This window comes from Wyeomyia smithii, chromosome 2 (assembly GCF_029784165.1).
Source record: "Wyeomyia smithii strain HCP4-BCI-WySm-NY-G18 chromosome 2, ASM2978416v1, whole genome shotgun sequence".
Lineage (NCBI taxonomy): Eukaryota > Metazoa > Arthropoda > Insecta > Diptera > Culicidae > Wyeomyia > Wyeomyia smithii.
In genome coordinates this window covers 92,498,234-92,624,780 of record NC_073695.1, presented here as the reverse complement: position 1 = coordinate 92,624,780, position 126,547 = coordinate 92,498,234, and the positions used below count along the sequence as shown (strand labels likewise).

The 126,547-nt window shown below is 38.1% G+C and overlaps 16 protein-coding genes and 2 long non-coding RNA genes across 26 annotated transcripts; 8 read left to right on the top strand and 10 right to left on the bottom strand.

Moving 5' to 3' along the window:
• Window positions 1–7,675: 7,675 nt before the first annotated feature.
• On the top strand, window positions 7,676–9,875 carry LOC129724268 (glutamate-rich WD repeat-containing protein 1). 2 transcript variants are annotated; one of them, XM_055678998.1, is made up of 3 exons: window positions 7,676–7,740; window positions 8,236–9,270; window positions 9,323–9,875. In XM_055678998.1, exons 2-3 carry the CDS (start codon window positions 8,268–8,270, stop codon window positions 9,679–9,681), a joined length of 1,362 nt encoding a protein of 453 aa, XP_055534973.1. In that variant the 5' UTR covers window positions 7,676–7,740; window positions 8,236–8,267; the 3' UTR covers window positions 9,682–9,875. The 2 variants fall into 2 exon arrangements, with proteins under 2 accessions (XP_055534973.1, XP_055534972.1); XM_055678997.1 differs by lacking the exon at window positions 7,676–7,740 and having other exon boundaries at window positions 8,042–9,270.
• On the bottom strand, window positions 9,817–12,840 carry LOC129724267 (mismatch repair endonuclease PMS2). The gene is made up of 3 exons (XM_055678996.1): window positions 11,059–12,840; window positions 10,028–10,971; window positions 9,817–9,970 (listed from the first exon to the last, which is right to left on the bottom strand). The coding sequence occupies exons 1-3, from the start codon at window positions 12,665–12,667 to the stop codon at window positions 9,881–9,883; spliced, it is 2,643 nt and encodes an 880-aa protein (XP_055534971.1). The 5' UTR covers window positions 12,668–12,840; the 3' UTR covers window positions 9,817–9,880.
• Window positions 12,841–19,305: 6,465 nt separating this feature from the next.
• On the bottom strand, window positions 19,306–22,232 carry LOC129722314 (uncharacterized). 2 transcript variants are annotated; one of them, XM_055675664.1, is made up of 4 exons: window positions 21,762–22,232; window positions 21,346–21,700; window positions 20,832–21,286; window positions 19,306–20,771 (listed from the first exon to the last, which is right to left on the bottom strand). In XM_055675664.1, exons 1-4 carry the CDS (start codon window positions 22,002–22,004, stop codon window positions 19,332–19,334), a joined length of 2,493 nt encoding a protein of 830 aa, XP_055531639.1. In that variant the 5' UTR covers window positions 22,005–22,232; the 3' UTR covers window positions 19,306–19,331. The 2 variants fall into 2 exon arrangements, with proteins under 2 accessions (XP_055531639.1, XP_055531640.1); XM_055675665.1 differs by lacking the exon at window positions 19,306–20,771 and having other exon boundaries at window positions 21,144–21,700.
• A 345-nt stretch (window positions 22,233–22,577) lies between these two features.
• Window positions 22,578–32,211, top strand: LOC129722315 (WD repeat-containing protein 89). The gene is made up of 4 exons (XM_055675666.1): window positions 22,578–23,077; window positions 30,331–31,255; window positions 31,692–31,794; window positions 31,937–32,211. The coding sequence occupies exons 1-4, from the start codon at window positions 23,068–23,070 to the stop codon at window positions 32,069–32,071; spliced, it is 1,173 nt and encodes a 390-aa protein (XP_055531641.1). The 5' UTR covers window positions 22,578–23,067; the 3' UTR covers window positions 32,072–32,211.
• On the bottom strand, window positions 30,743–32,110 carry LOC129722318 (uncharacterized). Its single transcript, XR_008727590.1, has 3 exons — window positions 31,849–32,110; window positions 31,151–31,781; window positions 30,743–31,044 (listed from the first exon to the last, which is right to left on the bottom strand). It is a non-coding gene; the product is annotated as an uncharacterized LOC129722318 (long non-coding RNA).
• On the top strand, window positions 32,030–35,055 carry LOC129722317 (calcium and integrin-binding protein 1-like). 5 transcript variants are annotated; one of them, XR_008727588.1, is made up of 8 exons: window positions 32,030–32,153; window positions 32,419–32,646; window positions 32,998–33,255; window positions 33,324–33,465; window positions 33,555–33,616; window positions 34,187–34,326; window positions 34,603–34,764; window positions 34,816–35,055. XR_008727588.1 is itself a non-coding variant. In XM_055675668.1 (5 exons), exons 1-4 carry the CDS (start codon window positions 32,320–32,322, stop codon window positions 33,432–33,434), a joined length of 603 nt encoding a protein of 200 aa, XP_055531643.1. In that variant the 5' UTR covers window positions 32,186–32,319; the 3' UTR covers window positions 33,435–33,465; window positions 33,555–33,749. The 5 variants fall into 5 exon arrangements, 1 of the variants encoding a protein (XP_055531643.1); XR_008727589.1 differs by lacking the exon at window positions 32,030–32,153 and adding an exon at window positions 32,163–32,278; XR_008727586.1 differs by lacking the exon at window positions 32,030–32,153 and adding an exon at window positions 32,186–32,325.
• LOC129722316 (mitochondrial thiamine pyrophosphate carrier-like) lies at window positions 34,180–37,148 on the bottom strand. The gene is made up of 3 exons (XM_055675667.1): window positions 36,989–37,148; window positions 35,456–36,787; window positions 34,180–34,319 (listed from the first exon to the last, which is right to left on the bottom strand). Exon 2 carries the CDS (start codon window positions 36,384–36,386, stop codon window positions 35,463–35,465), a length of 924 nt encoding a protein of 307 aa, XP_055531642.1. The 5' UTR covers window positions 36,387–36,787; window positions 36,989–37,148; the 3' UTR covers window positions 34,180–34,319; window positions 35,456–35,462.
• A 1,316-nt stretch (window positions 37,149–38,464) lies between these two features.
• LOC129725057 (uncharacterized) lies at window positions 38,465–39,502 on the top strand. Its single transcript, XR_008728008.1, has 3 exons — window positions 38,465–38,837; window positions 38,900–39,293; window positions 39,363–39,502. It is a non-coding gene; the product is annotated as an uncharacterized LOC129725057 (long non-coding RNA).
• A 5,288-nt stretch (window positions 39,503–44,790) lies between these two features.
• On the bottom strand, window positions 44,791–48,569 carry LOC129725028 (uncharacterized). Its single transcript, XM_055680407.1, has 5 exons — window positions 47,170–48,569; window positions 46,954–47,115; window positions 45,922–46,669; window positions 45,706–45,866; window positions 44,791–45,644 (listed from the first exon to the last, which is right to left on the bottom strand). Exons 1-5 carry the CDS (start codon window positions 48,252–48,254, stop codon window positions 45,101–45,103), a joined length of 2,700 nt encoding a protein of 899 aa, XP_055536382.1. The 5' UTR covers window positions 48,255–48,569; the 3' UTR covers window positions 44,791–45,100.
• Window positions 48,570–55,230: 6,661 nt separating this feature from the next.
• On the top strand, window positions 55,231–57,098 carry LOC129725050 (SAGA-associated factor 29). Its single transcript, XM_055680447.1, has 2 exons — window positions 55,231–55,450; window positions 55,536–57,098. The coding sequence occupies exons 1-2, from the start codon at window positions 55,412–55,414 to the stop codon at window positions 56,367–56,369; spliced, it is 873 nt and encodes a 290-aa protein (XP_055536422.1). The 5' UTR covers window positions 55,231–55,411; the 3' UTR covers window positions 56,370–57,098.
• A 149-nt stretch (window positions 57,099–57,247) lies between these two features.
• LOC129725053 (polyadenylate-binding protein 2) lies at window positions 57,248–72,527 on the bottom strand. 2 transcript variants are annotated; one of them, XR_008728007.1, is made up of 5 exons: window positions 72,351–72,526; window positions 72,105–72,195; window positions 71,504–72,045; window positions 71,234–71,365; window positions 57,248–57,830 (listed from the first exon to the last, which is right to left on the bottom strand). XR_008728007.1 is itself a non-coding variant. In XM_055680451.1 (4 exons), exons 2-4 carry the CDS (start codon window positions 72,183–72,185, stop codon window positions 71,326–71,328), a joined length of 663 nt encoding a protein of 220 aa, XP_055536426.1. In that variant the 5' UTR covers window positions 72,186–72,195; window positions 72,351–72,527; the 3' UTR covers window positions 71,228–71,325. The 2 variants fall into 2 exon arrangements, 1 of the variants encoding a protein (XP_055536426.1); XM_055680451.1 differs by lacking the exon at window positions 57,248–57,830 and having other exon boundaries at window positions 71,228–71,365; window positions 72,351–72,527.
• A 4,417-nt stretch (window positions 72,528–76,944) lies between these two features.
• On the top strand, window positions 76,945–81,319 carry LOC129725031 (RNA polymerase II subunit A C-terminal domain phosphatase). Its single transcript, XM_055680409.1, has 7 exons — window positions 76,945–77,255; window positions 77,376–77,661; window positions 77,726–77,970; window positions 78,049–78,230; window positions 78,332–78,702; window positions 78,769–79,135; window positions 80,577–81,319. Exons 1-7 carry the CDS (start codon window positions 77,035–77,037, stop codon window positions 81,113–81,115), a joined length of 2,211 nt encoding a protein of 736 aa, XP_055536384.1. The 5' UTR covers window positions 76,945–77,034; the 3' UTR covers window positions 81,116–81,319.
• On the bottom strand, window positions 81,171–81,996 carry LOC129725055 (28S ribosomal protein S17, mitochondrial). Of its 2 annotated transcripts, none has more exons than XM_055680454.1 (3): window positions 81,930–81,996; window positions 81,753–81,866; window positions 81,171–81,692 (listed from the first exon to the last, which is right to left on the bottom strand). In XM_055680454.1, the coding sequence occupies exons 1-3, from the start codon at window positions 81,933–81,935 to the stop codon at window positions 81,333–81,335; spliced, it is 480 nt and encodes a 159-aa protein (XP_055536429.1). In that variant the 5' UTR covers window positions 81,936–81,996; the 3' UTR covers window positions 81,171–81,332. The 2 variants fall into 2 exon arrangements, with proteins under 2 accessions (XP_055536429.1, XP_055536430.1); XM_055680455.1 differs by having other exon boundaries at window positions 81,753–81,863; window positions 81,930–81,976.
• Window positions 81,997–84,072: 2,076 nt separating this feature from the next.
• On the top strand, window positions 84,073–85,941 carry LOC129725040 (E3 ubiquitin-protein ligase TRAIP). Its single transcript, XM_055680422.1, has 3 exons — window positions 84,073–84,472; window positions 84,528–85,284; window positions 85,401–85,941. The coding sequence occupies exons 1-3, from the start codon at window positions 84,360–84,362 to the stop codon at window positions 85,878–85,880; spliced, it is 1,350 nt and encodes a 449-aa protein (XP_055536397.1). The 5' UTR covers window positions 84,073–84,359; the 3' UTR covers window positions 85,881–85,941.
• Window positions 85,942–85,985: 44 nt separating this feature from the next.
• On the bottom strand, window positions 85,986–87,094 carry LOC129725056 (60S ribosomal protein L29). The gene is made up of 4 exons (XM_055680456.1): window positions 86,988–87,094; window positions 86,785–86,836; window positions 86,241–86,305; window positions 85,986–86,184 (listed from the first exon to the last, which is right to left on the bottom strand). The coding sequence occupies exons 2-4, from the start codon at window positions 86,819–86,821 to the stop codon at window positions 86,056–86,058; spliced, it is 231 nt and encodes a 76-aa protein (XP_055536431.1). The 5' UTR covers window positions 86,822–86,836; window positions 86,988–87,094; the 3' UTR covers window positions 85,986–86,055.
• A 7,883-nt stretch (window positions 87,095–94,977) lies between these two features.
• LOC129725034 (selenocysteine-specific elongation factor) lies at window positions 94,978–97,140 on the top strand. Its single transcript, XM_055680417.1, has one exon. It carries the CDS (start codon window positions 95,122–95,124, stop codon window positions 96,694–96,696), a length of 1,575 nt encoding a protein of 524 aa, XP_055536392.1. The 5' UTR covers window positions 94,978–95,121; the 3' UTR covers window positions 96,697–97,140.
• Window positions 96,752–101,260, bottom strand: LOC129725047 (syntaxin-10). The gene is made up of 5 exons (XM_055680445.1): window positions 100,839–101,260; window positions 98,816–98,985; window positions 97,977–98,577; window positions 97,819–97,913; window positions 96,752–97,720 (listed from the first exon to the last, which is right to left on the bottom strand). The coding sequence occupies exons 1-5, from the start codon at window positions 100,868–100,870 to the stop codon at window positions 97,644–97,646; spliced, it is 975 nt and encodes a 324-aa protein (XP_055536420.1). The 5' UTR covers window positions 100,871–101,260; the 3' UTR covers window positions 96,752–97,643.
• A 7,084-nt stretch (window positions 101,261–108,344) lies between these two features.
• Window positions 108,345–110,093, bottom strand: LOC129719756 (uncharacterized). The gene has a single exon (XM_055671156.1). It carries the CDS (start codon window positions 110,091–110,093, stop codon window positions 108,345–108,347), a length of 1,749 nt encoding a protein of 582 aa, XP_055527131.1.
• Window positions 110,094–126,547: the final 16,454 nt, after the last annotated feature.

The following is a 126,547-nucleotide window of genomic DNA, read 5'->3' as shown; positions in this document are numbered from 1 at the left end:
TTACATAGTATCGCTGCACCAGAGAGATTGCATATGCTATTTGCTAAATCCTTTGTACTACCATTGAAAAGAAGATATTGGTTACATCCACATAATGTGAAAGATCATACTAAGACTTATTTCAATTTAATATGAAAGTGTTCTAAATTAGTTCCGCCTCGACGCATATTGATTTTGTGGAATAGAACTCTGTGTGAAGAATACCTGCTTTTTCGTGTGCATTTTTCGAAATAAGACCAGTAAATCAGGAGGTGTGAAACGACCCGGGGACAAGCTATTTCATTCGCACTCCTGCTCAACATGTCGACTGGCTTTGGCAAAATGTATAACTGTGTTATTTAGGCCGAAGAGCAAGACTTCACATAGGGGTGTGCGGAACGGCTCTTTTGCAAAAGCGGCTCTGAACCGCTCACTCACCGTTCCGAACAGACTTATATGAACCGCTCATGGTTCACAATGATTCACGAGCGTTGACAGTTCGTATTTTCTCGGTAAACTTCGGGTTCGCGCGAATCCATCAGTTCTGGTGCGCTCAAAAAACCGTGGCTCATTTTCGTGAGCCGTTCATTCTTTCGCTCTTTTCTAAGAAACGGTTCATTCACACATTCAAATAAAATCATGATTTTCAAAAATATTCTATCACATAAAATCATGATTTTTATTAATTTTCTATCGTTATCCTTCGGTTTTAAAATTCCGATTTAAAACAGTTCGAAATCTGCTCGAAATCGCTACAATAACAGTTCGCCCATGTACCAACTGTCATTTATGCGATTTTTATTCTTCATTAAAAAATTGAAGGACAATGATATAAAATCACGTTTGTCCAGAAAATTACACTCTTTAAGCTGATATATATATATATATATATATATATATATATATATATATATATATATATATATATATATATATATATATATATATATATATATATATATATATATATATATATATATATATATATATATATATATATATATATATATATATATATATATATATATATATATATATATATATATATATATATATATATATATATATATATATATATATATATATATATATATATATATATATATAAACACCAGAAATCCGTGAATAGTTAATATCGAAATATCGTTCGTAAAATTAATATGCTACAACCACTTTATCCGTTCGTACAACCACATTATCCGTTGCTCCAGAAGCTTATCCAAGTTTATCTAATCTCATCCTTCTTATTTTTATTCCATCGGATTCATCTAGCATCAATGAGTCCAAAACCGATATACCTTCAGAGTTTGGATCTCAGGTGATCGATAAAACATGAAATAAGCATGGATATAATGAAATAACAGGATGAAACCTGTTTAGAAACTTCATGGTCGACTAAGGTATTGATTTAATATTATAAAATTTCAGCTCGTAGCGAGCATAAAAAAATTGCCTTTAGCTTATAAGATATTTTAGACCATAAGGCATTAGACTTAATTGTCTCCGTAAAACATTAATTTGTATTTTGCCGTGTCAAATAAATGTTGTGTGAACAAAAAAGAAATTATAAAATATCTAGATATTCGCCAAACAAAATTTATCTGTACAACATCTTCTTACAACACGAAGTAGCACTTCCTTTAAACAAAAACAAAAAAAAAACACTTCATATTTGATTTATGACAACGATAAAGTTTCAAACTAATTTTTATAAATAACTGTCGCTAACACATGATACAACCGTGAGAGGAAGACCTTCGCAATATGTAATTGCATCATTACCAGTTTCGAACACCCGGTTTTAAATAGCATTGATTGTGGTTCGTGTTCCAAACCAACATGTATGGGACATCAGATAGCTTGTGTTGATACTTTTACTTACTTCCACTATGCCACATTTTAGATTTTCTAATATAAAAAATTGCACAAATGTGAAACTTTGCTGTTTTCGCACAACGTTTTTGCATTGCACGTAAAAGTTCGAATTAAACAGGTTAAACTGTTGAAATAACCGTCAATTCAGAACAACGAATATATTATGCCACTTTATACCACTGTCACAGTGGCATAAACGTACACGACAAATATAAATTGCTGAGGGCAAAGAAAATTCATTCGTGATTTTTCAGTCCTCTTTGTGTGCACATTCTGTTTGATCATATACCTGAAGTTGACCTTCCGTTCTGTGCCACTAGTCAAGCCATGGCCAGGAGGAGTGAGGATGATCCGGTGACGCACCAGGAAGCATTGTCGCGAGACGACTCCTAACGCTGGAAGAAGGCTATGCAAGAGGAATACGACGCGCTGATCAGCAACAAAACCTGGACGTTGACGGAACTACCGAAGGGCAGGGCGGCCATCAAATGCAAGTGGGTTTTCAAGACAAAGCATGATGCAAGTGGATCCGTGGATCGATATAAGGCCCGCTTAGTAATCAAGGGCTACTCACAGCGAAAGGGGGTGGACTACGACGAAACCTACTCGCCTGTGGTTCGTCACAGTTCACTGCGGTACCTGTTTGCGTTGACGGCCAAATACAATTTGCTAGTGGATCAGATGGATGCGATAACTGCGTTTCTCCAGGGAGATCTGGACGAGGAAATTTTCATGGAGCAACCACCATGCTTGTGAAACTCGAAGGATGCCCGCTTGTGTGTCGCTTGAACAAGGCACTCTATGGACTCAAACAATCCAGCAGAGTTTGGAACGCCAAACTGGACGCCGCGCTGAAGAAGATGGGACTAATCCAATCCGATTACGACCCGTGCTTATATTACTGGATCCAAGATGGAAAGATTGTGATTGTTGCGGTGTACGTTGACGACGTGCTGATATTCGCTAACAATGAAGCAGTTAAGAACGATATCAAGGCAAAGCTCAGCAGTACATTCCGAATGAAGGACTTGGGACCTGTGGTGAGCTGCTTAAGTATTCGTGTTACCCGTGCGGAAGGTTCAGTGTCGCTGGACCAGGAGGCTTATATTGATTCCATCTTGCATCGATTCAATATGTCAAGTGCGAAGGCTGTCACTACTCCAATGAATGCTGCAGAAAAGACACCGGAAGAGATTGAACGAATGAAAGTGATTCCATATCAGGAGGCTGTTGGGTGTTTGATGTATTTGGCACAGTGCACCAGACCAGACATCCTTTTCGCCGTGAACCTAATGAGTCGATTTAACACGAATCCTGGACTGAAACACTGGGAAGCCGTTAAGCATATTTTCCGGTACCTTAAAGGTACATCGAAGATGATGTTGCAGTATTCTGCAACCGGCGATTCAAAGCTGGTAGGTTATACCGATGCGGATTGGGCATCTGATCTCGACGACAGACGATCTACGAGTGGATACGTGTTTGTCATGCAAGGCGGAGCAGTATCTTGGAGCTGTAGGCGTCAAACCACCGTATCACTATCAACCTGCGAGGCAGAGTACATGGCCCTATCTGCTGCGGTACAAGAGGCGTCATGGTGGCGAGGACTGGTGTCACAGTTCGGTCAAGATGACCCAATCGAATTACGGTGTGACAACCAGAGCACGATTTGCATTGCAAGAAACGGCGGATAGACACCACGAACGAACCACATCGATATCCGGCACCATTTTATACGTGATGCACTGGATCGGAATATTGTTTCGCTGAACTACGTCAAGACTGATGAGCAAGTAGCAGATGGTTTAACAAAAGCATTACAACGTGTCAAACTCGAACGCAATCGAGCAACAATGGGTTTACTCAACTGAAGTCAGCAGCTTAAGAAGGAGTATTGGAAACTAATAAGCTGCGACCCAGCTGTGTTCAACATAGCAATCTATTAATAAGAGAGCAATCAATAAATTTTATTATACTTCCAACTGTCATCCGAACTAGACGTTCTCATTCCACACTCTCAATAGGAAATATATATATCAGCTCTTATTGGTGGTATTATTCGTGAAGAATTCGCCGCAATTCCCAAAGAGGTAAGTGACCTTTCACCTACGCACACTAGTGAACGTGTAAACCCGTGTAGAGTTGCTTTTATTTCCCTTCAAACTGTAAATCATCGGATCTCGTTGCTTCGACTTTTTATCACTTTTTACCATTTTTGGTCGGTTATGTTTAGCAACTTCTTCCGATTCAGTTTTTGACGTATGAAAGCTTTACTCAAAAGTGAGTAATCGCAAAAAACTCAGATTAGGGTACCTCCATTTTCAACAAAAATGAGTGATATCTTACTCAGTTTAGATTAATAAAAAATAAGCGTGTATATCTTCTACAGTAACACTCAAAATATTTTTCACGTTATGATTACCGGAAAAGTTATGTGAATATTTTCCACTGTCATTTTCACGTAGATTTTACGTGATTGTCATTTGAGTTCATCATGATCTGGTGAGATGATTTATCCTGTGAATATTATTCAGTAGACATATGCGTTTCATGTGATTTTAACGTAGAATTTGACTACCGGTTTTATAAAACGTATTAATTTCGATTGTGGTTTCCCAAATTCTTAAGAGAGAAATTAGATTTCAGAACTTTTTGAAATATGTTGCTAGATAAATCGCACGGGCATGCAAAATTTCCAATTCGAAGATGGATTGAACGACATAAAAACTGACAAATATTAAGACATTCACCGTCGATAATTACTGTTAGCTGCTACTGTTTATGTTCAGGTAACTCCTGGATCTTTGAACTGAATTTGTACAGAATCTGTAAGCTAAAGATTCCATGTCGAATTATGGTTTTTCTAAATCTCACTCATTGGCAAGCCATCGATGAAATCAATTTTATGTTCAGAGACCGAATTACACAACAGCTTCGCCATTTTGATTCTTGTATATTTTCGCACGGAGAGTTCATTCTGTTTGACGTTGCCAAGTTCACGTAGATACTACGTGATAAAACATAGTATGCATGTGAATTTCACGTAGATGTTATGTTTGTCACATAAATAAGGAAAACTGACAGAAAATGAATAAGTACAGGAAATTTCACGTAACAATAACGTGAAAAATATTTTGAGTGAATGATTCGCTCGTTGGATGTTCGTTAGTTGGAGGTTCGTTAGTTGGGTGTTCGCTAGTTGGGCTGTCACCCAACTAAAAAGCCCTCTAATGTCAGAACTCAACGACATTCAAATGCATTTCAGGGGTCCGAAAAGTGTAAAAAAAATATTACTTAAATAAAATTATATTATTTATTGTTGTAAAAAAATTGTAAACATGTTTAGTTATAACGCTTAATCCACATACATAAGACATACGTAAGACTCAGGAAGAAATCTTCCAAAAAATTTGGTACAGAATGAACTACTCGAATGGTACCACACCCTGAATAAAATCACTGTTCGAGTTGTTTTTGAAGGCAGTGTACCTGCGCAGCCCTGCATTTGTCTCGTTCCTACTCGAAAAATGCTGCATTGATTTTGTAAATAACTTTTTGACAGTTCCTTATGGGATTTTCTTTGGGGCTCGATAAAACCGAGAAAAAGAAAATTCATTTTGTCCATTATTTGTCGAGCAGTTGGACAGGACTTGGTACGGAGTACTATGGGGCAACGTGTACCAGAAAAAAACGCCAGTGTCACGTATGTCTTATGTATGTGGGTTTACTATTCGGCTGTTTGTTCTTTTATTTCTTCAACGCCTTCACCGAAAATATCCAGCGTAGCGATCCTCCATTTTTTTGGGCAAGAAGCAGAGTGATGTGCTAGCGCTTTATCATTTTGCTTGTCGTTGGAATTTTTGTATGTAAAAAGTATTGACCAAATACATAAAATATTTACTACACACTTAACTGCATAATGTTTTCTCGGTAAAGTAAAATACTGAACTGCTTGAAAACATTTTCGTTTACCGTCGTTTCGTAACAAAATTACTGAGAAATCGGAAAGCGAATGTGTTTACCGGAATACTGTAAATTTTTTGCTGAAAAGATCCGCAAAACAGCAAATTTCCGAGTTCAGTAAACTAAAACACCGAATCTCGGAAGCTTGACATCATTTAACCGAGATTTCGTTGAACCAAAGGAGCTCTTCCCGAAATTCCGAAAAATAGAACTGTCGAAACAACGAAAGCTTCACTATCAGTTTTATTCGTATTTCGGTTTAGATGTAACAGGAAGAGGTTTCGCGGTTAATCATCATTCCGGAGAAATCTGTTATATTCAAATTAACCTAAAATGTTGAGTAAGTATATAATTCTATTTCTCGGATCTTGTTTGTGTTTATTGTGCATTTAAATAAAAATTATCAAAATGTCGCTGATAAACTGGCAGTCAGGCTCACTTCCGATATTTGTTTTTGGTGTTCTCGCAACACTGCAAGAATCTCAGCCGCCACTGCGCTGTCAGTCCGGTTTATAAAAACAAATACATTGCAATCATTCCGCAGTTCATGTTGTGTGAACACGCAGCTGTTCTATGTGTTTGTAAAGTCGAAAGAAAGTTCGGAAGTCGGAAGTCTGACTTCCGAACTTTAATTTAGTGCTGGCGCCACAATATTGCAAATATAATACTAAAAGAAAACAATTAATTCTTTCCTTACTCAATTTTGTAGGTTCACGACTTGCTCCGCAGGATGGAAGTTGCAGTGATGGATGTAGTTTTATTTTCAGGAAGCAACACAACTCTGCTGTTTCTACCAATGCTGTACCTAATAAGTTGTATCATTTGACAAAATAATTAATAAAGTTATACGGATAATTAATCGTTTTCATCATTTCCTGGATTTATCTGAGAAATCGCAAAATGCGTACTTCAGTAAATTTTACCGAAATTTTCGTAACAATTCGACAGTTGAAATTTCCGAGTCCCGGTAAAATATCACCGAGAATTTCGTTAAAGTTTGACAAGTTGTCAATTATTTATTTTACAGAATCTCGGTATTTTGATGTATTACCGAGATTTTTACCGAAATCTCAGCCGTTGAAATCTCGGTAATTCATTTTACCGTACTCGGTGATATTATCTAAGTGTGTACAGCAGCAAGACAGATGAGCAAAGTTCATTTTCTTTGACATAGTTTTACCACATACATAAGACATACGTAACACTCAGGAGGATATCTTCCAAAAAAGTTGGTACAAAATGAACTACTCGAATGGTACCACACTCTGAATAAAATCACTGTTTGAGTTGTTTTATAAGGCAGTGTACCTGCGCAGCCCTGCATTTGTCTCGTTCCTACTCGAAAAGTGCTGTATTAGTTTTGTAAATAACTTTTTGACAGTTCCTTATGGGATTTTCTCTGGGGCTGGATAAAGCCGAGAAAAAGAAAATTCATTTTGTTCATTATTTGTCGAGCAATTGGACAGGACTTGGTACGGAGTACTATGGGGCAACGTGCACCAGAAAAAAAATGCCAGTATTACGTATGTCTTATTTATGTGGTTTTACCGCAATGAAACTAGGAACTTTTCCGAAGCAGGAAGAAAACAAACAATCGGCGCTCTCCTTTGAAAAATTTGCCCAGTTGTCAGTTCATCCAACGAACACGATTCGCTAGTTGGGTGGCAGTTGTGTTCCAACCAACGAATTTCGGTTGTATTGAATTAATCTACAACTACTCAAAGTTGGCTTCCTGCACGGAACGACGCCGTTGAGTGAAATCGACATGAAAATGGGTACTTTTCGTTTTCCGTGTTCCAAAATTTCTTTTCCCTTGAAAAACTGCCATTTATAAATACTACAGACGGTGTTATGAACAGATACGCGAAGAGTGAGGTCGAAAACTCCAAGTGAACCGTCAAATCGAGGCTCCAAGTGTGCAAAGTAAACAATCTCATGCGTGTTACTTTTCGTACAGAATGTGTGTTGCTATCAGTTTAATTTCTGTGAATCTCGTGCAATTATGGTATCAACGGAAAATGTGTTCGTCATGCTCATATTATGAGTGATGCATTGGAAATTATTATAATTGTGTGAACAAGCACTGAAACTCAGTAATATATCCTTACAAAGTTTCGAAATTTTCATTACACTTTCTAGTGCGTATGAAAAGTCATGCGAAAATAAATGTGGTTGCCAGAATTGTTTAAAATAAAATATTAGCAAAGGGTTGCCATATTCACTGCTTTTCTCTTTGCGTATCTCTTTTTACACAGTCTCTAATAAATAGAATAAATACCTATGAAAACCATAGAAAAGTTTAAAGTTTGAATTTGGCAACACTTTTCCCGTACTTTAAAACTACGTCAAGTTTGTCTACACGTGCGGTTGTTTAAATTTAGTAGAAAAAAAAAATTTATTTCGTTGCGCGATTTGTAGTGTTTCGCAAACATCATTGTTGAATATTAGACATGTCCAAAGAAGAACAGATGGAGTTCGCCGAGGATCAAAGCTTAGAGAATGCGATTCTCGCAGGAGAAAGCGATGATGAGGATGAAGACATGGGGACTAATGCTGGCGCTAACAGCCAGGTTTATTTGCCGGGTCGAAAACTGAACAACGACGAGGAACTCGTTTGTGACGAATCGGCGTATGTTATGTTGCACCAGGCTCATACTGGAGCCCCTTGTCTTAGTTTTGATATCATACCGGATCCGTTAGGCGAAGATAGAGAGAAATTTCCATTGACGGCATTTTTAGTGGCTGGAACGCAAGCTGCCAGAACTCATGTAAACAACGTAATTATCATGAAAATGTCCAACCTGCATCGCACTTCAAAAAAGCAGGACACTGATGACGAATCAGATTCAGATGAATACAGTGACGAGGAGGATGTAGATGATAAACGACCTCAAATGAGTTGCGCTCTGATAAAGCACGCTGGATGCGTGAATCGGATTAGGTCAACAACATTTAACAATAATCGTTATGTAGCAACGTGGAGTGAAATGGGACGGGTTAGCATTTATAATATCAATGATCAGCTGGAAGCGGTTGATAACGAGCATTCGTGCAAAACCTATGAAAATAATCAGGTCGGAGATGGCGTTAAGGCGGACTTTACATTTTCTGGACATCAAAAAGAAGGATTTGCCATTGATTGGTGTACCACTATTCGGGGTATGCTTGCAACTGGAGATTGCCGAAGAGATATTCACATTTGGAGACCAAATGACAAGGGCTCATGGACGGTTGATCAACGACCGCTTGTAGGTCACACGGATTCAGTTGAAGATATTCAGTGGAGTCCAAACGAACCAAATGTGCTTGCTACCTGTTCAGTCGATAAATCTATTCGTATTTGGGATTGTAGAGCAGCCCCCACAAAGGCTTGCATGCTTACAGCGGCAAATGCTCACGAAAGCGACGTGAATGTTATCAGTTGGAACAAAAATGAACCATTGCTTGCTAGTGGTATGAACATTCGTGAACGGCAATATGATAACTATTCAAGTTTTTTTTTCAGGTGGAGATGACGGTTATTTACACATTTGGGATCTACGGCAATTTCAATCAAAATCAATCGTAGCAACATTTAAGCACCATACTAATCATGTTACAACCGTTGAGTGGCATCCGAAGGAATCTACAATCCTAGCTTCTGGCGGTGACGACGACCAAATTGCCTTATGGGATCTATCGGTTGAACGAGATGATGAACAGGAGCGCAATGATCCAACTCTGAAAGATCTTCCCCCTCAACTACTATTCATACATCAAGGGCAAACGGAGATCAAGGAACTACATTGGCACCCGCAACTTAAAGGTGTTTTACTATCCACTGCTCACAGTGGGTTTAATATTTTCCGAACAATCAGCATATAGAATAATTTACGTTGTATGTAAACATACGTAGATGCCAACGGAAAACTGAAAATGAATTTTCACGAATAAATATTGATCCATTTAAGCTGGACTGAATTGGGTTTTTTTGAGTTCTTTCTAATAAAAATACGTAGCAACGATGATCCAGTAAACCTGTAGAAATTATTCAAAAATAAAATATTGCGCTTATTGTACACGTTCATTCGTTTTCCTTAGCTAAACTCGCAGTTTGGGCTATCATTGACAGGTTGATTAAATGTCGCATCGTAGGTCGCCCATGGGGACAATTCTGGAAAGAAATCATAAATACACCAATGCAAATTACATGAAAATAGAAAAACCATACCCATGGTTGTTCAATTTCTCCCATGTGATTGATTAGCCGTCGCATTTCTGCCATTGATAGAGCATTCCCGATCATAACAGATTTTCGGCACGCACGTGATGCAAACATGGCTTTAACACGTGAAGGACGACAGATAGAATTAGGAGCATCTTGCAGCATAAATACCAGTTCATCGATATCCTCCTTACCGAATTCCCAATTCTTACTGTACGGTTTCGCCAATAGTTTTACTTTTTTTGTCGGTTCTGCTGCGCCATCTATTTCAAACTTGAACCCATTCATTTCAAATATTTCTAAATTATCCATGAGAATCATCTCGTTTACAGCGGTTAATTCTAACTGTTGGGGGACGACTAACTTCTGGTTTTGCAGTACCGTGTTTTTTTGAAGATCTTCAAAATTGAATTTCTCATCTGAGGCATGTTGATCAATGATGAACATATCCTGATCTAAACGAACAACAATGAATCCCAGATTGAATTGACCAATAATATCCATTCGTGGAAACTCTGTTCTTGAGATTTCCGTTTGCAATTCATCTTCAGCGGCGCGGTTATTTGAAGGGTTGATTTTGCTCTTGAACTTCAAGCGTGTCAAAGACGGTTGCTCTTTATTGTCAGCCTGTCGTAATTTCTGCTCCAGACTGAGAATTTTTGTCAACGCATTCATATCAACATCAATAGTTCTACCGTCGTTAATTTGTGGTGAGGTTTCTATATCCGTTGTTTCGACTTCAATCGTTTCGATTTTTACATTTGGTGTGGAACTCAGTCGAAAATTTGGCTCGCGTGGAAAGGTAATAGAAGGAAAATCGTGTTCCTTTTTCTCCATGCATATAAGGCCTTCTGGTTTTATTTCTAACTTCAGCGTATTGCCTTCATTTGGACTTATATTTTTACATTTGATTAGTTCCACAACTTCCTCGGCTTTCGACGAACCGAAATCTGAAACATTTGTTTAAGACTCATTACTTTTAATTTGAACTTCATAACAAACCAACCTATTAAATTAGAAATGTATGCAAAGCTTACCCATCGATTCGACATTATCTGCTAACAATGGTAATGTATCAAATGATGCTGTTTGCATCTGGTCGATCTCGCTTCCAGTTTCGAGAATTTCCTCACCAACCATAGTTGAGTTTCTCGCCATTTTTGCCATGTTTTCGAAATCAGACTTATGTTCAAAACTTAAATCATTCTCAGCTGCTGTCTGCAGAGTCTTTACCAGAAAAGGTTGGATTTTCTCCATTTTTCCAATTATTTCTCTTTTTCGTTTTCCAGTTACTTTTATGGGAGAAGGAATGTCTTTGGGTGTCACTGTTGCTTTCCACTGACTAAACGTTTCCGACAGTTTCTGTGAGGTATAATCTATCACAAGACTATCATTTTCTTCCTCTGTATGATCCTCTTTGTCCGACTTGATAGAAATATTCAAAAGTCGACTGGTCGCACTGACATCTACATTTTGCACTTTATAAGTCGACGGAATACAACCATAGGTTTTAATGAGAGACTTTTTCAACGCTAGCAAAAGTATTTTTTCATTATTAACCAAAATTTGGCGTTTGTCCGGAGTTAAATTTACATCAACGTCAGATCGATCCATTTTCAAATTTAAATAAACGAAGGGATTTTGATTAGTATTATATTTATGGTATGTTTCATTTATAAGTTTAATTATTTGTACTGGCTCGCATGGTCTTGAGTTGATGTAGAAAAATTGACGATCTTTAGAAGAACGACCAGAACCGTGAGCACAGCTAGAGACATATCCTTCAATATTGTATCTGGAAAGATTCAGACTATCGACTTCTTCTTGTGTGAGTGATAAACTATCATCAAAGTCACTGGCATTTAAATCCATGATTTTACCGCTACTGTTGATGGCTGGTTTCAACTGAACCAACTCGGCTGTTTGTTTTGCTCCGAAAACTGTTGTTATATTATCCAAAACTGTTTGACCAGTACCTTGGGTGCTCATAACAACTGATTTAACGCCCTTCTTGTTTTGATTTGTGCAGATTATTCTAACTCCAACCGATACCAGACAATACGCCTGTAGAATATGGCACATTTTGATGAACTCTTTTTTGATGTTTTTTTGAAATTCTTTTCTTCGAACTGGTAATGTTGCAAACAAATTCGATAGTGAAACCGTTGTTCCTACGGATCTGGCGCAAGGGTTTTCTCGAATTATGACTCCATGGTTGTCCAGATGTAGCTTGGTCCCGTGCGCAGCAAGCTCGTGCCGTGTTATGATTACCATATCTGCTAAAGCACATAGTGAGCTTAGCGCTTCCCCGCGAAAACCAAATGTTTCTATGCATGCAAGATCGGAAAATTCTTTTAGCTTTGAAGTGTGATACTTAGCCGTCATTGCCACAAAGTTTCGCTCCTCCACCCCACTGCCATTATCACAAACTTCCACTAACTCAGACCCATGTTCCTTCAGTTTAATTTCTACAATAGTTGCTCCGGCATCTAAAGAGTTCTCAACAAGCTCCTTAACTGCGATAGCAAGATTCAACACCACTTGACCGGAGCAGATTTTATGTACGGTTTCCTTGTCGATGGCATTAATTTTCTTGGATTCCTCGCAAGTTGGCGTTGGTTCGATTACGTCCTCTATTTCTATCATGTTTAACTGTTTACTTACTTCTTTTATTTTTAATAATAATGTAAGGCAAACGAAACCGTTTACATCTTTCTTTTTTTCTTCAGTTTTCGAGCCTAAGTCGTCGACGGTTTACATCGTGCGAAAAATAAACATTTTTTTTTGCGTTTAAAACGCTTATAAACCCTTAAATCACGAAGGCTCGTGGACAGAGCTGCCAGATTTTATTTTGAAAAATCTGTATGCACCCGTGAAAAAATCTGTATTTTGTTCGTGTGCCTACAAATGCTCTGGTTTGGGGTAACTGGGCTCGGCATCCAATTTTAAACTTCGCCTGAAACCGTAAAAAGGTTGGGTAAAATTCTTGAAAGAAAACTCAGGTTTATAACCGTGTTTTTTTGCTAGAAAGGCTATAGAATCCGGTATTTTGTTCCAAAGCTTTCCCGCTTAGCCAAATGTCGAATGTCCAGAAGAAATCAAACAAAAGAAATTTCCCGCTTAGTAAATGCCAGACGCCCAGCAGAACTCGAACAACCACGCTCGACGCCTGGGTTAGAATCCCAACGCCGACATAGGTGTCGATGGCTGTGGGGTGGCGTGATCCACCCACAACCAATCCAATTGGTCTAGGTTTAGTCCTAGCCGACACCGGGAGATTTTCTGAGGTGAAAAATCTCTGGGACCACGCATTCCATCGCATGAGGAAGTAAAGCCGTTGGCGCCGGTCCGTTGAACAACGGGTCGTAAGTTAGGGTCCTGGGTGGAGTTGCCTCCACTAGTGGTGGAACCAGATCGACGGAAAATAAGCAAGAATAAAAAAATCGATTGCTAAAATTCTGAACAAATCTGTATTAAAAATCAAAATTCTGTATCAATTCTGTATTCTGTATCATTTCTGTATCGTGGTCAAAAAATTTGTATAATACAGAAAAATCTGTATACTTGGCAGCCTTGCTCGTGGACAAACTGAACCAACTATTTACACCTTTACACTTTTTGCACAGACTGGCAAATCTTTATCCACTTTACATGCTCATAAAAAATAAAACAAAATAAGTAGAATTTGACTGATTGGGAAATTGGGTTGTTTAGCTAGTCACGGATTTCTCGCCAAACATGTGCAAAGGGCCCATGTGCCATATGCAAACAAGCCAAATTTTCTCGTTTTTTGATTAATACAAGCGAAATCTGCCCTTACCAATAAGCTTTATTGATAAAAGAATTTACTCTTAATCAAACAATCTTATTTGAACGGGTAGATTAAGCTTGTATTTATTGAAAAACGTGAAATTGTGGCTTGTTTACATATGGCACATGGGCCCTTTTCACATGTTTGGCGAGATTTTTGATTTTTATATACATCTGAAAGACTGTAATTTTCTGAGCACAACGTAATTTTTTAAAACTTTATATCATCATTCTTCGATTTTTAAATGAAGAATAAAAAAAGCTCTAAATCGCTACAATGACAGTTGGTATATGGGCGAACTGTCATTGTAGCGATTTCGAGCAGTTTTTAATCGTGATTTAAAAAGCGAATGACAACGATAGAAAATTTTTGAAAACCACGTTTTGCTTAGAAAATGCAGTTCTTCCAGATGACATAAAAAACTGATATCCATCTTTTCACGAGCGGTAATGGCGGACAGTTCACGCTGCCCTTTTGACATTTTATGTAGGTCAGGGAATTTTCAATCGCAGTAACGGAGTAGAAAATATCACAAGATCGTAACGTAGCGTAGCAACTTCAACAAACAATGGGCGTTTTGTTATTTTAATTTCGTCGTGCGCATGCGTGGATCATAATAAACAAAACTATTTATTAAAGTTGCTATGCTACGTTGCAAAAAATTTATGTTTTTCACTCCGTTACTGCGATTGAAAATTACCCGACCTACAGAAAACGTCAAAATGGGCTGCGTGCACTGTTCGCCATTACCGCTTGTGGAAAGCTGGATAGCTAAACAACCTAATTGGGTTCTAAAGCTATATCGATTTTTATATATCATTTGAAAAAGCCGCGTTTTCTGAGCAAAACGTGATTTTTAAAAAACGTTTATCGTTTTCCTTCGATTTTTAAATGAAAAATAAAAAAACTGTTATCGGTTTCCGTTATACTCTACTAAATTTTTTGGAAATAAATATTGAAATTCAGTCCGCACTGCGCGACTGAATTTCAATATTTATTTCCAAAAAATTTAGTAGAGTATAACGGAAACCGATAACTATTTCTTTGATTGAAATTCATTCCGTTCATTTTCGTCGAGCAGTTCATACTGGTGTTGGTACCGGGTGATGTGGGGCAAAGAGTACCAAAAAAAATCGCCAGTGTTACGTATGTCTAAGTATGTGGTTACACGCTATCAAAAAACGACGCATGTGCGTATTCTCTGTTTTGAGTGTAGTATTCGTTTCTCCCTCCCAGCAGAAAACACAAAGAGCAGTGCGCTTAACCATGAGCCCCTAGCTAGGCCCTTATAGCGAATTTCTTTATTCCACTGTGTGCGGGCAAAACTGCCGAGAAATAATGAAACGTCATCGCCATTTAAACGCGAGTAAGAAAGAGATGCCAGATAACTGTTTACGAACTTAGCACGTGTGGTGGTGGGTTGAAGCTGACAAATTTTACAGTGCACTTCGGGCAGCACGGCAGGTCAAAACTGGGTCAAAATCGAGCGAACAAACAAGGGTTTTGACAGCAGTTAGTGCGCTTCACGGTCAAAACGAGGTGAGCTAGTGGAACGAAGAAATTCGCTATTAATAATAGACCATCGCATGGAATCTTTTTAACCTCACTTTTTGACACATAGTGGTAACTTTGTTTATATTTTGGACTATGTGCTTTTTATTGATGGAGCGATCGTGTGCATAGTGGAAATGCTGCTCAATTTGAAATTGTTTTCAGTGTACTTGTACGTCACCGTACGATTCGCTCTGACGGAGTTACGGTGCTGCCACCTTCAATTTGTTTACTCTATGAGTGTAGAAGATAGGAATTTCTTCAAGAGTGAATGTAATAGCAACTATTTTGGTATTTTTCCCTAAAAATTCGCATACGGGCAGTTCAATGTGTGTTAAGGAGATGATTTAATTTGGTTGTTTAGCTATTCACGGATTTCTTATTTTTATATATCAGCTAAAAGAGTGTATTTTCCTAAGCAAAACGTGATTTAAAAAAAATATCATTGTCCTTCGATGTTTAAATGAAGATTAGAAAATCACTCTAAATCGCTACAATGACAGTTCGCCCATATACCAACCACATACTTAGACATACGTAACACTCAGGAAGAAATCTTCCAAAAAAGTTGGTACAAAATGAACTACTCGAAGGTACCAACCGCTGTAAAAAAACCTCTGTTTGAGTAGTTTATGGAGGTTGTGTACCTGTGCAGCCCTGCATTTGTTTCGTTTCCACTAGAAAAATGCAACATTAATTTTGTAAACAACTTTTTGACAGTTTCTTAAGGGATTTTGTTGAGTGCTCGAGTAGAGCCGCGATGAAGAAAATTCATTCCGTTCATTTTCTTCGAGCAGTTCAAACTGGTGTTGGTACCGGGTGATGTGGGGCAAAGAGTACCAAAAAAAATCGCCAGTGTTACGTATGTCTAAGTATGTGTACCCAACTGTCATTGTAGCAATTTCGAGCAGATGTCGAGCAGTTTCAACTCGTGATTTATGACATTCGTAACACTGGCGTTTTTTCTGGTACACGTTGCCCAGAGATGCCAGATGTTTTTGAAAAATGTCGGCAACTGCTCGAAAAACCGGAAAAATGTGCTCGAAATTTGAAAAAAATCTATCCGTGATCCGAAAAAATTCGCTCGCGCAGGCAAAAGTCTGTAAAAATCTGCACACATTTTAAGAAAATCTGCACAAATATAAGGAGACTCTTACAAAAATCTGCAGAAACCGTGGAAAAATTGCAAATATCAGCAAATCGATAAATATCTGCACACGGACTCCAAAAATCTGCGTTTTGCAGACAAATCTGCACATTTGGTATCACTGACGTTGCCCCATAGCACTCCGTACCTCGTCCTGTCCAACTGCTCGAAAAATAATGAACATTGGGGTCCGAAAGTTTTAAACGGTTTTCTGATTTTTATATATCAACTGGAAGGGTGCAATTTTCTGAGCAAAACGTGATTTTTTAAAAATGTTTATTATTTTCCTTTGATTTTTAAATGAAGGATAAAAATCTGCTCGAAATGCTTTAAATGACAGTTATCTCATATACCGTACATGGGCGAAACATCATCTAAGCCCTTTCGAGCAGTTTTTTTATTTTTCATTTAAAAATCGAAGGAAAACGATAAACGTTTTTTGAAAATCACGTTTTGCTCAGAAAACGCGGCTTTTTCAAATGATATATAAAAATCGATATAGCTTTAGAACCCAATTAGGTTGTTTAGCTATCCAGCTTTCCACAAGCGGTAATGGCGGACAGTGCACGCAGCCCATTTGGACGTTTTCTGTAGGTCGGGTAATTTTCAATCGCAGTAACGGAGTGAAAAACATAATTTTTTTGCAACGTAGCATAGCACCTTTAATTAATAGTTTTGTTTATTATGATCCACGCATGCGCACGACGAAATTAAAATAACAAAACGCCCATTGTTTGTTGAAGTTGCTACGCTACGTTACGATGTTGTGATATTTTCTACTCCGTTACTGCGATTGAAAATTCCCTGTCCTACATAAAACGTCAAAAAGGGCAGCGTGCACTGTCCACCAATACCGCTCGTGGAAAGATGGGTATCAGTTTTTTATGTCATCTGAAAGAACTGCATTTTCTAAGCAAAACGTGGTTTTCAAAAATTTTCTATCGTTGTCATTCGCTTTTTAAATCACGATTAAAAACTGCTCGAAATCGCTACAATGACAGGCGAATATATATGGGCGAACCATATACCAACTGTCATTGTAGCGATTTAGAGCTTTTTTTATTCTTCATTTAAAAATCGAAGAATGATGATATAAAGTTTTAAAAAATTACGTTTTGCTCAGAAAATTACACTCTTTCAGATGTATATAAAAATCAGAAATCCGTGACTAGCTAAACAACCCAATTTCCCAATCAGTCAAATTCTACTTATTTTGTTTTATTTTTTATGAGCATGTAAAGTGGATAAAGTGTTAAGGTGTAAATAGTTGGTTCAGTTTGTCCACGAGCAAGGCTGCCAAGTATACAGATTTTTCTGTATTATACAGATTTTTTAACCACGATACAGAAATGATACAGAATTTTGATTTTTAATACAGATTTGTACAGAAGAGTCAGAGCGAATCGTACGGTGACGTACAAGTACACTAAAAACAATTTCAAATTGAGCAGCATTTCCACTATGCACACGATCGATCCATCAATAAAAAGCACATAGTCCAAAATATAAACAAGTGTAAACAATGTGTCAAAAAGTGAGGTTAAAAAGATTCCGTGCGATGGTCTATTATTAATAGCGAATTTCTTCGTTCCACTAGCTCACCTCGTTTTGACCTTGAAGCGCACTAACTGCTGTCAAAACCCTTGTTTGTTCGCTCGATTTTGACCCAGTTTTGACCTGCCGTGCTGCCCGAAGTGCACTGTAAAATTTGTCAGCTTCAACCCACCACCGCACGTGCTAAGTTCGTAAACAATTATCTGACTGACGTTTCATTATTTCTCGGCAGTTTTGCCCGCACACAGTGGAATAAAGAAATTCACTATAAGGGCCTAGCTAGGGGCTCATGGTTTAGCGCACTGCTCTTTGTGTTTTCTGCTGGGAGCGAGAAACGAATACTACACTCAAAACAGAGAATACGCACATGATTTGAAAACAGATTTGGAATGAATTTTCTTCATAGCGGCTCAATGAGTATAAAAGAGAGGTGAGGAGGAAACTTACTAACACTTGCACGCGTCCCTCTGCTCGCCCCCCTCTGCCCATAATTGATGCCAAATAGTGACGTAGCTATTTGGGTTTCCCATTGTTTACATTTGAAGCATTTACTAATACTAGAAAAATTCACTCTCCTCCTCACCTCTCTTTTGTGCTCATTGATAGCGGCTCTACTCGAGCACTCAACAAAATCCCTCACGAAACTGTCAAAAAGTTGTTTACAAAATCAATGCTGCGTTTTTCGAGTGGGAACGAGACAAATGCAGGGCTGCGCAGGTACACAACCTCCATAAACTACTCAAACAGAGGTTATTTTTACAGAGGTTGGTACCACATACATAAGACATTCGTAACACTAGCGTTTTTTTCTGGTACACGTTGCCCCATAGTACTCCGTACCTCGCCCTGTCAAACTGCTCGATAAATAATGAACAAAATGAATTTTCTTTTTCTCGGCCTTATCGAGCCCCAAAGAAAATCCCATAAGGAACTGCCAAAAAGTTATTTACAAAATCAATGCAGCATTTTTCGAGTAGGAACGAGACAAATGCAAAGCTGCGCGTGTACACTGCCTTCAAAAACAACTCAAACAGAGGTTTTTTTTTACAGAGGTTGGTACTTTCGAGTAGTTAATTTTGTACTAACTTTTTTGGAAGATTTCTTCCTGAGTGTTAAGTATGTCTAAACCAAAGCTGAGGTCTTACCACCTTGTACAACGAAGTTGAACACAATTTATAATAAAAACCCATTTCTTTTTATGCGTAGGCATTTTATTGCTACATATCTATTTTGAGCTGATATTTTCTTCAATTGAAATGCTCATCAGTAAATCTACTTAAAATATTAACTATCCTATATATCTCAGTTAACTGATCTTTGCTTAGATTTTTTTCTTCTTTTAATCTTTGAAGAGTTTCAACATTTCGCTTCAGTTCACTGATTGTTTTTGAAACCGTTAACGTATTTGTTTTGTTGATTGGACTCAAAACTTCATAGTCACCAACGAGTTTCCGTCTTTTTGATACACGATCATCCATTGGTGTGGAACTCCAAATCAAGTTTTTATCTGAAACATCATTCCTTGAAACACTTGATTCCGTTTTTACTTCTAGATTACAAGAATGTTTTATAGCGTTACGCTTAGCTTGATGGATTACACGTAGTTCATGCCAACTTGTACTGCGAACAAGTTCTGGACCAGTCGGTACCGTCCGAACAGGCAGCTGTCTTTTTGTTGCTAAGTGTAATGACATTGCAGTAATTACAACGTTTTTGTTCTCTGCCAATTGTTTCAATAGATTTTCAGAAACCAAATCTTTAAGCTGCAGTATATTAAGCTGTGCAGACAAGCTTAATAATTCAACATTTAATGATTCAAACTTGGCAATGTTTTCCCTGCAAGTTGGTATGTTGCTAACAGCTATAAGTTCGGGAATGATAGAATTGTTCGTTACTATTTTTATCGCGCTATAAGTTATTTTTTTCCATAGTTCTTTTATTACAGACCCAATTTTTTCTGACACAGTTTTGTTAAACGTACCATAAAATAACCGGGCTGTATACAAGATATCATACATTTTGTCTAATGTCATTTGAGAATTTAAATTTTCAATGTTTTTCAGTACCAACTGATCAGTATCAAATATCTGTTTACTATCTACGTTGTCTAGTCCAATCGCGATCCATAATTTATGGTTATCCTTTTTTGCAAGCGGAAGCGTCATCCATATTTGCTGCTGTAAATTGGCAGGTAGAAATATGTACAAATTTCGTAGTAATCTGTTAACAAATACTGCTTGGGGATGGGAAATAAATAGCGAAAATTCATTTCTGATGGCCTTCCAAAATAAAAAATACTGCAAAAGTGAATCCACAGGACGATAACGAAGGTAAATACTCCAAATATCCAGTCCCATCACGCCTACCCAGTAAGAATCCTGGAGAATCATTCTCGCTAAAGTTTCTTCAATTACAGATTGCGCTTGTCTTGATTGCAGCTTAGAGCACACAATAATGAATCCCGAAAGATGTACTAAAATTCGATGATATAACTTACTTTGTTGGTTAAACAAAATGTGGCAATTAGATAATGTATGAACACAGGACAATAATAGGTTCGTTTTAACAACATACAATTCAGTCGTCATACTCTGACTTTCGACAATAACTCGAGAAATTACATGAACGACTATATCTAGATATGCTTTAACCTCATCAGACAATTGATACTGAACAGATGTTAGTGCCTGCAATGAAGAAAAATACGATCAAAACTGAATTTCAATTAAAAAAAATGTTCAAAATACCTTTGCAAAACTTAAACATCTAAATGATATTTCAACCAGATTCATGTATCCTACCATAACATGCTGTCGAATTGCTGTCGCTAGACTCTCATTCATTTTTTTTGCTATCAAATTGCTTTCTATTGAAACCATTGTATGTAACAGACAATTGTATGAGGAAAAATTGTTTTTAATAATAGGTACTAATTTCAGCAAAACTTTTAAAAGGAATCCGCTGAATTTTATTTGAACCAGACCGCTTTTGGTGATCTCGCGACTCGCCATCGATGATTGTATCAGATTTTGTATTTCGTTATTCACTTCAATAATACGCTCATGCAACCACCCGGAGTCTTCTGACGCAATTTCTTTTTCATGTATGGAAATTAGTTTTACTAAAGCTTTCCAAACTCCCGTAGATAACCGGGTGTCAATGTTGATTGTCAATGAACCAATTTTACAGAACATTACAATGACTGTAACTCATATCAGGTAATTCAATGTAGCCAATCAGAAATCCACAAAGCATAAATACCTTCTTTGAAGCAATTGTACTTTTCAATTTCATCGAGATTCGGGAAATAAAATCCAGGTTCATTGCTAGGCGCTAGTACTGCAATAATTAAGTGTTGAATCTTCTGGCACAATGTGAACAGTTGTTTTATTATGGTATCTTCCTCAGCCTTGCCGTGTACGATGGTTCCGATGACGTCATAGTTGTGCGTAAGAAATTCTAAGAAAATAGTTACCGTCTGGTAAAGCTGATATGTTTTTGATATTTCAGTTACATATTCAGCGAATTTCAACAAAACATTGGCGGACAGCAATAATAATTTCAGATTGTCGACCAGAGAAGGCAGCAAAGCGCTATCCTTGATCTCATTAACGACCTGTCAACATAATCAGGAAAAAATCAAATATGATGGTTGTTTTTTTTAATAAACATAATACCTTTTCCAAATGTTTCACTAGCTCAGGAAGTACCAATCGAGAGACTTCCACTTCAAATTCATCGGGCTTGAAAAAAACAGGCACTTTGGTAAATAAAAATTCGTAAATTTCAAAATCGCTCTCCTGGCGACGCAAACTGTTGAGTGAAATGCGCGCAATTTTTTTCAGTGGAATATATTTAATTCGCTCTTCGGAATATAGCAAGTCGTAGAAAGTTTGCACCTTGATTTCACTTTCGCTCATTTTACTCGCAAAACTTAGCACCTATCACCAAGTCAACAGCGCAGCATAACAGTAATTTCCTCAGTTTCGACAGAATGTCACAAAAATCCTATTAGAATGGCGCGCGAATGAGTTCTGTTTTCATCCGTTTCATCTTTATTCGTTTCATTTTTCTTTAAATCCTTCAAATACAGACTGCGTGGCTAATTGGCTGCGTGCCAATGTTCAAGGCCGGGCTCCCAAGACGGTAGACCTTTAGTTTGAAAGTTTAGGTTGAAACGGTTGAAACTCAATGGTCATCCAGAAATCAATATTGGCTAATTCGCAACTTCTGAATTTCCGTTTTACATTCCAATTCTTCTGCCTTCAAGCACTTTTTGTATTTCTGAGAGGTTATTTTTGTCAAATCCACAATCTGCCTATAACAGGATTCTCACTTATATAATAGACTTCCACACAGAGATACAGTTGAGAGTGTCTCAAAAAACAACCGGCAGCTCTGCTCGAAGGTTGTATTTTCCAGAGTCTATGGTATATAGAGTCGCGCGAAGAGAAAATCTATCGTTTCGGCAACACAGTTTTTGTGCCGTTTGTTGCCAAGAACTATACAGTTCTGTTTTTCACCATGCATAAGCGAATATCATTTTTTGAAATTCTTCACAAGGTACACAGTTTTGAAAGATTACACCGGTGATGTTTTGTTAAATTTAGGTGAACCAGTGTACAGGTTTAATGTTGGATTAAAATGTGTAAGTAAAACTTCGGAAAAACACATATTCTTTATTACGCTCAATTACAACACTTTTCATCCACTCCTAACATTATCACCTTGTTTATTTACATTGCTCGATTGGTACCCTCGTTTGACACTGATTTGGTTCCTTTGGTTTCATCTTTGCGGGACTCTTAAACATAGACTCTGGTATTTTCGTTACTCGTTGGACAATGGACATTTGCATAAGTGTTGGTGTTTGCATATCGCACGTGCATTTTGTTTTGGTTATTAGGAAACTGTCGAAACGATAACGAAAGGATGCCATAACCATAAGATCGAGCGTTGTAAAGTTGCTGTTATTCTGTTAAAATGTTTGACGGTAAGTTAAAATATATACCGGAAATGATATAAAGTTTATATTGGCATTGGAGGCTTTAGCTGGAGATAGCTATCGCTGACGAATCTTTTTAAAACTATTTTTGTCCGGCAAAAATGTGATTTCATCGATATCGAAATTGTTTTTGCGGCGGTGTTACGCCGTTTCTGCAGGTGGAAAACAAAACGAATATGTACATTGAGTGGGGTGATGTCATTTTCAATGGGTCTACTACGAAAGGCTGAAAGCTACATAAGGCTGAATCACGAAAAGCTGAAAAAGCATAAGGCTGAAATTCACAAAGTTCATTTCTAAAAAAACACTCGCGGCCTACGGCCGACTCGATTGTCCGAGATGTATGTTGTCCTTACCCGCTATCGCTCGTTCGGACTAAACTAGGGGATCACCCCTACGAATCAGTAGACCTAGGAAAACGAACGAACCTATACAGAGGTGATTTCTGCGGGGGGGGGCTGCCCCCCCGCAGTGGCCGGTGCTTCCGACGGCGGGTCGCCGGCGCACACTCGCGGCCTTTGGCCGTCTCGCCCTGAATCATCTAGGAAACGTGTACAAGAGTCAAGTGTGTATAGATTCAAATGTTAAATCTAGAAAATCTATAACGAGCGTCTTAGCAGAGTGATTGAGATCAATCAAAGAAATAGTTATCGGTTTCCGTTATACTCTACTAAATTTTTTGGAAATAAATATTGAAATTCAGTCCGCAAATATATATTTCGACTGTGACGTACAGTCTTCCTCAGTGCTTATGTGGACTGGTAAAGAGCAAAGCGTAAATCCTGTTTTTTATTTGTAGTAGGTAAAAATGAAAATTTAGCACCCTTAATTGGAGTTAGGTAAGGAATTATGCGGTCGATTGTTTACCGTACCATGTCTGGGGTTTTTGGGAAGCAGATTGAATAGCCATGAGGGGTGATTACCTGCGTCTTTATTGAGAAGCGTGCAAGGGTGTTGTTTATAAATTTCTAAACTTTCAGCTACGTCTAATTTCCATAAATTATTAACGGGGCGGAGGAGGTGAATGTTATCCGAAGTTAGTGGATGCTCCTCGTTAAAAATATGTTCAGCCACTTTTGATTTGAAATGGTGTGGTGGGGCATTTGTTGAAACTTTACTTGCTTTGGTCACTTCTGCGAAATGTTCTTTGAAACGTATCCCTAGGTTACGTTTAGTTTGTCCAATGTAAACCATGTCACAGTGACTGCATGCAATTTTATAAATTCCAGCTTTGTTCAGGGTATCAATAGGGTCTTTGGTAGACCCCAATTTTGTTTTGAGTTGGGTATTTCTACTAGTGTAGACAATATCCATCCCAAATTTTCTAAATTTTGAACGAAGTGGGCGTGTCAAGTTAACGTCATATTCAACGGCTACCCTTTTCAGATCTTCTGTTATTGGGGTGAGTGTTGTAAAAGATTTCCGAATTTGAGCACGCTTCTGTTTATCAACAATGGCTTGAATGATACTTTCATTGTAGCCATTAAGTTTAGCAATTTCACCCCGTTTTGTATTCGTGGGTTTCCGATAAATTTCAAATTCCAAGTCCGTAGACTTTCTGACTACAACGACGTCCAAGAAAGGGAGTCTGTTGTTAAGTTCTTTTTCAATTGTGAAGTTTATATTTTTATGGGTATTATTAAGGGATATGAAAAAAGTTTCAAGATCCGCCCTTTTCAAAATACAAAAAATATCATCCACATACCTCCACCATCGAATCGGTAAGATGTTCCTCTTCTCTAATGTACTTTCTATATTTGCCATGAAGAGCTCACATAGAAAGGGAGAAAGAGGATTCCCCATTGGTGCCCCTTTAGTCTGTTTGTAAAATTTACCACGAAATGTGAAGTAGTTTTCTTTCATGCAAAGGCGTGAAAGTTTCAACAAACTGTCAACTTTCTTTTTCCAAGTATTATCAAAATATTGGGAAAGAAGCCAGTCCTCTAAAAGGTTTAAGGTTTCATTCACTGGAACGCTAGGAAATAAGGCCGTAACGTCAAATGAAACCATTATCTCATCAGATTGGATGTTACCCGAGGATCTTAAATTTTCAACGAAATCTCCGGTGCTCTTTACTGATCGACTTGGAAATTTATGGGGCATTGCTTGAAATTCTTTTACCAGCCATTTGGCCAATTTTTCTGTGGGAGCCCCTACCGCTGAGATAATTTCTCTCATTTCATTTCCAGGTTTGTGAATTTTGGGGAGACCCTTTATTCTTGGAAGAACTGGATTTGAAACACGAAGATTTTGTAACGCATTACCCAAAACGGGTTTGCATTCTTTTATTGTATTTTCTACACGTTTTACCATATCAGCAAGAGGATTGAGTCGCAGTTGCCAATATGGACCTTTATCAATTTTTTGGGTTATTTGTTCATCATAGTCAGACTTGTCCATGATGACGGTTTTGTTCCCCTTATCTGCTTTTAAATAGAAAACAGGATTTTTACGTAATTCCTCAACTGTCTTTAAATCAGACGAATTTTCATGACGTGGCAGTGTCTTAGTAATTTTTGAAAAAATTTGGCGTACTTCACCAGTTTGTTCTGTGGAAAGTTTACAACTGTCCATCCCAGCTTCTATATCGATGATCGATTGTTCAATATTGGGTCGTGAAGGAATTGCGAAATTTAGGCCCATATTCAGAAGATTTTGCTGGGGTTGTGAAAACTCGTACGAAGACCTATTGACCACAAAGTCGTCAATGAGGTGTACTTTGGCTGTCTTTCTACTACTGTTATTTCGTAGAAGCAGTTGATTTAACTTTTTCAATCCCAATTTTCGTTTTCTTTCCCCTTCACACTTTTCGGCTACTTTAACTTTAGTTAGAAAATTTTGAAATTCAAAAGGAAATTCTTTGGCAAGTTTTAAATGAAGTGAATAACATTCCAGAGTTGTGGAGCTAAGTTTACTATAAAGAAACTTGATGCTACTTTTCAAACACTCCCGTTCCATATGTTTCATAATGGAGGGGGCTATAGGACTTTTAACTTTTACTCTATGACTCGTGGGAGTGACATGATATTTCAAACAATTTTTAAGAAAGGAAATAGATTTGTGGATACCCGCAATGCTCTTTTTTAACTTTAAAAACCTATTTGGCTCATTTGGCTTGGATGCCATTGTCAAATCTAGAAAATCTATAACGAGCGTCTTAGCAGAGTGATTGTGATCAATCAAAGAAATAGTTATCGGTTTCCGTTATACTCTACTAAATTTTTTGGAAATAAATATTGAAATTCAGTCCGCAAATATATATTTCGACTGTGACGTACAGTCTTCCTCAGTGCTTATGTGGACTTTTGGACAAACTAAACGTAACCTAGGGATACGTTTCAAAGAACATTTCGCAGAAGTGACCAAAGCAAGTAAAGTTTCAACAAATGCCCCACCACACCATTTCAAATCAAAAGTGGCTGAACATATTTTTAACGAGGAACATCCACTAACTTCGGATAACATTCACCTCCTCCGCCCCGTAAATAATTTATGGAAATTAGACGTAGCTGAAAGTTTAGAAATTTATAAACAACACTCATGCACGCTTCTCAATAAAGACGCAGGTAATCACCCCTCATGGCTATTCAATCTGCTTCCCAAAAACCCCAGACATGGTACGGTAAACAATCGACCGCATAATTCCCTACCTAACTCCAATTAAGGGTGCTAAATTTTCATTTTTACCTACTACAAATAAAAAACAGGATTTACGCTTTGCTCTTTACCAGTCCACATAAGCACTGAGGAAGACTGTACGTCACAGTCGAAATATATATTTGCGGACTGAATTTCAATATTTATTTCCAAAAAATTTAGTAGAGTATAACGGAAACCGATAACTATTTCTTTGATTGATCTCAATCACTCTGCTAAGACGCTCGTTATAGATTTTCTAGATTTGACAATGGCATCCAAGCCAAATGAGCCAAATAGGTTTTTAAAGTTAAAAAAGAGCATTGCGGGTATCCACAAATCTATTTCCTTTCTTAAAAATTGTTTGAAATATCATGTCACTCCCACGAGTCATAGAGTAAAAGTTAAAAGTCCTATAGCCCCCTCCATTATGAAACATATGGAACGGGAGTGTTTGAAAAGTAGCATCAAGTTTCTTTATAGTAAACTTAGCTCCACAACTCTGGAATGTTATTCACTTCATTTAAAACTTGCCAAAGAATTTCCTTTTGAATTTCAAAATTTTCTAACTAAAGTTAAAGTAGCCGAAAAGTGTGAAGGGGAAAGAAAACGAAAATTGGGATTGAAAAAGTTAAATCAACTGCTTCTACGAAATAACAGTAGTAGAAAGACAGCCAAAGTACACCTCATTGACGACTTTGTGGTCAACAGGTCTTCGTACGAGTTTTCACAACCCCAGCAAACTCTTCTGAATATGGGCCTGAATTTCGCAATTCCTTAACGACCCAATATTGAACAATCGATCATCGATATAGAAGCTGGGATGGACAGTTGTAAACTTTCCACAGAACAAACTGGTGAAGTACGCCAAATTTTTTCAAAAATTACTAAGACACTGCCACGTCATGAAAATTCGTCTGATTTAAAGACAGTTGAGGAATTACGTAAAAATCCTGTTTTCTATTTAAAAGCAGATAAGGGGAACAAAACCGTCATCATGGACAAGTCTGACTATGATGAACAAATAATCCAAAAAATTGATAAAGGTCCATATTGGCAACTGCGACTCAATCCTCTTGCTGATATGGTAAAACGTGTAGAAAATACAATAAAAGAATGCAAACCCGTTTTGGGTAATGCGTTACAAAATCTTCGTGTTTCAAATCCAGTTCTTCCAAGAATAAAGGGTCTCCCCAAAATTCACAAACCTGGAAATGAAATGAGAGAAATTATCTCAGCGGTAGGGGCTCCCACAGAAAAATTGGCCAAATGGCTGGTAAAAGAATTTCAAGCCATGCCCCATAAATTTCCAAGTCGATCAGTAAAGAGCACCGGAGATTTCGTTGAAAATTTAAGATCCTCGGGTAACATCCAATCTGATGAGATAATGGTTTCATTTGACGTTACGGCCTTATTTCCTAGCGTTCCAGTGAATGAAACCTTAAACCTTTTAGAGGACTGGCTTCTTTCCCAATATTTTGATAATACTTGGAAAAAGAAAGTTGACAGTTTGTTGAAACTTTCACGCCTTTGCCTTAAAGAAAACTACTTCACATTTCGTGGTAAATTTTACAAACAGACTAAAGGGGCACCAATGGGGAATCCTCTTTCTCCCTTTCTATGTGAGCTCTTCATGGCAAATATAGAAAGTACATTAGAGAAGAGGAACATCTTACCGATTCGATGGTGGAGGTATGTGGATGATATTTTTTGTATTTTGAAAAGGGCGGATCTTGAAACTTTTTTCATATCCCTTAATAATACCCATAAAAATATAAACTTCACAATTGAAAAAGAACTTAACAACAGACTCCCTTTCTTGGACGTCGTTGTAGTCAGAAAGTCTACGGACTTGGAATTTGAAATTTATCGGAAACCCACGAATACAAAACGGGTAATACCTAACACTTCAAACCATCCCTTCCAGCATAAATTGGCATCCTTCCATCATATGATCCACCGCATGGAATTTTTACCTCTAAGTGAAGTAGCCAAGCAAAAGGAACTGGAATATATTTTCGAAATTGCTAAACTTAATGGCTACAATGAAAGTATCATGCAAGCCATTGTTGATAAACAGAAGCGTGCTCAAATTCGGAAATCTTTTACAACACTCACCCCAATAACAGAAGATCTGAAAAGGGTAGCCGTTGAATATGACGTTAACTTGACACGCCCACTTCGTTCAAAATTTAGAAAATTTGGGATGGATATTGTCTACACTAGTAGAAATACCCAACTCAAAACAAAATTAGGGTCTACCAAAGACCCTATTGATACCCTGAACAAAGCTGGAATTTATAAAATTGCATGCAGTCACTGTGACATGGTTTACATTGGACAAACTAAACGTAACCTAGGGATACGTTTCAAAGAACATTTCGCAGAAGTGACCAAAGCAAGTAAAGTTTCAACAAATGCCCCACCACACCATTTCAAATCAAAAGTGGCTGAACATATTTTTAACGAGGAACATCCACTAACTTCGGATAACATTCACCTCCTCCGCCCCGTTAATAATTTATGGAAATTAGACGTAGCTGAAAGTTTAGAAATTTATAAACAACACTCATGCACGCTTCTCAATAAAGACGCAGGTAATCACCCCTCATGGCTATTCAATCTGCTTCCCAAAAACCCCAGACATAGTACGGTAAACAATCGACCGCATAATTCCCTACCTAACTCCAATTAAGGGTGCTAAATTTTCATTTTTACCTACTACAAATAAAAAACAGGATTTACGCTTTGCTCTTTACCAGTCCACATAAGCACTGAGGAAGACTGTACGTCACAGTCGAAATATATATTTGCGGACTGAATTTCAATATTTATTTCCAAAAAATTTAGTAGAGTATAACGGAAACCGATAACTATTTCTTTGATTGATTCAAATGTTGCCGAAAATTGATTTTCCATTGCACAAACCAATTAATACTCAAACATTGAACTCTGTCACCTTATAAAGGTTTGTTATTCATGTGTCCGAATTTTTCAATGATTATGATTCAAGTTACAAAAGTTTCAGCCTTTCATGTTTCAGCCTTTTGTGCATTCAGCCTTTCGTTATGAAACATACTTTTCAGCCTTTCGAGTTTCAGCCTTTCGGGTTTCAGCCTTTTGAGTTTCAGCCTTTCGTTACTTACTAATTACTAATTCACGTGCTACACTCCATCAAACCGTGGAGTTCCACTGCTGCTCGAATGCTAACAACGAACAACTTTAGTGGAAAATGTGACTCGCAAAAACGAACTCAACAGGAAAGCACAAACAAACAGACATCGATGATGATTTCTTCGTTCAGAAAAATAAAGATTAGATATATTGAAATTTCGTTTAGTAGGTAGTAATGCTGCTATGAGAAAACTTGCACACTCATTAGCGTAGACAAAAATCGTTTTTACAAAAATTAGTAGGCAATAAGCTCACATGGTAACGCATAAGCGTAACTTTTCAAACAAAAAAGAAGAATTTTTTTTGAAGAGGCACGCCTGTTTGTCTGTTATGAAAGCGTGTATCAAAAACAACTCTTATAGAAAACTGTATATAAGAGAAATGACAAGGCACTCACCGAGACACCTAAAAACGATTATCTAATGTTACAGATCCTGATAGCTCGGAGGAGGAATCCCCGTTTCCTGATAACGATTCCTGTGAAATCAACGTACTAAAGCAACTTTTTAAAACCAACAATCACAAGAGTTACGAAATTTCATCATCGTCAAGCCGCGCATGCGGGCTCCATTTGTCCCTATCCAACGACAGTAGCTCTTTGGCAGTTGGTTTATCTAAAAAACAAGTCCAAATTTATCATATGTCAACTAACGGCGAATTAACTTTGAACAATACACACTGCAGTAATAGTGCAGTTCGAGGCGTCCGATTTTTCAATGAAAACTCCAATTTATTCATGACCTGTTGGATAGATGGAACTGTAACGTTGTTTGATTCACGGGTAAATAAACCGGTTACCACGTTTGAAGATTGTTCGGAAGGTGCGAAAAAAACTACAACATCTTTCGATATAAATCAAAACGATCGTGTAATTTGCGCCTCTACGGATATTCAAGAATCTGGCGATAGTTTCCTACTATTCTATGACGTGCGAGAACGTGCTTTTCTTGGCAGTTACTGGGAATGCCATAGCGAAGATATAACTAACGTCCGTTTCCATCCAACTAATCCGGATTTACTAGCTAGTAGTAGTGTCGATGGACTTGTAAATGTATTTGATATTTCACAATCCTGTGAAGATGATGCATTACAGTATTGTTTTAACGTAGAAAATTCCGTCGAAACATTTAGTTGGCATTCTAGTCCTACAAAAAAAGATTGGATATCATGCATAACGACCACAAATGATTTCCACTTATTTGATGTTGAAAACCAAGATCATGAAGTTATGTTCAGTAGAGAACAAATTACCTCGCTAATTCAAAGAACCTCGCCGATTGACTGCAATGTAGTTGCTGCGCATAACGATGAACCTTCAGGTTTTTTTCTACTTGCTGGTTCCAACTATAACAAAGGGTGAGTGTTCATTTATTTCGTTTATCATTTAGCAAACAAGGAATTATCCCTGCAGTCTTCCGTTAGTTATTAAAATTAAAAGATTAACATTTTTCAATTTGTGAGTTGAACAAACGCGAATTTTCGTTGCTTTCATATATTGATGCGTAAAAAATCAGGTTGATTAGGTTCGATGTAGCTTGAAAGCGTTCTGTGGATTAGAGCTTTCTCTATAAGACTGCACGATCTAGTGTGAGGTGAACATTAGGATCGTACTAGATAATAGAAGTCAAAAATTAACCTCGTCTATGGAACGCGTGAAAATTCAACCAGAGTAAAACTGCAATCAATCGAGGCCTATCAAGTGTTTTTTGGGCTTACAGCAATTTAAAAATAGCTACATTATTTGTGCTCCGTTTTGTTGGCTAACGGCATATAAACGTTTTTACATTTCCAGGGAGTGTCTTCGAACACTCAAATACGATAATGAATGCTTTTCGCCGCATTTGAACTTACAACACAATAACCAAATCGTGAGAGCCAGTATCTACAATGAAAAGGTAAGAAACTGGAATTCTTATCAGTAGTAAAAGTACGTGCTGTTATCGACAGACCCTCATTTAATAATAAAGACTCGTATTCTGTTTATTGCTTCTCACCCACTTAAATTTTGATGCTTATCAATATGTGTCTGTTTTGCAGGAAAAATATCTGATAACTACTGGCGAGGGTGGACTAATTACAGTGTGGCGTTGTGAAATACACGAGGAAACAGAATCAAGTAAAGCTACTAAGCGAAAATCGCACATTACTGGTTATCGAAAGAAGCCGTATTAAGACGACATTGTACTCGAGCTAAAGAAAGGCTGACTTTGTTGCTTTCGACATGTTGAATCTTTATTAGTGTGAAATCATTGCGGTATGAGTCATTGTAGATATTATGCGGAACGTGAGAAACATAAAGTTCATAACGTGTACAGGAACACACAATCATTGAAATAAAAGAAATTTCCTTGTTTAACGCGAAGAATTTGCATTGGCAATGTAGAGACCGTTTGTCTTCTATTAGTGATAATTGATTTTTCATGGCAGTTAATAAATTTTGTTTATTATTTTTTGACTAGAACTTTTGCTTTGCACAGTTCATTTCTTTCGCGTATCTTGATTCAGTCGTTGATTTCCAGGCGATACGATACTTACTCACTCAGTTGTCGTTTGACATCATGGGTGCAAAGGAGAGCATTTTGAGCGCGGAACAACTAGAAGAGTACGTTGAATTAACTTTCCTGACAAAATGGGAAGTACAATTAATCTTGGAAAAAATCTCGAGTCTTGCAACGGATGAAATAAGTGCAAATCTGCATCAACGCTTTTCTACTCGACAAATTATGGATGCTTTTCCTCAACTTAAGGTAGGGAAATCAAATGCCAATGTTATTGAGATCTAGTTGAATTTATTGGCATCGCTGAACCAAACAGATTTTTCAAGGTTCATTAACAAAATCGCTATAACGTCCAACATATACCTGGTTTTACTCTGCTATGTGGTGAAGGTTTATACGATCACATCGCTGGCCATTTTCAGGCGGGTGCGTGATTTTCGTATGATCAAATCATGTTCCAAATAAATATTTCAATGTAATGTATTTCAATTCAAACGAAACGCAAATGCAAGGATCACTCAATTAATTTCTATTTGCACAATTATCAGGAGTATAGGAGAACACACCGGGTAAAATCAAATATTTTTTTCAATTTCACAGTATAATCCTTTTCGCGATCGTTTGTTCGAGTTATTTTCCTCTGCATGCGACACTCGATGTTCATTCGAGGATATTCTGGACATGTTCAGTGTCATGTCCGAAAACTGTCCACAAAGTGTAAAGGCAGCGTGGGCTTTTCGGGTTTTCGATGTAGACAACGATAACATGATTACTAAAGAGGATATCTACCTGATATGTGATCGTTTAACGAAGTATGATCAACTGGAAGATGCCGAAAAAGAAACCATTGCCGAAGTGGTATGAATAAGCAGCGATTGCTACTCAAATTACTCTCACATAACAAATCACATTTCTGTTCCTTTTAGATTCTCAAAGAAATAGATCTTCAAAATAACGGCAGCCTGGGCGAATTTGAGTTTGTACATGTGATATCTAAAGTTCCCGAGTTCCATAATACATTCTCGTTCAAACCCTGATAACTACTTGGGGATTTAGGAAATTTAATTTGTGAGTATTATTCAATTTTGCAGTTTTTATTCTCAATACAATAAATTTCAAATATACATTCATGTTTAAACTTCATTTCTTATATCTAGAAGCATGGTTCAGCTCGTGCTTTCGTCTACTCTTTTTTGTCCAACTTTATTTTAAATCTATGGTAAGTTTGGTATTATACCACGTTGAGCGTAACGACTACATTAGTCTTCTTATCGTATTAATGGAAGTCTAGTGGATCAATACGTACTTTGTTAGCTCTCATTTTTAGTTGTTACAAACCTATTATTAAACTATAACGTTAAGCCGTCTCGTGAACAGTTTGTGGCGAGTATCTTAAGATCTTTTGATGGTGTATAAAATGTACAAATAAATAAAACCATAATCTTTGAGAGCTGCTGAATTATTAAATATGATCTATCTACATCTTTTTGAACTTTATATAACGCTAAGTAACTTTCTTTGTTTATTATATTGTACAGTAACAATACTGCGACTCGTTTGCAGTAGATTAGAGCGTCGACCTCTGTTTTTCAATTCTTTCAGTTCACTTGCAATCATACTCGAAGCTCAATATCATTAGCAATAATAAATTAGAACTCTTAACTCAACCATGCTTGTCAGCGTGGGTATAAGGTAACCACGCAACATACACGAATGCTCAAAGACTTATTGACTACAGCTAGCAGTTTCGCTTAATAGTTTACTTGAAGCACATTTTTACCTGTTTTAGTATATAAGGACTGTCGCAACTTAACTGAGCAGCCCATTATTTACAATATTATCCATCAACATGATCGACAGAATACCATTACAAGGGAGCGACGTCGCCAAGCGTTTACGGTTCAGTGTTATCGCCGTGGGAGCTGAAAGGTAAGAAAATTGTTCCAACTTGTAACGTTATATATCATGTTTTTGTTATAATAAAATAATTGGGAAAGTGACTTTTATTGATGTTTTGAACATGATTCATAATTTAAGTAATCGTTCTTTTGGGTAATTATTTTGATTACTCGAATTAACGATTAAATTAAAACGATAAATACCTGTACTATTGTATGTCGGCATTATTGTTTAAAAAACTATGACTGAAGACTGTGACTAATAATATGTCCACGCTTCACCGATATTTTTTCTAATATTTTGCAGAAATATTCAACGATATGAGAAAAATGTAACGAAGCTTCAATTTTAGTTAAAATTACACTTGCGTTCTTCATTTGGGTTCGCAACAGCACCGGCAAAGGTTTTCAATTGTGAGTTCGCTAAAAATTTATTAGTAATGACAGACAAACAAATTATAACCTCAAGGTAATATTTGTAGAAATATAATAATAGAGAATTGATTTTTGAATATTGCAGGAAATTTATCGTATTTTTTTCTTTACCTAGATTTTTTTGATTTTCAATTAAACACTACTCAGCAAATTCTATGAACATAAAACCGACAAGATATTTTTTTAATGAATCAAAACAAGTGATATGCAAACTTGTGTTTGCTTGTTTGGATAAGAATAATGGATGCATAACGGAATTTGAGTTCTGTAAAAATAACACAAAAAAAAAAGATTTGTTCTTTTTTAATCTTAGCAAAAACAAATTCATAACAAAACGTTAAAGATATTTTGATAAATATAAACTTTTTGTTATATCGTTGTATTTAAATCATGAACTCTTGGTATGTAAATGTAAAAGTATGGGTTTCCTTGGGCCACAGGAAATGTCTATAGTTTTTTATTTTCAATGCCCAAATGGATGCTTCTGTGATAGTCACTGAACTTTCCATACGCTTGCCATTGGATTATGTACAGTTTTTTTTTCTCTTCCATTTTTGTAATCTGTTTCAAATGAATCGTATAACAATTCTCTGTCGGTTAATATACCTATCAATCGTTATGCCTCAGATCATGGTCTAATTCAGAGAAATATTACCAAACAATTTATGACGTGCCTATTTGTTATATTAGTAACAGGGATGTAAGAGATTCAGTCAATTATTCACCTTATTGTCAGTGGTTCAGAATCCACACCATTTCGTCGTATATTGCAAAATAGAAAGCCGACATGAAGCATGCTTTCAGCAATGCAGGATGCAATCCTTTGTAAAGTCCAACGAAGCCTTCCTGCTTGACAATAGTGTACATACAGTTGAACATACTGTGACATACAAAGTGTCTCCCGTACGTTTGCCGGCTCTTTGCAAACCCTTGAATCTGTAGTCTTTTTTTAGCCAAATCCAACGGATATACAAGAAGCTTGGTACATATACCGGCTAAACCGCCACATATGAGCAGCTCAATTGCCGGTAGAGTTTCACTGGCACTTATATTGAAATACTGTCGAAACATACTTCCAAAAATGTTGTAAAACATAAACTGCCCTCCAGTCAGAGGAGCGATTTGTAGCACGGCAGGGCCTAGGCCTCGATACATTCCTTTAAGTCCCTCATGAACATAGATCATTTTTAAACCTTGAACAGAGTTCCTATATCCACGATTAATATCTTGTGAAATCAATCGAGTACGAACCACATCTAAAGGAAGGGTTATCACAGTCGCTACCGTACCGCTAAGAGCGCCACATAGAAAATTTCTCACGTTCTGATGCTTCTCAAAGGTATTAATTTTCCTTAACAGATGATTACAGTGTTCGTATGAAGAAAATTGCGATACTCCGTAGATGATAGATAGCACCTGGGCCGGATTATGGCCCTTCCAGAAAGCACGAAGACCTTCCTCCTTGTAAACCAGTCTCGTTGATTGCACAATAGTGCGGTATTTAGAAGTCATATGGTCTTCACTAAGTGGTTCCACTTGCAGTTGAAAGCGAATTTTGAGTACATCCAATGGCTGGCAAATGAAACGTGTTATGCAGCCTGCAAAGCCACCTGCGATTCCTGTGTTGGAAGACGTATCGTTTTTTTCACGATCCATTACGTGTGCTGCTCTGAACAGACACTTTACACAAGATCAAATATTTTTCAGTCTCAGGTTCCTAACTTTGGATATAATATATGAAAATTTTGTTTTTCGTTGGGTCGATCAACACTTACGCCCGCGGTAGTAAATGTTATATCACAACTTTCAATGTTGCTCCTCTCTTCTTTGTTTGAGGTTAGCGCTTGATACGCCGCGGCGGGTTATGCTTGTGTGGTAAACAACAATAATAGAATAAAGCTGCCAACGACTACTGCACGATGGTTGACGTTAACCTACTCTTCCATGTCATTCTAATTCGCTTAGTATTCGATATGTGATCATCGCATTTCCGTTGTCTCTAACAAAATTGGGCTGTAACAAGTGCATCTTTCGCAGACTAGTTTCTATGTAACACGCTGTAAGATAAATAAACGTAAACAAAATATCGGAATTGGTTGTAATATCCATACATTACATCTATTAAAATCTAAACTTTAAGAAATTATGCATTTGACACTGTTCTGATTATAAGTATACAAAACGAACATAATTTGGTGGCTCTGATTTTTTAGAACTTTGAACGAAGTGGTGATTAGTTTTTATTCTCGGCTATTTACCTTTCAATCCATTTCCTACAAAAAATTTTTCAAACACTACCAGCGTTGTACAAGTTGATATAATTCGTCACTAAACAGCCAAACGAACTAGAAACTGCAACACAAAAATCATCACTTCATTTCGTAGAAAACAGCTGTCATATTTTTATTCAATGTTTACGTTAGCTCTTACGGATTAGAGATACTCAGAGAGAGAGAGATAAGCGATAAAAAACCGCCAATTTGGCAACTAGGTTTCACATGTCAGAAATGCCGGATCTCTCCTCAAAGCGCAATGTTGACTAACTTTTTCAATCGACTCGTATAACTGATTTTGACGGTGGAAGTCCCAAGGAATAATAAAATGCATCATAAAAACCGTGAAGGTGTTAATTTTTATATTCAGGTTTAATTCTATATACTTTCACCATAATTGATCATTATTTTGTTGACCTTACAAAAGGTTCGTGAGCCACCAGTTAAAAATCACTGTGATAAAGCAATTTTGGAGCATTCTCAATTCATTGTTTCGTAATAGAACATGAAAAACGTGTGAAAATAAAAATATCCTTTATTGTACCTGATTGCAATACCTCTCAATGTTACCTTTCTTGTTTGGCTCGGATTTTGACATGTTCGTTTGGCTCACAACATTCTCTTCGCATATCTCTCCCTCTGAGTATTGCTATTATGGATCCAGTGACAGTTCTAAATAGCTGAATAGCAATGACCCACTAAAACTTTTGACAGTGCCTGATTTAATACCGACATTTACAGTGTGCAAAAACGATCGAAGCATTGAAACGATTAAAAGGATTAAAACAAAATTGATCGAGTCGACAGGATTTTACAGAGTATTGACCCTGACGACTCTGTTGATATTGGTTTGGTTTTTACCTAAGTGGATACAACTGGGTATAGATTTGCATCCACTTTGGGAACCACTCACTGATTGGTTTGAAATCAAAAACCCCGAGTGCGTTAAAATTTATCATCAGGCTTGCTGGCAGTGTTGCTGACCAACATGTTTTGTTGTTTTGATTTATATTTTTTATGATGTCACCTGTTATATTCTAAAATAATTTCAAGTGAACATTCAAAATAAAGTACAGAGCGTACAATTACGGGAAGTGAAAAAAAGATTCAGAAGTGCGCAGGAGTTATTACGGTTTTGCGTGAAGCATAAGAACAGCATACCGCTGCTCAATGTCGTGTGTAGTGTGAGCTTCTTTCTACTTTTGAATCCGTTCTGGATTAAGTTTGAAATATACCTGTTGAAGCATATTGGTTGTGCGTAAGTATATTATATTAAGTAGTATTAAGTTAGTATTAAGTATATTAAAGATGCAGATTCTCCGGTAACCCTCAGACGGTAAAACTGTCGCTTGCAGAAGGAATTGTGCATGATGGTGATAAAATGCATTAAAAATATTCAAGTATTTTCCGAGTGAATGGCATCACTTACGAAAAATACAACAGGAATCATCGAGGTGGATGAGGAAGAAGAGTAAGAAGCCTGATGTCGCTCCTTAGGTTTTTATTTGCGAAAGTGATGGAGGGAAATATTTTTTTTTTTATATATCTCGCTTTGGCTGTTGGTCCGTGACAGCCAAGTCTTATGTGTTACCGTCAAGTGACAGTGTGAATCGACAAAATAAATTTATTCGAATAGATTGTTTTGTATATTTTTCGTTTGCGTGATCTTAGTTTGCTATGTAGCAGTTTGAAGAGTATGTTGAGTTGTGTTTTTATGTGATCGGTTCAAAATGCTAATTTTATTCTCCCTTATGAACAAAGCAAGCTGTTTAGTATTGTTTATGTTATTTTCAGTTAAAATAAGTATCAAATCAAGTTTCTTCGAGAGTACTGGGTATTTATTTCTTACATTATTGTATTTAGGACAGTTATATAAAATGTGTTCTATGTTTTCAGCTACATTGTATTAATTACAGTTTTCGTTAGGGACCAATCCCCATTTATATAGTTTATCCTTTGTGGCTAAGTGGCCTGAGCGTAGTCTTGATAGAGATATTGTGAGATCGTTCGGCAAACATATGTTTTGGAACCATGGCTCCACACACTTAATTTATCTCGGCAAACTTCCCAACAGCTGATGGAGCTCGGTGAAATTTCTATCAAATGTCAGCAATATATTTTGACGAACATTCAGCAAATATATCGATCTACCGTAAACCAGCAGGTATTAAATTTCGTTTGCCGAAGTTCTTGAAAATTCTGCCTTATAGAACATTTCGCTGAATTTATCAGCTGTTCTCGGCAATGAAATCTAAGTGTGCAGTTTGATAGTTGGCATAATTTTGTAATGGTAAGTTCCTTTTTCATTAGGAATTTCTTTGTATTTTTCATTCCATAAGCTAATTATTTCATGTTTCAGGCTAAGGGTCAAGTCGTCTTTGGTTATTGGAAAATCGTCAATTTCAGTTCTTGTTGTTCCAAGTTTAGCTGCATGATCAGCTCTGTCGTTTCCCGTTAGATGAATATGTCCAGAAATCCATCGAATGGTGAGACTGTCTATTTGCGATCTTAAAAATTAAACTTAAAAACTTTTCCTCATTTTTCGTACTTTGAATTAGTTTTGCAGCACTTTGACTATCGGTAAATATCACAGCTTTGGGAATGCACTTGATTATTAGGTACTCAATAGCTTTGATAATAGCGGCTATCTCTGCGTTCATAATTATAAATTGTGATTGAGGTCTCCCACTTTGCGATAATTTATCTGCTTCATCGTATATACCATAACCTGTTCGTCCGTCAATTTTTGAGCCGTCAGTAAAAAATTTTATAATAATCAGCGTAAGCTGTTAAGTCAAGAACTATTTGTTTTTGTACTGTTATGGAATAGTTTTTCTTTTTAAATGAGTATTTCTGGATGTATATCATATTTTTTTCTGAGTTCTCGTAAGGAACTGCACGTGCAAGCTGCAATAAATGGTGATTGTTCAAACTAGCTATCTTTTCAAGGTTGGTATAGTGCTTTGGTAAATCGTCTTCTTGAATGAATTTATATAAATAATGAATAATTGGACTGTTTTGGTAGTAAATGGCTTTACAGATTTCCTTGAATGCAAAGTATTCAGCTCTTTCCCTTAATGGAAACTGTCCCGTTTCTGATAGAATTGCATTATTTGGAGTTGACTTAAGGTATCTCATTGATACTCTAATTGCGAGGTTTTGTACTGTTTGTAGTTTGTTGAAGTTGCTGGTCGAGGCTGCTGCTGTAATTGTCAGTCCATAGTCAATATGTGGTTGTACTACTGCTTTAGATACATAGAGTGTGGTACGAGGGTGTGCTCCATTTTTCCGTTTAGTTATCATTTTAATTATGTTGATTTTCATTTTAATTTTCGCTACTGTCGTTTCGATATGTTTATTGTAGGTGAGTCTATCCAGCTTTTTACGCACCATGATGGCGGGTGCTATAATACGCGTTCGTAATATGTGAACCTCTCTGCTTACGTCAGATTCGTGATTTCTGCAGTTTTGGCAGCATTAATGTTGCCAGATTAATTGTTTTTCTTGTGAAACACATGAAGAGTCAAACTGACGTAAGCAGAGTTGTCAAAACGGTAGGTAACATATTACGAATTTTTCATTATAGCGTCCGCCATTATGGTGCGTAAAAAGATGGATAATCAATGTATAACCGCAGATATAACCCTTTACAGCTCGGCAAAATCCAGCAAAATTTTGCTGGTTTACAGCAAAAAAAAAATTAAGTGTGTAGAAATTTTTGTACTGGTTTTGCTTCTATTTGATGATTGTTGATTTTTATATTGTCTATTGGATGAAATTAATGTGTCATAACCATAGTGGCGCATTTATCTGTGTTTATCGTCATTCCTATACTATTTAAGTGGTTGGTTATTTCTGTTAAGAAATTGTTCGTGTTTTCTACTGCTAATGTTAAATTCTTTGCCTTAAATAATATTCTGTTTGGGCCGGATAGGGTATGGATTTTCTCAGTGTACAGGTTGAAAAAAAAATGGTGATAATGGGCAGCCTTGTGGAAGACCTTTGTTAGTTACTCGTCTGATTTTCGTGTTATTGTTTAGTTTTAGTATTATGGAATTATGTTCCTTTTCTCTAAATAGTTGAATATCCAGTTAATGATTTCTGGTGGGATATTAGTCTCATCTAAAGTATCAAGTAGTTTTTTGATATCTACGTTGTCGAATGCTTTCGATAAATCAAAGATGGTTGTTATCACAACTTCTTTTTCTCTTTTTTCATTGTAGATGTGGGTCAGAAATGTGTTATAACGCAAGTAATTGCGGAGGTTCTTTCCCTAAAGCCCAACGAGTAAGCTGGTAATATATTGTCTGTTTCTATATGTTCAGTTAGCTTACGCTTTATAATAAAATCAATGAGTTTTAGGATAACGCTGATCATGGCTAATGGTCTGTATGATAACGGTTCATTGGGGTTTTTGGATGGTTTAAGTATTGGAACGATTTTAATGTCGCGCCAACCATCTGGAATTATACCAGAGTTAACTACGGTATTAAGTATGGATACTATTTTGATAATAAGTTCTGGCTTACATCGTTTAAGAAAGTAGAATGATATTTTGTCAATTCTAGGTGATGATGTGTCTTTTTTAGATTTGATGATTTCGTTTATTTCTTGAAAGTTAATTTTAATTTCTTTGAGCGGTGGTTTCATTGATAGACTTTTGTATTTTGAATTGTTGGGAAGTTGCATTCGATGAATTGAGTTGCAAGTTTAATGTCATTCAATAGAGTTGAGTTGTTTTTACTGGGGAACCCACCACTGATATGTTTGATTGTGTTCCACACACTTAGATAATATCACCGAGTACGGTAAAATGAATTACCGAGATTTCAACAGCTGAGATCTCGGTAGTACATCAAAATACCGAGATTCTGTAAAATCAACAATTGGCAACTTGTCAAACTTTAACGAGATTCTCGGTAATATTTTACCGGGACTCGGAAATTTCAACTGTCGAATTATTACGAAAATTTCGGTAAAATTTACTGGAGTACGCATTTTGCGATTTCTCAAATAAATCCAGAAAATGATGAAAACGATTAATTATCTATAATACTCAAACATTGAACTCTGTCACTTTATGAAGATTTGCTATTCATGTGTCTGAATTTTTCAACGATTATGATTCAAGTTACAAAAGTTTCAGCCTTTTTGTTCATCCAGCCTTTCGTATATGATGCATACTTTTCAGCCTTTCGAGTTCCAGCCCTTCGGGTTTCAGCCTCTTGAGTTTCAGCCTCCCGTTACTAACCCACTCAAAGGTACCTTGTAGTAAAAACGAGATAATAAGATACACAAGCGTCAGATTCTCTCATATACCTTGCAAACTTCAAGTAATGTGGCGTCCCCGAACGACTCCCAGAAACATTAATGGTGAATGTGTATGTATGTGTGTGTGTGTGTGTGTGTAATGTGCATAAACCATCAAATACGAGCTTGACAATAGATCTTCCTATCTGCGCTTGTATTAGTGGTCGATTTCACTAATACAAATTTTATTTTTGGTTGCAAATAATCAACACGCTGGTGGTAACAAAAAATTTCCTCCTGCCCCGAACTTTTATTCAAGTTGTAAGCCGATTTTTACTTTTATTTCATCTATTTTCTCACTAAAACAAAGATTGTTAAAACAGGTAACACTAATGAACTAGGATTCATAAGTGTAATATTTTTCGAAATCAAATATCAGCTGATTTTTTTGTTGAAAACAAATCGATATTACAAGAATAAACGACTAAACCTGTATTGGTGAGATCTGGCGTAGAAAGCTCTATAACAACTACAAAAATGTCTTGTCAAACGTGCCAAAACGATAACGCACATACAGACACAGTTGATGTTTCTCACAGAAAATCTGCTCGATATTGCTACAATGACAGTTCGCTCATATACCAACTGTCATTGCAGCGATTTAGAGCGATTTTTATTCTTCATTTAAAAATCGAAAGACAATGATAAATTTTTTTTTAAAAATAACGTTTAACTCAGAAAATTACACTCTTTCAGCTGATATATAAAACTCAGGAATCTGTGAGTAGCTAAACAACCCAATTTGAGTAATGCGTATGAGGGAGTATGCGTATTTGACAGGGGACTATAAACGTCAAAATTTTGCCTGTACCAATCATGAATTCATCACAGGATCAATATTTCATTTCAAATGCTTACTAAAACTCTTATTCATTGTACCGGAAACAAACGTTGAGCTCTAGTTTTTCCATTTAAATGGATATTTATTCGAGGATAAGTTAACTGACAAAGATGGGACATTTACTGTATTTCATTTGTTTTAGGGTAAACCAACCAAAAAGTGGGTAGCAGAATCGCTTGGACTAGAATCTATGAGTGCTAGACGAAAAATGTATCGCTCACTCTGGGCTACTAAGTGGCTGAGTTGGATTTTAATAATTTTTTTTCATTTGTTCGAAGACGTCAAAAAATGAGTAGAATTAAATTGATCATGGCGACAAATTTACTCAAAATTGGGTAACTGGTGCTTTCGTGTTGTTTTTGATATTTTTTTGCAATTAAAAGCAAACAGCAAACCAAGCAAACAGTCTGAAAAAGAAGAAAATATAATTGTTTGAAATTAGTTGTTATCGGTAGGTAATTCAGAATTTGAAATAATTGACTGCAACCAATGCCAATTTTTCTTTTTCACCAGGACTTATTGGTTGGATATTCGGCGAATAAATTCAAAGATCTCCCGTGTCCCAGCGAACAAAGGTAAATTTCTTGAAATGAGCCTTTTTTCAAATAAAATTCATTAAAAAGGCAAAATATAATAATATCGAGTCAATAATGATATTTTTTCCGAAATTCCCTCATTGAAGTTTAAAGTACTCATTTTCGAGTCGAAAATGAGTAACTTTTACGCATCGCGCATCAGGTATAATAAGGGTAATATTTACTCAATTTATTTTACCATTCGGTGGTACTCAAAAATGAGTAAAACAACTTCTACTCAATTTTGAGTACATACGGTTTTAGCGAAACTGATTGACTCAGTTTTGGGTTATTCAGAGTGAGCGTGTATGGAGTTTGACAGCCACACGAGCCCCTCGGTATTTGAGTAATTAAATAAGGGAGTTTCCAGCTCAAAAATTTTTAAGTCACAGAAAGTATTTTTTCAAAAAAGAGACGAACCAGTCCGAAGACTGAAAGTCTCTAGGTCCTAAAATAAAGGAAAAAAAAATTTTTTCAAAAGAAAATTATTGAGCTCAATTTAACATAAAATAATCTGATATCGATTGCATTGATGCTTTTTTATGAGCTAACACCAGATCTCTATTCGACATAAAAAAATCCGATATCGAGAATTGCATTGATTTTTTCATCGATCAAAAGTTGAAACTTTGACCGCTTTGAGACACGACGTCCGTATGAGCTGAAATTTAACATGGACTTTTTTCGAGAAAACGAAACTTTTTAACCCTACCAGGGTCGAATTTATCATTTTGGGGTTTGGTGACAAGGTACCTTTTCAGTTGTCAAAATTTTTATAAAGGAATGTATCATATAAAAAAATAAGTTAAAGGAAGGATATAGAGGGATTGTGATAGTTTTACTAAAATTTCAGTTAATATCAAGTGTCACAGACTTTTTTTGGATTTTGTCTTTTTTAGTATTTATCATGAGAAGTGAACTTTTCTAGAGGCCCCAAAGTGTGGAAGCCATGGCTCCCTCCCAAAATGCGGCTTCGAACCTACCGATAAACGAAATTCGATTTCCATTGGCACCCTACTAGACAAGTTCTTTTTGTTCCGTTTACAAAAATATTATAGATGTATAATAAATTAGAAACTCTGCTTATTTATTTATAAACTTATTGTCTCATACTATTTACAACTGCCACAGTAAATGTTCTCGTGCAAAAATAATTTCCACAAAGTGTAGCTTTGAATTTTAAAAAGTTTTAAAGAATTATTTTCAACTTCCGGTTAACACGTAACCCTGCGTGTCTAACTCAGTCAAATGTTGTCACTGTTGCCCGCAAACAAAAGCGATAAAAATCACCCATAATCCATACATACAATGCGAAAGATTTATCACCTTTTAAATTTATCATGTACGTTGAAATCCACCACTCCCATAAACTTACTCAAATGAGATCTGTCGTTTTGCTTTCAGCACGCTGGTGGACGAAAGGGCACCACCGACAATTAATTTTACACTCTTTGCTAAAGATCCGCACTTGTCTGCGTAAGGGCTAAGGTTTTTTTGATCCTTGCCGGAAAAAGAAACTTGCTTTTGAGCCGATTTCTGTCGTTGTTCACTGTCAATGTTTTCACGGAGTATCGTATTCTGCGAGCCATTTAGATCTGTCACTTGACTACTATGGTGCGAAGTTTGCGATAGCTGGTTTAAAAACTCCGAACTTTGTGAAAGAAACGAACGTTGGCTCAGCTGCAGTTGGCTAGAGCAAGCAGACAGCGATGCATCACTAGAATTATCTGCAATGAGCACTGACGTAGACGTGCTGCGTTTCAGCATTTGTTTACGATGCTCATAGTCTTCTGGGGCAATGTAACCCTGTATTTTTCCAAAGTTCCTTGCATTCATTATACGAGTTTTTTCCTTTAGGTAGATATCATCAACACTGTGACCTTGAATTACCTCAAAAACATGCCTGTTGGCAAACCTGAAACACAACACGAAAGGTACAGTGAACATTTAGAATTTTCAGTCAAAGTGCAACAAACCTTAGCAATTTCTCGCTGGTACTGGTCACTGTATTATCGTTGAACTCCAAGAACAACCGTTTAACGACACGTGCCAGATTGGAAGCGTACTCTTTGAAATTGTTATGTTTTACCGTAATCTGCTTGGTTTGTAAAGCTTGCGAAACAGCCCATAGTAATTTCTGCAATGAATTGAACAATATAAATTCGCTGTAACCTATCATGTTCGTATATTACCTTTTTATGGTTCTCTGTTAAAACTGCCACTGAGCGATTTCCAGAATTAGGAAATGTAACTTCTGAACTTGCTCTAAAGAGTGACTTTCCGCATAAACTATTCTCCGAAGCGCTGCTGCAATTGGAGTTCTTTAAACTGGAACAAAAACTTTGACTTCGGGCAAGTTTTAATGAGCGAGGAGTCAAGTCTTCTTCTTTTATCGTTTCCACGCGAGCAATTTTCCCTATATTAGTAGATAAATCTATGTCGTCGTCATGATCTTCTGATCGTTTTCGTTTTCCGCCTAGGTCCACAGATTCACCGGTGATTATATCTGTGACCCCGCTGTGTTCTTTTAACATTTCGATATTATTAGTGGAACCGTACCGTTGAGAACTCATCAACGATTCTTTGACGGATAGATTCGATCGACTAGAGGAAACTGAAGAGAAACGATGAACACGTTTAGGAGGCGAGAACAGTGCACGTTTGGATTTCTGAACTTTATTAACAGTAGAACTGCTGCCTGCAACCGATGTGGCTGGAATCGCAGTCAGGTTGTTTGAACCTTCTCGAGGCGGACTCTGAAAAAGAGCCCGCTTGGAAGATTCTCGACTGACTGGTTGTGACTGTTTTACCATCGGTAAACTGAGTGCACGTTTTTTACTAGATGATCCAGGTGTTTTTCGTCTACTAGGCGTTTTGCGGCGACCAGGTGTACGACGTTTTGGTGTACGCCCTTTGTTTTTACGACGGTTATCTGATTTCCTGTGAATTGATGGAATGAATTTAGTCAAAATTTTACGTAATATCAAATTGATTATTGAACAAATCTGAATGTTGCAACTACTGTTACTTCAAAACAGTGATTTAGGATTAAATGCAATGGTATTTCACCCAATGGGGTAATGAAACTATATGAACAAATAAAGTAATTTAGTTGCATGAATTCGAATTATATTCATTAAATAGGTCATGAAATAAACTTGTACAAGATAACAGCAAAATGAACTTATTAGGGAAAAACTTGAAAAAAACATTTAATAACTTACTTTGCATCAAGCAAAATTTGCCGATTACTCGCGCGAAACGTATTAGAAAGGCCCGTCGCGATAACAGAGTTAACTGAGCTATTGAGCAAATTAGCGGATGAAAACACCGCCCTACGGCGAGCCAGATGACTGAGACGGCTCCCTGGTGATTGGTTGAGCATTCTAAAAAGCTTGGTTAATAGAATATATTGATTTACAATCACTTAGCTTACTTACTTCAACCGTAAATTTCGTTTTTTAGTACTAGATGGTGAATGGATCACATTGAAGGTCGAACTTGTTTCTGCTCCTATGTATCGATCTACATATTTCAACCCTAGCAGTTCAATATTTTCTGAAACATTCGAACGGTTGTAGTGGAGACCGTGTGCTCTACACTTCAAGATTTCTGGCCACGATAACGAGAATAACTCTGTTGGGCTATGCGTTGGTTTACTGAGACAAAGTTTTCCAGGGGAAGCTCGTTCGATTGTTTGGTCATTGCTAAAACCTGAACAACTTTCGTTTTCTTTATATAGATCAAGCACACGGTTTATATCGACTTGAGAAAAAGTAACTGCTGGTGGCGGCGGCACACCAGACAGTGACAACTGCATGCGTTTTAAGAGAATTCGCTCAATATTGCTAACGCCATCGTTATCTGGAATTGTTTGTTTCGAGTTTAATTCTTTTGGACAATCATGAACTTCTAAATCCGACTTTGATTTTTCATCTTCACTTGTGTCATCGTAGTCATCGTCGGCAAATAAATCTGGAGATTTTTCATTGTTGTAATGCATAAGTGAACTATTCTCCTTTGTCAAAATTTCAAAAGACTCGTTGAGTTTATCTTGGTTACTTTTTTCGCTACACGTTAATGCGCTGCCTGCAATTGCCAATTTCTCCGAACCACTATTCATAGAAGATTGCGCATTAAAGCTTTTTATCTTACCATTGAAGGAAAGTTCTTTGAATGATACTTCGTGTTTGTTATCATCGAAGTTTCTTGAAAAAAGTTTATTATCAACTGCGTTACAACTATCTTCTGTTGTCAAGATTCCCATCATTCGATTTCCGTTTTGTTCGCTATCAGAGTTCTCATCTTCTGCATCGTCATCTATCGCGGTTTTGACTGCATCTTTTTGATTGAGCAAATTTTTTATCTTGTTTTCGATATAATTCGAATCTAGCACAAGTGCACTTGAACGAGTTCCTCCATCAGATATTAAAGCAGAATCCTTATTTGATTTTCTTTTCATTTCTAGATCAGCAACCACCGCAACCACGGAATCATTAGACCCCAATTTTTTTTCAGTTGACATTGCAGATGATTGCAGTTGTGGAAAACGTCACAACTTGCCTCCTCTTGACGCAGTGTTTGGTAAATCTTATGCTTTTTCTTTCACTATATAAGGTAAAAAACAAATGGAATTCACTATTTTATAATCAACCATAAAGTACTGATAGTACTGCACTATTCATCACTATATTTTCGTAACAATAAAAGAAAACTGTCCCTAGAACTTTGCCAAATATATAAGACAAGCCGAGACATCGAATTTTATTGCCGTGTAATTGATTGACATGGTGGAATTTTGTGACGAAGACTTTTCCCCCGTAAAGTGGTGCAGAAACAGGGTTGCCAGTAATTTCTATACAATTCCGCTCGTGAAGTACGTGAAGTACACTCAAAGAAAATATTACATGCAAACACGTAAAAACAAACTAAATTTATATAAACCTGAATATTGTCCCCAGTTTAGCAAAATATAAGCAACATCTTACTAAAATACGAAAACTCTACTCAATTCTAGGTAGAAATTGCATGGAGTTTTCGATATTGATATTCAATTTTACCTAATGATGACTTCAGTGCAAGTACTCAAGAGTAATAGCGAATTTCTTTATTCCACTGCAGCAGGGCGAATCTGTCGAGAAATAAAGAAACGACATTGTCATTTACGACGCAATAAGAAGGAAGGAAATACTCTTGCGTTTTTCATCCCGCACATTTTGACAAATGCATATGAGAGTTCGCGTTGGCGCGAGGCTGGGAGGGAGAAACGGATACGAAGCTGCGTGAGTGTCAAAATGAACCAGAATGAGCTGTCATTGACTGTCAATTTGAACCAAGAAATATAAGCATTTTTTTGTAATGAGTATTATTATAACTGAGAGGTAAAAAAATATTCATCGCAAACGGTTCTTGTATTCTACTCACGAATTTCTGATTTTTATATATCAGGTAAAAAAATGTAATTTTCTGAACAAAACGTGATTTTTTAAAATTTTATATCACTGTCTTTCGATTTCTAAATAAAAAACAAAAATCGCTCCAAATCAGAGCTGCCAGCTGCCAGGAAAATCTCAATATTTCAAAGAATAAGAAGAAAATCTGAATCTGGCTTTCATAGCTTTATTCAGTAACTCATAAAGATACTTCACAGACGATATCTCGGAATTACACCACCTTTCTCTGATCGAACCAGCTTCAGACGTCTCGGAAAGTCGTCGCAAGTGGCGCGCACGTGCTCTATCGGCATCTCGTCCCACATTTTCGTGATAACTCACTTGAATTGCTCCAAATTTGTTATTTTATAGTCGTTCAGGTTCGACATCATGTATCCCCACACGAAATAATCCAGTGGATTCAGATCGGTCAAGTTTTCCTCACACCACGCCTGAACAACCTTTGCAGTGTGGGACGGGGCGCCATCTTGCTGGAAGCAGTAGTAATCGTCTTCAAAGAATAGTTCAGCTTGAGGCAGAACATTTTTATTAAAAACCGTGTCCAGGTAGTACGCTGCGTTGATTTTGACCCCTTTATCGATAAAAACAAGAGGCAGTTTACCTCTCTTGCAAATGGCTCCCCAAACCATCACTGACGTCTTATTTTGGAACCAGGAAACGTTCAGCTTGTCCGCAGGAGCTTGCTGGAGGCTCACACTCCAAACTCGATCATTTTGGCGATTGACTGTTTGCCCAAAAACGAACAGCTTCTCGTCCGAAAAAATAATCTCGTCATGAGCGCGCCAACCGAGCAACTCCCGCGACCGTTGGTACCTCTTGTCCTTTGTAGCTTTGGTAACCCCATGAGCCACCTGTTTTTTGTACGGTGTAAGTTTTGAATCCTTGCGCAGAAGCAGGCGGATTGATTCTCGGTTCATTTTAAGGTTCCTGGCCAGCTTCCGTGCAGATTGGGCGGGATTCCGGCGAATCCGGTCTCGTATAATCTTTTTCAGCCTTGGAGTTCTCACAGACCTTGGTCGTCCAGATCGTGCCTTGTCCTCGGTGCCTCCGGTCTCCAGGTATCGATTTATGGTCCGGTACACGAATTTCCGGTTGATTCCGAGCGGTTTTAGGAGTTTGAATATATGTCCGGGTTTGTACCCTTTCACACATTCAGCGATAACAGCTGTTCTTAACTCTGCCATGGCTCACAACTCAATGTAAACAAACTGCACAGAAACGAAACTCTGCCACTTTGGGCAGCAAAGTTAACCTTTTCATTTGAGATATAGATGGCACCAGAGAGATGCAATGTGTAGGCTACAGGCGACCCCAAAAAAGTGTGACTGGACATTTTTGTCACCGTGTATATGAACATGAATGTCTGTTCTCTGTGCTAAAACCTCGCCTGAAACCGTAGAAAGGTTTTCGTAAAAATCCTGACAGAAAACTCAGGTCTATAACCGTGTTTTTCCCTATGAAAGCAATAGACAATAAGCCGCAAATATAAATATTCAACGTTGGACGAAGAAACAGATTTTGAAGCCTGCTCGCACCTATACAAATTGGGTTGTTAAGCTATTAACGGATTTCCGATTTTTATATATCATCTGAAAGAGTGTAATTTTCTGAGCAAAACCTGGTTTTTTTTAAACTTTATATCATTATCCTTAGGTTTTTAAATGAAGAATAAAAATTCGCTCTAAATCGCTACAATGACAGTTGGTATATGGGCGAACTGTCATTGTAGCGATTTCGAGCAGTTTTAAATCGTGATTTAAAAAGCGAAGGACAATGATAGAAACTTTTTTTTAATTACGTTTTACTTAGAAAATGCAGATCTTTCAGATGATATAATAAAACTGATATAGCTAAACAACCCAATTAGAATTACGTTGTCCATTGATGTGAACTTTTGTAATATATCCCAGTCAATTGCTATACGTGTCCCCTTGCAAAATACAATGACCACTATTGTTGAGTGATCAGCTCCCAGTCAGGTGAAATATGGTTAATGAAGCCAATCACCTTCCCAGGATTCAAAGGCCAAATCTTTTTACGTGTTCGCTTGGTAATGTTTTCTTTGTGTGTAGCATCATAGTTTTATCAGGGCCATGGTAAAAAAGTCAAATCCGCACTGAAAATAAATCGCACGCTAATCCCTAATGCTCTTTACATATAAACGAACCTCTATTATGTCGACCCATATCGATTTTCATTGGAATCCACGGTATTTTAACGTGTTTTGGCACTTGACGTGGATAAGCGTCGAAATCTGAGTGTAAAATGATTGATTTTGTGTTGTGAACTGAAACGCAAGTGTATCCAGCTTTTTGCGCACCATAATGGCGGTCGCTATAATGCGTGTTCGTAATATGCGAACCTCTCTGCTTACGTCAGATTTGCGATTTCTAAAAAATTGGCAACACAAATGTATCCAGAGATATTTTTTTTTTTTGATAAATTGTATGAAGACTTCAAACTGACGTAAGCAGAGTTGTCAAAAGGGTGGGTAGTTTATTACGAACTTTGCATTATAGCGTCCGCCATTATGGCGCGTAAAAAGCTGGATTCCACGTAGATATGAAATGTTTCATCTATTAGTACAGAAGTAAGTGGAATCCACTTGGCTGTAACGTGTCGATTTTTTACATTGGCGATATTAAACTTTTATAGCGTTACCAACTTTTATAGCGATACCACTGACATTGCGACACCACTTACACGCTCCTTGATTTTACTCTAAATTTAGCAACTTTGGCTCAGTTTTACATTGTCTATTAAACCATCGAAAATTGAGTAAGTTTCGTTTACCGAACAGTTACACACTTAAAATTTTTTGCCGGGTCTCGGTAATTTATTGCCGAGAACGGCACCACTGAGTGCTCGGTTAAAAAAATAATGACAGCTGTCACATTTTTTCGTAAATCTCGGTTCACCAAACTGAAATTTCGGCACCAAATACCCGAATTCCGAGATTTCAGTTAGGCTGAACCGAGATTTACGAAAAAATGTGACAGCTGTCATTTTTTTCTTAACCGAGCACTCAGTGGTTCCGTTCTCGGCAATAAATTACCGAGACCCGGCAAAAAATTTTAAGTGTGTACTCAGATTGTCATAATTTTCTGCTTTACTCTTTTTTTTTTTGAGTGGTATTGAAAACATTTCGCTAAAAATAAGTTGTTGTTTGGAAAAACGTGTTGTATTGTTGTTTGAAAAAAGTGTTTTTTATTTGTGTATTAGAGTTCCTCCAGATATGAGAATGGTTATGGATTTTTTGGCATGTGTACTATTTAAAACCTCAAGTCACAGTTCCCGGGTAACAGTGAACCGTATTGCTGCGGTTTTTAATGAAGCTGCTAGGGTAGAAAATACACTAATGATTTATTAAGGTTTGTTTTTTTTTATTACATATATGTATATGCAAAATACAAAGATTTGAAAAAAAACTTGTGATTTTGTTATAATTTTATACAACAATCCTCTGGCAGTTTCCTTCATCAAAGGAATCAAAAGTCAAAACGAGCAAACTGAGTAGCTTTTACTCAGTTTCATTTCAAAGCGGTTTTCTAAGAAGAGGTAATTCCTACTCAATTTCTGACACATGGTGACTCTACCCATGATTGAGTAATATCATAAAAACTCTGTTCAGACTAGGTTCACTTTTAACGAAAGTGAGTGACATCTCACTCAGTTTAGAGTTAAATTTGACGAGCGTGTAAGGCCCAAGCACAATGGATACGTTTGCGTTGCGTTGACGTTTATTTGACAGGAAATGTATGGGCTAACTGTCAAATCGCCGCAAACGCGCCGCGACGTATCCATTGTGTTTGGGCCTTTACAGAGCAAGACACGCTGTTTGTTTTGCAATGCGCTGTTTAGGAAATCAGATGCGTTATACAGCGCCATACTTCCGACGTTAAGTATAATGTACGGTATGAGAGTAAAATCGAATGTCGCTAGTCGACAACTCCAATTTTCAACTTAATGCATAATATTGTAATGATTTTGGTAACACAATTCACACGGTAATATATTTTTATGTAATTACTGCGCTGTTCATTCATGTGAGCGAGAAAAATAATAGTTTACAAATTGTTTAGTGAACAAATGACACCAGGCGCGGTTGTATTAGTGCGATGTACTCGGTTTTTTCTTTGTTAGCTGTAAGAATTTTTTGTCACATGTGAGAACTGTCATCTAAAAGAGAGAATAAAAAACTACCGAGTTTGATTCACACTCTCACAAATTTCAATATACAGTGTAAAGCGGGCCGTGTCGTAGTGTTCGTGTATTTTCGCTTGGAGAACTCTATAGAGATAAGTGACTTTTCACCTACGCTAGTACTAGTAAACGTGTAAGCCCGTGTGAAGTTGCTTTTGTTTCCTCCAAACTGTAAATCATCGCATCTCGTTGCCTCGACTTCTATCACTTTTTACCATTTTTGGTCGATTATGTTCAGCAACTTCTTGATCATGAATGAAAAAATGTATTCAGAAACAAGTTCAAAACACATAATGAGTGTTCAACTGAATATTCGTCCAGCTGCTTAAAACATAGCATTGCAAACAAAACAGCTATTTGTAAATATGATCCTCAACTAATGGCACTAACACATTCGTACGTAAAAAGGTCTATTGCATTAAAATATTGAATACGGGATATTCACTAAACGTCATACCCCTGAGTTTTATGCTTTAAAGTGACGTTTGAAATAATAACCTACACGCTCATATATAATAACTCATGAACTGAGCAACTCTGACTCAGTTTAGAACGATGTTTGTAGTAGTGATGAGAAATATCGAGCAAAATCGTTAACGATAACATCGATAGTTTGCAATCTCTTATCGATATATAAATTATTAATAAATTATATATAAATTATCGATAATTTTTGCGGTTGGTGCGAGGTCGCAAAAGCAAGGATAATGTCTGTTCACTTGTGAATTTTACCGAAGTCTATTCGGCCAGTAGAGAATTGGGAACAATAATTGGCTATCTTGGATAGCTACTATATGATATTTTGCAAGTGCAAGAAACAATTCGCATGCTTTGTGCCACCTGAACTGCCGCCTGCGACTTATCGATAATTATCGCCAGCGCTAAAATTAAACGATATTATCGATATGAAGCGATATACTAACGATGAATATCGATAACTTTCACACCACTACCCTGACTCTCTTTTTGGGTTCCCTTCATATATACAACTTCTTTCTGAGTAACGTCGCATATAACGACGCCCATTTTGGATGTGATTCTGATGTGCTTCAGTTCGTAACATTTCTTTTTTTGATTGTGTACACCGCAGAAGGCATTATAATTGTTAATTTTTATTACCAGGTATAATTATTGATGATTATTTTGTGTCGTTCATTGGCCATGGCGGATTATATCTAAACTGAGCTTTACCCAGAAAATATCACTCAATTTTTGAGTAATAATCACTCATTTTCAAAGACGCCTAGTGTTAATCAGTTTTGAGTACTTGTGGAGTTATACTCATTTTGAGAGTTGTTCCACTTTTTATGAAAATGCGTCAAAACTTACTCATTTGAGAGTTATTATTTCCGGGCGTGCACGCTCGTAAATAATAACTCTGAAATGAGTAACATTTGACGCATTTTCGTAAAAAGTGGAACAACTCTTAAATTGAAAAAAATACTCAAAACTGAGTAACACTAGGCGTCTTTAAAATGAGTCATTATTACTCAAAGTTTGAGTACGACATTACTCATTTTTTGGGTACAGTTCAGTTTCATTACTGGCTAGAAATCCGCCACGACCAATAAACGACACCACATGTTCATCAATAATTACCTTGTAATAAAAGTAAACAGTTATAATGCCATCTGAGGCGCACACAATTAAAAAACATTTGTCACAAACTGAAGCACATCGTAATCATCTTTCAAAATGGACGTCATTACATGCGACGTTACTCAGAAAGAAGTTATATGAAGGGAGCCTAAAAAGTGAGTCAAAGTTACTCAAAATCAAAAAGGACTTCTACTCATTTTTTGACGTCTACGAAAATCGTTCTAAACTGAGTCAGAGTTGCTCAGTTCATGAGTTATTATTTACGAGCGTGTGTAGCATCCCTGTTGTCATCAATGAACGTTTTATTTCATTCAATTCATGCCTGACGCGACATTGTTTAAAACTCATTTAGTGGATTCTGCAACTTTTTAAAATAGGTTTCATGGAATAATACGGTCAAAATTAATAAATCAAGCTACAGATAAAGATGCCATTAACAGCAGAACAAGCGATGCTTCAAGTCCAGGTAAGAACCAATGAATACTTACAACATCCACAGTTGAGAAACTATAAAATTTGTCAGATTAAAAAACTTTTTTTTATTATATCAGGAGCGCCTTCGTTCCTTAAAATCACTGATCGTTGAAATCGAAAATGAGCGCAAAAGAAACGAACCGAATATAGTAAACACGATACGCTTAGCTAAAATGTCCAGTGATGAAAAATCTTGTTCCTTAAATCATAAACTTAAATCGGTTTATAAAATTGGGCTACAGGATGCAATTCAAGAAGAAAACCTAATTCGGCAAGCATTGCAAAAAATTCAGGATATAAGAAACATACGCAATGAGCGTAGAATTCAAGCCCGAAACGCAGGAAATAAGGAAACTATTAGAAGAGGAGCACTAATGAAAATGTTACAGATTTCAGCTCAGACACTTCCTTTATTTGTCAGTAAACCTCTTGAAAAAACACCTGCGTTGTGTGGAAGTATACCTGCAGATAATAACTACGTAGCAAAACCTGGCGATATGGTTGCAGCACTCGTTAAAGGTCTTGAAGATGAAGAAAATTGGATTCTGGCTGAGGTCGTCCAATACATATCATCTGCCAATAAATACGAAGTTGATGATATCGACGAAGAACAAAAGGACAGACATATTTTGAGCAAGCGTCGCATTGTACCACTACCATTGATGAGAGCAAATCCAGAAACAGATGGGCATGCCTTGTTTTCTAAGGGAACTACCGTGATGGCTCTTTATCCTCAAACCACATGTTTTTATAAAGCTGTGATCAATCAACTACCCCAAACAGCAAACGAGGAATATGAAGTTCTGTTCGAGGATCCCACATACGCAGACGGTTACTCGCCACCATTGTATGTTGCTCAACGATATGTAATTGCCATCAAACAAAACAAGAAGGTTGGTGCTAGTTCCTGACAGTCGTCAGTCCAGCAGACGTCGACTGCTACTAGCGTTACCAGTATGTCTATACCATTAGCTGTTGGAAAATCGAACAGTATTCCGTCTACTGGATTTCCAGCAGGTTCCGTAGGAACGCCTAGTGTTAACGACTATAGTGGCAATTTTGCAACGAGTGGCTGTTTATTACCACCGAAGGAGGAGCACTTACTGGAACCATTTATGACAGATGGTCAGTTTTAAAGACATATCGCAAATATCTATGGATCTACCGTTTAACTTTAACTACTATAATGACATTAAATATGCTTATTTTAGTCTCATTCATTACCATGCCAATTAAAATATCAAAAGAAATCATGTTTTCTAATGGTTGAATAACACATCTATAAATACGTAATACGTGTGTTTTTTTTTTCTCATTTATTTTCACAGCAAAGCAATGAAATGCTTGCAGGCCCTTTTCTTGTTTTCGTTCGAATCCTATTCGTGAAAAATCGTTTTTATATTGTTTATCGAATCACTTCAAATGAATTTATATGACTCAATAAAAAATCGCAACGATTTTTGAATTCGTTCGTGTTCATCTTTTCGTATGAGTATCGGACACAACCGATCGAGGGTGCTACTCACGAAGACTTCTGGGCTATAGTTCGATCATTCGTAGTTTTTGTCGTTTAGGTTTCAATCAATTGGGTTAAAATTGAGAATTATTTGTAATTAATAAAAAAATGTGATTAAAACAGATGTGCTAATCATTATTTCTTTTCAAAGCCAGCATGTTCGAAAATTCTTATAGATAAAATGATAGTAACATTCATGTTAACAAGTGCAATACGTATACGATAAGGCGGTGATACATCACTTATTATAGTAGCTCGATTTTTAGTGACAAATTCGTATTCTTTATACCTTGTATTTTGAAAATCTAATAATTTACTTTCTTGCATCTTTCATATATCTTCCTAGTCGTTTTTTTGTTGCTCCTTCTTTTTTGTGGTGGGCTCTCCGTGTCCTCTTTTATTTGATTGCATATCTTTCTTTTTTTAAGCATTTGTCGTCTTTTCTCAACTCATTATTTTTTAGCAAATAATGGCGGATCGGAAGTTCTCATGTTTTGCGTTTCCCGTTTTTTTAATTTCATTTTTTTATTTTTTTTTTTTTGACTGCCATCTTTTCGCGCCATGTCTTTTTTACTTTGATCCGCATCTTTTTTGCTGTTGATGTTGGCTTTTTTTGTGGAAATATCAATTTGAAGTGTAGTGGAATTCCAACTCATTATTCCTTTTTTGAATTGCTTCAAAAAACATTATTCATGCTGGCGGTTACTGACAATGGCTTTTTCTTAGTGGTCTGCTTAAGTGGGAAATTGAATTTTGCATCTGAGGCGACTGGTGGCCTTCTTTTCACTTATTGAGAATATTTGAAGATAAATAATGTTTTTTGAATAGACATTATTTTGACAATAATAATTTTAATCTGTAAAACAGCGGATAAAACGATGTAATAATCTGGATAGAAAATTGGGCTACATGGAAATTATTATAAAAAAGACAAAAAAGGATAGAAAGAAACCATGTAAGTATACCGTGCGGACCCGATATCCGTACACTTAAGCACTCAAGAATATTGATTGATCAATATAAAATCATATATTCACATTATCTTTTTCATGATAGCTTCTGACAATGCTTTATTCTTTATTTCATCGACATTTACAATCACCAAACCGTAAAACTACTGGCAATTGTGTTTAAATGAATTAAATAATTCCCATCTCTTGATTCGAAATCCGTACACTTGTCTGTGAGTGAATCGAAATCCGTACAGTTTTGAATCATAATCCGTACAGCAATGTGATAGCAACAAATACCTACAGCCGTGAATGGAAAAACACCTACAAAATAGGGCAGATTCATCAAAGCATGCATTGCTTTGGTGAATCTGCCTCATAATGTACAAAAAAACTTAGCTGTGAATTTTGCAAATATGATCGAGCAATTTGAAGATTGAAGTTTTACCTAACAATTATCAATGCTCTCATGGTCTCAACTTGCAATCACGACTTTCAATCAATCCTTATACTGTTTATAATAGAGAATGTCCTTTCCAGTTGGCGCGGTACTACCAAGAAAGCCAAAAGGTACTCAGTAACTTTAACAAGCTCCTGGCAGTTTAGAAACTTATCTTTTATTTCGTGAATTATTGTATTCCCATCAGTCTGCAACTATTATTAGTCTGTGTTTTTTAAAGCTTTTTTCGGAGATTTTCCAAAGAGTATCTAAAAAACGATTCAAAATGGCAAAAAACGGGAAGGCTAAAAATAGTCCAAAAACGGTACGTCTGATCAGTCTACTAAAGAAGGATGGTAGTTTCAAACATAACCACTGACATAGACTGACTAGAATTGATATAAAAGCTTATGTGTACGGATTTAAAATCATCCCACAAATCGGGCTCTAAATGCGTACAGCATGAACAATGATGAATTTATACCATTTAAATGATATGTTCCTCGTAATCAGCACGCAAAACACTAAATCCTTGCCACTCAGATCGATTTGCAACTAATGAATCTTTGAAATCATAGTAAGTGCACTTTAAAATTAGTTTTTCTTCTGAACGGATTTCTTAGCGAACTGCTAACACCGAACAAAAACAACACGTTTGACGAACACGCGAAGAGATTTTTATTTTTAATGTTTTTGTTTCCAAGTCTATCGGTTTATTTTACACGCAGATATCATTGCAATATTAGGTTTAATATGACTTAGTGAACATTGTTGGCATATTAACTTTTCTGTTATGGGTAATTTAATAAAACCTACAGGGGTACGGATTTCGGTCCCGCACGGTATTCGAAAAACTGTAGTAGGGAACCTGTATATTAGAGAAATGACAAGACACTCACCGTTAAGGCAACTGTCAACATCAAAACGGGCGATCTGTATAATTTTGCATTGCCGTTATCCGTTTTGATGTTGACAGTTGCCTTACCGGTGTGTGTCTTGTCATTTCTCTAATATACAGGTTCCCTACCGTTATTGTAGCTGTTACGCCAAAACAGAGATGCCAGATGTTTTTAAAGAATGTTTGCAACTGCTCGAAAAACCGGAAAAATCTGCTTAAAATCAGAAATAATCTATTCGCGATTCGAAAAAAATTCGCTCGTGCCGACAAAAGTCTGCAAGAATCTGCAGACATTTTGAGAAAATCTGCGCAAATATATAGAGACTCCGACAAAAATCTGCAGAAACTATGGAAAATCTGCAAATCAATAAAAATCTGCACGCAAATTTTAAAAATCTGCGTTTTGCAGACAAATTTGTATATCTGGTATCCCTGCGCCAAAACGACGCGCCTATGCGAGACCATACAGTGTTCCCGTTTCGAAGTGACCTTTAAACTCACAATGAGCGCCTTGCCATTTCTCTACACAGAAAATAGTATCGTTTTAGGATTGACAACGCTCGTGTAGTTGAATTTACTACAAATATTTCTTGTCAAAATAACTCCTCTTTTATTTGAGACAATTGTAGTGTAGTTAAATTAACCGTGAAATTTTAACAACAATCTGTGGTTAATTTAACGTCAAATTTTGGGCTTTGTTGTAGCTTCTAGAATCAGTAAAAATAACTACAATTCACTGCATTTGTAGCACGACTAACTACACCTTACCCACAAAATAGGACTGACAACGTATTGTAGTTGAACTTACAACTACTTTGTAGATATACAAAGCCATACCAGCATCTTCAAAATTGAGTTTTATAGACAACTATGTGTATAAAACTCAATTTTGAAGATGTAGGAGACAGACATAGAAACGATGCGTTGTACACTTTTGCGATACTGGAAAACATTTATGTTATCTCAGGAAACAAATTTTCAAAAAAAAAAGATTGCCTGAAGCATAGGAATTCTCGAGCTGGAACCAACAGAAGTTATGGACCAAGTGGTCCAAATCTTACAAAAAAAAAACACTAGATTTGAACGTTTATTGCATCTCTAAGAAATTTGGCATCACAAATTTTTTTTTGCTATCGAACATTTTTTCATTGGTAAAAAAGTATAATTTTACCCGCACGACTTCCCGAAATCCGATTGTGCTGAAATTTAGAATAGTGACTTTTTTCGAGAAGACGAAACTTTTGAGCCGTACCTCTAAATCTCTGAACGAAATTCAGAGGTCTTTTTCCCATATATGGGGCCGTTCAATAATTACGTAAGCATATTTTTCCACTTTTTATGTTTATCTTACGTAAGATAATCTATTCACCCCCCTCCCTCCCCTGTAAGACAGCGTAAGAATATTGCACAACCCCCCTCCACCCCTATTTGCTTACGTAATTATTGAACGGCCCCTATCTCATTGACACATTTTTTTTTTGAAGGTTTTAACTATAGTCACTGTATATTTTACTAGTCTGGCGGAGTGGATTCGGGAACCAATTTAAACTATTATAACGGGAACCAGTCAATGGAAATTCAATACGACTGGTTCCCGTTATAACAGTTAAAATTGATTCCCAAATATTCTCCGCCAGACTAGTAAAACATACAGTGACTATACACTGAAAAAACTGCGCACGCTCCATCCAAGTGTTTCATCAAATGGATATGAAAATGAGTCTGCATTGTTATTTGTAGAATTTTTTTCATCGAATTCAATCATTTTTCACTTTCGTTTCAAGTTGTCGCACACATCAACTTACATCCATGAGCCGCACTTCATTTACGTATGATTCCAATATCCCTTTCAAGTGGATTGCACTTGAATCTGCCCCACTGTTTCATCACAGTTATTATCATGTGCGAAACACTTTCAGATGATTTGTTGTGTTTTTATATGTCAAATGAAGTGCCGTTTGTGCTGCAAAGTAGAAAAATAGCGACAGATGTAAAGTCAGCGAGTGTCATACGGCTTAGAAGTTCGACGATTTTCCGGACTACATCTGTAAATTTTTGCAAGGTAAGTGATTTATGTCACGTAAAAGAATCGAATTCTAATCTTATTTCGTCCTTCTAGCACAAGATCATAGAGATTCTGATGAAAACATCTTTACGCTAGAGGCAAGTATTTGTTTACTAAGGCATCAATTATTTAAATTAAAGTAATTTAATTCTTTGTTTGCTTTACAGGCTTCTTCAACAGAAAAGGATAGTTTTTATTTTGTGATGAATTTTTATAGTAAAATTCCAATTTTATAAATAAAACAAAAGTTGCATTATATGCAAAATTTCCATGTAAAACTGTTTTCATTTGAAATCGAATAAAAATCATTCAAAGCTCGATAAACATTCTTTTGAGATTGAGATTTTGAAATCCAAACACTTTATGTTTATATGTTATAACACGAGAGTTGAAAGTGTTTTCGTTTTGAAAATGAGGTGTTGCACGATAAATAATTCTAAAGTGTTTCGCATATGAATTCTATATGTTTTGGCCAGTAGGGCGAATTCAAGTGCAAAAAACTTTATAATGTCGTGTCGATTTCTTTCAGTGTAGTTTTAACCGGTGCACAGAGGGATAACTCGACTGGAAACCTGTCAAAAATTATTTTCGCTGCTATTAAGCAATATTTTGAGAAATATTCAAGTGAGAAGTGGAAATGGCTGGTTAAAGTATTGTATCAAAGAGTAACTCTGAATATCACACACAAAACTTAATGTTTACATTTACATAGCCTATGTGTCTTTATTAATGTTAGTGAGCAGATGAGCAAATGAAGTAATACGCTCATTTAATTTGTGTTCGCAAAATGAGCAGCGAAACAAATTGACAAATTTATCAAAAAAATTATGTTGCAAAATATCTTCATTTTGAATTTTCAATTTGAAGCTGACAGATTATATGATGCCTCGTGGAACCTACGTAGGTTGGAAAAAACCTTTTGTGCGAAGTGTTATTTACCCGGATTAATGGTTCTGTGCATCAAGTTAATATTAAGTTAACTTAAGTTAGTTGAAGTTCGTTCACTAAACTAATCTCATTTAATTTTTACAGAGCTGAAACTCTGTTTAGAGCATGAGGCAGGGACCAATCTGCTATTTTAACTGTTCATTTTCCATGTACGCGTGAACACTTAACGTCAAAATTTGTCATGAACAACATTTTTCAAACGGGTCGCAAATGTCAATCCGGACGTTACCGGATGAGATATTTGTGAGAATGTGTTCGTGATGCTATGAACTTCCATTCCCCTGAAGATTATATGATCGGATTCCGTGAGATTTGATAACTTTTATAATATTGAAAAAGCTTGAAATTACATAAAAATCACTAATATTGAAAACTTCTTAAGAGTAGTTATAATTTTTAATTTCGGAATTTATATCAACCGGTTTATTAGCATTGAACATAAAGAACTCATTTACTGCAAAATATTGATCAATTGTCATTTTTTTGACGCCTGACATACCTTGTTACTATAAATGGTTCAATTCTCAAAAAAATGCTTGAAAATTTGTCAATGTTTACAGCATTCCCAGCATATGATCATACCGTTTAACGTTAGTCTAGTGATGGCATTTTATGAAGCAATTATTTAAGCTGCAGAAAAAAATATAGCGGCACCAAAAAGCATCAAAAATTTTTTTTCTTATTTTGGCCAGCTTTTTGTTCTAGGTACTCCTCCGTGCGTAGGTTGGAAAAAACCTTTTGTGCGAAGTGTTATTTACCCGGATTAATGGTTCTGTGCATCAAGTTAATATTAAGTTAACTTAAGTTAGTTGAAGTTCGTTCACTAAACTAATCTCATTTAATTTTTACAGAGCTGAAACTCTGTTTAGAGCATGAGGCAGGGACCAATCTGCTATTTTAACTGTTCATTTTCCATGTACGCGTGAACACTTAACGTCAAAATTTGTCATGAACAACATTTTTCAAACGGGTCGCAAATGTCAATCCGGACGTTACCGGATGAGATATTTGTGAGAATGTGTTCGTGATGCTATGAACTTCCATTCCCCTGAAGATTATATGATCGGATTCCGTGAGATTTGATAACTTTTATAATATTGAAAAAGCTCGAAATTACATAAAAATCACTAATATTGAAAACTTCTTAAGAGTAGTTATAATTTTTAATTTCGGAATTTATATCAACCGGTTTATTAGCATTGAACATAAAGAACTCATTTACTGCAAAATATTGATCAATTGTCATTTTTTTGACGCCTGACATCCCTTGTTACTATAAATGGTTCAATTCTCAAAAAAATGCTTGAAAATTTGTCAATGTTTACAGCATTCCCAGCATATGATCATACCGTTTAACGTTAGTCTAGTGATGGCATTTTATGAAGCAATTATTTAAGCTGCAGAAAAAAATATAGCGGCACCAAAAAGCATCAAAAATTTTTTTTCTTATTTTGGCCAGCTTTTTGTTCTAGGTACTCCTCCGTGCGGTGGTCATCCCGCATAATCAATAACCATAAACGGACGATAATCCATATGGTTTAACGATACCCCATACAGTCGAAACTATATCCCGAACTAGTTGTTCTTTCTCAAAAATTCGAAAACTTGTAACATTTCTAGTTCTGTTGGAAACATTCATACCAAATTATTTATTAAAAGCCCTCAATAATTGAATAAGGTTATTTGTAAGTAACAGTGAATCCAATTGCTCTGCACAGATTTTTGAACAGATATTTTGCTAATCGGTACAGATGGTCAGATTTTCTCAGCTACATAAACAGAATTAAATGTGGCAACCCTGGTTGTCAGTTAGAGCGCAACATTCTAATTTTTCTCTGAAATCACAATATCAACCATCAGTTAATAATTAGAAATCTAATTTTCAATACAAGTTTGAAATATCACTGTAAAAGTGGTAGATAAAAAGACAATTTCGAATGAAACGAAGAAAAAAAACCTTAAAAGATGCTTTCAAAATCCCTGAACTATTAATAAAACATTGCGACAGAAATTACCTGAAAGTGCATAATACTCAAATAAAATTCAATTTAGAAGTCAGGAAGCTATTTACGAATTTTTCATAGATAAATACAGTTTCCAAATATTTCATTTTCAAGCTGCCTACACAATTAGAATTTACTGCCGAATCGCGATAATTTACAGCTGAGAACGACATCACTGACTTGTACTTGACTTTGTACAAATTACTTTGGTTGTTAAAAAAATTCAGAAATAGTTCTTAAGTGTCCCATTTTTTGAACCCATTTGTCTCGTTTTCACCCCGAGAAAATGTGAGCAGCCCATGAACAAATCGATTCCTATTTTACTCTAGATCTTCTAGATGTCGAGGTACGAGATGAGTTTTTTTATGTTTCAAGGCAATTATACTAGCTACATTTTTCCTGAATGACAATGTTTGGCCCTCCCAGCTGGTCCCGAGGTACGATGCTGGCCTAACAAGCCAGTCGTAGGTTCGAGTCTCGGCTCGGGACAGACTGTTTGTTAGTGTCAGTAGAATCGTAGCGCTAGCCCCGCAATTGTCCTGTATAACACAGTTGGCTGCGAAGTCTGTATATAATAAACCGAAGGTCGTGTTCCGAATCGGAAAAGCATCAAGGCTTAGCTTCGAGAATGTATGGTCCAACAAGATTATTTCTCGCCAAACATGTGAAAAGGACCCATGTGCCATATGTAAACAAGCCACAATTTCACGTTTTTTGACGAATACAAGCTTAATCCGCCCATACAAATAAGATTTGTTGATAAAAGAAGTTGTTTTCAATCAGCAAATCTTATTTGTATGGGCGGATTAAGCTTGTATTCGTCAAAAAACGTGAAATTGTGGCTTGTTTACATATGGCACATGGGCCCTTTTCACATGTTTGGCGAGATTTCTGTACTGCCGTCACATGTTACAAAAACCAAAATTAATCCACCTAGCGGTCAGACCCAGCCTTTCTCATTCAATTTTTTATTTGTAAAAATAGATTTACATGAATGCTTCAATCCAATAAATGTATATTCACTCTTTAGGTTCTAAAATATTGATGTTGTAATCTTTACATATAAAAATGCAGTCCGATCTGTCTGTCTGTCTGTCTGATCCATATAGGCCCGAAAACTACCGAACCGATCGACTTGAAAATTTGTATGTAGGGGTTTTTGGTGCCGATAAAGGTTCCTATGATAGTTTGAGACCCCTCCCTCTTCTGGAAGGGAGGGGTCCCATACAAATGAAACATAAATTTCTGCACAACTCAAGAACAAACCAAGCAAATGAAACCGAATTTGGCATGTGGATGTTTTAAGGGGTAACTAATATGTCCATAATAGTCGGATGAAACACAAATTTGTGCACATCTCGAGAACTAATCAACCAAATGGAACAAAATTTGGCAGGTAAATGTTTTTAATGGTAACAAATATGTACATAATAGTTTGAAACCCGACTCCCTCTTCTATAAGGGAGGGATCCCATTAAAAAGTAAAGCACAAATTTCTGCACATCTCGCGAACTAATCAACTAAATGGAACCATATTGGCAGGTGAATGTTTTTAGTGGTAACAAATATGTTCCATAATCGACCTCAGACAACATTTTGGATTGTAAGATGGCAACTTCCGGTTTATGAAAAACAACCGAAATAGGCCGATTTCCACCCAATATAATATCCGGATCTAGAAAAATACACAGGAGCTAAAATCGACCACAGATAGCATTTTAAATTTTAAGATGGCGACTTCCGGTTTCTGAAAACAGCAGAAAATGACCAAATACCACCCAATATGAGTTTTTTTTTAACCAGTATGCCGTTCAAAATCCAGAAATTGCCTCCAAATGCCATTATGAAATCCAAAATGGCGACTTCCGGTGTCGGAAAAACAGCGGCAAATGACCAAATACCACCCAATATGGGTATTTCCGGAACCATAATGATGCACTGAAGCCACAAATCGACTTCAGACATTTTGAATTGTAAGATGGCAACTTCCGGTTTCTGGAAAACAGCCTGAAATGGACGATTCCCATTAAATATTAGTATTTCTGGAACCAGAAAGATGCACAGAAGCTAAAAATTGATCACAGACACAATCTTGAATTTTAAGATGGTGAATTTCGGTGTCTGGCAAACAGCCGGAAATGATCAAATACCATTTAATATGAATGTTTTCGGAACCAGAATTACGCCCAGATGACAAAAATTGATTTCACAGGCAATTTCAAAGTCCAAAATGACGACTTTCGGCTTCTGAAAAACAGTCCAAAGTGACCAAATATCACCCAATATGAGTTTTTCTTTAACCAGTATCCTAAATACCATTTTGAATTCCAAGATGGCGACTACCGGTTTGTGAAAAACAGCCTAAAATAAACAAATACTATCCAATATGAGTATCTCTGGAACCATAATGATGCAAGGAGCTAACAATTGACCTCAGGCACCATTTTGAATTGCTAAATGGCAACTTATAGGCAACAGTCGGAAGTGACCGAATAATACTCAATATGGATATTTCCGTAAACGTGATGATGCATAGAAACCAAACATTGACCCTGGACACTATTTTGAATTTGAAGACGACCACTTTTAGTTTCTGGAAAACAACCAAAAGTACCTCCCAATATGGGTATTTCCGGTGTTAGATTAATGCCAGAAAGTCTGCTGATAATGACAGAATACCACCCAATATGAATATATTCAGAATTAAGGCGATGTACAGAAGCCAAAAGACGAGGATGTTGTCATTTCGATAAAACCAATCATTTCAAACGAAACGATTTATTTGACTTTGATCATATCCTATGGCCGATTCGTCGTACATTTGCAGACTTCAAACAAACCGCAAGGAATCAATGAACTTGGAACGTTCAAATAGTACGACACCATATTTAAATTATGTTGAGGCCACATATATCGATCAAAGCAGGTATAGTTTTAAATAGTCTTTGAATTTCTCTTCTTTCCATAACTTTTGAGCCACATATCAAATTGTTATGAAGTTTGTTGTTTGTAAGTTTGAGAGATGACTCGTTCGTATGACACTAGTTATGTTCAAATAAGTCATGTAATCTTTGAGATAATAGACTTTCGTTGTTTTATTAACAATTTAATACATAACGGTTGCTTAAGCTCGATTATAATCAAATGAAATGGGAACGTGTAGGGCAGCCGAACTTTGAAACCACGTGTTCAATCATAATTCATCAGTTAACCCTCAACTAGCCCGCTCATCTGATAATAATAATCAAATCGGTTGTGTAGTTTCTGAGATAATGAAGTTTCGTGATTTTCACAAGTCGGCACATTACAAATGAAGTTACAGTTCGATTACAGTAAAATTCAATAGAGTCTTCTGAGGCAGCTAGACCATTCATTTGACACTAATTTTGTGGAAATCGGGTCAGCCATCTCTGAGAAAAGTGAGTGAGTTCAAGTAGTCTTCGGAATATGTTCCTTTGCATAGCTGGATTTCACATTTTTAAACATAACAGGCAAAGTAATAGTCCGATTGCAAAACAAATCAATAGGGTCTTATGGGGCAATTAGACCTTCCATTTGACACTGATTTTGTGAAAATCGGTACAGCCATCTCTGAGAAACATGAGTGAGATTAAACAGTCTTCAGAACACGTTTCTTTTCATAACTTTTGAACCACAAGTTCAATCTTTATGAAATTCAAAACTTAAGGGTTTTCTAGGTAGCCCGTTCTGTTGGGATCAATTTTGTTTAAATCGGTTGTGTAGTTTCTGAGATATTGATGTTTCATGATTTTCACAATTTTAAACATAACCTCTAAACTAAAAATCCGATTACAATAAAATTCAATAGGGTTTTATGGGGCTACAAGACCTTCCATTTGCAATTGATTTCATGAAAATCGGTCCAGCCATCTCTGAGAAAAGTGAGTGAGAATAAAAATCAGCACATACACACACACACACACACACACACACACACACACACATACATACATACATACATACATACATACATACATATACACACACACACACACACACACACACAGAAAATGCTCGAGTCGAGTGATATATGCCATTCGGCCCTTTGGAGCACTTTTATACTTTCGGTTTTGCAAGTGATTGATATACCTTTCTAGGAGAAAGGCAAAAAGCAAAATGGTAAAACGCTTTCCTGTTATTATCACAGAATTTCTTGATTGTTGTTACCGCAACAAATAGGGATACCATTCGTCCTGATTCGGTAGAAGCAGAACAAAGAATCCAGTGACGACGAATCGGATGAGGATGTCCGCGGGTTGGAATTTGCAAACGACACATATGAGCGGTTTTCGTCTGCGCAGTCGGTAAACATACGTATTAGCTTGGACAACATTACCAGTGAAGACTTCAAACACTGCAAGTGGTGAAGAATTTTTTTTTTCAAATTAATAATTAATTTGATGTAAAATAAACCTCAGGCAGCTACCAAGAGCAAGTTGTTACAAGTACAGTTGTACTTGTTTCACAATTTAAATAAATTTAATGATATGCACCTCGTTGTGTGCTATGCCTGCATTTTCCAGTGTGACAGATAGGCATTTATTATTTGCGGTGAAGCATATATGCGTCCATTTGTGACAAATTGATCTCGATGTCAGTAGCGAACCAGTCTGTGGCTGAGAGCCACCCTAATAAAGCAACAAAAAAAGACTTCTATGTTTTTTTACAGAAATTCTAGAATAAACCTCATGTTTTGACAACATACTGCAAAAATATGTATGAAAGTATGACGAAAGTAACATGTGACGCTTATTAATCAATAATAATACTGAATTTACACACACACTCTTGCAACATATGCTTAAATTATAAATTGTCTGCAAAGTTCCAATCATAACTAGTGTATTGTGGAAAAATATATATATGCACGGGCTAAAGTTAGAACAAGTCTAACTTTTTTGTTAAATTGTCTTGCTTCCTTTTCCTTGCTTGCTATAAGGATAAGGATGTTATAAGTATTAACCACCATACTACCTTATTTGTTATGAAACAGTTGATTCTGTGGAATTCTGTTAAGCCAATTTTATCATTCAATTAATCACGCAATTACAAACTAACAAAAAACAACTTACAGTGTAATTAGCAATAAGTGTTATTCATCAAGTAACGTTCTCATACATTTTCTTCAATTTGATTAAATGTAAGAACCCGGCATTTATCCTCACTAGTCGTTTTTCTATGTTGATTTATCGAACAAATTTTAGATTTCTTGGGATAAAACTAGGCGTGATGATTAACCCTCTCTCTACCATGGTTACTCTAGAGCACCACAGAGTTGGATGCAAAAAACCTTTCGAAATATGTACCAATCCTACTCAAAATGCATAAATATATTCTTGAAAACAATCAGTATATTGTTCAAGAATATATTTATATAATATATAATATATATAATATATTTCGCATCCAAACCTGTGGTGCTCTAGAGTAACCATGGTATAAAGAAGGGGGTAACAACAACCTCAAAGCATCACCGCCAAAATGTACAAAAAAAAAAATCATTTTAAATTCAATTGTATAAAAACGGTAGCACTTGTTGACACTGCGTTCAAAGTTGGTGAACATTATTGCGTACCAAACAACATAAATTAATTGATTTGTTTTGCATCAATGAATCAACAATGAATCTGCTGTGACGAAGTTTGAATGTTTGGCTCGCAAAACAGCACATGCTTCGGTAAAAAAGGTGATGAATTACCATCCACATTCCACGTGGACAACTCAGAAAATGGTATGGGAGAGGGAGGGGTATGCGAATTTCAACACGAGGGGGGAAGAGGTTAATGATAATATCCACGTGAACATGAATTTAGAATCATCATTTTTCAACTTTTTTTGCCTAAATTTCAATCGTATTTTTTTGGCTGTTTCTGTGTAATTAAATCGTTTTAAACCTTTATTTCCATTGTTGGCTTTTCAAAACGTTTTCACCCATTTTGAGCTGAATTCGGAAAGCATTTTTTTATTCTTTGGGCCTTTGTATTTCCAGATGTTTCAACTTACATTTGCAGGAGTTTTATTGGATTTTGAATTAAGTTTGATAGTTTTTTTTATGAACTTAGTATTGTTTTCTGGTTTATATTCGCTTATTGCTATTGGACACTTTACTTCAGATCAATTTTTAGCTGTTTCTCTGGTTTAGGAGGCATTTCACTGCTTCTTCGAACGGTTTTTCACTTTGGAATTAACTACTGTTGGGGTTTTTCTGCTATTACGTTTTTCAGGCGTGTTTGCTGAAATTATGTAATTTTATGATCTTTACATCTTTTGAGAAATATTTTTTCAAACTTCTGTAGTGTTTTTAGACATTTCGGGGTGCGTTTTTTTATTATTTTGCTTCTGGTATCTAACCTTTAGGAGCGTTTCAGTAAATTTTAGTCAATTTTTATGCCTTTTCTGGTTTGAAATTGTTGAAATTTTTGGGACTTATTGAAAATCAATTTTTTGCTTACTCTTGTCTTACTTTTAAACATTTCTACCGCTTTTTTGATAACTTGTTTTTGAAATCGACTTCCGGCCAGTTTTACTCGATGGCTGCCTTAGTTTATTTTTTTTCCTTTAGCAATATTTATCAATCACTTTAGGCTGAATTCTGTTTGTTTGTTTCGTTTAATGCGTTTCTCAGCCCTTTTCGGCTAAATTTTGATGGACTTCTTTTTATTTATGGCTTTTCTGGTCTGAACGTGAAATTGGACTGAATGTAAACTTATTATTTTTGTTATTCTTTCGCTGACATTTTCTATGTAAATCACTAAATGAACCACAATTTGTTTTTAAACTTTTTTTTTGTAAAAATACGTCCACGTGGACAAAAAGAGGGTGAGGCGTTTGGTCAATGTTCACGTTTTTCCAGCGAGAGGGAACGGGGATTAGAATGACAATTTTTCTGTCCTCGTGGAATGTGGTCGGTATCTTAAATATATTGAACCACTTACCATAGGTCCTTGAGCGGCTCCTAGTCGGTTGTGTTATGCTAAAAATGAACGTAAGCCTTAAGCCATCGATTTAGGGATCATTCCGCTGGTTCCTAGTACGGGGCGTAGAAGGCTCTTCCTCGGTATCCACGACTGTAATGTGGTTGTAGAAGACGTGTTGCAGTAATGCGTACAACAAAGAAACCAATGAATAGAAAACGAAAATAAATGATATATTTCTAACAAAGCTTTAGCTCCTAAATTTGTTTCGGGCTTGGGTATGGTACATACGCTGGCCTCCGGGATCCACGGTGTCCTCCGTAACAGCAGGCTCGCGAAACCCTGGTAGCTCGACCACGCATACCGCGAGGGAACCGGTTTGTTGTGCACATTCCTGGTCGGTTTGTACGTTTTGGGTTTACCTTAATTTGCCGTCCACGGAAAAGTGTCTCGTTCATAGCTAACGCCGTTTCAACAAATTCTTTGGAACCAAACTCTATGTAAGCGAAGCCTTTCGGATGACCATCGGCTTTGTTGCACAGTATTGTCACCCGATTGATTGTACCACAGCCATGAAAATGCGCTTCCAACTCTTCGGCTGTGGCTCCATAGTCAACATTGCCGACATAGATCGAACGATTATCAATTTCTGCCTTTTCTTCGGCTGTTAAAACAGGAGTGACACCAGTGGGCGATCCTAGTGTCATTTGTTTGGTAACTTCGGATTGAAGCTGTTTTAATTTTTCTGCTTCTTCTTCCATCTCTTTCACACGAGCTTTAATCGCTTCCAGTTCCGGATCAATCTGCATCTCGGCTCCCTTTAGGTAATCGTCCTGTAAATTATTGATTTAATCAATTTCCGTAATATAAAACATACGAAAAACACACTTGCCTCAACGATTAGTTCCGAATCATCATCGTTGGATCCAAGTATTCCCAGATTTGAATCATTTAGTATGCTTTCGTCAGCCATTATTGTCGTACTAGACAATGAAAAAGAGTCATCTGGTTAATGATACGGTCAATGTTTACTTAACAGTACTGCAACTCGCAAGCATTGAAATTTTCTCTAATCGTTGATTGAATTTAATCCGCTGCGGTTGCTCGTAAAAATCATACAATTAATCAGCATTTTTACCTTGCTTTTTTATGTTTCAATTTGACGAGCACCGTAAACAAATTCAAAAGTACAAAATGACTGTCTCGACTAGTTTCGGCAACGCAGCAATATTCTTTTAGTCTGCGAAAAATAGAAGCACAACTTCACAATATTAATGGCAGACTTCAATTGAACATGGCGTCAATCAAGCTGAGGAGTGCGGCAGGTGCGGTGTAGATGAGGTGTAACCAGCGTTGCCAGGTCATTTTTTTTTAAATCTGGAAAAGGCAAAATAAAAATCTGGAAAAAATCTGGCGGTCATTTCGTGGTGTGAAAGGTTAATTTTTCGGATAAAAGTCTTGAGGTACGCAAAATTTGAGGTGACAAAATTGCAAAATTTCGCGCCAAAATTGAAGTGATGACCTTTTTGCGGAACAGAGAAAATAAAATCTGGATAAAATCTGGATCATCCATGAAAAATCTGGATAATTGGACATCAAAGCTGTCTACCTGGATACATGTTCAAAAATCTGGATAATCCAGCTAAATCTGGTTACCTGGCAACGCTGGGTGTAACTGATAATAACGGTAGTAACGGATCCGGTCATTGTCAATGTGACCAGGGATGCCACATGTACAGATTAATCTGTATTTTACAGATTTTTGGCCGAAGTAACGGTACAGAATCTGTATATACAGATATACAGATTTTCGTCGAAAAGTACAGATTTACAGATTTTTCGAAATTGACATTAATTTTTAAAAACAATCCAAATTTTATTTCATTAAATATTGAGCAAATTGAACATATTTTCAACTCCTCACACGTTTTAAGCTAAAAATTTCGTTTATGTACCATAAAAACTCAAAATATACAAAGTTCTTTGTGTTTAAACAACACAGATTTTTTTTACAGATATTTTTGTTCCAGATACAGATGTTCAGATTTTTTCAAGGGAAAACACAGATTTAAATGTGGCAACCCTGAATGTGACCTAAGACAAGACGCGACAGTTGGCTTCTTATTTTTCTTTTCGTAACGGCCGTCATCCCCGTCGAAATTTTTTCGAACGTTCCATACCGTTGATGCCAGAATGATTATTTTTAACAACTTCTGCAGGTCAATGAAAATAAAACAAATTAAAATTGCAATATATAGGCGAATAATACTCAATTCTTCTTTATTATTTTATGTTCAATAAAGCATACTTCTATTATCAAATTTTTTCTTCCTAAGTTCCTTGGTACCCAAATTTTTTCTTTCTAAGTTTCTTGGACTTCAACCGAAATAGTAATAAACGATTAATCAATGCATTTTTAAAGTTATAACAGTGAAATACATTACTCGGTAATATCATGTACCTTGCATACTTTTGCATCATTATTTATGAACAATTATAATAGCTAAATTATGACTCTCCAGCATCACTGCTTTACAGTGAAAAGTAACCTCGTTGTATTTCCTACGTGACGATTGCGTTATCGAATTCAGCCAATCAGCAGCCGGTTCAAATTGGTTGAATGTAACGGTGACCAGCTGTCACGTCTTGTCTTAGAATGTGACAACAGATTTATACCAGTGTTACTGACGGAATACAACACGGAAAATAAAGTCATTCACGCTCGTAAAAAAGATAAAAACACCCGAAGATACAGCTCAGATTCCGTACTGGATATTCTCCGCCATAACTAATGAAGAACACTATAATTACAGACTAACAGACGTAACACTGAAACCTAACTCCATAGCCACAAAAAAAACGATCGTTTCAAATTTCCAATCGAATAACAGTCGCCACGCAATAATACCGTCTAGGGCGCTGTCATGAAATCTCATACATATTTTGTGATTCCCAATATGACACATGCAGCAGATGGTGCTAGTGTTATTATCGTAAAGTACTGGTATCATCAAAACGATTTTTTTTTTGAAAATGTGTTCGAAGTGTTAAGTCTGTTAGTCTGTGCTATAATCATTAATATTTATGCCTGGTGATAAAAGTTCACAATTATAATGCCTTCTGTGGCGTACACAATTTAAAAAAAAATATGTTACAATCTGAAGCACATCAGAATCACATCCAAATTGAGCGTCGTTATATGTGACGTTACTCAAAAAAAAATTATATGAAGGGAGCCCAAAAAGAGAGTGAAAGTTACTCAAAATCAAAAGGGACCTCTACCTAGGGGTAAGACACTATTGATATATCCAGCCTTTTACGCGCCATAATGGCGGACGCTATAATGCAGAGTTCGTAATAAGTTACCCACCCTTTTGACAACTCTGCTTACGTCAGTTTGAAGTCTCCATACAATTTATCAAAAGAAAAATGTATCTGGCAACATTTGTGTTGCCAATTTTTCAGAAATCGCAAATCTGACGTAAGCAGAGAGGTTCGCATATTACGAACACGCATTATAGCGACCGTCATTATGGTGCGTAAAAAGCTGGATAGCGAAATATTTCCAATATTAAATATTAAAAATTATTTACCGTTCCATTTTCGGGCACCTCTCCACAGACAAACAGACGTACCACGAGATTTATTTCTGTGGATTAAAAAACCGGTCATTTCAAATGAGTTTCAGCTATGCGGAATATTCCCGCCGCAGCGGTGGTGGCGCTGATGTGCCCTTTCCTTTGAACTCAGTTGACAGTATTCGAGCACCGTGCTGCCAAAATCAGCAGAAAAGCTGAAGGTTTATCTTTTGCAGAATATGTCCAGTAGGTGTCGCACAAGTTAGTCGGAACCAAAATTTTCTTAGAATTTTGTATGCAGTGGTACGTCTGTTTGTCTGTGACCTCTCTATCTATATCATACCTAATTGCCGTTACATCAAGCGTTACATTATCGTTGGAGGATGTCAATTGACAGATGAACGATAAATATCAAAATATATCAACCAATATCGTGTAATATTATCGAAATATTTTTCATGAAAGTAAAGGTGTCTAGCGTGTCTAGCCCTTAGACCTCTACTCATTTTTTGACAAATTGTTGAAAACACTCGATTCAGTCGTTTGCAAGTCGTTCGTTAATTTTTCGGTCATTTGTGTTTCGACCGTTTGTAGTTAAAATCTACGAATAAAATGCAACCAAATGATATACATGAAAATTTAAGTGTATCGGTTCTGTATACAAAACCTTTTTCACTGCCATTTTTTTAAATGTGGCTGACTCCCGTTTTTTAGCCGAGCACTCAGTGGTGACGATTTTAAATACGATTTGATTTCATCATGCCAATTTTCAATGTTTATTTTCTCGAAATGCAGCAAATGCCACTTAAGCCTGTAGTACACTCTTTGACCGAGCGTCAAATATTTGTCACTTTTTGACAGATAAAAATTTGGTCAAAGATAATTATTTGTCACTCTCCAATTTTAACATGGGGCAAACACGGGCAAACAACAACCATGATGTCAAATAAATTTGACCATTATGTCAGAAGGTCAAATATTTGACCATTAGACAAAAGGCCCAAGCACAATGGATACGTTTGCGTTGCGTTGACGTTAATTTGGCAAAAATGTATGGGCTAACTGTCGAATTGCCGCAAACGCAGCCGCAACGTATCAATTGTGTTTAAACCAGAGGGGATTCACTGCTGTCAAATTTCATATATGTGTGCGTTATCGCAGATCAGCTCTGGTCCATGACGTTTGTTGGTCCGTGACGTTTGTAACTATGAACGATAATGAGGAAAAAATCACTACACAACACATTCATAAAAGTTTTCCGCGGTTTCTCGAGTTTTGATAAAAAAACGTTCCAATTCTATAATATTTCACATCGATCAATTTCATAACCAAAAAGAACAAAAACCAAAACAAACACCATGTTGCCGAATATGTTGGTTACGGGTTAGTAACGAAAGGCTGGAACTCAAAAGGCTGAAACCCGAAAGGCTGAAACTCGAAAGGCTGAAAAGTATGTTTCATAACGAAAGGCTGAATGCAAAAAAGGCTGAAACCACAAAAGGCCGAATAAACGAAAGGCTGAAACATGAAAGGCTGAAACTTTTGAAACAACTTTTAATTGGTTTGTGCAACGGAAAATTAATTTTCGGCAACATTTGAATCTATACACACTTGACTCTTGTACACGTTTCCTAGATGATTCAGGGCGAGACGGCCAAAGGCCGCGAGTGTGCGCCGGCGACCCGCCGTCGAAAGCGCCGGCCACTGCGGGGGGCAGCCCCCCGCAGAAATCACCTCTGTATAGGTTCGTTCGTTTTCCTAGGTCTACTGACTCGTAGGGGTGATCCCCTAGTTTAGTCCGAACGAGCGATAGCGAGTAAGGACAGCATACATTTCGGACAATCGAGTCGGCCTTAGGCCGCGAGTGATCTTTTAGAAATTAACTTTGTGAATTTCAGCCTTATGATTTTTCAGCTTTTCGTAATTCAGCCTTTCATGTTTTCAGCCTTTCGTGTTTTCAGCCTTATGTAGTTTTCAGCCTTTCGAATTTCAGCCTTTCGTGTTTCAGCCTTTCGTAGTAGACCCGTTGGTTACACGATGTTTGACAGATAGATCCCCCCTGGTTTAAACCTAAAGAGTGTACAGGCTTTACGATTTTTTAACATGTTGATCGAGAACTCTTCAAAAACGATTCTTCCTAACAGTGGTAACCGCGGTAACGCTGTCAAATTTGGCGATTGTCATTTGCGTCAAAAGAAAAAGATTTCGAAGAGAGCACTGCGGCAGTGCAATAGTGAGACAAACATGGCTGCAGAAAATCAAAACATCCTTTATGCTCCGTCAGATTTTGCTATAAAAATCCAAAAATGGAAAGTACGGGAAGGTTATCCGGTTACAGGAGGTAGTATTATTTTATTTTACGAATGTTTCGATGCTTCCGACAAAGACACTAAGCGATTAAAAGCTACCAAAGCGGGCGTTGTAAAAAAGCGCCTCGCCAGAGAAGGTGAAATTGTTGATAAAGGGTAAGTGTACTAATAGCTGACATGTCATCAATGGTAGGCCCCGGCAATCGATTGTTTATGTTTATAATAAACAACAAATCTATCTGTCGAAAAAAATATTTTATTTTGTTATTGTTGCAGTAAACCAATACTAGAACTCGAACAATGTACTCACACCACTGTGATCAAGGATATGTGTGCAGATTGTGGTGCAGATTTACGCCAAGAGGACCAAGGAGGCACATCTGTAGCATCAGTTCCAATGATTCACTCTGTGCCAGAATTAAAAGTAACCGAAACATTGGCAAAGAAACTAGGACAAGCGGATACGGAACGATTGCTACAAGATAGGAAACTTGTTCTCTTAGTAGATCTGGATCAAACGTTAATTCATACAACCAATGATAATGTACCGAACAATTTGAAGGTATTGAAGCTCATTGAGATGTGTTCACAAATATTGATTATCACTTTGTCGCTTTTTTTTAAAGGATGTCTACCACTTTCAACTGTACGGACCCAATTCGCCTTGGTATCACACTAGACTCAGACCGGGTGCTTTAAAATTTCTGGCAGAAATGAATCCATACTACGAGTTGCATATCTGCACGTTTGGAGCACGAAATTATGCCCACATGATAGCGCAATTTTTGGATGAGGATCGCAAACTATTCTCTCATCGAATACTTTCACGAGATGAGTGCTTCAATGCGACAAGCAAAACAGATAATTTAAAGTAGGTATCAATTTAAACTAAGATAAAGTAGGTATACATTTTGAATGCAATAAATTTTAATTCTTCTACACGCTCCAGAGCTCTTTTCCCATGTGGTGATTCTATGGTTTGCATAATTGACGATCGAGAGGATGTTTGGAACATGGCTGCTAATCTTATTCAGGTAAAGCCATATCACTTTTTCCAGCACACGGGAGACATCAATGCACCCCCTGGTATGACGAAGAACGAGCTCGACGGCAAGGGAGTTGATTTCAAAGGTAAGTTATTAATACATTGTCTTATGTACGCGAGAATAGGATGTCGAAAAACCTCACACATACAATTATTTATTCATTACCTGAGTTGTTCTATTATTCAGACTTGATTGGCCAGTTTTCGAAAGATAAGAAGGAAAGCGACAAAGATAGCCGACCTCCCACTCCAAAGATCGAAACTGATGACATGAGAACAGAAGAAGATGCTACGTCATCGGAGGTTCAATTGCCCGCTACTGAGGGACCCCCGCCTGGAAATAGCAAAGAAAAGCCACCTGAAAGTGCATCGTCCGCTAACGAAAATAACACCGATTCAAACACAGCGCAAGAAGAAATGGACAGCAAAAAAATTCGAATCGACAAAGATAACAAATTGATCAAAATAGAAGATCCAGATGACTATTTGCTGTATTTAGAACACATCCTACTGAAGATTCATCAAACTTTCTATGATGCATACGACAAAACGAAAAAGGTACATCTAATCATGTTATATAAGGCGGATACATCCTCACTTCATTTCTTGAATAATTTCATTCAGATCTCGGATTTGAAGCAACTCATTCCACAAGTGAAATCGCAAGTATTAGTGGGGTGTAAGCTGGTGTTTTCTGGACTAGTACCTAACAGCATGAAACTACAACAAAGTAAGGCCTATCAAATAGCACGCAGTTTAGGAGCAGTAGTTACACAGGATATGCAGTCAGACACAACACACCTGGTAGCAGTCACCTTCGGCACTTCTAAGGTGCACAATGCCCGTAAGAACCCCAAAATTAAAATCGTTGTTCCAGAATGGCTCTGGACCTGTGCCGAACGATGGGAACACGTCGAGGAACGGCTATATCCTTTGCGAACGTCTAAACCGTCCAAAATGCGACAACCACCACCGCATTGCCACAGTCCAGGTTAGTGTTTGATGAACCTGATATTTACTGAATGCAGTATGTAACAGGAAACTAATACACTAAGACCGCTTTTTACGCGGATTCCGGAATTTACGCGGTATTTTTTTCTTACGCGGATTCCGGAATTTTTTGTAACTCGGATTAAGAAATTTACGCGTTTTTTTCCACGCGGATTCCGGAGTTTACGCGGTTTTTTCACGCGGATTCCGGAATTTACGCGTTTTTTTTTACGCGGCACGTATCTCCCGCGTAAAAAGCGACTTTAGTGTAATTTTAATCATGCTCCATTCTAATTATTATTGAAGCCTAGGTGCTATATTTTGTTTCCAAAATTAACACAGGCTTCGTAGCCCACTGTTAGTATGCAGCAGGTTCTTTTTTGCACGATCTTTTTTTCACTCGGGACGCATCTCCTATGCAAAAAAAGAATCGGGCGTACATGACAACGCAACGGACTCTAACAATCACTCACGAGCCAGATTTCAAACATTCGATGAATGACTTTGACCACAATCGTATTTCGAGACCATCTGGGAGGAACAAATCGTTAATCCATTGTACGAAATCACAAACGTGCTTATTATTTACACGGACTTCGCAGCCAACTGTGTGTATTAGTGTACAGGCCAATTCTCGACTACTTTGTGATAAGGTCGTATGTCTAATCGTAAATAAAACGAGTGAGACTATACTGCCACGCATAGCATGTCAGTCCCACCTGCATTTTCAGCAAGCCGAGAAAAACGCGTTTTTATATGATTCTATAACATTGCTGCTTACGAGATGGGACAATGAATATGTTCGGATGTTTTCCAGAAGTTTTTCAGAACAAAGTTGTTGAGCTCATCAATTGTTACAAAACTATGCATTGTTAGCTACCATTTACGCGTAATAACTCGATTTTACTGAAAATGCAAATGTGTCTGACTTGCTATGCGCAGCAGTATATCCCTTGTACTTCACAAGCGTAAATCATCTCTCACTCGTTTTGTTTACGTTTAGACATACTACCTTATCACAAAGTAGTCGGGAATTGCGGGTCTAGCTCTACGATCTTACTGCTAACAGTCTCTCTCGAGCCGGGACTCGAACCTACGACGACTGGCTTGTTAGGCATTCATCGTACTTGAGGTACCTGCTTGAAGGTTTTTATTCATTATAATTGTCTTATATCAAATTTGAAGTTAACTCAATCAACGATAATTTTTGATTATTGAAAAAAAAAATCCACTCAAGAACGAGCAAGACGGGCACATAATTTCTGCAACAGAACAATACACATACACATTCATTTCACTTTCACTTCTACAAAAGTTTTCAAAATCGTAGAATGTTTTATGAAAGGCTTCTATTTAATAGATAAGAAAAACTAATAATGGACGTCCTTCCACGCAAAAGCAAGCACTAATCGGACTATTGTATGTTTTCTCGCCCTGTCTAGAACACGTTGTGAGTTATGGCGACAGTCGATCTGGTGGTGGTCCGTCAGGAAAACCTTCCCAGCCTCTCAAGTTCATCGATACTATCAACCCGCTACTGAGTTTTTCCAACGATGATCTTAACGCTATGAATGATGATTTTGATGAATTTTTCGAGTCAGACGATAGTACCAGTGATGACGAGCCGGTTGATATTGAGAACCCACCTATGAACAAAACGCTTCGAAAGCGAAAGCGAAAAGAAGAAAAAGAAAACCGGCACAACATATTCCAGCAGCGGTTAAATGCTGATGAAGGAGCTGAATGCATTAGAACTTTAATAAGATATGATGAAGATAATGATAATAGCCAAACAAATTTGAGCTCAGATGACGATGAAAGTCCCAGTGCGAAGTTTCGAAGGGGCGGTGATCTTCCTTCGGACTTAGACATGGGCTCCAACAGTGAAGGTAGTGATGATCCTATAGATGATGTCGACGATGGTGACTGGAATATGATGGGGGCTGCCCTTGAGCGTGAATTTCTAGGTTTAGACGAGTAAGATGTACTGTAATGCTGAGTCCACAGGAGTAGTACAAAGTAATATGAACAGTGACCTCTCTTAACGATTTCTTTGTATTGTTTATCTGTTTGAAACGTTCTCTTGTTACAAAACATAGTTGTATAAAGTGATCCAATTGAAACTATTGCGATGTATAATTCTTCACAAATTAACATTAAACTAAAATCAAATATGCCAAGCCAATTTAGAAGACATTTCACACCGCAAATGGCTGATCCTTTCCATCTTCGTGATACTTAATATAAGTTTCACCATGACTAAAATCTTGAGTTCCTTCCAGTCGTCCTCGAGGGGGTGCTTTTTCGTAGTCAAAGGCTTCACTCGATTTTCCAAAAAGTCGGTTCGTTTCTTCAACATCTTCACGATATTTTCCAGCAGTTACTTTTTTGCCGGTTATAGGGTCGGTCACATCTCCTAATGGATACACTATTTCTTCTATCGAGTGAGTGATCAACCTTGTTAGTTTTTGAGGAAGTTCTTTAATCAACACAATGTCTCCACTTTTGCACATTTTATTTGGGTCATGCACAAAGTAAAATTCATCCTTTTTGAAATACTGAAACAAACCGTGTTCATTAAGGTAGGTATGTTACGCAAGGTGAATATCAAATCTAACCATATTGAGATTAGTGTCCAGTTCCATTCGCCGAATGCGGATTTTTGAAGCATTCGACTTTATACATGGAACTACTTGTCCTAATAGCATTAACGCTCGACTGGCCATTGTCTGCTGAAATTTGTGATGATATGATTGATAAACTATGCAGTGTAAAATTTTAATTCAATCATTTACAAGCATTGATGGTAACACCGATTCTTCCCGTACCGAACTCAAATACAGAGGTGCCAGATGTTTTTGAAAACGCTTGCAACTGCTCGAAAGGCGTCATAGACAAATTACGTAAGGACTTTTTTCGAAATTTTCGACCTCCGCTCCTCATATTATGCATTAAGTTGCGCATTAATTATGCATTAATGCGCTGTTTAGGAAATCAGATGCGCTATACAGCGCACTACTTCCGACGTTAAGTATAATGTACGGTATGAGAGTAAAATCGAATGTCGCTAGTCGACAACTCCAATTTTGAACTTAATGCATAATAATAGCTAATGCCTTGTTCAGACTACGCCGGATATCACCTGATATCGCCAGATGATATCGGATATCATTTCGAGCGTTCACACTACAGTGAGCTGATATGATTTGACATTTGCTTTGGTAATTGGAAAAAGAAGAAAACAAAACCAGGTCAAAGCTAAAACAAGACAACAGGAGCAATGGGATTAAAATCTTCCAAAAAAGTTGGTGTAAAATGAACTACTCGAATGGTACCACACTCGGAATAAAATCACTGTTTGAGTTGTTTTTGAAGGCAGTGTACCTGTGCAGCCCTGCATTTGTCTCGTTCCTACTCGAAAAATGCTGCATTGATTTTGTGAATAACTTTTTAACAGTTCCTTATGGGATTTTCTTTGGGGCTCGATGAAGCCGATAAAATGAAAATTCATTTTGTTCATTATTTATCGAGCAGTTTGACGGGACGAGGTACGGACTACTACGGAGCAACGTGTACCAGAAAAAAACGCCAGTGTTACGTATGTCTTATGTATGTGTCTCTACTCTAATTGCATTGTTCTTGTTGTCTTGTTTTTGCTTAGACCTGTTTTTGTTTTCTTCTCCTTTCAATTGCCAAAGCAAATGTCAAATCATATCAGTTTGCTGCTGTGTGAACACCCGAGGTGATATCCGATATCATATGGCGATATCAGGGGTGCTTTATTCCACTGTGTGCGGGCAAAAATGCCGAGGAATAATAAAACGTCATCGCCATTTAAGACGCAAATAAGAAAGAGATGCCAGATAATTGTTTACGAACTTAGCACGTGCGGTGGTGGGTTGAAGCTGACAAATTTTACAGTGCGCTTCGGGCAGCACGGCAGGTCAAAACTGGGTCAAAATCGAGTGAATAAAGAAGGGTTTTGACAGCAGTTAGTGCGCTTCCAGGTCAAAACGAGATGAGCTGGTGGAATAAAGAAATTCGCTATTAGTTTTGTTCGAGTTACTCGAAACGAAATGCGCAATGTCACCCCAGGTGATATGCGACGTAGTCTGAACAAGGCATTACTATTGTTAGTTTCACTGAAACTTGTTCGCCGCGCAGAGATGCCAGATATATTTGAAAAATGTCTGCAACTGCTCGAAAAACCAGAAAAATGTGCTCGAAATCTGAAAAAAATCTATCCGTGACCCGAAAAAATTTCGCTCGCGCAGGCAAAAGTCTGTGAAAATCTGCACACATTTTAAGAAAATCTGCGCAAATATAAGGAGACTCTGGCAAAAATCTGCAGAAACCGTGGAAAATTTGCAAATATCTGCAAATCAATAAATATCTGCACACGGACTCCCAAAATCTGCGTTTTCCAGACAAATCTGCACATTTGGTATCCCTGTCGCCGCGCTATAAACCGCAACTCTAAAACCAAATGCCCTTCTTGGTTGCCGAGTCGATTTTATTTTCTTCGGGACACTGTAAGCAACAGCCAAAATTAAATCTACCTGCTTTGGCAACCCTTTCCAAAATCAAAACAAGCTTCGATTCTGGCAGCTCACTGAAGGCGGCAGCAGAGGTGCCAGGTTTACAGATTAATCTAATATAAATTGATATCACAAAGCTTAAACCAGAAACCACAAAGTGAGTATATGATCCGATAGATTTTCCTCTGGTGATTAGTAATCCTTTTTAGTCTCCAGCAGTGATTTCTTCAAAGATTTTCCCGATACTTTAACAATGAAGGTTGATGCAAATGAAAACAGCATACATCTGGCAACTCAGCGCGGCCTTTGATTCAAGCGCGGTGTTTGGATTAGACCGCGTTTAGTTTTGGGCAATTTTCTTAATAGTTTTCACCGTTTTCTTCTCATATCCAGGGCGACATTAGAATATGAAGGTGTGCAGAAATTTTAAAAAATGACCTGGCATCCCTGATTTTGACAGTTCTTGTGGCTCACAACATTTCTCCGCCATAATCACTAAACTTCAACAGCAATAACAAACATTTCTCCGCTCATCAGTCCATCTCTCCCTTTGAGTATTATGGTATATCGCATTTTGTTTAGTGTTAATTAGGTTAATTATTAGCTTTGTGTTTCTTATTTAAATTTGATTTCGATATTTAATAATTAGTTTTCTATTAAAAAACTCGTGAGTCATACTAATTCAACATGAATTTGGCTTGTGCAATATGTTCGGATTTGGTTATGCCTTCTGAAGATATTCATATGACTCCTTGTGGTCATTCCTTTCACTATAGTTGTTTGATCCAGTGGCTAGAAAGGTAAACTACTTTTCCATATTATGTTATTTATTATTTATTCATTCGCGATTTTTAGATCAAAGACTTGTCCTCAATGCCGGAATAAATGCCACGAAAAAAGCCTAATCAAAGTTTACTTCAATGTTGCTGCGGGCGATGTAGTTGAAGATAGTGCAACGCTGCTTCACAAGTTAGATGCTATGACTTTGTCGGTTCGAGAAATGGAAAAAAAACTTAAAGAATTTGAGGAAAAAGATGCGTCGTATAAGTCTGAGCGAAAAAAAATGAAGAAAACCCTAACAACGCTGGAAGATATGATAAAGTCAAAGGACTTTACGATCGCTGCCTTCAAGCAGGAGACAGATATGCTTCGTAATGACCGAGCGCATATGCAGAAGTTACAAGATGAACTAAAAACATTGAAAGCTAAAATGGATTTGATGTCGACCATCGAGCATGTTGTTTCGGCGACAGCTAAAGAAGTAGAAGAAATGCTGGCCCATGATGATAATCCGCGAACCTTGGCTGTTTTAGTAGCAACTTTGAAACGAGAATTAAAAGCTAGTGATGCTAAGAAGCACGAAATGCGCGATAGGATTAAAACAATCCAGAATGATCTTCATCAAGAACGAGTCCGTCGGAAACTGCTAGAAGATAAGCTGTCCACTGCGGATAGTGAAGTCTATCGCTTGGAGCAAGAAATTAAACGCCTGGAAATGAATGCAGTGAACGGTTCTGACGGAAGCGAGTCGGACTCGGTTATTTTAAACACGCCAGAGCAACCTTGTAAAAGAAAACGGCCAGAGCTTAACATGGATAAAAGTACTCCGATGGTATGGACATTGCAAAACCATTTTTCCTTTGCATACATTAATCGATATTTGTGAAAAATTATCAAACCATTTGTATGGTGTCACAAAGAATAATTTGTATTTTATTTTCTTTACAGTCGGACAAGGTGCAAAATATTCTGGAAGCGGATTCGCCTTATTTTCAAATCAAATCTAGCAGTGTTGGTCTAACACCACTTCTTCGAGCAGGACTAAGTGCAACGGCAGCAGTAACCAAAAAGCATCCCAAAGATGCACAGCTGAGTAGAGCACAAAGTGACCTTTCAGAGAAATTTTCAATTTTTCGTAACCCGCGAATGGCAACAAAAAATAGTAACACGTATTTGCACAAAAATCTTGTATTTAATGGTCTGGGAGGATCAGAACGCAAGGAAAATTTTCCTGGTTTTCCTCTCCCCAAAGGATCGCTACAACCTACAGAAAATTCAAGCACGACCAGCAAAACCATAGAGCCAATAAACAATACCACATCTCGCTTAAAAACAGGCAAACTGACGAGGCACCCATCCACAATTTTAACTTCAGCTCAAGACTCTAGCAGTTATGATGATATCCTGAGTTTTCCATTGGATGACTGAACTACAGGTTGTAGTTTTGTTATAATATAGTGTGTATAAAATATTGACCGATTTGTTTAAACTGGCTGTTTCTTTAATTAAATATTACATCCAATGCAACAAATATTGAGATTAAATTTTAATTTAATCATCTTGCTTTATCAAATCTTACAAGGATTTTCCGCTCTTAATCAATCTACAGTTTGACTGGCTGAGGTTGTCCTTCCATTTTTGCTTTCCGTTCCTCAGCCCGTTTCAATGATTCCTCGCGGGAAACATTACCTTTTTTCGAAAACCGTAAGTTGCGCAAGAATTTTTGACACATCTGCAGAAAGAAAAACAATACCAATAAAAAATTAAAAAAAAGACTAGATTACTTACACCGCGGGTCGATTCATTGCGTTGGCGTCTTGGCTTCTTGATGCCGTTCTTGTGGGCCTTTTGGTCTGGAAATATATATATTTTAATTTTTCTTCCTTTGGAAATATGTCACATTGATTTATTTATTATAAAGCCTATTTTTACATGCCATTCACCATGCATACAAGGAAACAAAAACTTATATCGGATACACTAAGGTCGCTTTTTACGCGGATTCCGAAATTTACGCGATTTTTTTACGCGGATTCCGGAATTTACGCGTTTTTTTTACGCGGATTCCGGAATTTACGCGGTATTTTTTTTTTTGCCCGGATTTCGGTTTCTCTTCACTCGGAATGCAAAATTTACGATGGTTTTTTTTTTACGCGGATTCCGGAATTTACGCGGTTTTTGTTACCCGGCACGTATCCCCCGCGTAAAAATCGACTTTAGTGTATATTAGAACTGTATTAGAAAATGTTCGACGAACAAATCATTTCGTTTGAAATACATGGCAGTTTCGATAAAAAGGCTACAAGTTCAATTTTCAGAGATCAACACTTACTCTGATTGTGATTGGTATGATTTTTTGACTTCGCCATTGCGTCTGCTGTTGTCTGGAATGGAAAAATTAATATTATTTTACGATTGATTTCAATGTTTTTCTATTTCTTTTATTTTAAAATCCAAGCTGCAGAACGAATTCTAATTACGTTCAGTAATCAAACTTAAAATTCTTGAAAAAAGGAGGGAATAACTCTTATTTACATTGAACGAACTACGCTGCCACAGGTCTAAAACCGGAAAGAATGTTTAAAGCTTTTGGATGATTTGACACAATAGCTGTCAAATAACCGGAAGACGAAAGCAATTGTGTTGAGGGTTCGGAATAGCTATGGAAATTTGAAAATTACGTAACATATATGAAAAGTCAAGGGGTTGTATCCAGAGCTGCCAGATTTTATTTTGAAAAATCTGGCAGCTCCCGTAAAAAAATCTGTATTTTTCTGTATTTTGTTCGTGTGCCTACTAGTGCTCTGGTTTGGGGTACTTGGGCTTGGCATTCAACCTCAAACTTCGCCTGAAACCGTAAAAAGCTTGGGTAAAATTCCTGAAAGAAAACTCAGGTCTATAACCGTGTTTTTTTGCTAGAAAGGCAATAGAATCCGGTATTTTTGTTCCAAAGCTTCCCGCTTAGCCAAATGTCGAATGTCCAGAAGAAATCAAACAAAAGGAATTTCCCGCTTAGTAAATGCCAGACGCCCAGCAGAACTCGAACAACCACGCTCGACGCCTGGGTTGGAATCTCACGCCGACATAGGTTTCTATGGTTGTGGAGTGGCGTGATCCACCCACAACCAACCCAACTGGTCTAGGTTTAGTCCTAGCCGACACCGGGAGATTTTCTGAGGCGAAAAATCTCTGGGATCACGCATTCCATCGCATGAGGAAGTAAAGCCGTTGGCGTCGGTCCGTTGAACAACGGGTCGTAAATTAGGGTCCAAAAAAAAGCCGGTTGGCGAAAGTTTTGCCAAAACTTCGCCCAAAAAACTAAGCTTGACGAATCTCGTCTCTATTTTTGCCCAATTTATCGTTAAACACTGTTGATGCCGAGGTCATTAAAAATATTACTTGTGACTCGGCACAAATTTTACTCGTTGCCGTGGCCATACAGCTGTCATTCTTATGAACGAGTTGCCGCCATTTTTCTTAGTGCAAATTTATGCGTGTTACGGGTGAGCAAACAGTAAGCAGATACAATTTGGCTGAAATTTGTGCAAATTACAAGTGTTTACAATCCGGTGACCGAAAAAAATGTAGAACAGATTGGTGGGAAGTGGCTGGAACTCAAAAAGTGTAGTTTCAAATCGAGTGAATACAATATTGTATTTGTTTTAAGGATAAGGATTTAGTGTGTGTGTGTGTGTGTGTTTTTACAATTCATCTCCCACTGGCCGGCAGTGCTTTTATGGAAAAAACCTATCTGCATCTATTTCGATTTAAAGTTGATTTATTTTTTTTATTGATATTTTAATATATTACATAATACAAAGATGCAAATATTTTTAGCCCTGGAGATGTAAGGTGACAGCTCTAGTGTGATTTGACACAATAGCACAATAGTGATTTGACACAATAGTGATTTGACACAATAGCTGTCAAATAACCGGAAGACGAAAGCAATTGTGTTGAGGGTTCGGAAACGCTATGGAAATTTGAAAATTACGTAACATATATGAATCAAATTACGTAACATATAATACAAAGATGCAAATATTTTTAGCCCTGGAGATGTAAGGTGACAGCTCTAGTGTTCATCCAACGACCCATTTCAAGAATGCCTGGTAATACACGTACATTCCGAGATCGTCTTCATAAACACTAAGCCCCGCATGAATACGTTGTTATATCTATTGGACATAACATTGTATTCACACTTCCAGACTAATTTACATTAGTGGCTCGTATTTAATATTACTCGATAATACTGTTACAGTTCAGAACGATCTTACCAACGTCTTATTGAAGAAATTCTTCGCTATTAGTGTACAGATTCGAATCTGCCCACGTTTTCCATGGCAGCTCATTCGTTTACCCGCCACCGAACGGCGGTGGTGCTGCGAGCGTATCAAATTTTATTTCTTGGTCGATGAGTTTTGTGGCTGGTTCAAGTGCTCCTCAAAAACAAAACACTCCGAAAATATAGCGATACCTATCCTGCCCAGAGCGATCCGTTGATGCTCTTCTTCACTTTTCTAGATATCAGAGGAACCGTAACTTCGCGACTCCATCAATTACTTCATTTTTATTCCGCGGGAAACTGCCTTTATCACTAAAATTTTACGTTGAGGTAGAACGCGCACAACACTCAGTTGGCCTTGTTGCCAGTCTCAGTAAAGTATTCAAGATTTAGTATGAATAAATTTCTTCACTTACTAAATCCTTAGATTATTGAAACATTGATATCCAACTCAACCAACAATAAGGCAATCCACGAGACAGTTGCGATCAGCTGATTTCAGTCTGTTTTCAACTTATGACAGCTTTATGTATGTTCGATCGGTTACACTTTGGATGCAATCCGGACCCAGAAGCGTGAAAAACAAATGTTATCCGATCGGTAGCTCTAGTATCGCGAGTGCCAATCCTAAATACAAGAATAAAAAATCACTTCCGATATTATTGCCGACATTAAAAGATTTCGGTTATGGGTGTGTTTTGGTTTTGCAGCTTGAAAAACAACAACAATAACAAAAGTACATCAATGAAACGTCACCCGTGGATTGCCTTATACGGGCAACAAACATGTGGCGCCCCTCCGAGTTAGATGGCGGTTGGGTGAACTACATTTAATGAGCACACACAGAAAAATATTAAGGTAATTGCTATCTTTTTAGGCTTGGTCAGATTTGTGCGGTGTTTTTAACAGACTAATCCATGGGCGCAACTAAGCAAAATTTCTAGGGGGGGCTAGTTTTCATGTATGTCATTTTAAAAAAGAGAAAAAAGAGTTTCTTTCTTGCTCTTTCAGCAACAATGATTCGATATTGAGGAGAGCTAGATTTGGTAAACGGCTGGCCAGTGCTTTTTAACAGTTCACCCGTACTAGTTAGAATAAAATAGACCCCAGTGTGGTTCAAGGCATAATACCCTATTCCTACCTCCACGTGGTACCGACGCGTCTACCCCACTGGCTAGAGGCGGCTCAAACAGCGACTGATCCGGACCGGACGGTTGAACTATGAAACGCGGTGTCTCGCCAGCTACATCCATGGCGGCAGCTCCGTCGCGAGACTAGGCGACGCAGCCCTAGTGAGGCAGCATACTAAAATAAACATACTACGGAGAATCAAGAATTCAAAACGAACCGGAACAATCGGCATTGACCCAGCCGACGAAATAAGGGCGACGATTAGGAGCTCAGTACATGTAACAGGAGATCGCTTAACGCCCGGATGTCGACCGGATTCTGCTGGATCAGCTAGAACCCCGCCACTTCGACATCGTATGGTGGATTTGTGGCCGCAAGGCACAGTACCACCAAAGCGGCAGGCAATCAGCGACAGGTTGTGTTTGTTGAGAATTAAAGGCTGGTTCCACAACTACACTATTCCCAATGTGCACTGCCCTCACGAAGGAAGACCTGATGCAGGGAAAGAAGCGTTCTACGCACAGCTGGAGAAACTCTACGATCATCGTTGGGGACATGAACGGAAGGATAGACTTATATAAGCCGGTTATCGGCTTGCACAGCCTGCTATGCACCAACTTCGCAGCTTCCCGCGGATTAGCAGTCCAAAGTCCCTTCTTTCCTCGACCAACGTACAGCAAAACAAATTGACCACGTTCTCAACGACGGCCCGTTCTTCTCAGACATTACAAACGTACGCACCAATCACGGTGATGATCGGACATGACCACTTCGATACAAAAAACTACAAAACCCTGATAACCGGTAGTCCTCTACGGAAGTCCTTTTGATATTTTCGAACAGACGGTGCCTATCGGCGAACAGAAGGTGACTACCTACGGTGGAGCACAAGCGGACGACGGATAATGGCTACAGCGCATGAACCATGAACTACAAGCGCTGCTTGGAGAGAACCCCATTGCACACCTGGCGGAAGACGATAGGTTGCGGTGGGCCGGTCACATCGTAAGAATGCCGGACGACAACCATGTGAAATCACTTCTCTTCAGCAACCCCACCGGCACAAGAACTTAAGGGCGTAGCGTGCATGATGGCTCGACCAGATCGAAAGAGACTTGCGAGTGATGAGACGCCTGGGGAACTGGTGAAACACAGCCCAAAACCGAGTAAACTGGCGACTTCTTGATACAGCACGAGTTACTACAGCACTCGTCTGACTGGTAAGGTGAGTAAGAGAGCAAGGGTTGAGAATCGATCCTGGGTGCAGAACTAATTCTTAGCCAATGAATGACGACATCCCAATTTGTGTTCATTTCGATGCTCTGATAAGTGTATGGAATGTATATATATTGAATACAATCATTCTCTGGAAAATTCTAGGGGGGGGCTAAACACGTTCCCCTAGCCCCCCCCCCGTAGTTGCGCCCATGGACTAATCTATATGGTCTAGATAATAATTATTTTTAATTTATTACAACAGGACTAAAATAAATGTCAATGTATGAGTTGACCATGATATGAGTAATTTATTTTGATGATAGTATGACTAATCGTTCATAGTCGTTTCAACAATATGTTTTTAAGCATAACCAAAGATGACTAGTACACAATACGTTACTCTTGCAGTATGTATGACACGAGTTCCACTGCGCGTGAACGAAAATTGAACTAATTTGTATACTGTTAATTTGGTAATGACGACAAGGTGGTGAAAGGTGAAGCATGTATTTCAATATCATTGTATGGTCCTGTCATCTAATTTTCAATATCCTTATATGGTATTGCCATCTTGTTTTCGTTTTCGTCTAGCGGATTGAGCATGATAAATCGATTTTGCTAATAATCACTTTAATAATGCTTTATTAATATCAATATCCCAATCCTCCAACGCTTCCAGAGCCGCAGCTTTGATATTATCTGCTGTATGACTCACACACATTTGCTTTACGACGATATCGGCGGATGTAATTGCTGTGCTTTCCAAAAAATGTGCTGTGACTCCCAAATAACTTTTTTCTAACATTGTTTCTGTCCAAATGTTCATTGTGAGACAAACATGGTGAGCTTGAGTTTGCCGGAAAGCCTTCTTGATTTCAGAGATTTGATCTTGTCCTTGAGAACCAGGATCCGAAACAGATAACAATGCAGACTCAGCAGAAGCAGATTCTTTTGGAACTGTGGACGTTGGAGTGAAAAATCCCGCGACAGACCGATTCGCTACGTTGGTTATTTCTTTTTGCGCAGATTCCGATGATTTTTCTACACTCGAATGGTATCGCGTAAAATGTTTCGTAAGGTTTGTTGCGTTGCCATAATATTTAAGTTCTTTAAGGCAAATTTTGCACTGGGCACTCCCTTCATTGCCGTTTTTTTTAAATACAACCAAGCTTTACTCGGAGCAATTTTTTTTTGCAAATCGGTGAATGACGTTTCCTGTTTGAAGTTGATTCTCGCGAATTTTCTGTTACTGCTAAAAAAACGACACGAAGCTAAAGCAGATTATATAGCCTACTCGCACCTACACGAAACTCTACAATAAACTATGTGCTAAAAAGAAGCATAAATGTTTGCCTTCCTGTTTTCTAACCCAAAAGTCAGGAGAACAACAGAAGTGTTGTAGTCGCGAATTATTTTTTTCAATTCTAGCGAAATGTATCGATATCCCAAAAGTATCGAGCTTGAGCACGGACACCATAGAGTGCCTGTAAATATATATAGAGTGGTGACACTGTCAAAATTGGAAAAGAAAATATCTGTCAGTGTCATTCCAATTGAGCAAACAACCCATTAAACTCGTGTGGGGAAAAGAGAAACGATGTCGAGTGTTACCAGTGTTACCAGCGTTACTTTTGATGACATGGCGCCACTCTAGTTATATTATAGGCACTCTAGGATACCAATTTGTCGTGCATCGTGAAAAAAGATTCGATTATGGATCGGTATCGGCAGAATCGTAACGTCACTACTCGAAACGAAATGCGCAAATCCACCCCTTTTTTCATCTTTTCTTATCTCTCTCTCTCTCTCTCTCTGAGTATCTCTAATATAAATAAGCCCCATGACCAAGGATGCCACATATACAGATTAATCTGTATGCGTCTGTATTTTACAGATTTTTGGGCCGAATTAACGTTACAAAATCTGTATATACAGATCAGGGATGTTACGGATGTGATTTTTCAGACATCTGCAGATGCGGATGCGGATGCGGATATGTGATTACGAATGCAGATGTTGATGCGGATGTCAATTTTAATGCGGATGTTCTGCATTCGCGGATGCGGATATCCGTAGCATCCCTTGTGTTATATTTTGCTTTTTTCACATAACCATGTCCCTCCCCAGTGCAAAAGTTATTTGGGCGAGCAGTAAATACACCAAGCAAAATTTTTCTGCAATATTTTATGAAGCGATATTTTTTTCAATATCCGCATGGTATGATGCGGATGCGGATATGTGATTACGGATGCAGATGTTGATGCGGATGTCAATTTTCATGCGGATGTTTCGCATTTGCGGATATCCGTTACATCCCTAATACAGATATAGAGGTTTTCGTAAAAAAAAAATAGATTTACAGATTTTTCCAAATTGACAATAATTTTTATGAACACTCAAAATTCTAATGCCTTAAATATGTATTGAGCAAATTGGAAAATATTTCCAATCCCTCACACGTTTCAGCTCAATGGATTATGCATATGTACCATAAAAATTTAAAAAATGCAAAGTTGTTCATGTTTAGACAATACAGATTTTTTTTACAGATATTTTTGTTCCAGATCTAGGGGTAAGACACTATTGATATATAGCGAAATATTTCCAATATTAAATATTAGAAATTAATTACCGTTCCATTTTCGGGCACCCCTCTATCTATATCATACCTCATTGCCGTTACATCAAGCGTTACATTATCGTTGTTAATTGACAGATAAACGATAAATATCAAAATATATCCGGAATACTTCGTGATAAGTGCGAATCTAACAAACTGTAAACAATATGAGATTATACCGAAAACGCATGAAGTGAACTACTATCTACCTTCAAACTTCGAGAAAATAATGTATCTCTTTTATAACTATTGAAAAGTTCGATGTTTGTTAAGGGCGAAAACTACTTAATATCAAAATAAAATAGAATGAAGAATAAGCCCTTTTTGCTGTTTACGTTAGTGAAAGGCGAAACTTGACTTCATCTTGATGAATGGGCGAAATTAAAGTTGTCAACAAAATAAACATCAAAAGCAAAGGGCGTACTCCGATACAATAACGTAAAACAAGGCGCATAGTAAAGGGCGATACTGTCGAGCAAATTAAAATAAGGCGCATAGTAAAGGGCGATACTGTCGGACAGATCAAAATAAGGCGCATAGTAAAGGGCGATACTGTTGAGCAGATCGAAAAAGGCGCATAGTGAAGGGCGATACTTTCGAGCAGATCGAAAAGGTTCATAGTAAAGGGCGAAACTATAAATACTCAACCAATATCGTGTAATATTATTGAAATATTTTTCATGAAAATAAAGGTGTCTAGCCCCTAGTTCCAGACACAGATGCTCAGTTTTTTCTAGAGATCCTCAGAGGGAGAGATAAGCGATGAATAAAACCGCTGATTTGGCAACTAGGTTTCTCATATCAGAGGTGCCAGATCTCTTCTCAAAGCGCAATGTTCACTAACTTTTTTATTCGGCTCGTATAACTGATGGTGACGGTGGAAGTCCTGGGGACTAATAAAGTGCATCACAAAAACCATGAAGGTGTTAAATTTTATGTTTATGTTTAATTTTATATACTTTCATCATTATTCTGTAGACTATACAAAGGGTTTGTGAACCACCAGTTAAAAATCACAGTGATGAAGCAACTTTGGAGCATTCTCAATTCATTGTTTAACAATAGAACATGAAAAACGTGTAAAAATAAATATATTCTTTATTGACCTTTATTGCAATACCTTTCAATGTGTTACCTTTCTTGTTCGTTTGGCTCGAATTTTGACATGTTCGTTTGGCTCACAACACTCTTCGCATATCTCTCCCTCTGAGTATTGCTATTTTTTTCAAAGGAAAATACAGATTTAAATGTGGCAACCCTGCCCATGACGTCTGTCTTTTTTAACTCCCCATTTTTCTAGTTTTAAACATAAACAAATCACACTATCAAACCATAAAAAATCATAGTTAACGTTTACAAACGGAAGATTCCGAAATTGAAGATAACAATTTTGAAGTGAAGTTACCTAAAATATGCTGAACGTGAATGTTGGCCTTCTTGGTCACGTTGATTCCGGTAAAACTTCGTTAGCTAAAGCACTAAGTGACATCGCTAGCACGGCATCGTTTGATAAAAATCCGCAATCGCAACAACGAGGAATAACACTAGACCTTGGTTTTAGTGCCTTACAGATCGATCTACCGGAAAAACTGAGATGCCATGATCGCAAATTGGAACGGCTGCAATACACATTTGTTGACTGTCCCGGTCATGCAAGTTTGATTCGGACAATTATTGGTGGGGCTCAAATTATCGATATTATGATTATGGTGATAGATATTAGCAAAGGCATTCAAACACAAACAGCAGAGTGTTTGGTAATTGGTGAGCTCACCTGCCGTAAAATGCTTGTGGCACTCAATAAAATTGACGCTTTAGAAGATAGAAAGCGGGCTTCCACTGTAGAAAAGATGCGCAATGGTATTAGTAAAGTCCTAGAGAAAACAATCTTTAAGGGTGCACCAATAGTGGAAATATCCGCTAATTGTAGATTAAACTTAGATAAACTTATAGAAGCACTAAAAGAAATCTCGCATATTCCAGAACGCAATATCATGGCACCATTTCTATTTGCCGTTGATCATTGTTTTGCTATTAGAGGGCAAGGTACGGTGTGTACTGGAACAGTTCTTCAAGGAAAAATAAATTTAAATGACGATGTGGAAATTCCCAAATTAAAAATTGTTAAAAAAGTCAAATCAATGCAAATGTTCAAACGGAACGTGTCTTTAGCTCAACAAGGAGATCGTGTTGGAATTTGCATAACACAGTTTGACCCCAAGCTGATAGAACGGAGCCTGCTTTGTAAACCAGGATACGTCATGAATGTATATGCTACAGTTATGTGTATAAATCGCATTAAATATTATAATGGATTAATACGAAACAAAGCAAAGTTTCATATAACGTGCGGTTACGAAACTGTTCTTGCAACTGTTACTCTTTTCAAAGGCGATCGGTGTAGCTTTAATCAATCATTGTTGTACGAATATATGGAAGAATATGGTCCAGATACTGTAATAGAATCAACTAAGGCCGTATTTGCTCTGTTAGAATTGGAAAAACATATACAAGCCGCACCAAACGCTCTTTTGATAGGATCCAAACTTGACGCTGACGTACAGGCAAATCGGTGCCGATTGGCTTTCTTTGGTCGCCTGGAACTCTGCACAGCTGACAAAAACTATACTAGTAACTTACTACCACAATTGAAAATCTACAAAGAAAAGTCCAAGATCGGAACTGTCCAGCGGGTAGTTAATGAACAGGAATTAATAGCTACTGGATTATTCAAGAAAGAAGGTAGCAACCGACAAGACTTTGTTGGTTTTCGTATCCGCCTGAGTACAGGTGAGTGGGGAGTTATTGATGATACGTTTGGAGCAGGTTCGAAAGTTCGACTGCGCTTTATGGAGCCTCTACCTGCGGCAACCCTCAGTCGTCTGGAAAAAAAATCTACTATTCCCCAGGACCCAATCAAGGTCGAATTAAAGTTTAAAAAAAAGTTTCTGTGCAAAAATAGTACTAGCTATAAAGTGATACAGTGACATTATCAGTTTACTAAACTAACTTCAAAACTATTGGTCAATGATACGAATAATATTTAAGGAATTTCACAGCATGCATAATATATATTCCCACGGTTCAATGAAGTAAATTCTAAATTTTTATCTAATTTACTCTTCCCATTTTTTCGTGATTCCTTTTTCTTCGTGGTCGCATTATTAACGTTTGCCACTCAACCTTCTTTAAAATGTGGATAAATTTTAGGTTTTTGAGGTTATTTTAATTTTTTATTCGTTTGCTATTCTTTAATTAAATACAAATGGTGAAAGTATAATCTATTTTTTCCTGTTCTTATAAAGATAGACTAACTGAGATTAATGGGGTAATATTTGGAATGATATATTGAACACTTAGTAAAAAAGTGCACACCTTTTTAAAACCCACACTAATTTTCTAATCGGCTCTTTTCAATGGAAACATAATTTAACATATTCAATTCGATTACTGCTTACATGAAGTTACATCCTACTTTAATCGCAGATAATCAAAATAGATTTTTATTATGAGCGTCATATTTGAATCCCTATGCTATGTGTACGACCTATAACAAACTTGCATACTTTGTAATTATATTTACAATCGACTTTATTTTTCAGTTGATTTACTGACTAGAAATTTGTCAACTAGCAGCTACAATTTACAATACTTGCAAAATTCATTTACATAACGCAAGGGGGTATTCTTTAATTTCGAAAAACACAATTTACGACTGCAGAGACGGATGACCGTACACATTTGTTAGTTTCACAGCCCTTTGCGCAAATCCTAGATACATTTTCTACACAATATTACGACATAAAATTATACACTTCAAAGAGCAGTATAGCCATTAATGATGCCTATTTATGTGCGGTGTAAAATGTTTTTAGCTGCATCTTTTTATGACATCTTTGTAATCTTTTTGCTTTTGTTTCGAGGCTTTTCCAATCTAAAGTATGATGTAAAATATTATTACAACTACCAGTGTGATTGAAAGAACTACAATTGCCATCCATTGGCGGCGGTCTGTAAAGAAACAGTCGTAAAAATATTTCCCATTAACTATGTTGATAACTGGTGAGCAATGATTGTTGTAGGAACAAACAAAAATAAAATAATCGTACCATTTGTCATATGTAGTACTTTGGCCACTTTCTTCATTGTGGAATCTAACTTCGATTCGGTTTGTTCAAGTTCGTTCCCGAATTCATCCAGCATCCTGAAAAAAAGCGAATGAATCATGTATATAGGTATTTTGCTCATTTGATATGAATTGACTTACACTGCCTGTTCATCTAATTCGATTCCGATTTGTCGTGAGACCGTTTTCAGCGTACCAATCGAATCACTGATCACATCTAGCTGTTCATCCTGTGTGGCTAATATCCTTTGCTGAGTGGCAAACGTATCTTCGATAAACCTATTCGATCCGCTGTCTAATACTGCAGACGAAGATGATGCATAGTGTGACGGGCTGTCATCTAAGTTGTTTTCTAATTTGGAATACTTAGTTCCACTATGTCGTGATGCCGCCATTGCTGCTCCAGCAGAACTAATTAAGTGCTTCCCTGTACCAGTTAGGTTAAGATTGTTGTTGTTTAAATGACAGCTAATCCCACCACTAATATGCGCCCCGTTACTATCGTTGCCAATTATGCAATTATTATTGATGAAATTTTTGTTAGTCTGGTTCTGTGGTGACCCGTTATCGCAATTGTCCAGTAGCGGCTGTCGCGCAGTTATGTCTCGGTCACGGTTACGATTGATACTCATGCGATCTTTCATCGATTTCACCTCATTGCGAGTGGCATCGATGAAATGTCGTCTGCTAGAAAGCTCCTTGTTGTCGATTTTGAATTTGTTAGGATTTTTCTCTACAATGCGTAATGATGTGTGGTTAAGGAAATCGCAAAAAATGGGATGGAGGATTCATTGGTAATTTTGGAAACTAATACGAATAGAAAAATATATTTAGAATGTAGCTTCAATTAAGTAAATGAATCAACTCATGCGGTACAATCTTCGCTTCATACAGACAAAACAAAAAATCCTAAAAATTCCAACGACTCTCAAATCTCGACCTTCATTAAATCTATTTTTTTCTTTTTTAGAAAAGGATATTTATCGTATCTTCTAGGTCTTCGAGATCCCATTCAATACTCCTCAGTGAATTTTTTAGTTCAGTGGTGGTCCAATCAGCTTCTGCGATGGTATCATCAGATTGAGCATCATTAAGTTCGCGCCACCTAAGGTATAATCCACGTGTCTTATTCAATGCCTTGAATACTTCGCTGAAAAAAATTAAATGTTTGCTTTTAACGAGTTGACGACAGCGCATCGAAGTATGGTGAATGGTGAATGAAAGCTTCGTAGCCGCAAGGCTACAGAGTCCGCTTTGATAAGCGAGTGGTCGTGGGCTCGAATCTTAGTAGAATCAGGCCATTTGGTGGTTGTCAAAGGACTTTAACATTATTCTCAGGCTCTCCCACTACATCCGCCAAGCTGAATTCTAAAGTACCCCCTGAATTTTCATCCTAACAAAAAAGTCCCTCTTATAATTAAACTGGTCTGAGTAACGTATAATTGTTCTCTTCAGGAAATAGACTATCTCACCGAATCTCTTCAACCTCACTTTTCTAACAGTTAGTGGTAACTTTGTTTACGTTTTGTACTTTGTACTTTTTTCTGATGGAGCAATCGTGCGCGTAGTGGAAATGCTGCTCAATTTAAAACTGTTGTTAGTGTACTGGTACCTCACGCACAATATTTAAAGGGCATTTTGATCACAATTGAAAAGATTTGCTATAATTGAGAACCAAACTGCATCTCCCGGAGGTAAACAAAGTTACCAGTAGCAGTCGAACTCAGGCACTTCCTTCCTCTTGACAAAATAAGTCCTAATAATAAAACTGATCTCAGGAATAAATATCATCTACAAGGAATTGTAATTGGCGATATCGGCACGGGGAACGCAATTTTGATAAGACTCCTTCCTCTTGACATCATAAGTCCCTCTTAGAATTAACCTGGCCAGAGAGGAACGTAAAGTGTAGCCTCAGTCCAGGGAATTTGTAATTTGGCGATATTGGTAGGATAGAAAGAGGTATAGTAAAGCAGTAAGCTTGAAACGAAAGGGTAAATTCTCACACACTTCAATAGTGATACTGCCATTACTGTGAAGTGCGGAGTACAGAAAACACCTGGGCAATATCACAATAGATCAAAATGTCGCAGTGATGAGTCCACACAGAGGAAAAAAAAGGTTAATGATAATGCGATTTTGAAAAAATACTGCTTAACATCATCGGTTTGACCGCTGCAAAATCGAGAGTTCTTTCCTTCCTGTAATCACATATCCATGCACAACATGTTTTGCTATGGAAAACCTTAAAAGAGGTATACATAAAAACAATAGAGAATTGCATTGACACAGCAATAATTTTCATCCATAACTTTTAAGGTGCAGAAATTTTTGTTTTATACACTTACTGACACTTTCAATTCCTTAAAAAAACGTTTAACTAAAATTAAATGTGGATGAAATCATTTAGGCTTTATCACCAAATTGTCAGAAATCGAAGCGAACACAGCAGGGGCGACTCTTGGTTGTTGAACCTACTCGTTCAACTACAAATTATGAGAACCACTTTTGAAAAGTAACCACAATCATGTTCGCGAAAAACGCGTATTTTTTTTGTTGCTATTTAAATATAAAGCTAAAAGAGAATAAAATGATGTTCAGAGGGATGACTAATTACAATATGAAAACGCAATTGCTCAAAACATATACGTCATTTTTTTATCTTATCTTTTGATAATAAAGCAGCTTGAATTATCGATTATCCCATTATCACATATTCCCCAAAATAAAAAAAAGGTTATGAACCTCTTAAAACCCGTATCCTTTTCCAACATATAAAAATTGCACCTTGTATGAATAACCAACATTTGTTCTAAAAATTTTAAGTAAACAGCATGTTGTGTCATTTTGTCTGATATTGGCAGTAATACCGTACATGAAACTGTAAATTTACCGTAACTAACTCTTATTCATAAAACAAAAACTGACTGCAGCGAAAATTGTACCCTCACCTGTATGTTACTTTAATAATAATGTTTTTATTGACAATACAATAAAACTCACTCTTTCACTACGAAAAATGGATCTTCCATCATAATTTATCGGTAGATGTATTCCAAATACTGCTTTCACCATGCATATACTACGCATGCAAAGCAATTTTCCGAAAGAAAATTTTGTACTCTGCTTCGCTCCTAATTCATACCGCGATGGTTTCTTGGCAGCAAAAAGGATATATGTTGCATGATTTATCTCCAACTATGAAAAGCTGAAAAAATTGATTACGTCTAGCCTGAATAATTTGAGTTAAACACAAAAAGTGATTTATAAACTGTATTCACGACAGATTTTCGTTGAACTCAATAATGTATGAAGTTTATATTATTTTTCACTGTTTTTTACAGAAAGCTAAAAATGTGTAACAATTTTCTCGCATCCTTTTTCACGTAGGCATAACTACACTGAGCATCTCTCACAAATACTGACGAAAAAGGATGTTTAATACTTACTCTAACCCTAGCACAGTCCGATCGTCATCAGGGAAAATTCAGAATATACTCTATCCTATGTTGGCTGCTGGAAAATGGGAAAACAAACGGGAAAACATGGTTTTTGGCCACTTCACTCTTGCGCACTTAAGTGTAAACATAACCAATACCATCATCAACAATCGTGACATTTGCAATAAGTTCACAGTTGACTACTATATCTGACTTTTGGGTCCAACACTCAAAATATTTTTCACATTATTGTTACGTGAAATTTCCTGTACTTCTTCATTTTCTGTCATTTTGCATGATTTATGAGACAAACATAACATCTACGTGAAAATCACATGCATACCACATACATAAGACATACGTAACACTGGCGTTTTTTGACGTAGAACTACGTTTTACTTTAGCATACCACACAGGGATGCAAACTGAAAAACTGGGACGAAATTTGTCCCTTTTCGAATGCTTATAGGTCGGTTGGTTTTCAACCGATTTTCTTCATTCTTGCAGCAATCGATTGGAAAATCATACACGCATCTGCCCAAATGCAGAAAAATGTTGTTTGATTCTACTAACTATTGCTTATTGATATGTTTCGTTGGGATCATCACCGCTTAATTCAACAGAAATAACAAAATAAAAATGACGTCCTCTGATTGGTGGCTTGCTTGCTGTGTGTGTATGATATGGTATGATGTGTGTATGGTATGATGATATGGTATGATGTGTGTGTGCGTGTGTCTGTATGATATGGAATGATGTGTGTGTGTCTGTATGATATGGTATGATGTGTATGTGTCTGTATGATATGGTATGATGTGTGTGTGTCTATGATATGGTATGATTTGTGTGTGTGCTGAGTATGGTTTTTAAGGTGGAAGTGCGTCGATGCCATAAATGGCCGACTTTAAGACACCACGTGGTCAACTTCGAATTCAAATGCTTACCACTCGGTAATAGTTAATGCATCACTTGTAAAAACATATCATCATGTTTGTTATGGTGATAAAAACATATAATAGTGTTTTCATAGATAACGCATTACCTATTCCCGAGTCTAGTTAAGCTGAAAATTCGTTGTCGACCACGTGGTGGCTTCTACACACTACCACCTTAACTCGGCACGCTCTGCTAACTGCTGAATCCGGTTCACGAAATTCACAACCCTTCATTAGTAGACATTGTAACTCATTACCCAAGTAAAAATATCGGTTTTATCAAAGCTTTATAGCGCTATAAAACTTTGATAAAACCAGTTGTGTTACTAGGGTAATGAAACATTCAATGCATTTGTTTATAGTGTACGTAGTTCTACGTCATTTATGCGGTCGTGTCTTGGATACAACCTCCTACTTTTTCTGGTACACGTTGCCCTATAGTACTCCGTACACTCAAAATGTTTTCCACGTTATAATTACGGGAAAAGCTATGTGAATATTTTCCACTGTCATTTTCATGTAGATTGTACGTGATTGTCATTTGATTTCATCATGAACAGGTGAGATGATTTATCCTGTTTATTTGTTTATTTGTAAAAAATATATCAACAGGCCTTGTGGCCCAACTGATTTTCGTAAGCTAAGTGCTACGTGCTAATGTTAAGAATCGATTCTTCAGTACCTCGCGGCTGGCGTCAAAGTCGAAACATGATGCGTAACGGTTAAAATGGCGCTGTAGACCGGTTATCGTGCCGAAGCTACTGTAGTTTGTTCGTCTACTTTGCACTTGAAGAAACAGGCTATTTCGCAACATACGTGGTCTGACAGAGATGTTAAGTTGTTCGAGAATCGCCGGGCAATCTATCCGTGAAGTCAATACGTCCGAGATGAATATAGCCCTGATCACATCCCGACGAATTTGCAGGGTGTCCAAATCGATAAGCCTGCAACGCTGTTCGTAGCTTGGTAGTTGAAAGGGGTCAGTCCACGGTAGTCTACGGAGAGCAAAGCGAATGAACCGTCGTTGTACTGCCTCGATTCTGCTTACTCCGTTCAGGTAGTAGGGACTCCACACTGAAGCGCAGTATTCTAAGCTAGATCGTACCAAAGCGCAATATAAAGACTTTAGACAATAAATGTCGCTGAAATTTTTTGCAATGCGCATTATGAATCCCAGGTTCCTGCTGACCTTGTCGACGGTGAAGGTCATATGTTGTTTAAATGTGAGTTTGGAGTCGAGCAGTACTCCCAAGTCATTAACACAGGTTGTGCGTCGTAGAGGCGTATTTGATAGCTTATAATTGAAAGTCACTGGGCTAAGCTTCCTTGAGAACGTTATTATCTCGCATTTGTCGACGTTCAATTGCATGCGATTGTCGACACACCATTTCGCGAAAATCGATAACTGCTCCTGGAGTGCGGCGGCATCTGATGGGACCTTCACTTTTGCAAATAGCTTCAGTTCGTCAGCGAAGGACAGTCGAGGGCCCTGAAGCCGGAAGTTGACATCGGTCAGATAAATAAAAAAAATCAGTGGCCCGAGGTGGCTACCTTGAGGAATGCCGGAGTGAGCGAAAAACGAATTCGAGGAAACTCCGTCGATGTTCACTGCTGAACGCCGATCTGTCAAGTAGGATTTAAACCATAGTAATAGGGGGCCTCCAATGCCGAGCTTTTCAAGCTTCGCAACGGCGATCTCGTGATTCAGTTTGTCAAAGGCGGCGGAAAGGTCCGTGTAGATAATGTCCGTCTGAGACTGGTCGTCAAAGCTGTTCATTACGTAAGATGTAAGCGTCAGGAGGTTCGTGGCTGTGGATCGCTTGGGCATGAAACCGTGTTGTTCGTCTGCGATGTACTGCTTGAAGAACGAGAAAGTGGGTTCGAACACGCTGAGCTCAAAAAGCTTCGGGATAGAGCAAAGCGCTGAGATTCCTCGATAGTTATGAACGTTTCTTCTGTTCCCTTTCTTATGTACTGGAAACATGTATGCCGATTTCCAGATCGAGGGGAAAACACCCGAACTGATGGATTTGGTGAAGAGATTACTCATTGGAGCAGCCAGACTACTGATACAGTTTCTCAGGAAAAAGGACGGTATGCCATCTGGCCCAGCGGATATGGAAGACCTGAGCTTCGAGGCGGCTAATGTAACCGTGCTAACGTCGATGGAAATGTTAGTCAATGCACGACCGAGAAAAGGAACACGTGCCGTCGCAGAAGTAATTTCGTCCGTCGTTAACCTTTCGTCTATAAACACGCTAGAGAATTTCCGCGAAAATAGTTGGCAGATCTGTTCAACACTTGTAACCTGTACGGTTTCAATTTTAGCATCTAGTGGAAAATTTACCTAATTTTGTGTAACGCCACTCGAGCGTGTACGCGTAAAAGTAACCCTCATTTTGGGTACCGCTGCGAGAGAGTGTATATGTGAAAATTACCCGCACTTGAACACCCCCGCAGCAGCGTGTACCCAACATGACAACTGTCACCACTTGCGCTGAATATCGTTCACATAAGTTTGTTTATTTTCGTTTAAATTCGTTCGTTTTTTCGTTTGTGAACGATATTGTCGCGTTAGATAGGTTCGATAATTTTTATGTCATGTTTGTAGATAAATTGTTAGGGTTAGATAGGCCGGTATTTTCCTCTAGCTGCGAAAAATTAGTGCTGAATCCAGTCTCGGCGGGTATGTAGTGGTCGGCAGCCATCGCGGGATGATCAGTTTTAGCCTCGACCACGGTGAGACACGCGTCGTTTTGTTTACGTTTCTGTGCGCGTTTTTTTTAACTGTTAAATTTCTACAGTTTTGTCTCGAAAAAAAGCGAAGGTTGTGCCGCTTTGTATTGTGTAAGTCCAGCGAAGGTTGTTCCGTTGGCCCGTGGATCGTGTGCTGCTGGTGTGGTAATAGTTAATGTATCACTTGTAAAAACATATCATCATGTTTGTTATGGTGATAAAAACATATAATAGTGTTTTCATAGATAACGCATTAACTATTCCCGATTCTAGTTAAGCTGAAAATTCGTTGTCGACCACGTGGTGGCTTCTACACACTACCACCTTAACTCGGCACGCTCTGCTAACTGCTGAATCCGGTTCACGAAATTCACAACCCTTCATTAGTAGACATTGTAACTCATTACCCAAGTAAAAATATCGGTTTTATCAAAGCTTTATAGCGCTATAAAACTTTGATAAAACCAGTTGTGTTACTAGGGTAATGAAACATTCAATGCATTTGTTTATAGTGTACGTAGTTCTACGTCATTTATGCGGTCGTGTCTTGGATACAACCTCCTACTTTTTCTGGTACACGTTGCCCCATAGTACTCCGTACACTCAAAATATTTTCCACGTTATAATTACGGGAAAAGCTATGTGAATATTTTCCACTGTCATTTTCATGTAGATTGTACGTGATTGTCATTTGATTTCATCATGAACAGGTGAGATGATTTATCCTGTTTATTTGTTTATTTGTAAAAAATATATCAACAGGCCTTGTGGCCCAACTGATTTTCGTAATCTAAGTGCTACGTGCTAATGTTAAAAATCGATTCTTCAGTACCTCGCGGCTGGCGTCAAAGTCGAAACATGATGCGTAACGGTTAAAATGGCGCTGTAGACCGGTTATCGTGCCGAAGCTACTGTAGTTTGTTCGTCTACTTTGCACTTGAAGAAACAGGCTATTTCGCAACATACGTGGTCTGACATAGATGTTAAGTTGTTCGAGAATCGCCGGGCAATCTATCCGTGAAGTCAATACGTCCGAGATGAATATAGCTCTGATCACATCCCGACGAATTTGCAGGGTGTCCAAATCGATAAGCCTGCAACGCTGTTCGTAGCTTGGTAGTTGAAAGGGGTCAGTCCACGGTAGTCTACGGAGAGCAAAGCGAATGAACCGTCGTTGTACTGCCTCGATTCTGCTTACTTCGTTCAGGTAGTAGGGACTCCACACTGAAGCGCAGTATTCTAAGCTAGATCGTACCAAAGCGCAATATAAAGACTTTAGACAATAAATGTCGCTGAAATTTTTTGCAATGCGCATTATGAATCCCAGGTTCCTGCTGGCACAGACTGCTGGCCTTGTCGACGGTGAAGGTCATATGTTGTTTAAATGTGAGTTTGGAGTCGAGCAGTACTCCCAAGTCATTAACACAGGTTGTGCGTCGTAGAGGCGTATTTGATAGCTTATAATCGAAAGTCACTGGGCTAAGCTTCCTTGAGAACGTTATAATCTCGCTTTTGTCGACGTTCAATTGCATGCGATTGTCGACACACCATTTCGCGAAAATCGATAACTGCTCCTGGAGTGCGGCGGCATCTGATGGGACCTTCACTTTTGCAAATAGCTTCAGATCGTCAGCGAAGGACAGTCGAGGGCCCTGATGCCGGAAGTCGACATCGTTCAGATAAATAAAAAAAAATCAGTGGCCCGAGGTGGCTACCTTGAGGAATGCCGGAGTGAGCGAAAAACGAATTCGAGGAAACTCCGTCGATGTTCACTGCTGAACGCCGATCTGTCAAGTAGGACTTAAACCATAGTAGTAGGGGGCCTCCGATGCCGAGCTTTTCAAGTTTCGCAACGGCGATTTCGTGATTCAGTTTGTCAAAGGCGGCGGAAAGGTCCGTGTAGATAACGTCCGTCTGAGACTAGTCGTCAAAGCTGTTCATTACGTAAGATGTAAGCGCCAGGAGGTTCGTGGCTGTGGATCGCTTGGGCATGGAACCGTGTTGTTCGTCTGCGATGTACTGCTTGAAGAACGAGAAAGTGGGTTCGAACACGCTGAGCTCAAAAAGCTTCGGGATAGAGCAAAGCGCTGAGATTCCTCGATAGTTATGAACGTTTCTTCTGTTCCCTTTCTTATGTACTGGAAACATGTATGCCGATTTCCAGATCGAGGGGAAAACACCCGAACTGATGGATTTGGTGAAGAGATTACTCATTGGAGCAGCCAGACTACTGATACAGTTTCTCAGGAAAAAGGACGGTATGCCATCTGGCCCAGCGGATATGGAAGACCTGAGCTTCGAGGCGGCTAATGTAACCGTGCTAACGTCGATGGAAATGTTAGTCAATGCACGACCGAGAAAAGGAACACGTGCCGTCGCAGAAGTAATTTCGTCCGTCGTTAACCTTTCGTCTATAAACACGCTAGAGAATTTCCGCGAAAATAGTTGGCAGATCTGTTCAACACTTGTAACCTGTACGGTTTCAATTTTAGCATCTAGTGGAAAATTTACCTAATTTTGTGTAACGCCACTCGAGCGTGTACGCGTAAAAGTAACCCTCATTTTGGGTACCGCTGCGAGAGAGTGTATATGTGAAAATTACCCGCACTTGAACACCCCCGCAGCAGCGTGTACCCAACATGACAACTGTCACCACTTGCGCTGAATATCGTTCACATAAGTTTGTTTATTTTCGTTTAAATTCGTTCGTTTTTTCGTTTGTGAACGATATTGTCGCGTTAGATAGGTTCGATAATTTTTATGTCATGTTTGTAGATAAATTGTTAGGGTTAGATAGGCCGGTATTTTCCTCTAGCTGCGAAAAAGTGGTGCTGAATCCAGTCTCGGCGGGTATGTAGTGGTCGGCAGTCATCGCGGGATGATCAGTTTTAGCCTCGACCACGGTGAGACATGCGTCGTTTTGTTTACGTTTCCGTGCGCGTTTTTTTTAACTGTTAAATTTTTACAGTTTTGTCTCAAAAAAAGTGAAGGTTGTGCCGCTTTGTATTGTGTAAGTCCAACGAAGGTTGTTCCGTTGGCCCGTGGATCGTGTGCTGCTGGTGTGTGTTGCTCGCCGGATTGGTAAGCAGTGTTCGCTACCCCGGCTAATCGACAAGGAGCGGAAAACCACTTCACCGAAGTCTGCTGTAGGAGCAGCAGCCAACACATCAGCCCCGCCGAAGTTAGCTGCTGGAGCAGCTCGGACACCAACCACCCCAGGAGTGCTCCCACCACCAACAGCTAGAGGAAGGACGGAATGAACCGATAAGTTTTGTTTTGTTTATTTTGTTTTTTTTTTTTTAGTGTTCTAGCAAAAGTCCGAAAGTCCGTTAGAGGTATCTGGCCGCCCTGTAAGGGTTTCGCCGAGCAAATTTTAGTGTGTACAGGGTGACCCCCTGTTACACACTATTCGCTGTATCACCGTCTAAGAACATGCTTGATGGTAGGCCGCCGTCTTTTCGCTGTTCGTTCACATATTTCCAAAATGATTTGGGGTTACGTTTGAGCTTGCGCTCGACATTCCGAAGGAAGCCTCGAAAACAGGAGCGACTTAGCTGTTTATAGCGAGTGTTGATCGATAGGTAGTGGTTCCGTAGAGGTAGAGTTCTGTATTTTGAAAACCTTCTCAAGGCCGCTTTCCTCTCTGATTTTAGACGTCGTAGCGTAGTGTTCAGCCATGGCAATCGCTGTTGATCGGAGTTAGTTTTTTTCTGTACATGTCGATCAATGACGTAATTGAGAATATGGGAAAAAGTTAAGGCGGCGGCATTGACGTCGTCTGTGTCCAGAACCGTGTTCCAGTCGATTTCAAACAACAATACGTTGTTATTTTCGAAATCGGCACGGGCGAAATCGTAATAAACGGATGTCGGTGCCGTAGTCTCGGCACAGGAGATTTTCTGATGGGCAGACACCAGCAAGGCCGGGTGATGCAGGACGTGTTTAACGAGCGGAGAAGGAGCCAATGCCACTTCAGGGGCTTGGCAGCGCACAGTAGCGAAACAGAGGTCCAAAAAGCGCCCATTTTCGTTGGTGATTCTGTTGCATTGCTGAAGAGTAGCGGTACTGTAGCTATCTAGCAATTCGGTAGTGGCTGGTGACAAGCTGAGCGAGCCGAAATCAGCGTGCATGAAACCATTACCCCGCTCTTGCCAAGTGATACCAGGTAAATTAAAATCGCCTAAGATAATTACGTCATCCACCGCGGACGTCTTTGAAATGATGGTGTTAACCGAAGACATGTGTGCGCGAAGAAAGTCTGTATCGCGGGTACGATCAGGAGGAACATAGATAGCACACAAAAATAACGTGCGGTCCACGAGTTTAATTGTTGCCCACACTTGCTCGGCGGTCGACCAAACATCGTGTTCGAGAATAGAAGCATTGAGTTGACGGTGAACTGCGATCAAAACTCCACCACCAGAAGTTTTGCGACTATTTTTAGGGTTCCGGTCACAACGAAAAACTTCGTAATTGGGTCCGAAGATTTGACGAGAGAGTGTTCGATTGTCGAGCCAGGATTCGGTCAGAACAATGATGTCATATGGACTGTCGGCGCATGCTAGTAAATAGTCGGAGACGCTAGCGTTCATAGCACCCACGTTTTGGTAATAAAGAAGTATATCATGTCCATGGTCAACGTTATTCGTCTTCGGATTGTTCGACGGGCTAAAAACGGGTAGCGAGTCTGTGGATGGTCTATGGTTAACGTTTGCGCACTTGCCTGATCTGAGATTTTGGATGCTCCGTCCCTCGCATCCGCACGCAGGACCGGGACGACTGGTGGCCGCTGGCTGGAAATGCTCGACTGCGGCGGGGAGGTAGGGAGCATCCATGATGCCAACATCGTTGCGTCCCGGTGTCACGTTGAATCTTGAAGTGTCAGTTGAAGAAAGATGTCGTCTTGTTGTGAGAGTGCTGTCATGACAGCGGGAGTCAGTGATTTGATCGTCCAGGAGCGATAAGTCAGTTGTCGGTGGGCTAAAAACGCGTAGCGCATCAACAAAAGAAGGATTGCTAACAAATTCATACTTGCCGCAGATATCGATCTGGAAGTTCCGTTCCCCTAACCCACACGCAGGACCGGGACGACTGATGAACGCTGGCGGGAAATGCTCGACTGCGGAGGCGGGGTCGGGAACTTCCATGATGCTGATAACGTTGCGTCTCGGTGACGAAGCGTGGTTAATTAGGGTTCCTCTATTGCAGATGCTTGTATTGAAGCGCTGTCCGACGCAGTTCCTCCAAGAGAGGCGGGCAAAACAGGGGTAGCGGATGCAGTCCCAGTAGCAATGTTTCCGTTGGGAATTGTTACCGGAGTGGCTGGGATGTGAATCTTATTCAGTAGACATATGCATTTCATGTGATCTTCACGTAATATATATATATATTATATATATATATATATATATATATATATATATATATATATATATATATATATATATATATATATATATATATATATATATATATATATATATATATATATATATATATATATATATATATATATATATATATATATATATATATATATATATATATATATATATATATATATATATATATATATATATATATATATATATATATATATATATATATATATATATATATATACACTTAATCCAAAAAAAGTCGTTCGGTAATTTTTTTTACAATAATCCATCGGTAAAGTGTAATAATACCGGTATTCCTGCGAAAAAGCATCAAATTAACGACTGTTCTGTGAGACCTGTAAGTTTTACCATAATTCTGTTAACTGTTACCGAAATATTTGCTTAATTTTACATTTACCGAAATTTGTATAACTTTTTAACGAACAACCTGTTAAAAAGCCAAATTGTGAATGTGGTGGTCATTTTTCTCATACGTGCAATCGTGCAAGACGCGAATATTTTCTACTGGTGCTGCTGATTTGTTTTAATTGTTGTGTGTAAACATAGGATATTTACAATTTGGAAAGTGTTAATGGATGTACGAGTCGCTAGCATTTTTCGTAAGTAATCTGGTTAATTTAGTTTGATTTTAGACGGTACCGGCAGGCTCATTTATAACCGACTTTTTCTGCCACTGGTATTTTTTACAGGTGCGTTCGGTATTTTTGTTCATTTTTCAAGTTTCGTTCGGTAAATTTTACTGGCTGCTCGGTTTGGAACATTACCAAAAAGCTGCGAAAATTATATATATACATTAAAATAAAACACCGAATTCGGTAAAATTTTACCGGAATCTCAACAGCCCGTGTTAGTATTCGTGTACCTACCGGGTTTGAGGAAGTTTTAGTCGTTGTAGGTTCGGACGGTTTTCCCATCGCTACTTTCGCATACGATTGGTCTGCAGTGGCTTTTTGCACCAGTAATTTTCTGTTTTGCACACAAGGAATACCAATATGAGCAAATTCGTGGCAGTGCAAACAGGTTTGCCTTTGGCCCTTGTAGGCTACCGTGGTTTCTTCGTCCTCAATCTTAACGAGAGAAGGTATGTTTTTCGTTACCGCTACCCGAGCAACACGAACACCGGTTGTGATGCCACCTAGCTCACCATATGCGTCATCCCAGATCAAGTCACGAACGTAGAAGACTTCGCCGTATTCGGCGAGGAAAGTGGCGATTTGATTGTTGGAGATACCTTCGGAAAGGTCGAAGAGCCTCACTTCTACCGCCCCGTCCTCCATCTTAATGCGTAGCTTGTACGACTTTCCGTCAAACATGAACTCGTGCTTACCATCGTGTTGCTCCACGATCTTCTCGGCGAGCTCGAGGTTGTTCACCTTCACAAAGGCACATCCCAGCCGTCTACTGGGTTGAAGTTGAAGCACATTTTCGCGTGTAAGACCGAGTTTTTTTACGACAGACTTATGAATCTCATCATGAGAAAGCTGCTTCGGAAACTGGGAATAGTCCAGACGGAACGTATTTTCGCGACGCGGCATCACGAGAAATCACGTTTGACGCCGCGGCAGAGGCGAACGCAATGATTGCTCTGGCACTAGGAAACGTATATAAGAAAAAGCCCGTGAGTCGATCACGATCCGATAACTGATCGCACAAAAATATGGACAGATCGGCTCAGAAGTTGAACGCTAACTATTTCACCGAACGTTGAGCTGTTGAGATACCGGTAAAATTTTACCGAATTCGGTGTTTTATTTAAAGTGTATATATATATATATATATATATATATATATATATATATATATATATATATATATATATATATATATATATATATATATATATATATATATATATATATATATATATATATATATATATATATATATATATATATATATATATATATATATATATTTATATATATATATATATATATATATATATATATATTTTTTTTTTTTTTGTTTCAGGTGAAGGGGAAATTTGCATCCAAACCCCTGAGGTGACCAACCTCAGGGAGTGTGGGGTTGGTTTGAATCAGTGACCGGACCCTCTCCCCAGGACCACCGCTAGGTATTGCTTCGGGAGCGGCTTTTGTGCTCTGTGCACCCTCTTGCTTCTTTAGGTCTCTTTGCTAACTTAGCTAACTAACCTGGAGACTGGCCATTAGCTAACACTGGCGTGTCGGTGTCAACCTGTCGCCTGTTTTGCAATTCTAAAACTACTTGAGATGCGGCTGTACAAACCGCCCTCCAAATGTTTGGGTCTTTACACATCCTCCGAACTAGGTTGTCCGGAGTGGTGTCTGGCCCGCTCACTACCATCATGTCGCTCCGCGCATGCACAAAACTAGGGCACACGAAGAAAACATGCTCAGCAGTCTCTTCCGCATCCGCGCACTCGGGACACATGGGGGACCCCGCATGCCCGAATCTGTGTAGATACTGCCTGAAGCAACCATGACCTGACAGAATCTGTGTCTAGTGGAAGTTAACTTCTCCATGGCGCCTCCCGACCCATCCGGATACGTCCGGAATAAGTCGATGCGTCCATCTACCCTTTACGGAATTGGACCATTCCTGCTGCCATCTGATCATCGAGAATGACCTTCTGGTGCCTCGTATACCCCTTGTGTCACGTTGATCGAAACATTCTACGTCCTCCTTAATGGCTATGCTGATAGGCATCATGCCGGACAGGACGCAGATTGCGTCGTATGACACTGTCCGGTACGCGCTCACAACCCTCAGGCACATGAGCCTGTTGGTACCTTCCAGTTTACGACGATGACTGTTGGTACCTAACCACGCTGGCCCACCATACCTAAGTATGGACGAAACCACGCTGGCAAGAAGTTTACGCTTGCTGCCATATACCGCTGAGCTATTCGACATCATTCGAGATAGTCCTGCAACGGCCGTTGAAGCCCTCTTGCAGGCATAGTCGACGTGACTCTTAAATGTGAGCTTAACGTCAACCATAACCCCTAAGAGCTTCAAGGAACGCCTTGAGGTAATGGTGCAGTCACCAACTCTGACCACCGCCTGTTGCTCTGATTTGCGGTTGTTCACAACCGTAACTTCCGTTTTATGGTGCGCTAACTCCAGTTTCCTATAGTGCATCCAGTCTTCGACCTTGCGTATGCAGTCAACTCGACCTCTTCGATCAACTCGCCGTAGACCTCTAGCGTGATGTCGTCTGCGAAACCGACGATCACAACCCCTGCAGGGAACTTTAGTTTCAACACCCCGTCATACATGACATTCCACAACACCGGGCCCAGGATGGAACCTTGCGGTACCCCTGCGGTGATTGGGACGCACTTCTGACCCTCCTCCGTGTTGTAAACTAGTACCCGATTCTGGAAATAATTTTCCAAAATCTTGTACAACGACACCGGTACGTGGATGCTCCTAAGCGCGAGCGCTATGGAGTCCCAACTGGCGCTATTGAATGCATTCTTCACGTCAAGCGTGACGATTGCGCAATAGCGAATGCCCCAACTCTTACGCTGGAGTGCTACCTCTGCCGTCTGGGTGACAGAGAGAATAGCATCCAGCGTGGATCTACCTTTCCGGAAGCCGAACTGGTTACTTGCCAGACCGTTTACACCCTCTGTGTACTTCACCAGTCTGTTGAGGATAATCCTCTCAAGCACCTTGCCCGTAGTGTCCAGCAGACAGATAGGTCTGTATGCCGATGGGTCCCCTGGCGGTTTCCCAGCCTTCGGCAACAGCACCAATCTCTGTCGCTTCCACCTGTCCGGAAAGACGCAGTCATCCAGGCACTTCTGCATGACTGCTCGAAATAGATCGGAGGCCACTTTCATGGCCGTCCTGATGGCCAAGTTCGGGATTCCATCCGGTCCCGGTGCCTTGCTCACCTTTAGGGAGTTGGCGATCACGATGAGTTCCTCATTCGTAACCCTTACCTCCTCCACAACCTCGGCACGGCTGCCGTCTCTCACTGATTGGATGTCCGGCATGTTGGCCGACCATCCCGGGTCTGTGTGTGAGATACTGCCGCCTCACGTTATGGACTATGCTATAGCAGACCGACTGGTGGTCACTATAGGTGTAGCCATCGTCTACCCTCCAGTTCACGATCAGTCCTGGGCTGGAGAACGTCACATCGGTGATCGACTCCGCACCATTTCTGCTGAATGTACACTTGGTTCCAACGTTGGCCAGATCTAGGTTGAGCTTTGCCAAAGCCTCCGACAAAATCTTACCCCTCCGGTTCGTGCGGCGGCTTCCCCACTCAACAGCCCAAGCGTTGAAGTCGCCCGCCACTACTAAGGGTGTTAGTCCCGTCAGCTCCATAGATAACAAGTCGACCATCTGGGCGAACCTTTCGATAGACCAACGCGGCGGAGCATAACAACTGCAGTAGAACACTCCGTCCACCTTGGCAACCGCGTATCCTTCATTTGAGGTTGACACAACCTCCTGAACCGGGAACTTGCTGGTCGTGCATATGGCCGCCGTACTGAACTTATCTGCAACCCAATTACCGTTTCCGGGAGGAATGCAGTAGGGGTCCGATACGATTGCGATGTCCGACCGCGACTCAGACGCTGCTTGGTATAGCAGCTGCTGTGCCGCATAGCAATGGTTCAGGTTCAATTGTGTCACCCTCACGCCCGTGGTTTCGTGGCCGCCTTACCGGCTGGGCACCGTGGGCCTCCCATAAAGTGCTTGGCGTCCCGTTTTCCAGTACATACCAAGCACTTGGGAGGCTCCCCGCAGTGTTTAGCTTTATGGCCAGCACCACCACAACGCCTACATAACTGGCTCCTATCGGGCCCCTTGCAGGTCCAGGACTTATGTCCTCCCTCGAAACACCTGAAGCAAACGTCCGGCTGCTGGAGTATGCTCAGGGGAAATACTGACCAGCCAACCTTAAGTTTGGCCGTCTTCAGGGCCAGGGTTGCATCGGCCGATGCAAGCCGAAAGGGGCCACCTGGGTCCCCGCTGGACCCTTACGTAGGCGAATTACTTCAGTGGCCATTTCCACTCCGCACTTCTCTTTGAGGGCCTGTGCAATATCGCACCCCTCGGTGATTTCATCCAGGTTTTTGAGCTGGAGAGTCACCTCTGAGGTGAGTGCCCGAATGTGCACATCTTTCCCGAGGACCTGGTCGGCTACTGTCTTGTAGGCAGCGCCCTTATTTTTAGCATCCTTACAGAGCTCAAGGATCATCTCGCCAGTGCGAGAACGACGGATGGTCCGCATATCCGCTCCCAGATCCTTGAGCTGGGTTTCTCCTCTCATTTTCTTCAAGACTTCGGAGTACTTGGACCCATCCGTCTTGAGTATAAGGGCGTCACCCCTGCTTCGCGCCTTCTTTTCCCTCTTTGGACGATTTTTTGCCGTCTCGTCGTTGCGCTCAAGGGTTTCCCGTAGCCGCCACTTCGGCAGGCTTTTCGGCGGACTTGGAGCCCGTTGGTGTGCTGTTTCGCGGGTTTAGCACAACTAACCGTTTCTTGCTGTTCTCGGGAGCTTCCCCTGGAGACTGCCTTGCTCTTTTTGCGGCTGACCCGGAGGCACAAACCGCTGCAAACGTGCAGGTGTCCGTTTGGACCGACTTCGTCGCCCTCCCGGTCACCTCCGTTGCTTTCTCCTCTGCAGCCACCGCTCTTGCCTTCAGCTCGGCGTGCTCCTTCTTCGCAGCATCGACGGAGGACCGAAGCATGTAGAGAGCCTGCTTCAGGTACTTCGTCGTGTTGGTGCGACTTTTCGCGAACTCGATTATGGCATCGAGCTGCTCCGACAGCGCTACTACCTTCGGTAGCGTGTCTCGCTGTCTTCCGACCGCCTTTATCAACAGTGGGCCAGCCACTAAGATATCTTGCGTCGATCCGGTAGGCGTACTACCTTTGCCGTCTTCGCAGGCGTCCTTTACTGCATCCGTCTCCGCCTTTCTCGGCCTCCTCGAGCAAACGGGTTTTTCAACCCATCTGCGCTCATTTGTTGATCTTCATTTTTTTCAATAATAATTCTTGTTAATTGGGGGACCGAATTGAATGGAGACGACTTCTTCGGAAAGCAAGGGACACTTCGCCTGGAGCTGACAGGTGAGGTAAATAAATTAATTGATTTTTTTTGTGTTTTTGGGATGGCTTCCAAACGTTAGACTGCAGCCAGACAACTTCAAATGTTCTATACCGGGCTTACTACAGAACGGCGTCACATCTAAAAAAGCAAAGCAAAGCCTTGGTGCTACATTCCGATTCGGAACTTGACCTTCTGTTTATTTATACACAGACTTCGCAGCCGACTGTTTAGTGTACAGGACAATTGCGGGGAAGCGCTACTGACACTAACAGTCTCTCCCGAGACGAGACTCAAACCTATGACGACTGGTTTGTTAGGCCAGCATCGTACCTAGAGACCATTTGGGCGTCACATCTACTGCACCGAAAAATAACCTGTCCTGCAAATATGCAAACATAGCCCCATACCTTTTTTTTTTCTTTCGGTTACACCATTTTGTTGTGGTACAAAACCAGCTGTATATTTCACCCTGATATCTACTGACGACTAAAAACCTTCGGATACTCATGCTCATGTATTCTCTATCTCTGTCTGAACAAATTTCTTTGGGGTACCTGCCGGACTAGTTATCCACACGAATCTTGGCCTCAACTTGGGATTTCCTCTTCAGAAAGTCTTCCATCGTGTATCTGTTATGGTCAATTTATCATCGATCATGGTCATATATAGTAACTCCAACCATCCATAGTCTTCGTCATCGGCTGTGCACAATGTCCAGGATTAACAAAAGTTTTCTCCGCCACCATTGGAAACGCTTCGACGCAGCAATCGCACATGGATTCCACACATCTTCACTTTCATGTCAGAAACCAGATTCTTCCGGCAGCTTTGCTTCCAGCCGCTATCCTTATCCATACTGGAGTGGTCGCCTATCTGGTCCCATGGTAATCTATGCCGAAGCAGTGAGGCCATGGCTAGGGGCGGCCGCCATAGCGCCTTATGAGCAACTATGACACCCCCAACCGGCGCAAGTCAGGAAAGGACATCTGATCCCACTCCTGCCCGGTTCCCACCGGGCAATGAGTTTGGAACGTACTGGAAGGCCTGCCAGGTTTTACGGGACGGAGACCCCTGTTGTGAGCCAAACGAACATGTCAAAATCTGAGCCAAACGAACAAGAAAGATAACACATTGAAAAGTATTGCAATCAGGTACAAAAAAAAGCTTACATTTATTTTTACACGTTTTTCATGTTCTTTTGCTAAACAATGAATTGAGAATGCTTCAAAATTGCTTTATCACAGTGATTTTTAACTGGTGGTTCAAAGACCTATTGTATGGTCAACAAAATAATGATCAACTATGGTGAAAGTAAATATATAAAATTAAACATGAACATAAAATTTAACACCTGTACGGTTTTTGTGGTGCACTCGAGGGGCGAGACAGGTTATATATGAGTTAGTCTTTTGCTTGGGAGTTACTCTAATTTACTCAATATTATTCCGAAATATCCAAATGATTCACCTCTTCGATTACCTTGAGAACAAGAAAAATATATGAGCGGTGAGACCGAGTAACATTCATATTTATATTCGCGGTGGGGAAAAGGTTTAAGGATACACCACAGACAGACGTCCAAGCAAGAACAACATTGATCAAAATTTCCGTGTAAATTTCCAAAGTAAATTGCGTTATAAATCACTTGTACACTAGCGCCGCCTGGTGACCTTATCGCTACAATACATTTTTTTTTCGCTGGTGTACGAGGCTGGCGGTACTGGTAGCGCTATCTGGTTACGGATTGCTACTACAAAAAACTTTACACAAGTTTAATAAAAAAATGTCACGATTACTTCAAGTGTTATTGCATTTGACTCAATTCGTCACATTACACTGCAAGTTGAAGTGATTTAGTGTGGATTTCTCGAAGATTAACACTTTCCAATGAAATGATCTTGCGTTGAAAACTGGTTAATGGAAACCACCATCATATTATAATGAATATCTCTTGTTTTATCACCACTGTTTAAATAAATTAAATTACGGCTGAAATTCCAATTGACAAACGTCAAAACCATAAAGTGAAACAAAAAAAGTGACGATAGCGAACGGTGCAAGCAGCACATTTACTCAGAGAACAAAAATTTATTTGAGCGTAAGTTTTATTGAATCATTTAAAGTAACAATAAAACGATACTTTTACAGACAGGCCCCGGAAGACGAAGCGCTTTGTCTTGGTTAAACACGTTGTAGGACGCAAGTAACGACGTGAACCAGTGAGCTGCTTCATTTTAATTTCGATTGAGCTGAAATTTAAAAGTTAAGATGTTAAAAGCGTTATAAGAGATTTTTAAGGCTGTTCGCACCTGCGGAAAATCTCATATGTAATTGTCATAATGTGCGTGAACACAAAAGAATACTTCCTTCCTTCTTTCATATGTTTTCACATGCACAAACCACACAAATATCATGATAGCTATAGCTATTACGTTCTATACAATCCATAATTTTCAATTGTGGTTCCTCAAATTTTTGAGAGACTGGAAATAGTTTTTAGAAATAATCCAAACATGCAAAATCTCCAATTCGTAAATGATCGACATATAAAAAAACAAAATGACATTGCGACATTTGCCGGCGATAATTACTGTTAGCTGCAACTATTCATGTTCAGGTAATTTCTTGCCATTTCAACTGAAATTGTGTAAAATCTGTAAGCTCAAGACTCGATGTTGGCTTCTTATGGTTTTTATAAAGCTCACTTATTGGCAAATCATTAAGAAATTCCTTTTTATGTTTAAAGACTGAATCAGGCAATAGCTTCGCCATTTTGATTTCTGTGGATTTTTGCACGAGCTCACGCGATACTTCATTCTGTTTGACGTTGTCAAGTTGACGTAGATGCTACGTGATAAAACATAGTATGCATGTGATTTTCACGTAGATGTTATGTTCACACATAAACATAAATCATGCAAAATGACAGAAAATGAACATGTATAGGAGATTTCACGTATCAATAACGTGAAAAATATTTTGAATGCTGCTGGAGAACCACAAATAACTCACAAAAAAGCGTGTTTTCATAGTAAACTGAAAATTTCGATTTTTCTCTACATGATTGGAATTTGTCAAATTGTGTAAAACTTAACTTTTGAAAAAAATCAACATTTTGTAAATCAAAATTAGTGTTCGAAATTTTCGCAAGAGAATCTCTCTCTCAGACAGTTTTTCTCTACAAACAGAGGTTTCTGAGCTACAATGCTTTGAAAGAATAATCTTTGCTTAAATGCATACGCCCTTTTAGAAAATTACTCTTAGGTCTAAAAAATTAATCTACACTGAAAAAAAGGCTGTAGCAAGTTTAACTATAAATGGGATTCAAATTAACTACAGAGCACCGACGATTTCGAACCGAACGCGTGGAACATTCATTTTAACTATGCCTGTAGTATTTTTAACGAAAACTGTAGCCGAGGGCTACGCAGTCATTTTGACTGTTTCACTGTCAGAATAACTAGAATTCAAAGCCCTATTTGTTGTTATTTTAACAGCGTTGGTTTCGTTATCTTAACAACGAGTTTGTTAGAACAAATACCGCGTTGTGGTGTTGTCTACTACGTTCAACATTCAGAAAAGAGGAGTGATTATGCAAAGGCTAATCTCTACAACCTCCGGTCAGGCATAAAAGCAAGGCCAAATTCGTAATCTTTGTTAAATGCATCAGCGAAAGTGGAAAAACCAGCCTAGAAAGAAAACAAGTTATGTAACAAAACAACAAACAATAACATTCATTTTTTCACTTAACTTAAATTACTTAAATACTCAACTTTCTTAGGCCAGCATCATACTACGAGACGAGTTGGAAGGATTGTGTAATCATAGCGATCAGTATAGCGTATATTTTCGGATTCAGTCCCCAAGAATCGGTTATGAGTTGCCAAAGTGCAGGATTCACAGACGTCCAAGCAAGAACAACATTGATCAAAATTTCCGTGTAAATTTCCAAAGTAAATTGCGTTATAAATCACTTGTACACTAGCGCCGCCTGGTGATCTTATCGCTACAATACATTTTTTTTTCGCTGGTGTACGAGGCTGGCGATACTGGTAGCGCTATCTGGTTACGGATTGCTACTACAAAAAACTTTACACAAGTTTGGAACTCAGCTTGGACGTCTGTCTGCGGATACACTATAAAAAAATGTCACGATTACTTCAAGTGTTTTTGCATTTGACTCAATTCGTCACATCACACTGCAAGTTGAAGTGATTTAGTGTTGATTTCTCGATGATTAACACTTTCCAATGAAATGATCTTGCGTTGAAAACTGGTTAATGGAAATCACCATCATATTATCATGAATATCTCTTGTATTATCACCACTGTTTAAATAAATTGAATTACGGCTGAAATTCCAATTGACAAACGTCAAAAACATAAAGTGAAACAAAAATAGTGACGATAGCGAACGGTGCAAGCAGCACGTTTACTCAGAGAACAAAAATTTATTTGAGCGTAAGTTTTATTGAATCATTTAAAGTAACAATAAAACGATACTTTTACAGACAGGCCCCGGAAGACGAAGCGCTTTGTCTTGGTTAAACACGTTGTAGGACGCAAGTAACGACGTGAACCAGTGAGCTGCTTCATTTTAATTTCGATTGAGCTGAAATTTAAAAGTTAAGATGTTAAAAGCGTTATAAGAAATTTTTAAGGCTGTTCGCACCTGCGGAAAATCTCATATGTAATTGTCATAATGTGCGTGAACACAAAAGAATACTTCCTTCCTTCTTTCATATGTTTTCACATGCACAAACCACACAAATATCATGATAGCTATAACTATTACGTTCTATACAATCCATAATTTTCAATTGTGGTTCCTCAAATTTTTGAGAGACTGGAAATAGTTTTATAAATAATCCAAACATGCAAAATCGCCAAGTCGTAAATGATCGACATATAAAAAAACAAAATGACATTGCGACATTTGCCGGCGATAATTACTGTTAGCTGCAACTATTCATGTTCAGGTAATTTCTTGCCATTTCAACTGAAATTGTGTAAAATCTGTAAGCTCAAGACTCGATGTTGGCTTCTTATGGTTTTTATAAAGCTCACTTATTGGCAAATCATTAAGAAATTCCTTTTTATGTTCGAAGACTGAATCAGGCAACAGCTTCGCCATTTTGATTTCTGTGGATTTTTGCACGAGTTCACGCGATACTTCATTCTGTTTGACGTTGTCAAGTTGACGTAGATGCTACGTGATAAAACATAGTATGCATGTGATTTTCACGTAGATGTTATGTTCACACATAAACATAAATCATGCAAAATGACAGAAAATGAACATGTATAGGAGATTTCACGTATCAATAACGTGAAAAATATTTTGAATGCTGCTGGAGAACCACAAATAACTCACAAAAAAGCGTATTTTCATAGTAAACTGAAAATTTCGATTTTTCTCTACATGATTGGAATTTGTCAAATTGTGTAAAACTTAACTTTTGAAAAAAATCAACATTTTGTAAATCAAAATTAGTGTTCGAAATTTTCGCAAGAGAATCTCTCTCTCAGACAGTTTTTCTCTACAAACAGAGGTTTCTGAGCTACAATGCTTTGAAAGAATAATCTTTGCTTAAATGCATACGCCCTTTTAGAAAATTACTCTTAGGTCTAAAAAATTAATCTACACTGAAAAAAAGGCTGTAGCAAGTTTAACTATAAATGGGATTCAAATTAACTACAGAGCACCGACGATTTCGAACCGAACGCGTGGAACATTCATTTTAACTATGCCTGTAGTATTTTTAACGAAAACTGTAGCCGAGGGCTACGCAGTCATTTTGACTGTTTCACTGTCAGAATAACTAGAATTCAAAGCCCTATTTGTTGTTATTTTAACAGCGTTGGTTTCGTTATCTTAACAACGAGTTTGTTAGAACAAATACCGCGTTGTGGTGTTGTCTACTACGTTCAACATTCAGAAAAGAGGAGTGATTATGCAAAGGCTAATCTCTACAACCTCCGGTCAGGCATAAAAGCAAGGCCAAATTCGTAACCTTTGTTAAATGCATCAGCGAAAGTGGAAAAACCAGCCTAGAAAGAAAACAAGTTATGTAACAAAACAACAAACAATAACATTCATTTTTTCACTTAACTTAAATTACTTAAATACTCAACTTTCTTAGGCCAGCATCATACTACGAGACGAGTTGGAAGGATTGTGTAATCATAGCGATCAGTATAGCGTATATTTTCGGATTCAGTCCCCAAGAATCGGTTATGAGTTGCCAAAGTGCAGGATTCACAGACGTCCAAGCAAGAACAACATTGATCAAAATTTCCGTGTAAATTTCCAAAGTAAATTGCGTTATAAATCACTTGTACACTAGCGCCGCCTGGTGACCTTATCGCTACAATACATTTTTTTTTTCGCTGGTGTACGAGGCTGGCGGTACTGGTAGCGCTATCTGGTTACGGATTGCTACTACAAAAAACTTTACACAAGTTTGGAACTCAGCTTGGACGTCTGTCTGCGGATACACTATAAAAAAATGTCACGATTACTTCAAGTGTTTTTGCATTTGACTCAATTCGTCACATCACACTGCAAGTTGAAGTGATTTAGTGTTGATTTCTCGAAGATTAACACTTTCCAATGAAACGATCTTGCGTTGAAAACTGGTTAATGGAAATCACCATCATATTATCATGAATATCTCTTGTATTATCACCACTGTTTAAATAAATTGAATTACGGCTGAAATTCCAATTGACAAACGTCAAAACCATAAAGTGAAACAAAAATAGTGACGATAGCGAACGGTGCAAGCAGCACGTTTACTCAGAGAACAAAAATTTATTTGAGCGTAAGTTTTATTGAATCATTTAAAGTAACAATAAAACGATACTTTTACAGACAGGCCCCGAAAGACGAAGCGCTTTGTCTTGGTTAAACACGTTGTAGGACGCAAGTAACGACGTGAACCAGTGAGCTGCTTCATTTTAATTTCGATTGAGCTGAAATTTAAAAGTTAAGATGTTAAAAGCGTTATAAGAGATTTTTAAGGCTGTTCGCACCTGCGGAAAATCTCATATGTAATTGTCATAATGTGCGTGAACACAAAAGAATACTTCCTTCCTTCTTTCATATGTTTTCACATGCACAAACCACACAAATATCATGATAGCTATAGCTATTACGTTCTATACAATCCATAATTTTCAATTGTGGTTCCTCAAATTTTTGAGAGACTGGAAATAGTTTTTAGAAATAATCCAAACATGCAAAATCTCCAATTCGTAAATGATCGACATATAAAAAAACAAAATGACATTGCGACATTTGCCGGCGATAATTACTGTTAGCTGCAACTATTCATGTTCAGGTAATTTCTTGCCATTTCAACTGAAATTGTGTAAAATCTGTAAGCTCAAGACTCGATGTTGGCTTCTTATGGTTTTTATAAAGCTCACTTATTGGCAAATCATTAAGAAATTCCTTTTTATGTTCGAAGACTGAATCAGGCAACAGCTTCGCCATTTTGATTTCTGTGGATTTTTGCACGAGTTCACGCGATACTTCATTCTGTTTGACGTTGTCAAGTTGACGTAGATGCTACGTGATAAAACATAGTATGCATGTGATTTTCACGTAGATGTTATGTTCACACATAAACATAAATCATGCAAAATGACAGAAAATGAACATGTATAGGAGATTTCACGTATCAATAACGTGAAAAATATTTTGAATGCTGCTGGAGAACCACAAATAACTCACAAAAAAGCGTATTTTCATAGTAAACTGAAAATTTCGATTTTTCTCTACATGATTGGAATTTGTCAAATTGTGTAAAACTTAACTTTTGAAAAAAATCAACATTTTGTAAATCAAAATTAGTGTTCGAAATTTTCGCAAGAGAATCTCTCTCTCAGACAGTTTTTCTCTACAAACAGAGGTTTCTGAGCTACAATGCTTTGAAAGAATAATCTTTGCTTAAATGCATACGCCCTTTTAGAAAATTACTCTTAGGTCTAAAAAATTAATCTACACTGAAAAAGTAGGAGGGTGGTATCCAAGACACGACCGCATGACGTTGACTACCGTATTCTTAAAAAAAAAAAAATATTCCATTGAAGCAAATAGTAGAGGGAATTGCAACGCTTCTTTTACAAAACTTCTGTAACAAAATTTCGAGGCTCCAAAAGGTACCAGTTTCCGATTATTCTCGTCCAGAATTCCAGCCATTTTGGTATTTTGCAGTAGCCATTTATTACTAACAGCCACCAGCATAACGGGTGAAACCGGCACGAGATGACCGGTACTATTTTGTCTTTCCTCCTTTCAGCTGCTAACACCTAGCGCTGTCGTGAAATTAACATCAACATAAACATGCATTTTTGCAAGGTTTTTTTCCGCTAGCAACAGCAGTTGTAAAACATAAAATTCAACTAACCGCTTCTATTATAAAACTGCGAGGCACCAAAAGGTGCCAGTTGCCGATTTCTTGTTTACTGGTTTCCGTCCAGAATTCCAGCCATTTTAGTATTTTGCAGTAGCCACCAGCATCACGGGTCAAACCGGCACGAGATGACCGGTACTATTTTGTTTTTCCTCCTTTTAGCTGCTAACACCGAGCGTTCGTATGTACCCGGTACGGTTTAATAATGAAACTGATGGGGTGAAATGTTCGAACGATACGTTTTATACCAAGGCTTCGTCAGATAAATAGAAAGAGGGATGGGCTACATAGATGATGGAATGGTAGAGACAAATGTTTCTTGAAAGCTGCGCCGGCCGCTGTCATAATATTAACACCAACACAAACATGCATTTTTGCAAGGTTTTTTCCGCTAGCAGCAGCATTTGGTAAAACAGAAAATTCAATTAGCCGCTTCTGTACCAAAATTTCGAGGCACCAAAAGGTGCCAGTTGCCGAATATAGTTTCCTGGTTAGTCCGTCCAGAATTACAGCCATTTAAGTGTTTTGCAGTAGCCATTTACTACTAAAGCCACCAGCATTACGGGTGAAACCGGCACGAGATGACCGGTACTATTTTGTCTTTCCTTCTTTCAGCTGCTAACACCTAGCGCTGTCGTGAAATTAACATCAACATAAACATGCATTTTTGCAAGGTTTTTTTCCGCTAGCAACAGCAATTGTAAAACATAAAATTCAACTAACCGCTTCTATTATAAAACTGCGAGGCACCAAAAGGTGCCAGTTGCCGATTTCTTGTTTACTGGTTTCCGTCCAGAATTCCAGCCATTTTAGTACTTTGCAGTAGCCACCAGCATCACGGGTCAAACCGGCACGAGATGACCGGTACTATTTTGTTTTTCCTCCTTTTAGCTGCTAACACCGAGCGTTCGTATGTACCCGGTACGGTTTAATAATGAAACTGATGGGGTGAAATGTTCGAACGATACGTTTTATACCAAGGCTTCGTCAGATAAATAGAAAGAGGGATGGGCTACATAGATGATGGAATGGTAGAGACAAATGTTTCTTGAAAGCTGCGCCGGCCGCTGTCATAATATTAACACCAACACAAACATGCATTTTTGCAAGGTTTTTTCCGCTAGCAGCAGCATTTGGTAAAACAGAAAATTCAATTTGCCGCTTCTGTAACAAAATTTAGAGGCACCAAAAGGTGCCAGTTGCCGATTATAGTTTCCTGGTTAGTCCGTCCAGAATTACAGCCATTTAAGTGTTTTGCAGTAGCCATTTACTACTAAAGCCACCAGCATTACGGGTGAAACCGGCACGAGATGACCGGTACTATTTTGTATTTCCTCCTTTCAGCTGCTATCACCTAGCGTCTGCATGTCACTGGTGCGGTTTTGGAATCAGAATGATGAGGCGCCGGCCGCTGTCGTAAAATTAACACCAACAAAAAGATGCATATTTGCAAGGTTTTTTCCGCTAGCAGCAGCATAAACATCGGAAACAGAAAGTGACAACAACAATAACAACAAAGTCAGATCGATTGTATCCGTTAGTGTCGACTGTGCTTGGGAAGAGAGGTAGTGATTGGCTGCGCGGTATGATTTAGACAATCGATATTAATTACCAATTTTTCAATAGTGTATCTCAAACAATAGTTTGTTTTTGTTACATAAATTTAACCGTAAAAGAATTTCTGATCGATTGATGCCAAAACCTCGTAAATCTGATTATAG

Coding starts and splice junctions, on each gene's coding strand:
- LOC129724268 (XM_055678998.1), top strand. CDS start 8,268: ATGTCCAAAGAAGAACAGATGGAGTTCGCCGAGGATCAAAGCTTAGAG. Junction 9,271..9,322: donor TGAACCATTGCTTGCTAGTG/GTATGAACATTC, acceptor TTTTTTTTTCAG/GTGGAGATGACGGTTATTTA.
- LOC129724267 (XM_055678996.1), bottom strand. CDS start 12,667: ATGATAGAAATAGAGGACGTAATCGAACCAACGCCAACTTGCGAGGAA. Junction 10,972..11,058: donor AGATAATGTCGAATCGATGG/GTAAGCTTTGCA, acceptor CAAATGTTTCAG/ATTTCGGTTCGTCGAAAGCC. Junction 9,971..10,027: donor GAGAAATTGAACAACCATGG/GTATGGTTTTTC, acceptor ATTTCTTTCCAG/AATTGTCCCCATGGGCGACC.
- LOC129722314 (XM_055675664.1), bottom strand. CDS start 22,004: ATGAGCGAAAGTGAAATCAAGGTGCAAACTTTCTACGACTTGCTATAT. Junction 21,287..21,345: donor GTACAATTGCTTCAAAGAAG/GTATTTATGCTT, acceptor TATGAGTTACAG/TCATTGTAATGTTCTGTAAA. Junction 20,772..20,831: donor GATGTTTAAGTTTTGCAAAG/GTATTTTGAACA, acceptor TCTTCATTGCAG/GCACTAACATCTGTTCAGTA.
- LOC129722315 (XM_055675666.1), top strand. Junction 31,256..31,691: donor GGTTCCAACTATAACAAAGG/GTGAGTGTTCAT, acceptor TTACATTTCCAG/GGAGTGTCTTCGAACACTCA. Junction 31,795..31,936: donor CCAGTATCTACAATGAAAAG/GTAAGAAACTGG, acceptor TCTGTTTTGCAG/GAAAAATATCTGATAACTAC.
- LOC129722317 (XM_055675668.1), top strand. Junction 32,647..32,997: donor ATGCTTTTCCTCAACTTAAG/GTAGGGAAATCA, acceptor TCAATTTCACAG/TATAATCCTTTTCGCGATCG. Junction 33,256..33,323: donor AAGAAACCATTGCCGAAGTG/GTATGAATAAGC, acceptor TGTTCCTTTTAG/ATTCTCAAAGAAATAGATCT.
- LOC129722316 (XM_055675667.1), bottom strand. CDS start 36,386: ATGGATCGTGAAAAAAACGATACGTCTTCCAACACAGGAATCGCAGGT.
- LOC129725028 (XM_055680407.1), bottom strand. CDS start 48,254: ATGTCAACTGAAAAAAAATTGGGGTCTAATGATTCCGTGGTTGCGGTG. Junction 47,116..47,169: donor AAACGAAATTTACGGTTGAA/GTAAGTAAGCTA, acceptor CAAGCTTTTTAG/AATGCTCAACCAATCACCAG. Junction 46,670..46,953: donor CAAATTTTGCTTGATGCAAA/GTAAGTTATTAA, acceptor ATCAATTCACAG/GAAATCAGATAACCGTCGTA.
- LOC129725050 (XM_055680447.1), top strand. CDS start 55,412: ATGCCATTAACAGCAGAACAAGCGATGCTTCAAGTCCAG. Junction 55,451..55,535: donor AAGCGATGCTTCAAGTCCAG/GTAAGAACCAAT, acceptor TTATTATATCAG/GAGCGCCTTCGTTCCTTAAA.
- LOC129725053 (XM_055680451.1), bottom strand. CDS start 72,185: ATGGCTGACGAAAGCATACTAAATGATTCAAATCTGGGAATACTTGGA. Junction 72,046..72,104: donor ATTCGGAACTAATCGTTGAG/GCAAGTGTGTTT, acceptor AATAATTTACAG/GACGATTACCTAAAGGGAGC. Junction 71,366..71,503: donor CGTGGATCCCGGAGGCCAGC/GTATGTACCATA, acceptor ACCACATTACAG/TCGTGGATACCGAGGAAGAG.
- LOC129725031 (XM_055680409.1), top strand. CDS start 77,035: ATGGCTGCAGAAAATCAAAACATCCTTTATGCTCCGTCAGATTTTGCT. Junction 77,971..78,048: donor AGCAAAACAGATAATTTAAA/GTAGGTATCAAT, acceptor TACACGCTCCAG/AGCTCTTTTCCCATGTGGTG. Junction 78,231..78,331: donor CAAGGGAGTTGATTTCAAAG/GTAAGTTATTAA, acceptor TCTATTATTCAG/ACTTGATTGGCCAGTTTTCG.
- LOC129725055 (XM_055680454.1), bottom strand. Junction 81,693..81,752: donor TGGACACTAATCTCAATATG/GTTAGATTTGAT, acceptor GGTTTGTTTCAG/TATTTCAAAAAGGATGAATT.
- LOC129725040 (XM_055680422.1), top strand. CDS start 84,360: ATGAATTTGGCTTGTGCAATATGTTCGGATTTGGTTATGCCTTCTGAA. Junction 84,473..84,527: donor TTGATCCAGTGGCTAGAAAG/GTAAACTACTTT, acceptor CGCGATTTTTAG/ATCAAAGACTTGTCCTCAAT. Junction 85,285..85,400: donor TGGATAAAAGTACTCCGATG/GTATGGACATTG, acceptor TTTTCTTTACAG/TCGGACAAGGTGCAAAATAT.
- LOC129725056 (XM_055680456.1), bottom strand. CDS start 86,821: ATGGCGAAGTCAAAAAATCATACCAATCACAATCAGA. Junction 86,306..86,784: donor TCATACCAATCACAATCAGA/GTAAGTGTTGAT, acceptor ATATATTTCCAG/ACCAAAAGGCCCACAAGAAC. Junction 86,185..86,240: donor GCAATGAATCGACCCGCGGT/GTAAGTAATCTA, acceptor TTCTTTCTGCAG/ATGTGTCAAAAATTCTTGCG.
- LOC129725034 (XM_055680417.1), top strand. CDS start 95,122: ATGCTGAACGTGAATGTTGGCCTTCTTGGTCACGTTGATTCCGGTAAA.
- LOC129725047 (XM_055680445.1), bottom strand. CDS start 100,870: ATGATGGAAGATCCATTTTTCGTAGTGAAAGA. Junction 98,986..100,838: donor CCATTTTTCGTAGTGAAAGA/GTGAGTTTTATT, acceptor AATTTTTTTCAG/CGAAGTATTCAAGGCATTGA. Junction 97,721..97,818: donor AGTACTACATATGACAAATG/GTACGATTATTT, acceptor GTTTCTTTACAG/ACCGCCGCCAATGGATGGCA.
- LOC129719756 (XM_055671156.1), bottom strand. CDS start 110,093: ATGGAAGTTCCCGACCCCGCCTCCGCAGTCGAGCATTTCCCGCCAGCG.